Genomic DNA, 144,179 nt, shown 5'->3' with positions numbered 1-144,179 from the left:
GGGTGAGTGTCTGTGGGATTGGGTGAGTTGGTGTGGGACTGGGTAAGTGGGTGTGGGACTGGGTGAGTGGGTGCTGGAATTGGGTGAGTGGGTGTTGGGATTGGGTAAGTGGATGCTGGAATTGGGTGAATGGGTGTTGGGATTGGGTAAGTGGGTGCTGGAATTGGGTGAGTGGGTGTCGGGATTGGGTGAGTGGGTGTCGGGATTGGGTAAGTGGGTGTCGGGATTGGGTAAGTGGGTGCTGGAATTGGGTGAGTGGGTGTGGGATTGGGTAAGTGGGTGTTGGGACTGGGTGAGTGGGTGTTGGGACTGAGTGAGTGGGTGTGTACGGGGAAACAGCAAGTTCACTCTCCTTCCCATCTTAAATAATGGAGACCATTGGAGCCTCTCTTCGATCTGTGAAAACCTCAATGAATAAGTGAACAACATTCTACCCCTTTTCCACCAACTCCACACCACACAACCCAAGACCCCCCACCCCCATCCTCTCCCCCCATTCCCCAGCCTCCATCCCACTATTTCCTGGAGGGTTCTAGGGTAAATACCATTGAGATCTCCAGCATTCGCAGCTTGAGGCAGATTAACCTCTGTTCAAACCAGTTCCTTCGAATTAAGTTATTTTAGCCACAGATCCATTCTGTGAGACTGCAACCAACATCAGAGGTGCAAACTGATACCAAGTACCTCTATAGGTCATCAGCTATATCTTTAATCCTTATACCAAACCTTACAGCTAATCCCCTCAATGGAACAATGTGATGTTCAAATGTTTTCTGGCTTCCAACCTTAGTAAAACAGCCTTCCAATTGCTGCTATAATGATGACCTACCCTTGTTTTTAAACTTCCATTTAGAGTCCCAGGTACTGATTTTAGTTATCTCCAACTGGGATTTAACACTTGCCCTAATTTTCACAACAGAACCTTTAAAACACCAGGATTTTATTTAAATAATTAATTATTATTCAAACGCCCCTATTTAACCATTTAAGCTTCACTTTACTCTAAACCGTATGGCTACCCTCAGAATACACAAGGGGCAGGATTTTTAGGTCGGTGTGTGTGTGTGTGTGTGCACTCCAGATCCGATCAGATGCAAAATCGCGTGAGTTGACACCGGGCGAGCGTCCCATCATCATCCAGCGCTCGCGCAATATTTCGGTCGGCGGGCACACACAAAAGTCAGAAGCACGCCCGCCGACAATTAAGAGGCCAATTAGTGTAATTAAAGTTGCAATTGTCTCCGATTTTTCGTGGTCCATCCAACCTTATGGTGGGCGGGCGGGCGAACTGACCAGGTGGACTTTGCATTTTTCATGAAACCTCATCCAAGGGCGGGATGAGGTTTCCATTATTAAATTTTTAAAAATCTATTGACAGCATTTTTATCGTCTATATGTTCAGGTGTCTGAGTGAGTGTGACGCTTGGACATTTTTCTCATTATTTTAAAAACTTTGTTTAATTGTTTTCAAGTCTCCAGCTCCCCGAGGCGGCACTCTGCCTTCAGGGCGCTTTCATTCAGGTCTCGCCCGCGCCCATGTCAGTGCCCACCCTCCTCCTGCCCCCACCCCGACAGCCCTGAGCATTTCCTGCTTGCTGGCTGTTAATTGGTCTGGGGCCGATCGCGGTCAGCGGGCCGATCCCGGACCTGCCGATTGCACCTGCCCGCCAACCTAAAAACCCTGCCCAAGGTGTCTCGCTCCTTTCACATAGATTTAGGAATATTCCATTTTTCCCCCCGTATTACTTGGGATGAAAGAACTTCTCGTTTCTCCAAACTTTTCACGACCCTTTGACAGTCAATGAAGGGAATTCCCTGATGTAATGTAGGAAACGTTAGCCAATTTGTACACAGCAAGCTCCCACAGACAGCAATGTGATAATGATAGTGATAATGGTTGAAGGATAAATATTGGCCCAGGACACTGGAGAAAACTTTCTGGGTTCTTCTTCAAGATAGTGCCATGGGATCTTTTCCGTTTGCCCAAGATGGTTGATGGGACCTCAGTTTATGCAAGACGGTACTGACAGCAGTGCAGCACTGCCTCTGTACTGCAATGGAGTGTCAGCCTAGCATATGTGCTCAAATTTCTGGAGTGGTATGTTTCTGTTATGCAACTATACATCCCAATACACTTTCCACATTCCCTCAGTTTAACCTCACTTCTCAACCAAATTTACAGCATTTGGTTGAGGCTAAATCTTGAGTTTGCTCCCCAAATGTACAAGTAACTCCCCCAGCTGTGGAACTGGCCATCGGATTGGGAGTTTGCATTCCCTGCTTCACCCCACACAACACCCAACGAGACTCATCAATATTGGATTGTGGACGCTGCCTGAGGAACAGAACTCATCTATTTTATGCTGTCACTCACTGGAGGCAGTTTTTGCTGGAGCCATCTTTCACTGGAGGCAGTTTTTGCTGGACTCAGTGGTCACTGGAGGCAGTGGTGGCTAGAGGCAGTGGTCACTGGAGGGAGTGTTCGCTGGAGGCAGTGGTCACTGGAGGCAGTAATCACTGGGGGCAGTGGTTATTGGAGGCAGTGGTCACTGGAGGCAGCAGTCACTGGAAGCAGTGGTCACTGGAGGCAGTGTGCATTGGAGGCAGCAGTCACTGGAGACAGTGGTCACTGAAGACAGTGGTCACTGGAGGGAGCGTTCGCTGGAGGCAGTGGGGGCATTGGAGGCAGTGGTCACTGGAGGCAGTGTGCATTGGAGGCAGTGGTCACTGGAGGCAGTATGCATTGGAGGCAGTGGTCACTGGAGGCAGCGGTCACTGGAGGCAGTGTGCATTGGAGGCAGTGATCACTGGAGGCAGTGTGCATTGGAGGCAGTGGTCACTGGAGGCAGTGTGCATTGGAGGGAGTGGTCACTGGAGGCTGTGTGCATTGGAGGCAGTGGTCACTGGAGGCAGTGTGCATTGGAGGAAGTGGTCACTGGAGGCTGTGTGCATTGGAGGCAGTGGTCACTGGAGGCAGTGTGCATTGGAGGCAGTGGTCACTGAAGGCAGTGGTTACTGGAGGTGGTGGTCACTGGAGGCTGTGTGCATTGGAGGCAGTGATCACTGGAGGCAGTGGTCACTGGAGGCTGTGTGCATTGGAGGCAGTGATCACTGGAGGCAGTGTGCATCGGAGGCAGTGGTCACTGGAGGCTGTGTGCATTGGATGCAGTGGTCACTGGAGGCAGTGTGCATTGGAGGCAGTGGTCACTGGAGGCTGTGTGCACTGGAGGCAGTGGTCACTGGAGGCTGTGTGCATTGGAGGCAGTGATCACTGGAGGCAGTGTGCATTGGAGGCAGTGGTCACTGGAGGCTGTGTGCATTGGAGGCAGTGGTCACTGGAGGCAGTGTGCATTGGAGGCAGTGGTCACTGGAGGCTGTGTGCATTGGAGGCAGTGGTCACTGGAGGCAGTGTGCATTTGAGGCAGTGGTCACTGGAGGCAGTGGTTACTGGAGGTGGTGGTCACTGGAGGCTGTGTGCATTGGAGGCAGTGGTTACTGGAGGCAGTGGTCACTGGAGGCAGTGTGCATTGGAGGCAGTGGTTACCGGAGGCAGTGTGCATTGGAGGCAGTGGTTACTGGAGGCAGTGTGCATTGGAGGCAGTGGTCACTGGAGGCAGTGTGCATTGGAGGCAGTGGTCACTGGAGGCAGTGTGCATTGGAGCTGCATCACAATCCACCTGGAGACTTCCCTCACCTGCCTCCCAAACATTGTCTTTCCAGGGTGGGGTATTGGACAGCAATCAGAACAGGCGAACACTGACAGACAAAAACCATTTGCTCCATGCAGCCTGTCCTACACATCCGTGTATATTACAATATACCCACTCTCCACCCCACCAAAAACCAAGTGATCTCCTAGAAGAGGCAGGAAATCAGATAATAAAACTCAATTTGGGCAGGAAATATCTGGGAAATTTCTCCCCGATTCCCTGGCAGATCGAAACTAGTCCAGGAGATCACTCTGCTCTGGATAATTCTATGCAGTAGAGAGACCCTGAGCTGATATTTCCCTTAGCCCAGGCACATTGAGAATAAGAGGTCCAGCAACTGAGATCAGTGAACCCAGCACAGGCCTGGAAGTGAAGCCAAGAGTCATTCTGGCACAGAAGGAGGCCATTTGGCCTATCGAGCCCATGTCCGCTCTCTGTAGAGCAATCCAGTCAGTCCCGTTTCCCTGCTCTATCCCCATAGTCCTGTAAATTTACTTCTCTAAATTATCCATCTGGTTTTCTTTTGAAATCAATAATTGCCTCTGCTTCCAGTACTCACTTAGACCATAAGACATAGGAGCAGAAATTAGGCCATTCGGCCCATCGAGTCTGCTCCGCCATTCGATCATGGCTGATAAGTTTCTCAACCCCATTCTCCCGCCTTCTCCCCATAACCTTTGATCCCCTTACCAATCAAGAACCTATCTATCTCGGTCTTAAATACACTCGATGACCTGGCCTCCACAGCCTTCTGTGGCAATGAATTCCATAGATTCACCACTCTCCGGCTAAAGAAGTTTCTCCTCATCTCTGTTGTTTATACGCAGTACTGGGGGGAAAGGTAAGCACACAAAATCAAATTTTTTTAGCATAATAATTTACTGTAATCTTTTATGGTAAAGCAATCTCTAAACTTTGTAATTATTTTTTATTTTACAGGCACCAGAGCCAATAAAATGAGGGACTTGATCAAAATCATAGTGATCGTAGTGTCTGCTTCAGCCACTGGGGAAATAGGGTTATAAATGTTGCATTCAAACCTTAAAAAGAGCATCATTATTTTAGATAATGTTTCAGTCCATCTCTACGCACCAATTTATTAATGTCAAGAAGATTCCCTCTTAATTTGTACACTCTCTAATTAATGAGGGCAGCATTCCCTCAACCTTGATATGCTGTCTTACCATCAGCTCATTGGATTAATTGGGAGGTGGTGGTGGGGGGGGTGGCAGGGGTTGAATGAGGAAGAGATGCTACTCTTGTTCATGCAGAGAGCTATTGTTTTTGCTGTAAAGCCGGATTTTCCCTCCTTTCCTTTAAAATTTGCCGCACACAATAGCACAGAGCAAACACCGAGACAGAGACCAGAGCAGAAACTTTGTGTTTCATCCTCCCCTCTCGCCTTTCTCGGACACACTTTTTAAGCAGTTTTACGGTATTGTATTATACAATAAAACGGAATCACTTTATTTTTTTTTTTAAAAAAGCACAAGGTCATTTCTCCATACACGTGCCCTTGAACATAATCCGTTTTGCCGATACTGAGCAGCAGAATTTAAATGAAAGACTTCACAATGAAGCAGTGAAGGTTTCTTCTCCTCTGTGTTTCTCCAGTCCCATTCTTGCCCACGTTAATTGCTCTTAACTTGATTTGATCTTCCAATTCCACACACTGTCAATTGGCATCTTATTTTGCCATTTTCATTTCGGTTACCTAATTAGGCTTATAGAATCTCCTGAGCTCAGTCAGGGCAGGAGGTGGGGGAGGGGGCATTCCCTACATACGCAATTTGATCTTACATTGATAGAGAGTTAATGCAACAATATCATATTCAGTATTCTGCAGACATGAAAAGGTTCTCGATCTTGCACTTCACAGCAGAGAGAAAAACTCATATGTTAGAAAATTTCCTTCATTTAGATTTTGAATTCCCCCAAGTGGCTCAGATGTTTAATCAAAGTTTTTTTTAAAAACCTGGCCCCTGAAATCTTGCAGAATTTTGCACATGGAAAAAAGTTTCTCAAAGATAATAAATCATTTGGTGTAATCTTCAAAAAGGCTCTTTGTTAAGTCTGAGAACCGAGGCTTTAACAAATTATTGAGTAGCAATACAGAAGGCTGGCATCTCCAGGCTAGTCAAAACTATTTCCGATAATAGCCACAAAATATAGCAGAGGTTAAATAGACACGGCTTGTATTCCATCAAGTATGGAAGATTAATGGATGATTCAATGATTTGATAGGGTAGAACGAGAGAAACTATTTCCTCTGGTGTTAGTTGGGGTGGGGGGAGTCCAGAACAAGGGAACAGGGCCTTAGAATTCAAGCCAGGCCATGCGGGGTGATATCAGGAAACAGTTCTTCACACAAAGGGGAGCAGAAAGCTGGAACTCTTCCCACCACCCCCTCAAAAAGAATCAGTTCTGAGATTGAAAGATTCTTGTTTGCAAGGGTACGAAGGGATATGGAATCGCGGCAGGTGGTTGAAGTTAAAATACTGATCAACCAATATCAGATTGAATGATTTGAGGCACTGAATAACCTATTCCTGTTCCTATCTTCTGATGGCCTTGCAGCCACATTACCCAGGAGGGATGTGTGGAAAATGGATAATGAATGTAGTGAAACGTGAATGTAAAGTCATGTTGCTTCTCTTCGATCAAAAGTCATTTTTTGGTGTAATTTCATCACGAAAATGAATGTCAGTTCTTGGGAATGGAACATGGTTTAAATCAGGCACAGTGTCAGCATCAAAAGCTCCCTCGGCAGATACAGCACGGGGTCAGATACAGAGTAAAGCTCCCTCTACACTGTCCCCATTAAACACTCCCAGGACAGGTACAGCACGGGGTCAGATACAGAGTAAAGTTCCCTCTACACTGTCCCAGCAAACAGTCCCAGGACAGGTACAGCACGGGGTCAGATACAGAGTAAAGTTCCCTCTACACTGTCCCCATCAAACACTTTCAGGGCAGGTACAGCACGGGGTTACATACAGAGTAAAGCTCCCCCTACACTGTCCCCATCAAACACTCCCAGGGCAGGTAAAGCACAGGGTTAGATACAAAGTAAAGCTCCCTCTACACCGTCCCCATCAAACACTCCCAGGGCAGGAACAGCACAGGGTTAGATACAGAGTAAAGCTCCCTCTACACTTCCCTTCAAATTTCCCAGGTCAGGTACAGCACAGTGACATAAAATGGAGTGCCTTTCCCACTCGTTAACCATTTTTCTTCATTTATAATAGCTTTTAAATTGTCAGAGAAGATGTGATTGATAGTCACTTAATAACCAACATTTTGGTTAGCAAGGTGAAAGGTTTAGAGTAACCCTACAAAGGGGAAAAAATGAATACTTCAATGACGAATGTCAATGTCTATGCCCCACATTGATGTATCCTGATGACTATTGCAATGACTGCTTTCTGAATTTTTCAACAGCTGCATATTCAACTTTATCGAGATGGCCTCCTCTTCAGATCAATGGAAAATTTCACAGAAATGTCACTGATTTGCTGATGATGATCTCCCTGCCTGCATAGGTATCCATCTAAATAAATGTGGCAAACGTTGTATCTTACTGACCGCTGAGAGGTCAGTAGATGTTGTCATTCTCCGACAAATATTTGGATTATTCCCCCAAATCCTGCAATAGCTCTTGGAAAGGACCTAAATGAAGATAGAAAACGCTGGGAATACTCCGCGTCCGTGGAGAGAGAAACACAGTTAACATTTTGAGCTGAATGTCACTCTTCTTCAAAACCTCACTCATTTGCCTGTTTAACCCTTTGTGATTTGATCGTACATGAACTGATTCAATAGCCCAGAATTTCCTCATAACCTTCAGTGTAACGTTGATATAAGAGCCACAACGCTCCAGGTTTCCCTGAGAAAAATCATTGTTTATGCCGGAGCCTGGCTATACACAAATTTCCTGTATTATTTTTGCAGTTCCTGAATGATGACCGATGTAACCCCATTTAGTTCATTAACATAGCTCCACCCCCTCACCAGCTTACCTGAGTTTCCTATACCTACATCTCTTCTGAATGGGTGTAAAATTGCAAATAAAATTTTAGGTGTAGCACCACCTAGAATCACTGGCATTTTATAGCAATACTTTTTAGCAATTAATTTTTGTCTCCTTGCTGAAGCCTGTTCTGTATTTTCCAAATCTTTCTTTGTTTTATTTATGCAATCATAATCGCTTACGTTAAAAAGAGAAAAGCTATGATAATTGCGTTTTTATTAAATGAGCTTTGTTTAATGGGCAAAACGTCAGTGAGATAAAGTGGGACTTAAAGATGGGACTGGGTGGATATTCTGCGCTTTCTATAGGCTCTGACTGTTCACACTTGTTTTACTCCAGTTTTCAATTTTTAGTGAGCTTCTCAGGAAATTTCCATGCAAATTGCCATTGGCAAGATTGACACAAAAACCAGTGCAAATCTGGTGTAATTTCTGGGGCTGAACAAAGCTGTTTATGGCTCCGAGCTGTTACTCCAGTCACAATCCAGAGTGGCCGACATCATCCATTTTCTGAAGTGATTCTCTGGGATTCCCAAAAACAAACAAGGGATTCATCCCTCCTCCAGGACACACAATCCCAGATTACTTCACGCCTAAAGTCACATTTTAGCTCAGAGGAAGAGAGAGACGGAAAGACGGGAAGAGCTTGCTCATGGAGGCCTCTTGGTCGGCGAGGAGGCCCAGGAGGAGAAAGAGTTATACAGCATCCTTCACAATCGTTTCTCCTTGTGTCTCTTTGAAAGGCTTTGCAATATTTCTCTATCGTTGTTAGTATCGTGTTGTTAAACGATCAGATTTCTTATCTGACATCCAGTACTGGATGAGCAGAAATTTCCTCCAATCAAATATTGGGAAGACTGAAGCCATTCTTTGCAGTCCCAGATCCAAACTCTGCTCCATAGCTATTGACGCCATCTCTCATCACCAGTTGAAACCAGTCTGTTTGCAACCCTGGTGTCCCAATTGACCCCAAAATTAGCTTCAGACCTCATACTCACACCATCACAAAGGCTGCTTATTTCCACCTCTGTAATATCGCCAGACTTCACCCTGTCTCAGCTTATCTGCTCCTGAAACCCTGATTCATCCCTTTGTTACCTCCAGACTCGACCAGTCCAATGCTCTCCTGGCTGGTCACCCACATTCGACCCTCTGTAAACATGAGGTCATCCGAAACTCTGCTGACTGTATCCTAACTCGCACCAAGTCCCGTTTACTTATCACCCCTGTGTTCACTGACCTACATTGGCTCCTGTCAAGCAACATCTTAATTTTAAAATTCTCATCCCTGTTTTCAAATCCCTCAATGCCTTTTCCCCTCCTTATCTCTGCAACTTCCTCTGGCCTCACAACCCTCTGCACTCCTCCAACTCTAGCCTCTTGAGCATTCCCGATTTTAATTGCTCCACCATTGACGGCTATGCCTTCAGCTGCCTGGGACCTAAGCTTTGGAATTCCCTCCCTAAACCTCGGCCTCTCTACCTCGCTTTCCTCTTTTAAGACATCGCTTAAAACTTACCTCTTAGACCAGGGGACAGCAACCCATGGCACATATGGGCAAAGGTGGCACACGAGATGATTTTGAGTGGCGTTCACAGGGCTAGTCCAATCAGCAGCATGAAAAGTTCTAAATCTAATATCTTATCATTTACTTATCCAGGGAAGGTACGTTATGTTGATAGAAGATGTTTGGAATTTAAATAGTAAATGCTTGTGTTTTATTCATTACTGGGATATTTTTAAGTCCCAATTTGCTGCTTACATCAGTATCACATAATGCAGAACAGCGCACTGTGTCTGACGTTGTCTGTCATGACTTTTTTCACTGTAAATTGAGGGGTACATTTGACAAAATGCCAGCTCCTAAGAAGGCGAAGTTAGATGTCCGTTCATTTCCACCTTCTTGGACAGACGGGATTAGGATTTATTCAAAAGGAGGGAGGTGCTGTCTGTGCTTCCTGTTGTGAAAGTGTTGCTTGTCGCACATCAAGTGCCGAACAGACCTGTTCAAGCGAAACACCAGAAAACCCTGTCTTGATGAATTATGGGCATCAAAGTTTAGAGACCTGCGGAGTGCGCTTGAAGCTACCGAGAGAGATCGTGAGGCCTCTCTCCTGACCCGGCCGTCCCCCCGCCAGTGAAAGCTAACAGTTTGAAGACAATTGTGTTTTGCAATGCTTTCAGCATTTGAATCCATGTACCTGTGTGAACAGGTATATTCACGCGTGAGGTCAGTCCTCCGTCCCTCTCAGAGTGGTTAACAACTGATCACTCAAGAAGCCTGCGTACAGCTTAAAGTGTCCAGATAAATGCCCAATTATTGGAAAACAGGGAAAGGAAAAGCAAGGGTAAGGATCTAACTAAACTGGTGAGACCTGTATTTTAATTTAATTTTAAATGAAGCTTCTTAAGCATTTTAAAAACCTTATTTACTTTACATACAACACTAGTTTAATTGTATATAGAGAGCTTATAAATGGTAAAATGTATTTACTGGCACGCAAAACCTTAAATTAGATTGAATAAAAGAGTTAGCACACCAATCCTGAGAGGTTGCAGCCCATGTCTTAGACCAATTTTTTGGTTATGCATACTAACATCCTCTCGTGTGGCCCAGTGCCAAATTCTGTTTGATAATGTTCCTGTGAAGCTCCTTGGGATGTTTTCCTACATCAAAGGTGCTATATAAATGCAATTTGTTGTTGTTCAAATTGAACGGATTTTGTTTTGAAACTAGCGCTTAAATGTTCTACCTCAGTGCTCCGGGACTCACCACGGCCTGTGACAGGGGTACACAGTGTGTAGACGTTAGACACACGACTCACAGCCCACACAATTTTCCATTGATCAGTGACTTCGGTGCCTAATTTCCCCGCACACAATTCTCGGATCAGAACTGAATGATAACATTTACACCGGGTGCTTTTTGCAATGCAGCATCGCCACCTACTGCCGGCTGGGCAATATTGCTCCTCTTCATTCCAAATCTCTTAAAGGGACAGCAATGTTCATAGATTTTTTTTTCATTTAACTTTTAATTCATTCTTCAGGCGTCGCTGGCAAGATTGCCATTTGTACCCTATTTCCTGTTTCCCTAGAAGCTTGCTAAGCCACTTCAGAGCGTATTTAAGAGATGGTGAAGGGCTGGAGTCACATATAGTCTCAGAGTGGGTATGAACAGTAGATTTCCTTTACCGAAAGGGACATGAATTAACCAGCCGGTTTCATCAACAACCCCAGTGCTTCAGTTAATGGTGGTCAGGTCTACATTGCTCCTCTCGTTACTCCCTCACATCCCCAAACAGGGTCACCTTCTCTTTCACTCATCCTTGCAGCTGTTCTGCCACAAAAGGCATCGCCCCTTTAAGTCTCTCAATTTAAAAAAGGACAAAAAAAATCAGACCTCTGAGGGTGATTTAATTTTTCCCATTATAATGTGAAAATTAATATCCTGTATGAAATCAGGGCTCAGCATTACCCTGAGGCTAAAAGTTTTTTTAAAAATCAGTGGTGGAACATTTCAGATTCATGAAATGGGGTTTAAAATCAAATCCCTGATACATATTAATGATCTAGATCTTGCTGTGCAGGGGACAATTTCAAAGTTTGCAGATGATACGACACTTGGGAGTGTTGTGAACTGTGAGGAGGATGATGTGGAACTTCAAGAGGACATAGACACATTGGTGGAGTGGGCAGATAGGTGGCAGATGAAGTTTAATGTGGAGAAGTGTGAGGTGATGCATTCTGGTAGGAAGAACATGGACAGACAATATAAAATAAGGGGTGGAATTTTGAAGGGGGTGCAGGAGCAGAAAGACCTGGGTGAATATGTGGATAGATCATTGAAGGTGGCAGGACAGCTGTAGAGAGCAGTTAATAAAGCATATAGTATCCTGGGCTTTATTAATAGGGGCATAGAGTACAAGAGCAGGGAGGTTATGCTGAATTAATATAAGACACTCGTTAGACCTCAACTAGAATATTGTGTACAGTTCTGGGAACCATATTATAGGAAGGATATGAACACGTTGGAGAGAGTGCAGAAGATGTTTTTAATAATGGTTCCAGGGATGAGAAACTTCAGCTATGAGGATAGATTGGAGAGGCTGGGACTGTTCTTCTTGGAGAGAAGAAGGCTAAGAGGACATTTGATAGAGATGTTCAAAATCATGAGGGGGCCGGACAGAGTAAATATGGAGAAGCTGTTTCCACTCATAAAAGGATCAAGAACGAGAGGGCACAGATTTAAAGTGATTTGCAAAAGAAGCAAATGTGACGTGAGAAAAAACTTGTTCATACGAGTGGTTCAGGTCTGGAATGCACAGCCTGGAAGTGTGGTGGAGGCAGGTTCAATCGAGGCATTCAAGAGGGTATTAGATGATTATTTGAATAGAAACAATGTGCAGGGGTATGGGGAAAAGGCAGGGCAATGGCACTAGGTCATAATGCTTATTTGGAGAGCCAGTGCAGAATGATGGGCCGAATGGCCTCCTTCTGTACCGTTAAGATTCTGTGAAAACACCTGATTTAGTGGCTCTTTGGTCTACTCCTCAGTCAAAGTGGGAAACTACTAATCCCATCCCAGCAGTGAGAGCTTGATTGGTACCCCATCCACAAACATTCACTCTCTCCACCACCGATGCACTGTAGCTGCAGTGTGTACCATCTACAAGATGCACTGCAGCAATTCACCAAAGCTCCTTAAGCAGCACCACTACCATCTAGAAGGACAAGGGCAGCAGACACATGGGAACACCACCACCTGGAAGTTCCCCTCCCAAGGCACTTACCATCCTGACTTGGAAATACATCGCAGTTCCTTCACCGTCACTGGGTTAAAATCCTGGAACTCCCTTGCTAACAGCACTGTGGGTGTACCTACAACACATGGACTGCAGCGGTTCAAGAAGGCAGCTCACCACCACCTTCTCAAGGGCAACTAGAGCCAGTGAAGCCCACATCCAGTGAATGGGAGGTGATGGTGTGGTGGTATTGTTGCTGGACTAGTAATCCAAGAGACCCAGGGTAATGCTCTGGGGACCTGGGTTTGAACCCCGTCACAGCAGATGGTGGAATTTGAATTAACTAAAAACCTGGAATTAAAAGTCTAACGATGACTGTAATTCTTGTAAAAACCCATCTGGTTCACTAATGCCCTTTAAGGAAGGAAATCTGCCGTCCATCCTTACCTGGTCTGGCCAACATGTGACCAGACCAGCAAAAATGTGGTTGACTCTTAAATGCCCTCTGAAACAGCCCAGAAAGCCTCCACTCAGCTGTATCAAAACAGCCACAAAGTCTGAAAAAAGGAATGAAACCACCCGACATCGACTAGGCACCGGAAACGACAATGGCGGAGTCTTCCCCACATCCTCCTTACCAACATCTGGGGGCTGATGCCAAAATTGGGAGAGCTGTCTCACAGACTAGTCAAGCTCGCCACCACCTGGGCCTGACATAGCCATTCTCACGGAATCATACCTGACAGATAATGTCCCAGACACCACCATCCCGATTCCTGGGCATGTTTTGTCCCACCGGTGGCAAAGTGGTATACAGTCGGGGGGGGTGGGTCCTCAACATCGACTCTGGCATGGCATCATGGACAAAGAAACCTCCTGCTTATTACCACGTACTGCCCTCCCTTGCTGATGAATCAGTGCTCAACATCCATGTTGAACACCACTTGGAGGAAGCACTGAGGGTGGCAAGGGCGCAGAATGTACCCTGGGTGGGGGACTTCAATGTTCATCACCATGAGTGGCTCGGTAGCACCACTATTGACCGAGCTGGCCGAGTCCTAAAGGACATAGCGGCGAGACTGGGTCTGCGGCAGGTGGTAAGGGAACCAACAAGAGGGAAAAACACACTTGGCCTCATCCTCACCAACCTGCCTGCCACATATGCATCTGTCCATGACAATATAGGAACATTTGAGGGCTCCGGGTCTATACTCGATGGAGTTTAGAAGGATGAGGGGGGATCTGATTGAAACTTACAGAATACTGAAAGGCCTGGATAGAGTGCACGTGGGGAAGATGTTTCCATTAGTAGGAGAGACTAGGACCCGAGGGCACAGCCTCAGAGTAAAGGGAAGACCTTTTAGAACAGAGATGAGGAGAAACTTCTTTAGCCGGAGAGTGGTGAATCTGTGGTATTCATTGCCACAGAAGGCTGTGGAGGCCAGGTCATTGAGTGTATTTAAGACCCAGATAGATAGGTTCTTGATTGGTAGGGGGATCAAAGGTTACGGGGTGAAGGCAGGAGAATGGGGTTGAGAAACTTATCAGCCATGATTGAATGGCAGAGCAGACTCGATGGGCCGAATGGCCTAATTTCTGCTCTTATGTCTTATGGTCTTATGGTATCAGTAGGAGTGACCACCGCACAGTCGTTGTGGAGACGAAGTCCCACCTTCACATTGAGGATACCCTCCATCGTGTTGTGTGGCACTACCACCGTGCTAAATGGGATAGATTTCGAACAGATCTAGCAATGCAAGACTGGGCATCCATGAGGTGCTGTGGACCATCTGTAGCAGCAGAGTTATACTCAAACACAATCTGTAACCTCATGGCCCAGCATATCTCCCACTCTACCATTACCATCAAGCCAGGGGATCAACCTTGGTTCAATGAAGAGTACAAGAGGGCATGCCAGGAGCAACACCAGGCATACCTAAAAATGAAGTGTTAACCTGGTGAAGCTATAACACAGGATTACTTGTGTGCCAAACAGCAAAGGCAGCAAATGATAGACAGAGCTAAGCGATCCCACAACCAACGGATCAGATTTAAACTCTCCAGCCCTGCCACATCCAGTTGTGAATGGTGGGGGACAATTAAACAACTCACTGGAGGAGGAGGCTCCACAAATATCCCCATCCTCAATGATGGAGGAGCCCAGCACATCAGTGCAAATGATAAGGCTGAAGAGTTTGCTACAATCTTCAGCTGAAGTGCCGAGTGGATGATCCATCTCGGTCCCCAGCATCACAGATGCCAGTCTTCAGCCAATTCGATTCACTCCACGTGATATCAAGAAACGGCTGAAGGCACTGGATAGTGCAAAGGCTATGGGCTCTGACAACATTCCAGAAATAGTGCTGAAGACTTATGTTCCAGAACCTGCTGTGCCCCTAGCCAAGCTACAACACTGGTATCTACCTGGCTATGTGGAAAATTGCCCGGTATGTCCTGTACATAAAAAGCAGGACAAATCCAACCCAGCCAATTACCACCCCATCAGTCTACTCTTGATCATCAGTAAAGTAATGGAAGGGGTCATCAACAGTGCTATCAAGCCTCACTTGCTCAGCAATAACCTGCTCATTGACGCCCAGCTTGGTTTTCACCAGGGCAACTCAGCTCCCGAATTTATTACAGCCTTAGTTCAAACATGGACAAAAGAACTGAAACCCTGAGGTGAGGTGAGAGTGACTGTCTTCGACATCAAGGCAGCATTGGACCGAGTCTGGCATCAAGGAGCCCTGGCAAAACTTGAGTCAGGGGGAAAACTCTCCACTGGTTGGGGTCATACCTAGCACAAAGGAAGATGGTTATGGTTGTTGGAAGTCGGTCATCTCAGCTCCAGGACATCACTGCAGGAGTTCCTCAGGGTAGTGTCCTCAGCCCAACCATCTTCAGCTGCATCATCAATGACCTTCCGTCCACCATAAGGTCAGAAGTAGGGATGTTCGCTAATGATTGCACAATGTTCAGCACCATTCGCGACTCCTCAGATACTGAAGCAGTCCATGTCCAAATGCAGCAAGACCTGGACAATATCCAGGCTTGTGTGGCGTGAATGTTGCTTGCCACTTGTCAGCCCAAATGTCAGGCAATGACCATCAACAAGAGAGAATTTAACCATCGCCCCTTGATATTTGATGGCATTACCATCACTGAATCCCCCACTATCAATATCCTGGGGATTACCATTAACCAGAAACTGAACTGGGCTAGTCATATAAATACTGTGGCTACAAGAGCAGGTCAGAGGCTAGGAATCCTGCGATGAGTAACTCACCTCCTGACTCTCCAAAGCCTGTCCACCATCTGCAAGGCACAAGTCAGGAGTGTGATGTAATACTCCCCACTTGCCTGGATGAGTGTAGCTCCCACAACCCTGAAGAAATTGGACACCATCCAGGACAAAGCAGCCCGCTTGATTGGCACCACATCCACAAATATTCACTCCCTCCACCACCGACGCACAGTAGCAACAGTGTGTACCATCTACAAGATGCACTGCAGGAATTCACCAAGGCTCCTTTTACAGCACCTTCCAAACTCAAGACCAGCACCATCTAGAAGGACAAGGGCAGCAGATAGATGGGAACACCACCACCTGCAAGTTCCCCTCCAAGTTACACACCATCCTGACTTGGAAATATATCGCCGTTCCTTCACTGTCGCTGGGTCAAAATCCTGGAACTCCCTCCCTAACAGCACTGTGGGTGTACCTACACCACATGGGCTGCAGCGGTTCAAGAAGGCAGCTCACCATCATCTTCTCAAGGGCAATTAGGGATGGGCAATAAATGCTGGCCCAGCCAGCGAAGCCCACATCCCGTGAATGAATAAGTAAAAGCCTGGGTGCTGCAGTGATTTGGTGGGGAGATCAATGCAGACAGCAGCATTCCTACAGCCCAGTGATTCCCTCCCTGAACAAGTCTGGTGTCTGTTAAACACATCAACAGGAGTAAATACCACCCACTCTTTTGGAATAACACCCCATCCCCAAACCCTGAGCATCGAAGCTGTTCATGGTGCACTCCTCTGCACTGGTGTTACCTGGGAAGCACACGGCTTCTGTCAGAAGATGAAAATGGGCTCACATGTGGTTTTGTTTTAAATTGAGTGGATACTGAGAGATTTTCTCCTTTCTCGGGGCTATCAGAAGATGACCTGATTGTTCCCTGGCTGTGTGGGTGATCAGAGAGAGACATCTCAATCATCGGGATCTCCCTATGCCTCAAGTCTTTGACCAGCTCAGACACTGGTCTGAAGAAGTCTGGATCAAGAGCTAATCCTTTTCATACAGATGCAATTTGTGTAGAGGAGCTGCTGAATTTTAACCAGCTAAATAAAAGACGGCTGATCAGTCACGATTCAAGCTCGATTCCCAGTCAGGGATGGGCTCCATAATGGAAGTGATCATGTGGGTGTTTGAAGACTTAAATTATTTGTCCTCATATTTCTTATCTACATACTGACCCCAAGATGACCTCATATTCATGCCATCGCTATTACCGCCTGTTTCCACCTCCATAACATCACATCCGCTTCAGCCCATCCACTGGTTGAACCCTCATTCATGCCTTTAGACTTGACCATTCCAACGCTCTCCCGGCTGGTCTTCCACACTCTACCCTCCGTAAACTTGAGGTCATCCAAAACTGCTGCCCGTGTCGTCATAACTTGCAACAAGTATCCCCTATCTCCCCTGTGCTCGCTGGCCTACACTGGCTCCCAGTCAAACAACATTTTGATTTTAAAGTTCTCATCCATGTTTTCAAATCTCTCCATGACCTTGTTCCACCCTATTTCTATCATCTCCAGCCCCACAACCCTCAGATATCTACACTCCCCTAATTCTGGTCTTTTGTGTATCCCAACTTATAATTGCTCAGTCAGCAGCTATGCCTTCGGTTGCCTCAGCACCAAACTCTGGAGCTCCTTCCCTAAATCCTTCACCTCATTAACTCACTTGACTCCGTAAAACTGACCTCTTTGACCAAGCTTTTGGTCGTCTGTCTTAATATGTGGCTTGGTGTCATACTTTGTTTTATAATGTTCCTGTGAGGCACCTTGGGATGTTTCATTAAATTAAAGGTGCTATATAAATGTAGGTCGCTGTTGTAGAGGATCAATGATTGAGATACTCATGGAGGCACTGTCCATTCTCATGATCTAGGCGTTGTTGGCATGGCTGGCATTTCTTGCGCATCCCAGATTTTGAGATGTTAGGGGTGAACCACCTTCTTAATCAATTTTGATACAACCGCATATCCCACCATTTCAGAGGGCAGTTAAGGGTCAACCACATTGCTGTGGGCCTAGACTCACATATAGGCCAGGTCCGGTAAGGATAGCAGGTTTGCTTCTCGAAAGGTGAACGAGTTGGGGTTTTTATGACAATCCAACAGCTTCATGGTCACATTTACCTACTTTCTCCTCTTCCTTCAAGTACCATGCTCTAAGAGGCCGTAGGTGGCCAGGGACAATCCATTTGATTGGCCCATGATTACACTTGGCAAGATACTGCAGTGGTTTGTCGTTGTCTTCTGCAGCATGTCTGCCCAGGAAGCTCTCCTCCCACTCTTACCGCCTGCCATCAGACGTATTGGAAGGATTTACAGGCTGATAATCAACCTGTTTGGCCACGTTATGAACACCTCTTCCATGACCATCAAGTCCTGAAGTGGAATTTGAACCCAGAGTTTCAGGCCCAGAGATAGGATCATGATCACCGCTCAACAAGACCTCCTACTTACCTCCACCAGATTTTTAATTCCAGACATTTTAACTTGAATTTAAATGCTTGTCATATTTTCAGAGGATTGAAAGGATTGATACAGTCCAGCTTTGAACATACAAACACTCTAGATGACTTTGAGATGTTCATTTCCAATGTAAGATATATATGCCAGCACTTCACATATCACCACATCACAGGAGACCGTTCCCCGCCTCCCCCACCCCGGACAGGAGAGCAACCCTCCCCACCCTGCCGGGACAGGAGAGGCCCCATCCCGGGACAGGAGAGCGTCCCCCCTACCAGGGACAGGAGAGCATCCCCCAAGGAATATTGAATGCAACTGAAGCCATCAGCAGCCCTTACCACAGCTGGATGACTGAACCCAAACTCCTCCTTCTCTCCTCCCCAGGATCCAAACTCTCAATTCACTGTTCCAGAAGCCGCACAGGAAGACAACGAGAGAAGTTAAATTAAAATAATCTGTATATTTATAAAGAGGTAAACTGATCAGTAGTGGGGTAACATTCTCACTACAATGTCTTTCATGTAAATTCATTGTTTTAGGTTTTCCTGAACCGTTACAAAAACAACTTGGGAGGAAACTCTGTGATTTTCCCCTGTGAGCGGGTTGAGGAGATTGTCTGAAGGTGGGAGGGGTCACAGTATGTGGTTATTCCAAAGCATAATAGTTAACCACAGCAAAAAAAAACACACAAAAAGATAGGCAGAGTCACACGAAATTGAGCACAGTTTTCCTGTGCTGGGCCCACAGGTCCTGTCAGATCCTTTGTATTAATTTCCAAACAATATCTTTGAAGGTGCAGAGAGATTTTATTTTACCTTCAAACCACCTTTGGAGCCATTGTAACCCCACCAGCATTGACAAGGCCCAAGCAGGCCAGGAGTCCCATTGTCCCCCACCCCTCCCATGACAGGATCCAAACCGTGCATAATGCCCCTAAATCCAAATCTGAATTGTAGGCCGCTTCTGGGTGGGAGACAGGAGGATCCCATTAGCCAATCTTTCCTTACTGTGAGTAGCCAAGGATGAAACTCAACCCAGCAAAGCCTAAGCGCCCCCCCCTCGCCACCCAGTACATGGTTGCCCAACCTTTGCATGTGAGGGGCCACATTTCAATTCTTTTCTCATTCAAGGGGCAAAGGAGAACATTTCAGAAACACAGGCCTGAATTTTCAGGTCGGTGGGTGGGGTGCGATCGACAGGCCCGGGATCGGCCTGGAAACAGGCCGCCGCCCACGACTGCGGTTTCACGCTGGCTGACCAATTAAGGCCTGCCCAGCAGGAAACGAGGCTTCCCAATGGTCAGGAAGGGCCGGGCGCGGTTGGGGGGGGCGTGTCACGTGCTGGGTCCAATGGCGGGCAGTTCAAAAAGGGCACAGGCAGCCCCTTGAAGTTCTGCCGGTGAAAAAGCTTACAGTCTGCATTGCGGAGACGGTACCTGTGTCCTCAGCGTTGGCTGCAGACGGCAGGCGGGAGGGCAGGTCGGGTGGGCACTTGGCCCGCCCGCTTTTCGGAGGAGTGCCTCGCCGTGCCCCTGGAGGAGGTGGCTGCCAGGAGGGACACCCTTGTACCGAGGGACGGAAGGAGGAGGCCGCCGCACCTGACGAAGAAAGCCTGGGAGGAGGTGGCAGCCCCGGTCAGCAGCCACGATGCTGTGCGGCGCACATGGGTCCAATGCCACAAGAGGTTCAATGACCTGCTGCGTTCAGGATGTGCGAGTATCGTGTTGGCATGGATCAGTGTGGTGGAGTGTTAAGGGCCATCCCCCACTGTACAGCCCAGGTGTTAGAGCCTGAGAGCCAACTGTCAATGACACCAGAGCTGACCAAGGGGGTGAGCTCTGGCCGCTTGGACTGCGCGCCTTGCGGCTCGAGGGCCACGTCTCGGGTGTGCCCTGTGAGGTGTTCCTCAGTTGGGGTTGGCCAGGCTGCAATGGGGCTGCAGGTAGGGAGTGGGCTAATCAATGCTCCTCTGTCCTTTCAGGAGAAGAGGAGCCATAACCAATTGGAGAGGTCACGGACAGGCAGAGGCCTGCCCAATCTGCTGCTGCTCACCAGGTTCAAGCAACACGCCCTTGAGCTGGAGAGCCGGCACACTCCTCGTGCAACTGATCGCGGAGAGGCTGAGGTGTCAGACAAAGGTAAGAGTGCAGTGCTCAGAAGGGTGAGTTTTGGAATGTGCAAACATTCCTGTGTAGTCTCTTCATTGATGGGAGCATCAAACCTGGAGTCCCCATTGATCATTGAACGTTGATGGCACCATGATGCAGATCTCCATTTGTCTCACCAGGGTGCCTGGCATGTGCAGTGACAGTGTGATGACTTTAACTAATGACATGTTCTTGCTCGCCTTTAGATTTGCCAGCAGGCGCTCAATCACAGGACCCCGAAGACCCACCCCTGACACCAGAGGACAGCTGGGCTTCATCTGCACCTGCCTCACACCCACTCTCTGAACCAGTCACCAGCGCAGATACCCGCACCTGGTGGGCCATTAGATCATTGGCTACATTGTCGGTGGACATTGGTGAGTGCACTTCACACTCATTTGAGGTGCAGGCAGAGGCAGAGGGTGCCCAGGGTGCCATCAGTCAGAGGATTGCTGGAGACCAGGACAATGCTGGGTCGAAGGCAGATGATGAGCCTCTGGAGTCGTCCATTAGGCGGCAGATGCCGGATGTCCAGCTGGAGGATCTGGTGGACATCCACGAGGGTATGGTCATGGTCTCTGTTGTGGAGGAGTCCATGCAGAGCATAAGCACTATGTTGACCCTCATGGCTGAGTACACTGCCTCCTCCATTGAGAGAGGCAACTCCAGGGACAGAATCAGGGGTCCCTGGGGTTATGCTCAGACCTGCAAGCCCTCACACAGGCAATGAGCTCAGGTGGTCAGTGCCAGTGTGGGAGATGGATGAGGCACCCAGTATCCCAGCTAGGTGCCCATCCATCAATGGTGAGCAGGGGGGTCCAGAGTGACCTCACGTTGGCGCACGAGCTGCTTATCGTCTCTGCGGCTCCTCTCAGGGCGCTCTGGATGATGGCAGCAGCTCCTCCGCCCCTCTGCCAGTGACCTTAGCATCTGATGAGGCTGCGGTGACTGGGAGATACCAGCCGTGGCACTGGCCGCTCCCTCCCAGGCGGGGCCAGCACAGGCTCCACTGGCCAGAGGATGATCGCCAACATCATCAAGGCCAACAAGACAGCAGAGTGAGCAGGCTGTCTCCAATGTCGGTGCCAGTGAGAGGGGGGACACCAAGACGCAGCATTCGTAAATGTAAGTTTGAGGCACCATAAGCATAAGAGGGACAGGTCACGGGTGATCTTCTGTTCTGTCACGTTTGGTTTATATTTCTGCTGGTGTGGGCATTAACACCAGTAATGGTCATGTCAATGTGATAATAGCATTAAATTCACTTTTGTTGTGATGGCCTGATTATGCTTCAGTTTTATTTTTGGTGCAGGGTATGCCAGTGTGTAATGCTGGATGTCAGTGGCTCTAAACTTTATTACACAGGCACTGAGTGGACTTTGCGTTCACATGACAGGGGCATTTCAGACATCCAGGATGGAGGTGGCAGCCCTGGCATGAGGTTGAAGCCGATCTTTGGTAGCCTAGCCTAAGAACCATTGGATCAAGGTGTCCCTGCCTCCCTGGAGGTTACCGAGGTCTGCTTCCACGCCCTCTGCCCTCTCCTCACCGTGCTCCTCTTCTGATTCACTACTGGATTCACCCTCTGTGGCCTGTGTGGCTGCGTCAAGATCCTCTTCCTCCAGTGGGTCCCCCCACTTGCCAGTGCCAGGTTGTGGAGAGCACAGCCTGCAACCACTATCAATGATACCACTCCGAGGTATTGTAGTGCACCCCCTGAATGGTCCAGGCATCGGAAGCACATCTTCAAAGACCTATGGTCCTCTCTACCACCGCCCTTGTGGAGGCATGACTCATATCGTAACACTTCTCTGCCCCTGTTCTTGGGTGGCAGAGAGGTGTCATGAGCCACCTTTTAAGGGGATAGCCCGTGTCACCCAGCAGCCACCTATCCAGTTGGGCTGGAGCACTGAAGAGCCTCGGCACCTGGGAGCGTCTCAGGATGTAAGCTTCATGGAAGCTGCCAGGGTACCTTGCACAGACTTGCAGAATCTGTATCCTAAAGCCACTGTGACCTGCAGAGCCACTGGCATGGGGTGTCCACCCACACAGTCGGAGCTGATCACAGGTCCAATCATCTGACAGATGGAGGTCACTGTCTCCCTGGAGAGGTGGAGCCTCCTTCAGCATTGCACCTCGGACATATTGAGGTAGCTGCATCGCTGCCTGTAAACCCTGGCAGCAGGATAGTGACGTCTTCTGTGGCCCCTTCCATCTTGGACTCCCTGCTGGCCCTGCGCCCCTTATGCCTGCGCCTCTCCTCCCACAGGTCTCTCCGCAGGAAGCAGCATCGGGACACCTGGCCTCCTCTCCCTTCTGCCCCTCTCTTACTCCTCAGAGGAGGTGCCTCCAGCGGAGACCACAATCCCCATTCCCAGGGTAACGGAAGGCTGTCTGATGCCTGGGAAGGTCTACACAGTCCGAATCCTCAGGGGTGCCTTGGAGACACCAATAAGTCCTGAAATGAGGTGTGGAAATGCTTAGAATGAAGCCCGGGACAGAGATGAAGCTGCCAAGTACCGATAAGTAACCAGCAGCAAACAATCTCCAAAACTCACTCACTGCTCACACTGGCAATGCCGCTGATCCTCTTTAATCCCGGCTTTGGATGAGGTTTTTGAAAATGTCAGCTGGCCGCCTGCCCGTTTTACCCGCGCGACGAGCGCGAAATCACACGAGCAACGTGAAATCTTGGTCAGTTGCCTTTTTAATGGCCTTAACCGGCCTCTTAATTGATGGCGGGTGCAGCTCCGACACGCGCGCGCCCGCCCGCCCGATCGAAATATCGCGCGAGCGCGGGGTGACATTGGGACGCTCGTCCAACGTCATCTTGCGCGATTTCACGTCCGATCAGGTGGGGCGCGCCCACCCGATCAGTGCAAACTTCTGCCCGTAAGGTTTAGCACAACACTCAACATGTATTTCAAAAAAAAACAATGTCAAAGCAATAAATTGATCATTTGAAAAAGTAATTAATAAGAATGAACATTAAAAGTTCCAAGCAGCAGAGCTAACCAATAATCCCTTTTCTGCCTTTTTGCTTACGAAACAGAGTTAGAGAGAGACTCGGCCCCAAGACCTAAACACCAGGGACTGTGGGGGCCAGGGCCAAGCCAAGGCCTTGGGTTTAACTAACACTGACCTTGCGCTCGTCTCTGGTGGCACATTCCGGCCTCAGTGGAATTCATTCGAAAGCAGGGGTCAGAAGTGGGCTGCCATTCATCCTGGGCTTTCCTCCTCTCCAGGCCTGCTTTGCGGATAGGCTTTTGGAGGGGGTGGGGGGAGGAAAGATGTGTGTATGTGTCCAGCTTATTCCCAAGTCAGGGTCCTCATTCACACATACACTCTCAGACTCACATGCTCCCACGCCCGGGCTCTGGAGGTTTCGCCATTTTATCTCCGAGGAGGAATTTGGGATGACTGTGTAAGTACCAAGACACGCTTCCGCACTCTGTCCTGTCATCAACTCCAGCTGCCCCACGCTGCTGTCCCTCATAGCTTCCCCGGCCCGCTCTGCCATCTTGACCCTGTGCTCCTTTAAGGGGCCAGTGCCTGTGCAGGAGGGCAAGAGAGAGAGGGTGTGGCCAAAGGCGAAGAGAGAAATCACCATGGCCACTCACCTTCACACTGCTCGATGCTCCTCCAAACACAGACTGTTTCTCTCCTGCAAACACGAGAGGAGAATGGTGTATGGCTGGAGGAGTAGCCCCTTGTAGATCTGTCACTTCCATTTACCCGTATTTTAAACAGTGAGTCCACAGGCCAGATAGGGAGGCATGGTGGGCCGATGGTGGCCCTCGGGCTGCATGTTGCATTTTGCCTCTCCCAGCCTGTACTCCATCCAACCATCTTCTAACCATAAGGCCTGTGGAGTTTGTTGTCAGCCCTGCAAAACAGAGTTTCTTATGTTTGAACCAATATCAAGACTTCACAGGCCATGATCTAAATTCCAAATTAAGGGATGCGAAAAGGTGATGCTCACAATCTGCCCAATCACAGCCTTGTTCCCAGGGTTACAAGGAACACTCCAGAAATACTGTTTAAGGTTGTCAAGCCTCCAGGAACTCTCTCCAAGGCACTGCTTCAAGCACAACCTGAGAGAAAAATCATGCTGTTTAAACAGTTTTACTTGGTATAATGTTGGTGAGATGTGGCGGGCAGGGGGAAGTGAGCTGTTGGATTCGATGATTTCTCACTGTCAGTTGGATAATACATTGTCTGTCTGTTTTCCAATTGGCCGTGGGAAGAGAGGACAAACATAGAAGCAAATAAACTAGGAGCATCCACCATTCATTATGATCATGGCTGATCCTCTTTCTCAATGCCATATTCCCGCTTTCTCTCCTTACCTCTTGATGCCCCTAAAATCCAAAAAATCATCAGTTTCTTTCTTTTTAACAAAGGCAATGTAATAGTTGTAGGAGATGTTAATCTTCATAAAACCTGGATCAATCAAATTGGCAAAGGTGGTCTGGAAGATGAGTTTGTAGAATGCTTTTGTGACTGTTTCCTGGAGCAATATGCTGTGCGACCAACTAAGGATAAAGATGCTCTAATTCTAGTATAGTGTGAAGAGGTAGGGTTCATTAGTAATGTCATAGTAATAGATTCACTGGGGAATATTGATCATAGTGCAAAAGAATTCCACATTAAGTTTGAAAATGACATTCTGCAATCACTAACAAAAATCCTAAACTTAATCAAAGTCAATTACATAGGTATGAGGGGAGAGCGAGCTACATTTGATTGGATAAATAGACTAAAAGGAATGTGGCAATTAAACAGTGGGAAACGTTTAAAGAAACAGTTTAAAATGTTCAACAAAAATACATTCCATTGAAAAACAAAAACTCGGTGAGAAAGATCCAGCCGTGGCTCAGTAAGGAGGTCAGGGATAGTATTAGATTAAAAGAAGAGATTTATCATAGTCATAGAGGTCTACAGCACAGAAAAAGGCCCTTCAGCCCATCGAGTCTGCGCCAGTCAAACAAGTACCTAACTATTCTAATCCCATTTTCCAGCACTAGGCCCATAGCCTTGTATGCTATGGCATCACAAGTACACATCCAAATACTTCTTAAATGTTATGAGGGTTTCTGCCTCTACCACCCTTTCAGGTAGTAAGTTCCATATTCTCACCATCCTCTGGGTGAAAAAATTCTTCTTCACATCCGCTCTAAACCTCCTGCCCCTTACCTTAAACCTATGCCCCCTGGTTATTGAATCCTCCACCAAGGGCAATAGTTCCCTCCTGTCTACCCTATCTATGCCCCTCATAATTTTATATACCTCAATGTCCTCTGCTCCAGGGAAAATAACCCCAGTCTATCCAATCTCTTCTCATAACTAAAACTCTCCAGCCCAGGCAACATCCTGGTAAATCTCCTCTACACCCTCTCTAGTGCAATCATGTCCTTCCTATAGTGTGGATTCCAGAACTGCACACAATACTCTAGCTGTGGCTGAACCAGCATTTTATACAGTTCCAGCATAACCTTCCTGCTCTTATATTCTATGCCTTGGCTAATAAAGGCAAGTGTCCCATATGCCTTCTTAACTACCTTATCTACTTGTCCCGCTACCTTAAGAGGCCAGTGGACACGCACACCAAGGTCCCTCTGATCCTCGGTACTTCCCAGGGTCCTACCATTCATCGTGTACTTCCATGCCTTGTTTGTCCTGCCCCAGTGCATCACCTCACACTTATCCAGATTAAATTCCATTTACCACTGATCAGCCCATCTGACCAGCCTGTCTATATCCTCCTGTAATCTAGGGCTATTCCCCTCACTGTTTACCACCCCACCAATTTTCGTGTCATCCGCGAACTTACTAATCAACCCTCCTACATTCAAGTCTAAATCATTTATATATGCCACAAACAGCAAGGGACCCCTGTGGAACCCCACTAGACACAGGCATCCAGTCACAAAAACACCCCTCAACCATCACCCTCTGCTTCCTGCCACTCAGCCAATTCTGGATCCAATTTGCCAAATTACCTTGGATCCCATGGGCTCTTACCTTCATTATCAGTCTCCCATCAGGACCTTATCAAAAGCCTTGCTGAAGTCCAAGTAGACTACGTAAAATTCATTGCTCTTATCTACACACCTGGTCACCTCTTCGAAAAATTCAATCAAATTGGTCAGACATGACCTCCCCTTAACAAAGCCATGCTGACTGTCCTTGATTAATCCCTGCCTCTCCAAGTGTAGATTAATTCTGTTCCTCAGAATTGCTTCCAATAGTTTCCCCACCACTGAGGTTAGACTGACTGGCGTGTAGCTCCCTGATTTATCCCTTCCTCCCTTCTTGAATAACGGTACCACATTGGCTGTCCTCCACTCCTCTGAAACCTCTCTTGTGGCCAGAGAGGTATTGAAAATTATTGCCATCACCCCTATCTCCTCCCTTGCCTCATTCAACAGCCTGGGATACATTTCATCCGGGCCTGGAGATTTATCTACTTTTAAGCCTGCCAGACCACAAAGAACCTCCTCCCTTTCTATGCTAATTTCTTTAATTATATCACAGTCCTTCTGCCTGATTTCCATACCCACGTCATCCCTCTCATATGTGAACACCGACACAAGGTATTCATTTAGAACCCAACCTACGTCTTCCGGCTTCGTACACAAATTACCACTATGGTCCTTAATGGGCCCTACTCTTTCCCTAGTTATCCTCGTACTCTTAATGTACGTGTAAAATAACTTTTGGATTTTCCTTTATTTTACCTGCTACATGTTTCCTCATGTCCCCTTTTTGTTCTTCTAATTTCCTTTTTAAGTTCCCCCCTACACATTCTATACGCCCCTAGGGCTTCCGCTGTTTTGAGCCCTCGATATCTGCCGTAAGCCTCCCTTTTTCCCTTTATCCAATCCTGTATATCCCTTGATATCCAAGGTTCCCTGGATTTGTTGGTCCCACCCTTTGTCTTTACTAGAATATGTTGGCTCTGTACTCTCCCTATTTTTTTCTTGAATGAGTCCCAGTGCTCTGTTGTAGATTTACCCAAAAGTAGCTGCTCCCAGTCCACTCTGGCCAAATCATATCTGATATTATTAAAATCGGCCTTCCCCTAACTTAAAACTCTTGTTTCTGACCCATCCTTATCCTTTTCCATAACAACCTTGAATCTAATGGAGTTATGATCACTATCTGCAAAATGCTCCCCCATTGATACCTCTACCACTTGCCCGGCTTCATTCCCTAAAATTAAGTCCAGGATTGCCCCTTCTCTTATAGGGCCTTCTACATACTGGCTTAAAAAGCTCTCCTGGATGCATTTTAAGAATTCCACTCCCTCTAAACCTATCACACTATGACTAACCCAGTTAATGTTGGGGAAGTTGAAATCCCCCACTGTTACAACCCTATTATTTTTACACTTCTCTGAAATTTGCCTACATACCTGCTCTTCTATTTCTCTCTGACTGTTTGGGGGCCTGTAGTACACTGCCAGCAATGTGATTGCTCCTTTTTTATTTTTCAGTTCTACCCATGTGGCTTCATTTGAGGAGCTTTCTAAGATGTCATCCCTCCTTACTGCTGTAATTGATTCCTTGATCAATATTGCGATACCCCCTCCTCTTTTACCTCCTTCCCTGTCTCGCCTGAAGACCCTATATCCTGGAATATTGAGCTGCCAGTCCTGCCCCTCTCTCAACCATGTCGCTGTGACAGCAATGACATCATACTTCCACGTGTTAATTTGTGCCCTCAACTCATCTGCCTTATTCGTCAGACTCCTTGCATTAAAATAAATATCATCCAACCTAGCCAAACTCCCTTGTGCCTTAACTGGCCTATAATTTCTATGCCTTCCAGACTCACTTGCTCTCTCTTCTAATTTTGGCTGTGCATCTCCCCCTGCTGAACTTCCTCTCAGGATCCATCCCCCTGCCAAGTTAGTTTAAACCTTTCCCAACAGCACTAGCAAACCTCCCCGCAAGGATGTTGGTCCGATTCCAGTTCAGGTGCAACCTATCCGCCTTGTACAGGTCCCACCGCCTCCAGAAACGGTCCCAACGTCCCAGAAATCTAAAGCCCTCCCTCCTGCACCATCTCTCCAGCCACGCATTCATCTGGACTAACTTCTTATTTCTATACTCACTAGCACGTGGCACCAGAAGTAATCCAGAGATTACTACCTTTGAGGTCTTGTTTTTTAATCTGTTTCCTAGCTTATAATACTACAAAGGATAGTGGTAAGTCTGAGGATTGGAAGTGTTTTAGAAGACTTTATTAGTTGTGATAAGGTTTACTAGCAGTAGTGAAGATTATTGGGAGTAGCAGTGTTTATTAATTATAAATTAAGAATAAATTAATTAATACATAATAAGGATGGCAGGGATGTGTTGCGACTGCAGAATGTGCGAGTTCCTGGACACCAGGCTGATCCAGGGCAAACGCGTCTGCAGTGTCTGTGGCTTGAGGAGGTTCAGCTCAGAGGCATTGAGCTGGAGGCTGAGCTGCAGACACTGCAGTGCATCAGGGAGGTGGAGTGTTACCTGCACGCTTTGTGCCAAAAGGCTGTCACATCTCTTAGGATAGGGTCTTCTGATTTGGTTGGTGGTCAGAGACAGGCCGGTGTGACTGAGGCAAGTGTGGAGACCCAGATGGTAAAATTGGCTGAGCCTCAGCCTTTGCAATCATCCGGCAGGTTTAAGGTTCTTGCACCCTGTATGGTTGAAAGTGGGTCTGCAGGATGGATACACAAACTGACCATGGCACCCATGGTACAGGAAGCCTTTCAAACGGGGGGAATTAATAGGATTGTGGTGGTAGTAGGGGACAGTATAGTCAGGGAGATTGACACTGTTCTCTGCAGCCAAGTACGGAAGTCCAAGTGGCTGTGTTGACTGTCCGATGCCAGGGTTTGGGACATCTGCTCTGGGCTGAAGATGAATTTGCAGTTGGAGGGGGATGATCCAGCGATCATGGACCAAGAAGAGACCAATGACATCGGTAGAACTAAGAAAGAGGTGCTTCTAGGACAGTATGAGCAACTAGGGACTAAACTGAAAGGCAAAACATCAAAGGTATAATCTTTGGTCTACTACCTGAGCCATGAGCAGATTGGTGGAGGGCAAATCAGATGAGAGAGTTAAATGTGTGGCTCAAAGGTTGGTGTGGAAGTAAAAGGTTTTGATTCACAGGGCACTGGCACCAGAACTGGGGAAGGCAGGAGCTGTACTATTGGGACAGTCTTCACCTGGACTGTGCTGTGAGTCGTATAACGAGGGTAGTAGAGAAGGTTTTAAAATAAATAGTGGGAGCAAGGGATCAAGTTTAGGAAGGTGTGATAAATTAAATAGAGAAGACAAGGCAAAAGAGCAAGGTAGGATTAAGAGAAATGATGATCAGAAAGTGGCAGGAAGGGGCAGAGTGTACAAACCTAAGAGTGCACCAGCAGATAAGGCTAGAGGTTACAAAAAAAGTAAAAAGATAGAACTAAAGGTTCTGTATCTGAATGTACATAGCATTCGTAACAAAACACATGAAATAAATATATATGGTCTGATAGCCAATACAGAGATATGGCTGCAGAATGACAAAATCTGGAACCTGAATATTCAAGGGTACATGACATTCCGAAAGGACGGAAAGCTAGGAAAAGGTGGAGGGGTAGCTTTGTTAATTAAGGGTGAAATTGGTACAAAAGAGAGACATGACCTTAGTTCTGGAAATCAAGATATCGAGTCAGTTTGGGTAGAGATGAGAAATAGTAAAGGTAAGAAGTCACTTGTGGGAGTGGTTTATAGGCCCCTAACAGAAACCACACTGTTGGACAGGGTATACAGGAAGAAATAATGGGGGCTTGTGAAAACGTTGCAGTGATAATCATGGGTGATTTTAATCTACATATAAATTGGACGAATCAGATTGAAAAAGATAGCCTGGATGAATCTAAAGACGAGTGGGCAAGTTGGAAGTCGGTTGGGCGAGTCTAAAGCTGGGTGGGCGAATCGAAAGTCAAAGTACTTTTGGGACAGTTTTTTTTTAAGAGCAGCACATTTTAACACCAGCCAGAGAGCAGGCTGCCAGAGAGCAGGCTATACTAGTTCTAGTAATATGTAATGAGGCAGGATTAATTAATGACCTCATAGTGAAGGCACCCCAAGGTAATAATGATCATAATATGATTGAATTTCACATTTAGTTTGAAGGAGAAGAAAGTGGATCTAAGACTAGTGTTTTAAACTTAAATAAGGCCAATTATGAGAGCATGAAGACAGAGCTGGCTAAAGTGAACTGAGAAATTAGGTTAAGGGATAGGTCAGTAGAGATACAGTGGCAGACATTTGAGGAAATATTTCAAAATAATCTGAAAAGATATATTCCAGTGAGCAAGTAAGACTCTAAGGGAAGGACACACCAGCCATGGGTCCTTGGTTAACTAAAGATGTTAAAGGTAGTATCAAATTGAAAGAAAAATCATATAATTCCATAAGGAAGAGTGGCAGGTCATAAGATTGGACAGGGTTGGGAATAAAGAAATCCTACTACAATTGTACAGGGCTTTGGTGAGACCACACCTGGAATATTGTGTGCAATTTTGGCCTCCATATTTAACGAAGTGTAGTGTTCAATAGTTTGTTTCATCTGTGTTTGACTATTCTGGCAACTGATCCTTGTACACTTGCTTGATTGCTTATGTCTGTGGGTGGAGCTAGAGAGTTAAGAAATTTGAGAAAGTCCCAGCAAGGATCTGGAGCTCACTGCAAAGACCATTTGTGATGAAGCTCCAGTTAAGTTCTGAGATGGTTTATAAATAAACTGTTCAGGTTTAGAACTAGAGTCATCTCTTCATTGCTCTGAGATAAATGAGATATACAGCAACCCAGTGAATACATTACAGGAAGGATTGCATTGGCGGTGGTACAGTGAAGGTTCTCTAGATTGGTCCCTGGGCTGAGAGGGTTGTCCTATGATAAGAGATGAGTAAATTGGATTGATACTCTCTGGAGTTTGAAAGAATGAGAGGTAATAATGCAGAGGGAAAAGAGCACGGAGAATGGCTCATTAGTGAGTAGGATTGGTGAGTGTTTCTAGTCTTTAAAGTAAAAGTAAGGTCTTTAGTTTGTGTTTAGTTCTCTAGCCTTTTTTTCACTTTTTCTTAAACTTACCTAGCGAAGTATAGGATCGATACTGGTGTGAAAAATAATTACAATAAAGTTTAAAGAGCAGGGGATTCTTCAAATGCAAAGAACAGGGATACTAGAGTAATTAAATAATAAATTGAATAAAATACGATAGTGATGGCAGGATGGGTGATGTGTTGCTGCTGCAGCATATGGGGTTTGCTGGACACCAAGGTGATCCAGAGCAAACACATCTTTAGTAAGTGTTGCAGCTTAAGGAATTTCAGATCTGAGTTAAGGAGCTGGAGTCCGAGCTGCAGGCATTGTGCCACATCAGGGAGGGGGAAAGTTACCTGGACACTTTGCTCCAGGAGGCAGTCACACCTCTCAGATTAGGTAATTCAAATTTGGTCTGTGATCAGGAACAGGAGGGTGTGACTGCAAGTAAAGCAGGTTTGGGGACACAGAGGGTAGCATTTGAGGAGCCTTGGCCCCTACAATTGTCCAACAGTTACAAGGTTCTTGCAGGCTGTGTAGATGAGAGTGGGGACTGCAGGGAGGATGAGCAAACTAACCATGGCACCGTGGTACAGGGAGCCATTCAAGTGGGGGGAGGAATTGGGAACGTAGTAGTGGTTGGGGACAGTATAATTAGGGGGATAGATACTGTTGTCTGCAGCCGTGAGCTTGAATCCCGAAGGCTGTGTTGCCTGTGCAGTGTCAGGGTTAAGGACAGCTCCTCAGGGCTGGAGAGGATCTTGAAGTGGGAGGGGAGGGATCCAGTTGACATAATCCACATTGGTACCAATGACATTGATCGGACTAGAAAGGAGGTTCTGCTGAAAGAATTTGAACAGTTAGGAGCAAAATTAAAAAGCAGAACCCCCAAGGCAATAATCTCAGGCTTACTACCTAATCCACGGGCAAACTGGCATTAAATAATAAATTGAATTAAATACGATAGTGATGGCAGGATGGGTGATGTGTTGCTGCTGCAGCATATGGGATATGCTGAACACCGAGGTGATCCAGAGCGAACACATCTTTAGTTGAGTCGGTAGTTAGAAAGGCAAATGCAATGTTGGCATTTATTTCGAGAGGACTAGAATATAAAAGCAGGGATGTGCTGCTGAGGCTTTAAAAGGCCCAGGTCAGACCACATTTAGAATATTGTGAGCAATTTGGACCCCGTATCTCAGGAAGGATGTGCTGGCCCTGGAGAGAGTCCAGAGGAGGTTCACGAGAACGATCCCAGGAATGAAAGGCTTAACGTATGAGGAACGTTTGAGGACTCTGGGTCTATACTCGATGGAGTTTAGAAGGATGAGGGGGGATCTGATTGAAACTTACAGAATACTGAAAGGGCTGGATAGAGTGGACATGGGGAAGATGTTTCCATTAGTAGGAGAGACTAGGACCCGAGGGCACAGCCTCAGAGTAAAGGGAAGACCTTTTAGAACAGAGATGAGGAGAAACTTCTTTAGCCAGAGAGTGGTGAATCTATGGAATTCATTGCCACAGAAGGCTGTGGAGGCCAGGTCATTGAGTGTATTTAAGACCAAGATAGATAGGTTCTTGATTGGTAAGGGGATCAAAGGTGATGGGGAGAAGGCGGGAGAATGGGATTGAGAAACTTATCAGCCATGATTGAATGGCGGAGCAGACTCGATGGGCCTATTTGGCCTAATTTCTGCTCCGATGTCTTATGGTCTTATGGCATAAGGTAAATGAAGTCAAGGAGTTAAATGCGTGGCTCAAAGATTGGTGTGGGAGGAATGGGTTTCAGTTCATGTGGCTCTGGCACCAGTACTGGGGTAGAAGGGAGCTGTTCTGCTGGGACAGGCTTCACTTGAACCATGCTGGGACCAGTGACCTGGAGAACCGAATTACTAGGGCTATAGAGAGGGCTTTAAACCAAATGGATGGGGGGGGGGGGGCGGTTCTGGAGAGGGGATACCTAGGCTTACAAAGTAAAAGGATATGGCAGCCTTGCAGGGCGGCTATTTGGGTAATGATACCCAGAGTGTGGGTAGCCAGAAAGGGACAGAGTGTAAAAAAAAAAATTTTCTTAAAGCAGCAAATAGGGTCAAAGGGGGAAAATTAGTAAAAATGCAAAATTAATGGCTCTTTACTTAAATGCATGAAATAAATGAATTAATGGCACAAATAGAGGTTAATGGGTATGATCTTATAACCATTACAGAAACATGGTTACAAGGAGATCAAAGCTGGGAACTAAATATTCAAGGGCATGTGACTTTTTGAAAGGACAGGCAGGAAGAAAAAGGTGGTGGGGTAGCTTTGTTAGTATGAGATGGAATAAGTACGATAGCAAGAAATGATCTTGGATCTAGCAGAGTCAGCATGGCTTCATGAAGGGGAAATCATGCCTGACAAACTTATTAGAACTCTCTGAGAAGGTAACAAACAGGATAGATAAAGGGGAACCAGTCGATGTAACATATTTGGATTTCCAAAAGTTGTTCAATAAGGCACCACACATAAGGCCAACTAATACGATAATAGTTCATGGTGTTGGGGATAGTATATTAGCATGGATAGAGGATTGAGTAACTAATAGAAGACAGAGAGTTGGTATAAGGAAGGGGGGGTGCATTTTCAGCATGGTAATCTGTAAATAGTGGAGTGCTACAGGGATCAGTGTTGGGGCCACAATTATTTACAATATATATTAATGACTTAGATGAGGGAAATGAATGTACTATGGCCAAGTTTGCTGGTAACACAAAAATAGGTGGGAAGGCAAGTGGTGTGGATGACACAAAGAGTCGACAGAGGGATAAAGGCAGGTTAAGTGAGTGGGCAAAAACTTGGCAGATGGAATATAATGTGGGAAAGTGTGAGGCTATGCACTTTGGCAGGATGAATAGAGGAGCTGAATGTTACTTAAATGGAGAAAGACTGCAGAAAGCTGCAGCACAGAGGCACTTGGGAATCCGCATGCATGAATCCCAAAAAGCTAACATTCAAATTCATCAGGTAAAAGGGAAGGCAAATAAAATGTTGACCTTTATTTCAAAGGGAATGGAGTATAAAAGTAGGCAAGTCTTGCTAAAACTATGCAAGGCACCAGTTAGACCACACCTAGAATACTGTGAAGAGTTTTGGTCCCATTATCTAAGGAAAGATATACTGGCATTGGAGGCAGTCCAGAGAAGGGTCACTAGGTTGATCCCAGGTATGGAGGGATCTTCTTATGAGGAGAGATTGAGTATGTTGGGCCTGTACTCATTGGAGTTTGGAAGAATGAGAGGCAACCTTATTGAAATATATAAGCTTCATAGGGGGCTTGACAGGGTAGATGCTGAGAGGTTGTTTCCCCTTGTGGGAGAGTCTGGACCAAAAAGCATAATCTCAGAGTAAGGGGTTACCCATTTAAGTCAGAGATGAGGAGGAATTTCTTCTCTCAGCGTACTGAATCTGTGAAATTCTTTACTGCAGAGGGCTGTAGAGGCTGGGTCATTAAGTACTTTCAAGTCTGAGATAGACAGATTTTTAATAAGTAAGGGAATCAAGGGTTATGGGGAAAGGCAGGAAAGTGGGGTTGAGGATTATCAGATCAACCATGATCTCATTGAATGGCAAAGCAAACTCGATGGGCTGAATGGTCTACTTCTGCTCCTGCATCTTATGCTCTTATGGTGTAATCCTACCGAAACAATCCAGATTATGAAGGGACTTGACAGAATGGAAACTGAGGGGTTGTTTCCCCTGGCTGGGGAATTTAGAACACGGGGGCAGAGTTTCAGGATACAAGGCTGCTCATTTAGGACTGAGATGAGGAGAAATTTCTTCACTCAAAAAGAGTTGTGAAGGTTCCATCATTGAATATATTGGGATAGACAGGTTTTTGGTCCCTCTGGGAATCAAGAGATATGGGGAGCAGGCAAGAAAGTGGAGTTGAATCTCAAGATCAGTTGATTGGCTGAACGGACTTCTCATGTTCTTCTTTCTTTCATCCTCATGTTCTTACATTGGAATTTCAATGGAGTTTTTGACACACTCCCAGGGAAGTTATAGCAGGAAGAGCAGATGTGAGAAACTCTTTTGGCTTTAGGGTTTCCTTCAGCCATTTTAAAACGGAATATTGTTGGTTTTAGATAATCCAGCTGATTTGGAATGTACTAAATTTGTTTTTTGCCCAAGGAAGGGGAATTTCTGTGCGGAACACATTCCTGTGCTCAAGCAGACAAGTGCCTCATTGGTCTTTCATGCTGAATTAGGGGGCAGATGATTGGGTGATGCTGGCAGCAAGTTGAAGTTTGGTTACACTATTGAGCTCGACTTGAAACACAGCCTTATTCAACATGCTATCAAAAGCTTCTCTGATCTATATAACAAAAAGTGACGTTCTCTGCTTTATCTCATGGGGACATGACACCCCAACCTTAATAGGGAAATCACACTCGCTGGAAGTGTGGTGCAGAGACAAGGACACAACACTCTGGCCTAGAGCTTCCATGATCTGGCAATCACAGTTGGATTGCCACTCCACTCCCTTTTTACTTACCAAGGTTGGAAGCTGCACATTTTTCACCCGGACCTCCGACCCAGGTCCAGTGAGAAATGTGCAGGGCAGCAGTTCCAGAATCTTTCCAGTGCAGGGCAGCAATGTCAGGGCAAGTGAAGCCATACCCCTCTTTTTACAGCACCAGGTAAGTTTAAAGGTCCCAGCCACTTTGAGAAGCCAGCGAGCAGATAAGTGCATGAGTGGGTGAGGGGTAAGGGTGATGGGTAGTCAGTGTGTGGGGTGGGGGAGAGGGGTAGTCAGAGGTTGGGGTGGGACGGTCGTAGGGTTGGGAGGGTAGTCAGGGGGTGGTGTGGTAGTTGGGTGGTCGGGGTTGGTCACGGAGGGGTCGGGTGGTCAGAGGGCGATGGGGAGGCTCAGGGTTGGGAGGTTAGTCAAGGGATCAGGGGGATCAGGTGAGAGTCAGTGGGCAGGGTGTGGGGGAGCAGGGTTAAGCCAGTATCATAATTACCCAAAAGTTAGAAATGGTTTTAATCCTTCTAACTTTTCCTGAGTAACAATTCTTCTGAGAGAGGTGGGATCATCCGAAATCTCCGCTCTAAATCGAAGTTTCGGATGGTTCTCAATGCAGGCCAATGGAAGTTTAAACTTCCTAGCCAATGCCCACGCCGCCCTTGCTTGGGGACTTCCCAGGGGGTTTCCCAGTGCCTCTTGTGGGGTACCCTGGGGTTTGACCACCTCACCATCAACCCCCCAACCCCAGGGAACAGAAGTGTTGGGCCTTTAACTCCGATTCCCCTACTGGTGAGCATAGCTCTTCACTGGAAAACAGGACTGTGGGCTCCCCTCTCGATTCTGCCCTCATACTGATTGTAAACTTAAGAACACAATAAAGTTTAGAGTGAGAATGGTCATTCGGCCCATCAATTCTGTTCCTCTCCTACAGCCCATGTATACTCTCCCCTATCATGGATTCCATCCATTTAAACACTGAAGGAAATGTTCTGTATAAAATTCTCCCTTATTCCCAAATTAATCTAGAAAATCTCTGGAGTATTCATCCAATCATTCATCTCCATAATTGAATCCTAGCTTCCCGTTCTCGGTCTCACTTTCTCTCATGGACAACACTCTCCTCCCGTCCCCAATCCCAAAGTACAGAAACCATCATTCTTTGCAAAGTATTTAATCCTCTAAGTCTTAGTCTCTGTTCTCCCTATTCTCCCGACACAAATTTGATTTCCATCCACATATTTTGCCAAGTCCTTTTTGACGTTAATTAACTGTCCCCATTTCAAATCAGAGAGTTCAAAAGTCTAAAAGGGTTAAAGATGGAAGGCAGATGAATGGAGCTGAAGTACAGGTCAATAATGATCTCATTGAATGGTGAAACTGGCTCAGAGGCTGAAAACCTCCCTTTGACCCTGTACAACTACGATGCAACTGGCATATGCAATCCTGTCCAGTAATTTGGCCCACGATTTGCCAGCTGCCACCCCATGGAGACGACCATCTAATAAGGACTTTGAAAAGTAAATAAAAATTAAAAGGCACTTTTTATTTAAACATAGCTTCTTTTGCTTGGCATCAAAAAATTGCATTTTTGCATTGCTTTTAGTTCATCTAAATCTAAAATAAATATTAAGAAACAAAAATAATTATTTGCCACACCTCACCAACATTTTCTGGGGTTGAAGGGTATGATGGCAGATAGCATTTCCAGAGCAAACTTTAAAATGGTGACTTAATTTCTAACACATAGGTGGGGCCCATTGATACAAATTCAGCAACAAGCCCTGAATTTTAACCCAGCCTGCCCAGAGTGAACAGGATGGACGCTCATATTACATGCTGCATGATTTTACTCTCCAATGGTTTCAAGGGAGCCTACAGCTGAGCAGGGTGTAAATAGCCTCTGACCCGAACCTGCTCACACGGGTTAGGTTAAAATTGAGAGTGGTGGATTCCAATCCCATAGATGGGATGACCATCGGCTTCAGATCAACCAACACTGACAATAACACAGTGAAGAGTTTCATTTCTAATTAGCATGAAAACACGTGGAGCAACGAGAAACTGCTCATCAAACAGCACCAACTTAGATGCAGCACCCTCACACCAGTGATAATCAGGTCAATAACTATACAGAGGGCCCCTCATGTGATGTGTTGCTGGTCTGTACCATGATGGCACATGAACATACATCCACGTTTCCTCCTCATGACAGGTTTCTAGTCTCGGCTGGCCAGCTGGTATAAGCCGTCTCCCTGTGGGGCCTGGGGCAGTGAGAGGACGGGTCACTCTGTCAGTTGTTCTTCATGAAGCAGTTGCATTGGCATTGACTGAGGTCTGGCTCAGCAGTTTATCCTCATGAGGGCAGTGTGCATTTCTCACAAGTGTTCAAAAGGAATAACATTTATAAACATTTTACTTTTTAAAAAATAAATTTTACAATGCAAAATACAAATCACCAATATTTCAGAATTCTTCAATTAATTGATGAGAATTATTTGGCTTTGAACAATTCATAATAGTGAGTTTCCATATTGCTATCAGTAGGATATCTTAGGCAATTCCCTCCAGTAGCATCAACTTTGTATATTCAATCACAGAATCTTTTATCTTTGTCATAAATACAACTCATTCATACCCAGTCATATAAAAAGACTCTTCATTAGAACTCAACTGACAAGAGTCTACCTCCTGAATCGTTAACTCCTTCATTCTCCACACACATGCTGTCTGACCTGCTGATTCCAGCATTTTCTGTTTCAACACAATTTTTCCATAACTCTGAAAACAACATTCCTCATCTTTAATTATTGCAACAAGGCTTGTATTTACCACTATTTTGAAAGAACATTCTGTAAACTTGAGCTCATCCAAAAACTCTGCTTCCTGTACCCTAACTTGCATCAAGTCACATTCATGCATCACCCCTGTGCACAGTGGCCCACACTGGTCCCTGACCTAGCAATGCCTTGATCTTAAAATTCTCATCCCGTGTTCAAATCGCTTCACGGGCCTCACCCCTCTCTACCTGTGTCATCTCCTCCAGCCCCCCAAGTTCCCCTCTAACTCTGGTCTCTTGTGCATTCCCCGATTTTATTTGCTCCAACATTGGTGGCCTTGTGTTCAATTGTCTCAATCCTAAGCTCTGAAAGTCTTTTTTTTCCCTCTTTAGAACTATCTTTTTGACCAAGCTTTTGATCATTTGTCCTAATATCTCCTTACTTGGCCCGGTGGGAGGGAGGTTGGGGCGAGGGTTTATCAACAGTGGAGGGATGACAAAAGCCTTGGAAAACCTAAAGATTATTCAAGGGAAGAAATGTAACTATCACCATCTGGCTATTTCTGTTAAGGTTTAGAGAGACACAAAAGTGCATATTGTAAGGAGTTTTGATGTTACACAGTTTGCACTGTTTACCTGCAACAATTTGCATTTATATAGCATTCCAATGTAGTAAAACATCCCAAGGCAAATCACAGGGGTAAAGTCAGGCAAAAATTGACACAGAGGGTTGATTGCCCTGGGTGCTTAAAATATTCACCATCAAAACTTAGGGGAAGGAGAGAGAGTGGAGGAGGGTCAAAAACCAGGTGCTGATTGGAAGTGGCCCCAATACCCTGAGACTTTCCCTCTCTTCTTGACCACAAATGATTGAACTTACACCGAAACCACAAGTGTGAATGTTGGTTCGGAGTCCAACCCACTTCAAAAAGAAGCAGGTAACCCTGAGCCCTGATAATCCGCTTCTCAAAGTCTAGACAGCTCAGAGCAATTTGCACTTATAGTTCTTGCTGATCAGTTTGTAAAGTTTGGATTTCATGGTCCGAATGGGAAGGGGAAGGTTCAAATCGGTCACAAATTCAGCCCTGTAGTGTTTTGGCCATCTCTCAGATCCACATTGCCTGCCAGCAAGATGGTGGGAGCACACGATTAATCTCTTAAGTGCTGCGGCAGTTCACTGGGACAAAATGAGTTCCATTGCCTTGCACCTCAATTATCTGTAGCCATCACAAACTATAGTGCAGGAGCCTACAAGTAGCTAAGACCATGGGTCTACAAACCATTCAAACTATGACAAGCAGACACAGTTCAAGGACCCTTGAACAATTCACCACCTAGAAGAACAAAGGCAGCAGGATGTACGTGCATTAGAAGAAATTCAAAGAAGATTCGCTTGACTCATTCCTGGGGTGAAGGGCTTAACTTATGAAGTAATGTTGAGCAGGTTGGTCTTATAAGTTTAGAAGAATGAGAGGTGATCGTATTGAAACATACCAGATCCTGAGAGGACTTGATAGGGTGGATACCAGGAGGATGTTTCCTCTTGTGGGGGGCACAGTTAAAGAATAAGAGGTCTCCCTTTTAAAACAGAGATGAGGAGAAACATTTTCTCTCAGAGGTTCGTTAGTCGGTAGAACTCCCTTCCCCCAGAAAGCAGTGGAGGCTGGGGCATTGCATTTATTCAAGGCTGAGTCAGACAGATATTTCAAGGGAGTCAAGAGTTATTGTGGGCCAGACAGGAAGGTGGAATTGAGACCACAAACAGATCAGCCATGATCTTATCGAATGGCAGTGCAGGCTCAAAAGGCAAAATGGTCGACTCCTGCTCATAAGTCCTATGTTCCTAGGTGCATCACACCATCACTTCCAACTTCCCCTCCAAGTCACACATTATCCCAACTTGGGGATATACCCTTTACTTCATCATCGTCAGGTAAAAATCCAGGAGTTCCTTCCCTAACAGCACTGTGCAAGTACCTGCACCCCAACCCCCACCTCACCCCACTCCGGGCTGCAGCATTCCAAGGCAGCAGCTCACCGTCACTTTCTCAATGGAAAACTGGGACAGGCAATAAATGACAGCCTTGCCAGTGATGTCGACATCCTGATGATACTTTTAAAATACGCATTGGCCAATATTCATCCCTTAGCTAACACTACCTAAAACCCCTTCCTTCAGTAGGTATGATGCAGTGACTATAATCTTTAAAGATCAAGGCAGGTGAAGCTCAGGCAGTGCCAATCTTTGCTGTTAATGCTCTGTGATGGACACCTGGCCTTTCATCATAGCTGCTCCTGTACTGCCCTTTCCTGTCCACTAAGCCAGCAACGATGGGCATTTCTAAACACTGATACAATTTCCTAATATGAATCCAAAACCTGCCAAACATTAACACAATCACTGATAGTGGCAGCACAGCACAAATTAAAGGTTTGCTGGGGATGGGAAGTGTTACAGATTGTAATACAATCACAAGGTAAGGGTAATAATCACAATCTGCTTGTCTTCACTCAAAGTTTTTGGTACTTTCTAAAACATTGAATTGTGTTACAGACCATTTTACAAAAATAGCCTCATTCCAATAACTATATACACTAACCAGGCACAAAACCAAACATTTAGCACAGATTTCAAACATACTGAGCTTGGAAAGAGAGAACTTGCATTTATATAGCACCTATCACAAGCTCAGGACATCCCAAAACACTTCTCAGCCAATGAAGTACGTTTGAAGTTGTAACACGGGCATCCAATTTTCACATTGTAATGTCCCACAAACAGCAATGAATTAATCAGATAATCTGTTTTTGGTAGTGTCGACTGAGGGATGAATATTGGCCAGGAGATTGGTAGAACTGCCCTGTTGCTCTTCAAAACAGTGCTGGGGGATTTTTTTCTTTTTACATCCACCTGAGGGAGCAGAGGGGTCTTCAGTTTAATGTCTCATCCGATCAATGCATCTCCAACAGTCTAGCGCGTCCTCTGCACTGTATCAAAATGTCAGCCTAGGCTATAGTCTCTGGAGCGGAACTTGAATCCACAACTTTCCGACTCAGAGAACAATGCTACCAACAGAGGTACTGAGAAAGGAGACCAGGAACAAAGCTGTTCCTTCCAGACAGACCATAATCAACTTGCACTGTGACATATTCCCTCTACTTTAGTAAATCCCTTGATGGAGGGAGAGATTCAGCTCTCTGCACTCCCAAACTACATTCCTTAATGCTCTGGATGGCTCATTCCCTCAGCCAACACTGAAGCAGAAATATCAGACCAGGATTTGCTCATTCCAATGCAAAAGAATATGAATTCCCAACTTTCACAGCTTTGAAAAGTTTGAAAGAATTCCAGGGATATCCCTGTAGTGGTTTATTTTCTCCTGTAGCGGTTTATTTTCTCCTGTAGCAAGATCAAAACTGCTTTTGGATAGTCACGAAGAAACTGGTAGCTGGTTAACTGGCAAACAGCCGTGAACTATCTCAAAAAGATTGGCAGTGGAAACAATTTCAGACCATATCTTGCAGACATTTATGTGGCACATCTACCAGTCACACATACAGATGTAGGGGTTTGCAGGTTCATCTGTCTTCTCTGCAGACAGAAAGAACACGTACAAACATTGCACCTGTTTCAGCTAAACAAAATAAGTGACAGCCATTCGCTGGTTCATTCCTCAGGGCAATGCCTTGACCAGAGTCAAGCTACCTGGTTTAAATTTCAAACAATGCTTGGCAGTCACCATCAACTGGTGCAGTCTCCAAGGCAACGCCTCAGCCAAAGTCCACTTGCCAACCAATCAGCACTGTCTTCTCATAAAGTATAAATTGTTGTTCCCCTTTCATCTGGCGTTCTTGAGAATTGTCCTGATGAGTACAAGATGAAAAGCTTTGACAAAGAATTTCTTTTTCAGTAATACTCAATGCCCTACTTGTGACATTCACACTGAGTGTGGTGCAAAACTTTTAATAGAACGTATAGATCAATAACATTTGTGCTAATTTTAGATGATACTATGCCAGGAGAATGCTGTTGCTTTAGGGATGACTTATAAATGGATCCACATGTAAGCTGTACACACATACACACAGCGTTGTGTATAACTGGTGTAAAATTGTGTACTATTGTGAACCTGATGTTCCAGAGCTATTGTGTTAGAAAGTTCACGTGATTGAGCTTTCCTGGGGTATTCAGTTTATTCACCCTTTAGTCAGCAGACTCAAGGAGATTAGGAGACAAATTCCAACGATTATAAAAGGTATAAAACACTGGTTTGGCCCCAGCCATATTGTGTCCAATTCTAGGCACCACACTTTGGGAAGAATGTTAAGGCTTTGGAGAGGGTACAGAGGAGGTTTACTTCTTTTAGTTCATTCATGGGATGTGGGCGCCAGTGGCAAGGCCTAATTGCCGTTAACATGGTGGTGGTGAACCACCTTTTCAAACCACAGCGGTTGTAGTACAAAGATACACACAGTTCTGTTAAAGAGGAATCCTAAGATTTTGACCCAGCACCAAAGGGACGGTGATATAGTTCCAAATCAGGATGCTGTGTGACTTGGGGGAAATTGCAGGTGGTGGTATTCCCATCCACCTGTTACCTTTGTCCTTCTAAGTGGTGGAGGTTGAGGGTCTGGGAGGTGCTGTTGTAAGAGGGACGGTACCAGGGATAAGGGACTTCAGTCTTCTCCAGTCTCACCACGCAAGCGGAAATTGTTCTCCTTCGAACCAAGAAGGTTAAGGGGAGATTCGGAGGTGTAAAACTCATGAAGAGTTTTGATAGAGTAAATAAGGAGAAACTATTCCCAGTGGCAGAAAGGTCAGTAACCAGAGGATACGGATTTAAGGCAATTAGCGAAAAACCAGAGAGGGAGATGAGGAGAATTTTTTTTTTTTTAAACACAGTAAGCTGTTACAGTCTGCAATGCGCTGCCTGAAAGGGTGGCGGAAACAGATTCAATAGTAACTTCCAAAAAGGAATTGGATAGATACCAGGTTGTAAGGGCAGGGGAGGCTCCAGGTATCCTTCTTGTTTCAGCGGGTGTCACTCTTGCTCCTCCTCACCTATAAAGAAGCTTTAAGAAAAATATTTTAATCACTTACCTGGGCCTCATCTGGCCAGGATCATTGCTGGTTGAAGATCCTGCAAGTTTTAGTTTTTGCCAGCAATTAAAATTGCGTGCAGACTGCGTTGATGTTTTAAGGATGCAACTTTGCCATTGAGATTAGAGCCCCACAGTTCCTCAAGGCAGGCCACGTTTCTATACCGGATTTCAGGCAAGTCAAATTGATAAGGGGACACGGGAAAACACAGAACAAACTCACCCCACCCCCCCATCCCTCCCCACCGCCCTCCTGACCACCCCTCACCACACCCCGATCCTCGCCCACAGTCCCCGCTTATGGTGGTAAATGTAAGGAGACCGATGGTTTCAATTTCAGGTTAATGTGGCCACAGAACCTTCCAATTTTCTCCTTTGCTCTGAAGCAACTGTCTGACATGTGAAAGTGGACACTGACACTGCAAGTTATCCAGGCAGCGGGGATAAATGGGGGTGAAGAGGGGAAGCCGGAAGAAGGGGAACGAGGGCTGACCCAAATTTGCACAATATTGAGACCACAGGAGTCACTGGTTAACGATCAGGAACAGGAGCTTTCCATTTCCTAGCCCAGAAGTACTGTGCACAACTGTTTCCCCAGTCCAGATCAGCTTAAATAGTGCAGACCAGGGATGTAATCAAGGACCTTCTGTCTGTATGGCTCAGTTACAGAACCCAAAAGCTATGTCAACTCAAACAAACCTCGGGAATTTTAACCATTGCAGGAGAAGGGTTCTGAAAATTCAATTTTGAAATGTTATCAAGAAACCTGGTCCTCCTCACCCCCACAAGCATTTCGCTAAACTCGGTGGGGTTTTTACAATACAAACTGCGACTGAACAGAAACTCGAAGCCAAAACATCTCTTAGAAAGGGGTGACACAGTGAACTGGGAGGGAGTGCGCACACTCTGTGTTAATGCTGCCCTCAGTAGGGAGTGTTGGGTTGTGGAATCATCCATACAGATTACAGTGTACACTGGGCACCAGTGTCACAATTCAATGGGGTGGAAGAATGAACTGAAGCTTAACTGCAAAAAAAAATCACTGTAAAATATGGTCTGCAAAATGACATGACAATATGAAAATCTTCAAATCCAGAAGAAAGACAGAGAAACTTTTGACACATTCTTCAAATTCAGTAGAGGCTCAGGACAACAACTCTCAAACCTCAAAAGGCTAGCGTAACCCCGCCTTACCCATCCGATAGTTTTATAGTGTATGTGTGTGTGCGTGCGTGTATGTGTGTATGTGTGTGCACGCGCTCTGTCAACCACTGCCAAGTGTTCGGTGTCACAGAATGTCAGCATCATCTATGCTAGTGCTGCTCCTTCGACTGCTTGCTTTGGAAGCCCCTGGCGACCCCGAGGAGAGCAAGGGATCTCGGCCCAATGGAGAGACTGCATCGTCCATCATTAGCATGTCATCCAGCTGGTATTCCTTTTTGGCGGGAATGCTGAAGGAGAGGTCAGTAAATTGGCTCATGGCATCAGCAAAGCTCAGCGAGCTGTCACAAAGGTCATGGGGCTGAATGAAGTCCAGCTGGCCCTGGGGCGGCAGGTGATGCTGGTGCTGGTGTTGAAGGGAGTCCATGATACTTTCCTCATGTTTGATGGAGGGGCCGGTGAGCTCTGATGTGTTTAGCCCCGAGGGTGAGATGGTAGATAGTCCGTGGGCCTGAGCTTGCATCTCCAGTTCCTGCGTACGGTTAGGGAGACAAAATGGCTGTCATTAGAATTTTTATTACTCTTGAAAGAATTTTCATGACCCCAGGGTATCCCAAAGTGTTTTACAGCCAATGAAATGCTTTTTTTTTTTTAAAAAGTGCACTCGCTGTTGTAATGTAGGAAACAAGCAGCCAATTTGCGCAAAGCAAGCTCCCACAAACAACAAACTGTTAATGACCAGATTATCTTGTTTTTAATCCTGTTGGGTGAGAACAAATATTCGCCCCAGCACACCAAGGTGAACTCCCCTGCTTTTCGTCAAAATAGGGGCCGTGTGATCTTTTACCTCAGAGTGAGAGGACAGATGGGCCTTGGTTTAATATTTCATTCGAAAGATAGTACCTCTAACAGTGCAGCACTCCCTCAGTACTGCACCGGGAGTGTCAGCTGTGATTACGTGCTTCAATCTCTAGAATGGGAGATGAATCTATGACCTTCTGCCCCAGGGAAGAGAAGGCCACCCCTGAGCCTCAGGTGACATTCTATTGCTTATTGCAACGATCCTGGGGAAGCGTGTGGAGCAGTTATCTTTTCTCACCTGAATGCGAAAACGGAGGTGGCTATTGGTCATCTCCAGCCTCTTTGATTGGCCCTCCATCTCCCTGGTTCTTTGCTGCTCCTTCTGCAGCCTTTTGATGTACTCCACTGAGGCTTTTAATATTGTGCCCTTATTCCAGCGAACATCTCTGCAGGAGCAATGAGTGGGCATTCAGTGAAGGTAAAAACTACAAACCAACAAGGTCACAACCTCATAACAAACACACGATAGTCACTAAAGGATCCCAATAGTCATAAGGCTCAAGGAGCAATAAAGGTCTTTGGGCATAGCCAGTCAGATAACGAATGTCCCAGGAAGAGATAGTGAGCTTGCATAAAGGACTGATCCTGTCCCACCAACGCACATCACACGTCACCATATTACTGTGGAGACCTACAGGCATTCAGGCTCTAAAGGGAGGGGGGAAGATAACTGAACCCTAACAATATTCTTGACATAATCACAAACTCTGGGGAGGGGGTGTGTGTGTGGAGGGAGGAGTACAAACTCAAGCTCAGAAGAGGGAAGGCAAATAGTTTGGATTGAACTTCTTCACAGGGTGGGTCAGGAATGTTCATTCCCTGATATATCCAGCATACTGACATCATCAGAAGGCAGAAGCATTAGTTTTCACATGTACCCTGACAGCACTCAGCTCTACCTCACCACCACCTCTCTCGACTCCTCCACAGTTGTTAAATTATCAGACTGCTTATCTGACACCCAGCACTGATGAGCAGAAATTCCTTCCATTAAATGTTGGGAAGATTGAAGCCATGCACCAGTCCCTGTTACAAACTCCATTCCCCAGCTGTCAACTCCATCCGTCTCCCTGGCAACAGTCTGAGACTAAACCAGTTTGCTCGCAACCCTGGTGTCACTTCTGAGCCCAAGACGAGCTTCTGACCTTATATTCACGCCATCACTAAGGCCACCTACTTCCACTTCATAAAATTGCCTGACTTCACCCCATTTCAGCTCATTGCTCTTGAGACTCTCATTCATGCCTTCGTTACCTCTAGATTCGACTACTCCAATGCAGCCTGGCTGCTCTCCCACATTCTGCCTGCCGTAAATTTGAGACCACCCAAAAATTCTGCTGCCCATGTCCCAACTCACAGCAAATCCCATTCCCCTACCACCCCTGTGCTCGCTGACCTACACAGGCTTCTGGTCAAGCAACATCTTGATTTTAAAATTCTCATCGTTATTTTTATTTCCCTTCATGGCCTCACCCCTCCCTATCTCCGTAACCTCCTCCAGTCCCACAACCCTGCAAGATATCTGCGCTCATCTAACTCTGGACACTTGAGCATCCTTGATTTCAATCTCATCAACATTGGTGCCTACACCTTCGCTGTCTAGGCCCTAAGCTCTGGAAGCTACAGCTCTCTCCCTCTCCAACTCTCTCTCCTCCTTTAAAACCTACTTCTTTGACTAAGCATTATTCACATTTCATGTGAATAATATCATCTTGTATAACTCGGTGTCTTATTTCATTTTATAATACTCCTGTGAAGCACCTTGGGAGGTTAAAGGTGTTATATAAATATCAGTTGTTGCTGTTGTTGATACATCGTGTCAGAACTGATGATAGTTGTTCTCAGTTTGGTCAGGACTCGTGCTGTTCTCAGACCTTGGGAATTTCAATGAAGCCATTACAGGATGGATGGGATGCCTCACTGGCCAAGATATCAATGAAGTAAGGGAGTATGACGTAACATGACAATGTGTGACATAACGTGGCTTGACATAATTCCATGAAGATTAGAAAATTAATGTTTGTAAAAAAGAATGTTTTAATGACAATACATATGCAGCAGGGAGAAGCAAGGAGCAGGTTGAGCTGAGAGTGACTGCCCTTGACATCAGGGCAGCATTTGACCAAATGTGGCATCAACGAGCCCTAGTGAAACTGGAGTCAATGGCAATCAGGGGGAAAACTCTCCCCTGGCTGGAGTCATACCTAGCACAAAGAAAGATGGTTGTGGTTGTTGGAGGTCAATCATCTCAGTTCCAGGACATCACTGCAGGAGTTCCTCAGGGTAGTGTCCCAGGCCCAACCGTCTTCAGCTGCTTCATCAATGACGGTTCCTCCCATCATAAGGTCACTGATGATTCGGCACCAATGTTCAGCACCATTCGCAACTCCTCAGATACTGAAGCAGTCCATGTCCAAATGCAGCTAGACCTGGACAATATCCAGGTTTGAGCTGAAAAGTGGCAAGTAACATTTTCTCCACACAAGTGCCGTGCAATGACCATCTCCAACAAGAGAGAATCTAACCATTGCCCCTTGACAATCAATGGCATTACCATCGCTGAAGCCCCCACTATCAACATCCCGGGGGTTACCATTGACCAGAAACTGAACCGGACCAACCACATAAATGCTGTGGCTACAAGAGCAGGTCAGGGATTAGGAATCCTGCGGTGAGTAACTCACTTCCTGACTCTCCAGAATCTGTCCACTATCTACAAGGCACAAGTCAGGAGCGTGATGGAATACTCTCCATTTGCCTGGATCAGTGCAGCTCTAACAATACTCTAGAGGCTTGACACCGTCCAGGACAAAGCAGCCCGCTTGATTGGCACCCCTTCCACAAACATTCACTCCCTCCGCCACCGACAAACAGTGGCAGCAGTGTGTACCATCTACAAGATGCACTGCAGAAGTTCACCAAGGCTCCTTCGACAGCACCTTCCAAACCCATGAACTCTGCCATCTAGAAGTACAAGGGCAGTAGACACATGGGAACACCACCACCTTGAAATTCCCCTCCAAGCCACCCACCATCCTGATTTGGAAATATAATCACCGTTCCTTCACTGCAGCTGGGTCAAAATCCTGGAACTCCTTCCCTAACAGTTCCGTAAACAGTTTGAAGCTAAATTTGTCAACTTTTCCCCCAATATCCCTTTAGTCAATGATTCAAGGACTCAATGGGATCAGGTGGAATAGAATGTAAGTAACAATGCATGCAGAGCTGGTCCTCAATGTGACAGGACTCAGGGCAAAATTAACAGGCAAAACTTCTGGGATCAGGTTAATAACATAAGAGGTGGGAGCAGGAGTAGACCAGATACTCCCTCAAGCCTGTATTGTCCTCAGTACGATTATGGTAGATCTTCTGCCTCAAACCACTTTTCCACCCACTCCCTTTTCCCTTGGTTCCTGAGAGACCAAAAATCTGTCCATCTATCTCAGCCTTTTAAATATATTCAACGATCGGGCATCCTACTGACACAGAGAATTCCAAAGATTCACAACCCTTTGAGTGAAGAAACATTTTCCCATTTCAATGTTAAATGATTGACCCTTATCTGAAGACTGGGTCCTTGTGTTCTAGATTCCCTAGAAGGGGATAAACCCTGTCGGGCCCTTCATAATCTTGTACGTTTCAATGTGATCACCTCTCATTGTTCTAAACCCAATTTACTCAGCCTCTCATCATAGGACAACCCCCTCATCCCAGTATTTTATTTAGTGAATCTTCACTGTACCACCTCCAATGCAAATATATTCTTCCTCAGTTAAGGAGACCAAAACTGCAAACAGTATTCTAGGTGTGGGTCTCACCAAAACCAGGTACAATTGTAACAAGACTTCTTTATTCTTGTACGCCAATCCCCTTGCAATAAAGACCAACATACCATTTGCTTTCCAAATTGCTTGCTGTACCTGCTAGCTAACTTTGTGTTCCTTGTGCGAGTATCCCCAAGTTCATCTGAACATCAACATTTAGAAGGTTCACACCCTTTAAAAAATATTCAGCTTTTCTATTCTTATGAACAAAGTGAATAAGCTCACATTTCCCCACATTATACTCCCTCTACCACCTTGTTGTCTACTCACTTAACCTGTCTATATCTCTTTGTAGCCTCTTTGTGTCCTCCTCACAGCTTGCATTCCCACCTGGCTTTGTACCGTCAGCATTATATACATTATTCTCAGTCTCTTTGTCGAAGTCAACTATTGATGTAGGAACAGGCCTGGAGCAGGGACTATTGGCTCCAACTGTCATTAGTAAAACAGGGCGTTTCAGAGGACAGCGTTTCAGAGAGGAGCTCTCTCAGTCCGTACTGGCCAGGGACAGGACAGGAAGGAGCCTATAGGTCAATACGGGCAACTGTGAGCTGGGAAAGCTGTGTTGATGGTCGGTGGGTGACAGAGGAAGAAAGATGCATCTGTCCGTGGCTCCTCCATAAAAACAACTTCCAACTCCAGCAAAATGTAAGCCACAGTGCGAGGCATCAGTATTTAAAATGAATGGCAGGAGAAGTATCTACTCACAGATCATTGGATTTGGGGATGAGCATTCCCAACTCTTTTATCCGGTCATTGATGTTAAACCTTCGCCTGCGTTCAACTGTTGAGAAAATGGAACCCAAGGTGAAGACAATAAAACAACAATGCAGCTTTTTAATAATTTTTCTGCTAATGAATTCATGCTGTACCCCTAGAGTGCAGACAAGGCACCTCTGAGGCAGGGGATAAAGAGGTAGACAAACTGCTATACAACAACCATGACTGTGACAGCAGACAGCAGGAACCAGAGGACCCCTCCCTTCATGGGGAACTGTTGTGCTCTCTGCTCAGCTCCTTTCACAGTGAGAGGTTAACAGTGAGAGCCTGCGGTAGATTGACCCTTCTGTTCACCCACACCCTCCCCATCAGACTGACGACAGATATTCCACCCATATTTCCGTCTCACAGACTCTCCAATTCCATTGCCTCAGATTCCCAATCACACCGGGAAAACTCCAATCTCCCTGGACTGACTGGTTTTTAAATTCTGGGAACAAAGTACAATATTATAATAACACAATTGCAACAAAATAAAAGTTAAAACAAAAAACAAAATTTATAAAAAGTAAGTAATAAATCTCATGTCCAGTGGGGTTCTGCCTCAAGAGTGCAAGGACTGAAAATTATTCCATTTGTTTTTAATAAGAGCAGGTACAGTCCATTCACATCAAAAGGGAGATAACTCACTACAAGTTGTGAGTTGGTGTTGAACAGATGATGCCCTTAGATCTGGAAGTCTGCAGGTATCCTTCACCCTAACACTCCTGTCCTCAGACTGTGCCTTGCCTGAAGCCAGTGGGAGAGATGTCAGGGCAGGTGTGGAAATTGGGCTGGAGGAGACGGAAGCAACTCCTGGAAAAAGGTGAGTGCCTGGGAAGGGGGAAGTGTTCCTGGGAAGTGGGAGGCGTTCCTGAAAAGATGTCAGGGCTGTGGAGGGCAGGTCCAAGGAGTTGGGCCGAGTCTGGACCAGCGACTCTCTTATATGCAAACATCCCAAATCATCCCAAAGAATAAAAGACGTGGTGTTTACTTTGGTCTCTTCTGTCCCCTCCCCCACCTGTTTCTCTGGCACACAGGCTGCAGCTTTATTTAAAATAAGGCCCTATCTGCTTTTAGCAGGAGCCCTGGCTGACTTTAAACTCAGTGAAGGTGAAACGCCTGCAGTTTAGAACACTGCAATCTCAGGACTCCGAGTGGGCACAGTCAATTTTAATCACCTCTTCATGTATCATTCCCACCGGATCACAGATCTGACCAGCTCACAGGGTCAGTGAACTGTAATAAATTTGGAATACAGGGCTGGTTTCTTCTAAGAAACAGTGAACTTTATTAACAGACTCCAGGTGAAGCTACAGCTTGTTCTAGGACCAAAGCTAAAAAGCTCCATCCTGAAGATTCCCTGTGCTTAGGGCTGATTGGTCCATACAGTCACGTGATCCCCATAACAGTAAGAAATGGTTTAACTTACAATTATTACATTCCTCCCCCTTTAATTTCGTTTTACCCTCTTAATTACAAAACATCTTAACCCATATTATATACAATTATATACAGTTCATGCCATTATAAATTTAGTCTTTGAGGAGGTTTTCGGATTCGGGTAGAGCGATACAACTCTACAACTGGAGGTTCTTCCATTGGATCGACCTGCACAGGAACTGCAGCTTCAGGCACATCCCTAGACACTGGCAGTTCAGGATCATTTACTTCAACAGAGACATCCGGTATGTCTATTCTTTGTCGATCTGGCACCTCAGGGGTCGAAGTTTCGACTTCGATTTCAGGTGGATTAACTGGTTGTTGGAGAGTTTCTTGACTTCTGAGATAATCCAAGTGTTTCCCAACAATCCTGTTTTCCACTTCTACCTGATAAGATAACGGTCCCATTTCAGAGACGATTGTACCAGGGACCCATCTCGGTCAAGCTGCAAAGTTTCGTACAAAAACTCTCCCACAGTAAACTCTCGACCTTTACTGCGAACATCATGATTCACTTTCTGACTCCCCTGGTTTCTCTCCACCTTCTCCCCTAAATTAGGGAACACTAGACTCAATCTCATATGAAGTCAGTGCTTCATTAACAATTCTGAAGGTGTTAAACCAGTGGTTGCATGAGGAGTTGTGCAATAGCTGAACAGAAATCTTGAAATTCTTAATGTGTTTCTAATGTCCCCTCTGATAGTTTCTTCATGCATGTTTTTAAAAGTTTGTACTTCTCTTTCTGCTAACCCATTGGACGAGGGATGATATGGTGCTGTTCTGACGTGTTTAATCGCACTTAGGTTCACAAATCTTTGGAATTCAGTGCTAGTGAAAGCAGTACCATTGTCTGACACAATAACTTCAGGTAAACTATGAACACAAACTTGGCACAGCTTTTCAATGGTTGCAGACAATATGGGTGATCTCATTTCAAACATTTCCACCCACTTTGAATGTATGTCGATAATCACAAGAAACATGGTATCTAGAAATGGACATACATAGTCTACATGTAGTCTAATCCAGGGTCGACTAGGCCACTCCCAAGAATGCTGTGGAGCTGAAATGGGCAATTTCTGCTGTTGCTGGCAGTGATGAGAGTGTTTCACCATTTTTTCTATCTCACTGTCTATACCTGACCACCAGATATAACTTCGTGTGAGCATCTTCATTTTCAAAATACCAGGATGTGCACTGTGAATTTCTTCCAATAATGGATCTTTTCCTTGCACAGGAATAATGACTCCTGTTCCCCATAATAAGATACCATCTTGACAACTCAGTTCAGATCCATGTACAAAGAATGGTTTTAATTCTTCAGGGACTTATGATTTGACCAAAACAAAAACAGAATTACCTGGAAAAACTCAGCAGGTCTGGCAGCATCGGCGGAGAAGAAATCAGTTAACGTTTCGAGCCTTCATGGCCCTTCGGCAGAACTGGAGCATAGTTAGAAGAAGGGAGAAATATAAATTGGTTTAAGGTGGGTGGCGGGGGGGGGGGGGGGGGGGGTGGAGGGGGGGAGAGACACATTGAGGGTGTAGTGATTGTGGAGATGAGCAGATAATCAAAAGATGTCACAGACAAAAGGGTCAAAGAGGTGTTGAAGGTGGTGGTATTTGTCTGAGAAAAGTGCTCATTAAGAATGGAAGACAGGATATTCAAATTACAGCTCTAGTGGGGGTGGGGTGGAAAGACTAAAGGTTTTAGTTTTAGATTTAAAAATAATGGAAATAGGTGGGGAAAGAAGAATCTATATAAATTATTGAAAAAAAAAGCGGGGGGGGTGGAAAGAAACGGGGTGGGGATGGGGGGAGGGGGAGTTTAAGATCTAAAGTTGTTGAATTCAATATTCAGCCCGGAGGGCTGTAAAGTGCCTAGTCGGAAGATGAGGTGCTGTTCCTCTAGTTTGCGTTGGGCTTCACTGGAACAATGCAGCAAGCCAAGGACAGACATGTTGGCAAGAGAACAGGGTGGAGTGTTAAAATGGCAAGCGACAGGGAGGTTTGGGTCTTTCTTGCGGACAGACCGCAGGTGTTCCGCAAAACGGTCGCCCAGTTTGCGTTTGGTCTCTCCAATGTAGAGGAGACCGCATTGGGAGCAACGAATGCAGTAGACTAAGTTAGGGGAAATGCAAGTGAAATGCTGCTTCACTTGAAAGGAGTGTTTGGGCCCTTGGACGGTGAGGAGAGAGGAAGTGAAGGGGCAGGTGTTGCATCTTCTGCGTGGGCATGGGGAGGTGCCATAAGTGGGGGTTGAGGAGTAGGGGGTGATGGAGGAGTGGACCAGGGTGTCCCGGAGGGAATGATCCCTACGGAATGCCGTCGGGGGGGTGAAGGGAAGATGTGTTTGGTGGTGGCATCATGCTGGAGTTGGCGGAAATGGCGGAGGATGATCCTTTGAATGCGGAGGCTGGTGGGGTGATAAGTGAGGACAAGGGGGACCCTATCATGTTTCTGGGAAGGAGGAGAAGGCGTGAGGGAGGATGCGCGGGATATGGGCCAGACACGGTTGAGGGCCCTGTCAACGACCGTGGATGGAAAACCTCGGTTAAGGAAGAAGGAGGACTGATGATTTGACCATCTTTGTAATGCTTGTTCACGGACTCTTTCTAAAATTGGATCCCAATATGTCCAATTCTTTATCTGTCTCGTGCAGACTGGAGAGGAGTCCAGGAAATTTAACACAAGTATTACCTCTTGAGGTACTGGAACATGTGTATCACTGTCGGGCAAAGGGAGATGACTGAGGGCGTCTGCATTTGCTATATGCACATCCGGACAGTACATAAAAGTGTACTTGTATGCCGACAAAATTAAAGCCCATCTTTGAATTCTAGCAGAAGCTATCGGTGGGATTGCCTTATCTTCACTAATCAAACCCAGCAGTGGCTTGTGATCCGACACTATGCTGAAGCGTCAACTATGCAAATATTGATGGAACTTCTTTACTTCAAATATGATGGATTAGTCTTTTTCAATTTGTGAGTAACCTTTCTCAGCTGCAGAAAGAGTTCTGGATAGATATCCTATTGGTCTTTCAGATCCATTGTCCATCTTGTGTGACAATACTGCTCCGACTCCATAGCGAGATGCATCACAATTGAGTATTAATTCCTTTGACTGGTCATAGTGCCCAGCAGACATGACGAGTGTAAAAGCTTCTTTACTCTACTGAAGGCTTCCTCTTGCTAAGCCTCCCAAAATCATCTGTGGTTCTTCTTTGTGGCATCTTTGACAAACGGACCACAGGAGGCTCAGGTACAGGTCACGATCGTTTATTCGAGCAATTGCAAGGAGAGAACCATCTCACGGCAGCTTGAGATAGCACTCTGCTAAATTACAAGTGTTCAGCATATTTATACATTACTGATCACGTATATCTCCGGCATCAGGTACATCCCACTTTTCACCCAGGCCGAGGCCTTCCCTCCTACCTAAGCTGGGTCCATCTGCCCTTCCCCTATCTGTTGAAGAGCACACTTAATCTTAGTTGTTTTCCAACCTAAGTCTCCAGTCTGACTCCCAGGACACCCAATCTATCTTATTTTTAATTCCTTCATGTCCAGTCTAGCTCCCAGGGCCTTGCTAGTGATTGCAAGCCCTGAGGGTGTACAAAGTTCATCTGGTTTAACTGTTTAACTGTTGATTAACTGGTTTGCGCTGGCCTGCCTGTAGATTCTAATTTAAGTAATTCATTCCCTTATAATGAATTCTCCCTTACCATAAATTCTCACTTACTTTCTTCCTCCTAACTGATGGGTCATAGTGCATTAGCAGACACGACAAGTGTAAAAGCTTCTTAACTCTAGTGAAGGCTTCCTCTTGCTGAGCCTTCCAGGACCATCTGTGGTTCTTCTTCAATAATAAGTGCAAAGGGGCTAACACTGTGGATAGATTAGGCAAAAATCGACAGTAATAGTTTACCATGCCCAAAAAAGACTCGAGCTATGTGACGTTGGTAGGAGAGGGTGCTTCTTCGATTGCCCTGACTTTCTCCTTTAATGGATGCAACCCTTGGGCATCCACCCGAAGACCCAGATATATAACCTCCTTTGTTTGGAAGGTGCACTTTTCTTTTTTTTTTTAAGCGATTGCCAGCCTCTAAAAATCTCTTCAGAACCTCTTCCACAATTGCCACATGCTCTGCTTCTGTGGATCCTGTGACTAGGACGTCATCATACACAATACTCAGGGAAGTCCTTGTAGCAAACTTTCCAAAGTTGTTTGGAAAATCGCACAGTCAGATGACATACCGAAGGTTAGGCGTGTATACTGGTACAGGTCCTTGTGCGTGTTTATAGTGACATAACTTCTAGATGTGTTGTCCAGCTCGAGCTGTTGATACGCATGGCTCATATCCAGTTTAGTATAGGATCTTCCTCCTTTGAGTTTAGCGTACTGATCTTCAATCTTTGGGATTGGGTACTTGTCCAATTTCGCAGCCTTGTTTACCTTTAATTTATAATCTCCACAGATGTGAATGGTTTGTTCTGGTTTTAGTGCAGGAACTATGGATGCTTCCCACTCTGAAAAGTGGACTGGCTGTATTATTCCTAATTTCTCCAAACAACATAATTCCATATCAACCTTTTCTCTCAGAGCATAAGGCACAGGTCTTGCCTTAAAAAACTGGGCTGTTGCTGTAGGGTCCACGTATATTTTAGCTTGTAGACCTTTGATTTTCCCCAAATCATCTCGGAATACTCTGTCATACTTTTTCAGCAACTCTGGAATTCCTGCAGTCCTGACCTGAAAAATTCCTGACTAATTTAGTTTGATTTCCTTCAGCCAATCACAGCCCAGAAGGCTAGGTCCTTCTCCAGTTACAACAACTATTGGCAGCTGAGTTGTCTGTTGTCTGTATGATACAGGTACAGAGGTGATGCCTTTCACCTGTATTGCTTCTCCTGTATATGATTTTAACAGAGCAGCAGTTTTCTCCAGACTCAATGGCTGGGTACCTTCTCTGAGGTATTTAAAGATGTGCTCTCCCACCTCTGTAGTTGATGCTCCTGTGTCCACCTCCATGAGCAGAGGCTTTCCATTTACTTGAAGTGTAACAGTGATTGGTTCAGTTTTCCTGGCCTTCAGATTGTGTAGGGAATAAACGTCAACCTCAGTAACTTCTGGCTCATCCATATTGTGCGCTTCATTTAACTTGACCTGATGTCCAAGTGGCTGCCTTGATCTAGTCCTGCACTGTTTAACAATGGTGATGGCGTAACGGTATTGTCACTGGACTAGTAAACGAGAGGCCTAGGGTAATGCTCTGGGGACCAGGGTTCGAATCCTACCATGGCAGATGGTGGAATTTGAATTCAATAAAAATCTGGAATTAAAAGTCTAATGATAACCAAGAAACTTTTTTTTAAGTTTTAAGGACCCATCTAGTTCACTAATGTCCTTTAGGGTCTGCTGTCCTTACCTGGTCTGGTCTGGTCTGGCCTATATGTGACTCCAGATCCACAACAACATGGCTGACTCTTAAATGCCCTCTAAACAAGGAAAATTAGGAATAGGCAATAAATGCTGGTCTAACCAGCGACACCCACATTCCATGAATGAATAAAAACAAAAAATGCCAGTTGTGACAGTCGAGGCATTCTGCCTCTTTAAATCTTCAGGCATCTGATTTCCTCCACGATGGCAACATTTTAACTTCTAGGTTACTGGTGAGCCGCGGTAGGAACCGTGTCACGCTTTGCGGTAGCCTCCCTGATCTTCACACCACGCCCGGCGGCAGGTTCCCGCCCTAGCTACAAAATGGCGCCATGTAGCACACTCTGCAGAGCCTGTGAGTCCCTCTCAGCACTCTCCATTGCTAACGCTATCTCCGTGGTGCACTTCAGGTCAATCTTAACCTCTGCAAGCAAACAGCGCTGAATGGAGTCGTCGTTTATGCCGCAAACCAAACGATCTCGCAACATGTTGTTTAAAGTATCACCGCAGTCACGATGCTCCGTTAACTGTTTTAACTTCACGGTGTACTTTGTGATTGACTCACTGGGGTCCCTTACTCAAGAGCTAAACTTGAATCTTTGCATAATCACTGAGGGTTTAGGCTGAAAATGTCCTTTCACGAGGTTGACTAGCTCGGTGAAGGATCTGGAATTTGGCACGTTCAGAGCTGTAAAGCTACGGATTAGGTTATAGGTTCTCCTCCCTGCAGATACTTAGGAGAATTGCCTTATGTTCCTCCTCCACCCTTATTTCATTAGCTACAAAGTAGAACCCTAATCGCTCAACGTATTGACTCCAGTCCTCGACGGATGAGTTGTTCCGGTCAATTCTGCCAAAGAGAGGCAATGCTGGTGAGTATACTTCTTTTTTTCCCTTAAAAATCGAAATTCTCTCAGTTGTGAGGCGAGGTGATGTGTCGGTGCTAATTATCCTCGTTACCAATTGTAATAAACTGGTGTACAGAGCTGGTTTCTCGTAAACTTTATTAACAGACTTCAAGTGAGGCTACATGCTTGTCCCAAGACCAAGGTTAAAACCCCCTAAGATCCCCTACACTTAGGGCTGCTTCATCTGTACAGTCACACGATCACCATTACAGTAAGAAATGCTTTAACTTACAGTTACTACATGAACAGAATGATGAAGTATTAGTTGAGGGGAAAGTTACTCACTCAGGTTGTGATTGTCTTTTTTCTGCCGCTCTTTAGCCAAAGCTCGTGCTTCTGCATCTAGCCAAAAATAAAAAGCCATCACCATAACAGCCAAAAACAGACATCTGGTCACCATAAACCCCACAACTGCTACTTACACACCAAAGCCCAAAGTCCCCACGGCCAGTCTCAACATCAGTGTGAACCCCTGGTATAAAGCTATTCTGGCATACTGCACCACCTAATGTCTTTTAGTAAAAAGAATTTTTCTCCTTAGAAGAGAAGGTTAAAGGAAGATTTAATAGAGGTGTTCAAAATTAGGAGGTGTTTTAATAGAGTAAATAAGGAGAAACAGTTTCCATTAGCAGGAGGGTCAGTAAAAGGTGATCGACAAAAGGACCAGAGGGGAGATGGAGAGAATTTTTTTTCTTGTAGCACATTAAGGTGCTGCCTGAAAGGGCAGTGGAAACTGATTCAATAATAATTTTCAAAGCAGAATTGAATAAGTAGTTAAAGGGCAGGGAATGTTTGCAGGACTATTGGGAAATAGCAGGGGACAGGAGTAATTGGATAATTCTTTCAAAAGGACCAGTACAGGCACAGTGGGCTGAGTGGCCTCCTCCTTTGCTGCATGATTTTTTTTTTTTAATTTTCTAAATGGGGAGAGAATTCAGAAATTTGGAGTGCAAAGGGACTTGGGAGTCCTAGTCCAGGATTCTCTTAAGGTTAACTTGCAGGTTGAGTCAGTAGTTAGAAAGGCAAATGCAATGTTGGCATTTATTTCGAGAGGACTAGAATATAAAAGCAGGGATGTGCTGCTGAGGCTTTATAGGGCTCTGGTCAGACCACATTTAGAATATTGCGAGCAATTTTGGGCCCCATATCTCAGGAAGGATGTGCTGGCCCTGGAGAGGGTCCAGAGGAGGTTCACGAGAACGATCCCAGGAATGAAAGGCTTAACATATGAGGAACGTTTGAGGACTCTGGGTCTATACTCGATGGAGTTTAGAAGAATGAGGGGGGATCTGATTGAAACTTACAGAATACTGAAAGGCCTGGATACAGTGGACATGGGGAAGATGTTTCCATTAGTAGGAGAGACTAGGACCCGAGGGCACAGCCTCAGAGTAAAGGGAAGACCTTTTAGAACAGAGATGAGGAGAAACTTCTTTAGCCAGAGAGTGGTGAATCTATGGAATTCATTGCCACAGAAGGCTGTGGAGGCCAGGTCATTGAGTGTGTTTAAGACCGAGATAGATAGGTTCTTGATTGGTAAGGGGATCAAAGGTTACGGGGAGAAGGCGGGAGGATGCGGTTGAGAAAGTTATCAGCCATGATTGAATGGCGGAGCAGACTCGATGGGCCGAATGGCCTAATTTCTGCTCCGATGTCTTATGGTCTTGTGGTCTTATGTTCGTGCGATTCTATGAAAAGAGGAAGGAAAGTCTGTAGGAAGAGGACTTTCTGTTCCGTTATCCCTGAGCGTGTTACATACTCAGATGGTCAAGAGTGAAGTGATTGCCAATCCTATCAGACACAGCCCCCATCGCAGACAACAGCCCCCATCCCAGTGAGCGGAGGAACTCTGGGTCATGTAGATCTCTGTCAATGAAGTCCCCAGAGAAACCTCAGGGCCAAGAGATCCAAGGCGGTGAATACAAGTATTTTTAGCAACTTGCATTTACATCACATTTCTCACTTGGTGACGTGGGTGAAGGATAAGGAAAGAACAAGTGGAAAATGGAGGCCATTTCTCCTGACGGACACAGAGAGGGCTAGAGACCAAATGTTATGGTTGAAGAGGGAGGTTCGGAGGCTTCTGAAACAAGTAGTAATGAGGCCAAGTGGTTTTGGGAAATAGTTTTCAGGTCTTTAACCAGTACCATGTCAACTAGGAAATCTGAGGCCCGCCTGAAAATAGCTCTGGTTAGACATTTCATTGCATGATCCCAAATACCCTGTTCATTTCCTATACTTCTATCGCTTTTTTTTTTTTAAAAGCACAATTGTTTCTTCTTGCCACTTTGAGTTTTTTGCTCTCCCAGGTCTTACTCCCATCGGTGTCTGGGAGATACATCTTCAGTTCCTGGAGACACCAGGGTAGCCCTGGAGAGCTGGTGACCCTAACCAGGACTTGTCTCTACTCGTGTTTTCTGTTTGTGTCAGCCACAAGGCACAGGTCTTTTTGCCAAGAATAGGTTTATTCACAGGATGCAGCAGTACAGAACTCTGCCTCCTAACTACACAACCAGTGTTCCAGCTGACTCTCTTTATACTCTTTTGTAAAACAAATATAAACGAAGTAAAAGCCCCTTAAAGAGGTGCTGTAACAAAAAGGCAAAACTTTCAAAGGGAACTTATCTAATTAAATTAAAAATGTCGTTCCCAGAGCTGACAATGCACTCCAGCCCCTGCAGCGTCCACTAGTGGCAGAAAGCCTCAAGCGTACCAGTGGACATCACTTGTTCCCTCTCCAGGGACACCTGGGCATGGATGTAGCCACAGAATAGAGGCAGACAGTAGATCTAACAACCCCCTTCACGGCCCACTGTCTGGACCTGTTAATGGCCATTTTGTCCAGATCCAGGAGCAGACCCATGAGGAGGTTCCTCCACCCTTCCCGCCCCCTTCACACTGGGCGACCATGAGCTCTCTTTATTCCCTTTGTGTATGAACTTAAAACAAAACTCCAAAGGAAACTTATCTAGCGAAATCAAAATGTCATTTGGTGGAGCGAGGAGGTACTGCAGCTACCGCAGTGCCCATCGGTCACAGGAGGCCTGAAGCGTGCCAGTGGACACAGCGTGCTCCCTCTCCAAATACACCTGGGCATGAACCTAACCAGGGAAGAGGGGCAGTCAGGCCAAGTGACCCCCTCAACCACCTGCTGCCTGGACCTGTTAATGGCCAGCTTGGCCAGGCCAAGGAGCAGACCCAAGAGGAGATCCTCCTCCCTGCCTGCCCCCTCCACACTGGGTGACCATGGACTCTCATTATCTGCCCTTTTTAATAAACACGGGATCAATAAAATAAACTAATAAAGGGTGGCAGCCTCTGATGAGGCACAGTAACAAAAATCAAACTTCAAAGGAAACTTAGCTAAATTATAACATCATTCCCACAAACACCAGTCCCCCACCCCCACTCGCCCAGTCCCCCACCCCCCAGCCCCACCCCCACCCGCCCAGTCCCCCACCCCCACCCGCCCAGTCCCCCACCCCCACTCGCCCAGTCCCCCACCCCCACTCGCCCAGTCCCCCACCCCCACCCCCACTCGCCCAGTCCCCCACCCCCACCCGCCCAGTCCCCCACCCCCACCCGCCCAGTCCCCCACCCCCACTCGCCCAGTCCCCCACCCCCACCCCCACTCGCCCAGTCCCCCACCCCCACTCGCCCAGTCCCCCACCCCCACCCCCACTCGCCCAGTCCCCCACCCCCACTCGCCCAGTCGCCCAGTCCCACTCGCCCAGTCGCCCAGTCCCCCACCCCCACTCGCCCAGTCCCTCACCCCCACCCCCACTCGCCCAGTCCCCCACCCCCACCCCCACTCGCCCAGTCCCCCACCCCCACCCCCACCCCCACTCGCCCAGTCCCCCACCCCCACCCCCACCCCCACTCGCCCAGTCCCCCACCCCCACTCGCCCAGTCCCCCACCCCCACTCGCCCAGTCCCCCACCCCCACTCGCCCAGTCCCCCACCCCCACTCGCCCAGTCCCCCACCACCACTCGCCCAGTCCCCCACCACCACTCGCCCAGTCCCCCACCCCCACTCGCCCAGTCGCCCAGTCCCACTCGCCCAGTCGCCCAGTCCCACTCGCCCAGTCGCCCTCGCCCAGTCGCCCAGTCCCCCACCCCCACTCGCCCAGTACCCCATCCCCACCCCCACTCGCCCAGTACCCCATCCCCACCCCCACTCGCTCAGTCCCCCACCCCCACTCGCCCAGTCCCCCACCCCCACTCGCCCAGTCCCCCACCCCCACTCGCCCAGTCCCCCACCCCCACTCGCCCAGTCCCCCACCCCCACTCGCCCAGTCCCCCACCCCCACTCGCCCAGTCCCCCACCCCCACTCGCCCAGTCCCCCACCCCCACTCCCACTCGCCCAGTCCCCACGGTGCCCATGGGTGGTGGAAGGCCACAAACATGCCTGTGGACACCGCACACTCCCTCTCCAAGGACACCCGGCTATGAACATAGCCACGGAAAGGGGCAGTCAGGCAGGACGACCCCCTCGACTGCCCGCTGCCTGGACCTGTTCATGGCCACCTTGGCCAGGCCCAGGAACAGGCTAACAAGGGAGGTCCTCCTCCCTCCTCACCACCACCCCCCCTCCCCGCACCCTGCACCGGGTGACCAAAGATCAGGGGTGTGGGGCTAGTGCTGCCAAAATTTGAGGAACAGCCCCTTCAAAAAAATTTAAAAATTTAAAAAAAGGGGCTGCAACCTCGGGGACTCTATACAAACACGGAACATGGACTCCTGACAGCTACAGAAAATGCAGGCGGCCTGGGAGTCCGTGAACCATCTTAACCCACGGTTTGCACAGCGCTGTTGCGCGCAACACCCTCCACGCTAGGTCCCTGATGGAAAAAGGGGTCGGACTCCCACGTAGCGAGCCCTCCGAGACCCTCGCCCTCGCTGGACAGAACGCCAAGGCGTGTCCGAACAGTGGAGGAGGAAGTGGAGGGTGTGCTGCAGCAACCCATACAGGAAACCCCTCTCCGCACCGAGTGAAAAGCCACAAAGGGGGATTTCCACGAGGCGGCTGCAATTGTGGGGGCCGCAGATCCCAAGGGAGGAGTCGGGATGCAGGACCAACGTGAAATTCTGTCCGAACGGAGGTCAGTTCAGACGGGAGTCCCTCACATGCTTGAGCTGCCCTGACACCTTGCGCGCGGTCAGGGCCAAGCACCACCGGTTCAAGGCTGTGGATGGCTTTGGCCGTGAGCTGGACATCAACAGGCGCTCGGCGCGCAAGCTGCTGTGCCGTCGTCCAGCCCGCTCCTAGGCCAGGCATCCTGTCCCCAACGCAGGCCGTGACCTGGGTATCTATAACAACATAATCAACCAATCATTAACAGACTTAAGGGATGAGACGGAGAGTTGCTGGGGGGAGGGAGTAGGGATTTAGTAAATATTTTAGCATTGGATTTGGAGGTTAAAGATTTCTGGACACTCATTTCCACAGCATTAGCTGTGGCCTGGTCCGAACATCCAGAATAGCCACATCAACAATCTCACAAAAGTACCCTGCTTAGTGACTCCACCCTCTGTTAGTTCAGCTGCCTTATCATCAACCCCAGATATGCCTACCTGGTGTCCTCTCCCTCTAGGATAAGGGCTGGTCCGGTCTGCACCGATTACCGTGCGTGGGAGCTGGGTAACAGCAAGACTGAAGGGAAATCAATCCTTCTGCTTATTGCTGAACCAACCCCAAATGCCAGGGAATAGACGGCCAATCCACAGGGTGGCGGTGTTGCTTAATTTTCAACTGGCAGAAAAGTTAGATGGCTGTATGGTCATCTCTGGTGCCAGGAAGGGCTCCTCAAGGGATTCAGTGCATCAGGGGAACAGAGTTATCATCAACTTTAGTAAAGGGGGAAGGAAGATATGCATGAACACAGTCTACTTGAGGCACTAATAGTATCTCTCAAAAAAAAAAACACACTTAATTATGTTCCCTGGTAGAGGTCAGATTGACGACAGAGGCTGGAGTAGTTCTGCTTAGGGCAGGGAATGGTCAAGGGAAGACTTACTAGAGATGTTCAAAATTATGAAGGGTTTTGATAGAATTGGCTAAGAGCGCAGGAGGGTCAATAGCCAGAGGACACAGAGCTATGGTAATTGGCAAAAGAACCAGAGAGGGAGACGAGGTGAGATTTTACGCAGCGAGTTGTTGTGATTTGGAATGCGCTGCCTGAGAGTGGAGCAGATTCAAAGGGAACTTTCAAAAGGGAATGGATAAATAATTGATTGAAAGGGAAAATTTTGCACAGTTATGGGGAAAGAGCAGGAGAGTGGGACTAATGACTAGGTCTTTCCAAGAGCCTGCACAAGCACAATGAGCTGAATGGCCTCCTTCTAAGCTGGAACATTCTATCATGTTATGATCAGGGAGACTCCGGTCCCATCACTTCATGATGCCCATTTCCCGGCATCCTGGAGTGGTCCCACTCATTGTAGTCTGCGTCAGAACTGGAAATTAGCACCAAAGGTTATTGAGGTCGGGTTTATTTTAGTTGGAACACGCAGAGTTCGAACTGCTCCAATGTTTTTGAGGCTTCAAATCCAGTAGAACGCTAGAGAAAAATGAGGAAGTGAGGAGAGAGAAGGGAAGTCACAGAGAACATTTTCAACCAAAGGGTGACAAAGCATTAGATGAGGTCACTAGCGAAGTAATGCGGAGAGCAGGGGTCAAGCAGCAATTGAGGAATTTGCCAAGAGATGAGATTGTGGGACGTGGTGAGAGGGTGGATAGGCTGGAATCGAAGGATACGGAGATAAGGTTAGGGTCAAAAAATGCAGGCTTTGGGAATTAAAGTGTTTAAAACAATGAAAGCAATAGATTGTGTATTGTGGCAAGGCCAGCATTTATTGTTCATTCCCAATTGCCCTTGAGAAGATGGTGGAGAGCAGCCTTCTTAAATACAACCGATTGGCTTGTTCAGCCATTTCAGGAGGTGGTTTAAACTCAACCACATTGCTGTGGGTCTGGAGTCACATGTAGGCCAGACCAGGTAAGGACGGCAGATTTCCTTCACCAGAGGACATTAGTGAACCAGATGAGTTTTTACAACAAACCAGCAGTTTCATCATCACCACGGCTGACACAACTTTTGATTCGCTATGTATTTTATTTATTTATTTAATTCCTGAGGGTGGGGCAGTGGGAAGGGAGTCATGCTGCTTAGTCACATAAATTTGTACATTTGGTTTCCTTCTTTGGTATTTTGTGCTGGTCAGGATATGGGTTCTTTGTACTGGGAATGGCTCAGATTCCCGCCCCAGACACCCAGCGTCCCATCAAACACGCCCAGGGCAGGTACAGCACAGGGTTAGATACAGAGTAAAGCTCCCTCTACACTGTCCCCATCAAACATTCCCAGGACAGGTACAGCACGGGGTTAGATACAGAGTAAAGCTCCCTCTACACTGTCCCCATCAAACACTCCCAGGGCAGGTACAGCACGGGGTTAGATATAGTGTAAAGCTCCCACTACACTGTCCCCATCAAACACTCCCAGGACAGGTACAGCACAGGGTTAGATACAGAATAAAGCTCCCTCTACACCGTCCCCATCAAACACTCCCAGGGCAGGTACAGCACAGGGTTAGATACAGAGGAAAGCTCCCTCTACACTGTCCCCATCAAACCCTCCCAGGGCAGGTACAGCACAGGGTTAGATACAGAGTAAAGCTCCCTCTACACTGTCCTCATCAAACACTCTCAGGACAGTTATAGCAGGGGTTAGTTACAGAGTAAAGCTCCCTCTACACTGTCCCCATCAAACATTCCCAGGACAGGTACAGCTCAGGGTTAGATACAGAGTAAAGCTCCCTCTACACTGTCCCCATCAAACACTCCCAGGACAGGTACAGCACGGGGTTAGATACAGAGTAAAGCTCCCTCTACATTGTCCCCATCATACACTCTCAGGACAGATACAGCACAGGGTTAGTTACAGAGTAAAGCTCCCTCTACACTGTCCCCATCATTCACTCTCAGGACAGGTACAGCACGGGGTTAGTTACAGAGTAAAGCTCCCTCTACACTGTCCCCATCAAACACTCCCAGGGCAGGTACAGCACAGGGTTAGATACAGAGTAAAGCTCCCTCTACACTGTCCCCATCATACACTCTCAGGACAGATACAGCACAGGGTTAGTTACAGAGTAAAGCTCCCTCTACACTGTCCCCGTCATACACTCTCAGGACAGGTACAGCACGGGGTTAGTTACAGAGTAAAGCTCCCTCTACACTGTCCCCATCAAACACTCCCAGGACAGGTACAGCACAGGGTTAGATACAAAGTAAAGCTCCCTCTACACTGTCCCCATCATACACTCTCAGGACAGGTACATCACGGGGTTAGATACAGAGTAAAGCTCCCTCTACACTGTCCCCATCATACACTCTCAGGACAGGTACAGCACAGGGTTAGTTACAGAGTAAAGCTCCCTCTACACTGTCCCCATCATACATTCCCAGGACAGGTACAGCACAGGGTTAGTTACAGAGTAAAGCTCCCTCTACACTGTCCCCATCAAACACTCCCAGGACAGGTACAGCACAGGGTTAGATACAGAGTAAAGCTCCCTCTACACTGTCCCCATCATACACTCTCAGGACAGGTACATCACGGGGTTAGATACAGAGTAAAGCTCCCTCTACACTGTCCCCATCAAACACTCCCAGGACAGTTACAGCACAGGGTTAGACACAGAGTAAAGTTCCCTCTGCACTGTCCCCATCAAACACTCCCAGGACAGCTACAGCACAGGGTTAGTTACAGATGTCCTGCCGAGACGGCGCAAAGAAGAAAAACATCTGAAAAAAAGTGTTTCTCTTCCATATTCTCTTGTTTAAATTATGCTTTTTCCGTAAATGTCAAAGTGTTTGGAGTGGTAAAATAGATGCCACTGACCACAGGATGGTAGCTCTAGAAGTTTCTGAGCAATTTAAAAATGGACAAAGGCTAACACATCAATCCTCTGGAATGTAACGCTCCTCGCATTGTATAAACATGCTAGCCCAAGCCAACGCAAGGGATAGTAGACCAGACATCTGCACCAGCCAGCTATTGACAAAGACAGAGCTTTTTGTGAAGCTTCATCTCCAATATTGTGCTAATGGTTCTACAGTTACCTGTTCAAAACACAATGTCTTTTAACCAGGGGCCCCTTTCGCTGAATAGCTCAACCCAAAATGATTCTCTCACTTGACCGAGGCTTGAGCTTTTGAATTGCTTAATCATACAGCTCTTGGGTTTTAATTTCAGTTACTGTTTAGCCTCAGATGAGATAACAGGAGTCCAGGCTACAGCAGCCTGCTTCTGTCAACCATTTGCCGCCTAATAGGTTGCAAACAAAGATCTCTGCCCAGGTTTAAATTTGCCTGCCCTTCATCTACACTGTGTACTATGGGAACATCTGAACCTCTGTATCTGTGCCTAGAAGACTAATTCATTCCCACCAGCCTTCTTCCATCGTGGAAGTCATTGCTTCTGGAAAAGTGGATCATCCTGCGACAGTTTCAGCCAACTAACCCCTGAAGGAATGCACCATTCCTTCTTCTAACCATCATCCCTGCAATGGCATTACCATCACTGAATCCCCCACAATCAACATCCTGGGGGTTACCATTGACCAGAAGTTGAACTGGACTAGCCATATAGATACTGTGTCTACAAGAACAGGTCAGAGGTTAGGAATCGTGCGACAGATAACTCACCCCCCGACTCCCCAAAACCTGTCCACCATCTACAAGGCACAAGTCAGGAGTGTGATGGAATACTCTCCACTTGCCTGGATGAGTGTAGCTCCAACAATACTCAAGAAGCTTGACACCATCCAGGACAAAGCAACCTGCTTGTTGGCACCCCATCCACAAACATTCACTCCCTCCACCACCGACGCACAGTAGCAGCAGTGTGTACCATCTACAAGATGCACTGCAGGAATTCACCAAGGCTCCTTTGACAGCACCTTCCAAACCCATGACCAGTACCATCTAGAAAGACAAGGGCAGCAGATAGACGGAAACACCACCACCTGGATGTTCCTCTCCAAACCACTCACCATCCTGACTTGGAAATATATTGCTGTCCCTTCACTGTCACTGGGTCAAAATCCTTGAGCTCTCTCCCTAACAGCACTGTAGGTGCACCTACACCACATGGACTGCAGCGGTTCAAGAAGGCAGCTCACCACCACCTTCTCAAGGGCAACTAGGGATGGGCAATAAATGCTGCCTTAGCCAGCGACGCCAACATCCCACAAATTAATTTTAAAAACCATTGGCCTGTTTGATTCTGGACTCAAGCGAAACCATAGTTCCTATTTTTATCATGGTCTTCACCCTGAGCTCCTTTCTTTCCCTCATCGCTTTTTTTTTGTATGAATGCAAAAAGGGGTGGAACTTGCGAAATCCCTCCCCATGTTTTGAATGAGTGTAAAATAAACTACCTCCCCACCACCAACTATTTTACCTTATCTCGAGTTTGCTGTGGGGTTATTAATAGACGATTGGATCATTCCAAAACTGAAGATTTGGGGGAAATATGTCACTTATAAAGGAGAAATCAATAATCAAAAGCATCTTTCTATTTACGGGTAGGCAGTGAATGGAAAAATCAGAACTGCTCTAAGTTAACCCTACTCCTGTCCAAAACACACAGAGTAAAGTTCCCTATACACTGTCCCCATCAAACACTCCCAGGACAGGTACAGCACGGGGTTAGATACAGAGCAAAGATCCCTCTGCACTGTCCCCATAAAACACTCCCAGGACAGGTACAGCACGGGGTTAGATACAGAGTAAAGCTCCCTCTACACTGTCCCCATCAAACACTCCCAGGGCAGGTACAGCACGGTGTTAGATACAGAGTAAAGCTCCCTCGACACTGACTTACTCAAGTACAGTTTACCTGACATTTCCCTTTTAATGGCAATATTGGCAGGGCATGAAGTGCTGGTGGGTGCTGCAATTCCATGACTTGAATAAACCTCCAAATGACTAGTGGAAAGAGGCAACTGGAAGAAGAGAAATGGGACAAAATATGTTAATAATCACTCTGGAATGTTGAAATTGAAATAATACTACACAGACCCTGTCCAGGGCTAGAGTACGATATCATCACTGCACCCTCATACCAGCCTCATTGACTAAGTTTTCAATCACCTTTCCTAATACCTTTGTATGTGACTCAGTGTCAAGTTTTGTCTGCTAACACCTCTGAGATTGACTTGAGACATTTTATTACATTAGGGCACTATACAAGTTCAAATTGTTGTTGTTGTGGTAACTATCAGGGTTAAATGGTTCTGCCTCCACCTAACCCTCGCATCTACTTCGCCTCTTCTGAAAGAAGGGGTGTGTAATGTTCATAAACGAAGACTTCAAATTTCAATTTTCGTAACATCAGTAAGATAAAGACAGCCTTAAAGAAGGATGAGGGCAAAGTTTCCACACTTGGCTCGGGAGCCATTTACTTGAGTTAATTTCTGCTCATTTAAGTTTGGGCTCCATGTTCGGGCCCTTATTAACGAGATCCTCAGGAAACGTCACACTGGTTGCGTAGAATTTGACGGAAGCTTTTGCCATTTTGACATAAATCAGATCAAGGAAATCCTGGACCATTTTCAGAATGTCAGCTGTAGCTCAGTGACTCTTACGACCGAGTCAGAAGCTTGTGGATTCAAGTCCCTCTCCAGAATTTTGAACATGATACTCAGTGCAGTACTGAGAGAGAGTGCTGCACTGTTGGAGGTGCTGAATTAAATAAGATGTTAAATCGAGGCGGCCCCTGCCCTCTCAGGTGGGTTTGCAAGTCCCCATTGCACTCTTCGAATAAGAGCAGGAGAATTCTCCCCAGTGTCCGAACCAATATTAATCCTTCAACCAACATCAATAACACAGATTATCTGGTCTTTATCACATTGCTGTTTTTGGGAACTTGTTTGCTCCCAAACCAACCAAGCCCCAGCTGACCATGGTCACCTCATGACACACCACTATATTTGAATATACATTTCCGTGAATCCTGCCCCCATCACTGTGTTGCTTTTCTCCCTTCCCTCAGCCTCCTCCTTCTCCAGCAGGACAAAAAAATCCAAAAAAAAAAAAATCTAAACACACTGGACAAGAGACAAAAAACAGTTCTGTTATCGTCTGTGTAAATGAGAGGTTACAAACTATCAAGAATGACTGAACGAGTTGGGGCTTTTCTCTCTAGGAAAGAGAAGACTGAGATGTGACATGATGGGGGAGACCCAGCACAGCAAGTCACAAATATAAGATCGTCACTAATAAATCCAGTCAGGAATTCAGGAGAAACTTCTTTACCCGGGGAGTGGTGAAAATTTGGAACTCACTACCACATGGAGTGGTTGAGGAACAGGATAGATACATTTAAGGGGAAGCTAGGTAAACATGAGGGAGGAAGGGATCGAAGGATATATTGATAGGATTAGAAGAAGAGGGTGGGAGGAGGCTTGTGTGGAGCATAAACATAGCTTAGGCCAGTCAATTAGCGGCCTCTTTCTGTGCTCTAAATTTCATGGGAGCTTGAGATCACCATTCCTTCATCTACCTCATCTCTGCTAATTTTTTCTTATCACTTTGATCGGTTCCCACATTTTCCTGTTCCTGCAGGTTCTCACCTCTCTGTATCTGCCTGTGCGCAGGGCCTGGTTGAAGCACAACTGGCTGGAAACTGCATTGTACTCCGTGGCGCCAAAGTGCTGGCCTTCAATAAGGTGGATGCAACAGGTGCAGAGTACAGATGAGAACATCCTTTCGCAGGTCAGCAAAGGAGCAAGAGCCTCCGCCCAGAGGTCTCATTAACAAGCCACACCCCATAACATTCTCATCTAATCCAAGGAGCAAACAAGGACTCTCCATTCACCAAACTTAACGCCAACTTCAAACAGCAATAAACAGCTTCATGCAAGATAGAAAATGATGTTCACGGCCCCGTTAACAGCAAACTGCTGCTGCGACTCAGCAGCCAAACATTCCCGCAATGTTTGTAAACTTTTTTGAACCATGTACAGTATATTTCAACCTCAAATCCTACCTCACTCGCTGCTTCCCTCTGACCTTCCTACATTGTTAAGTCAGTACCTAAAATAGCTAGGTTATCCTGTAGGGACATAGGTACAGGAGGAGGTCATTCTGCCCCTCGAGCCTTTTTTAAAAAAATTCAAGGGATGTGGGTGTCGCTGGCTGGGCCAGCATTTATTGCCCATCCCTAGCTGCCTTTGCGAAGGTAGTGATGAACTGCCTTCTTGAACCGCTGCAGTCCATGCGGTGTAGGTACACCCACAGTGTTGTTAGGGAGGGAGTCTCCCCCCACCCTGCTTTCCATGGGTAAATAACATGCTAACACTGGTTCCCAGGTTCACACCCAATGAACAGCACCTCGGCTGTGTAGAGAGAGGCCAGCGATCCTGCCCATGAATCTTACACAGGCTCAACACCTTCAGGTCAGAGGAGAAAAATCTGACTTGGAGCCAGATCCAACTGATTCTTGGACTCCAGGTCAATGAATTCTGACACAGCAAATTCTCACCACTCGAGGTAGTGATCCACTAAATGTTCCATCAGCTGCTTTTTTACAAAAACACAATTCTCCAAGGTGAGCTGCAATCACACTGTATCTGACCCAGATAATCCATCTGATAAAGTGAGTAAAACTGCTCAGTGTCTCCAATTACAGGCAACACCATTCAAAGCTGTGAGCTAAGAGTGTGTGTGTGTGTATGTCTGTGCGCGCGAGAGAGAGAGAGAGCGTATGTTTCAGTGCGCACATGTGTATGTTTTTGTGTGTGCGCACGCGTGTATATATACACATCTGTCTGTTTTGCTCTCTCTCACTGACTTCCATTCCATTTTTGCTGTCCCTTTCCATCAGTCTCTACCTCCATTTCTGGCCCTCTCTCTGTATTTATTATCTTTCTATTTCTCTCCATTTTGCCCTCTCTATCCTCCCATTGGTCTCTCTCTTCCCTGCCTCTATATTGCCATTGCTCCATTTCTATCCCCTCTCATTTTGTCTCCGTCAGTCGGTCTCTCCATCACTCCCTTTTCATCTCCTTTCATCTCTCTTTCTCTATGCCTTCCTATCGCTACCTTCTGCCCCACCATTTCTTCTAGTCTCTCCATCAGCCTCTCTCTGGATCTAATCTCCCCCTCTCTATCTTTCTCTTGGTCTCTGTTTCCCCATCTGTCTCTTTGCCTCCTTTCCCTGCCTCGTTATCGGTCTCATTTTCTAATATATAGCTACATTTATTTTTATTTTCTGTCACTGTTGCAGTTTAACAAGTGTGGCAACCCATTTGTGCACAGCAAGATCTCACAAGCACGAATGGGATAAATATTCGCAAGATGCTGGAGAAACCTCTCTGCTCTTCTTCAAAATTATGCCCTGGAATGTTTCACATCCTCCTAAGCGGGCAAATGGGACCTTGGTTTAACATCTCTCCGTAAATACAAGCTATTGTTATTATCTCACCCAAAAGAAACATTCGCTACAGTGTGGAACTCCAGGACTGCCCCTCCACCGAGCAGTTTTCTCTCCGTAATATCACTGGGAGTGCCAACTCGGATCACGTGTAAGTCTCCGCAGTGGGACTTGAACCCACAACCATCTGACTCAGCACCGAGTGCACTGTCTACTGGGTCATGATTGACACCTCGATAAATAGATAAAGATACGAAAGGATAAGAAAGGAGATAGATCCTGTAGTGAGCTTATTGTGAAGCCTGTTATAAACCATGACCTAATCACAGACATTACCTAAAGCTGGGCCACGTTGATAAATGTTTCACTCAGTCGTGGGTCAGTTACACACAAGAGTGCAGTGTAACTCCATTACACAACTGAGGGCATTGCATGTAGGCAAGCAAATGCAAGAGTGTCTCACGCTACTTCAGCTACACCCTGGCTGCTATACAGCTGAAATCAGCGTACGACATATTTCAGAAACATCACTTTTTCAAACTTCTCAAAGGAATAGTGTGTTCATTATCTCTTCACTGATGTTAGAAGAGTTAATCTGATTTTGCAACAGCATTGTAAACTGCTACAGTAATGGTGGGCCAAGTGAATTTTGTTAACATCATATACAGATAGAGACAGAAAGACAAACAATCAGAGATACATAGCGAGAGAGAGAGAGAAAGAGAGAGAGAGCAACAAGGCAGACAGAGGTAGAGATATAGAGAGATAGGGAAAGACATAGAAATAAATATAAAAAGACATAGAATGCTATAGGCATGAAACAGACAGATCAGGGAGAGTGAGAGAGGGTTACAGAGAAATAAGAGCAAAGAAGATAGAAAGTAAGTGTTGCAGAAAGACATAGGCAAAGAGTGTGTATATGAGCGAGTGAGGGTGAGCGAGTGAGGGTGAGCGAGCGAGCGAGGGTGAGCGAGCGAGGGTGAGCGAGGGTGAGCGAGCGAGCGAGGGTGAGCGAGGGTGAGCGAGCGAGCGAGGGTGAGCGAGCGAGCGAGGGAGGCGAGCGAGCGAGGGAGGCGAGCGAGCGAGGGAGGCGAGCGAGGGAGGGAGGCGAGCGAGGGAGGTGAGTGAGGTGAGTGAGGGAGGTGAGGGAGGTGAGTGGGTGAGGTGAGTGGGTGAGTGAGTGCGAGGTGAGTGAGGGAGGTGAGTGAGTGAGTGAGTGAGGGAGGGGAGGGAGGGAGGGGAGGGAGGGAGGTGAGTGAGTGAGTGTGAGTGTGAGTGTGAGTGTGAGTGTGAGTGAGAGTGAGTGAGATATATATCCAGAGCAAAACAACAAAAGATGCAGAGAGGAAAAGTGGGAGCTTGTCCTGTCAGAACCTTCAGGAAAGCGGGAGAAAATTCAAGTGGAAAAAGATAATAACTGAGTGCGCAAAACCGATTACCTGTTCAACAAAAGCAGGCAACCCAATGCTCAGTATAGTGAAACTTGTAGCGCACGGAGTTCAAAAATTGAATCTCGGGAGCAACCTTTAACGGAACGCACGCAACACAGCCATTAGGTTATCTCAATCCAATGGCTCAGTGTGCATTTGCCATATGTAATTTTCTGGCAGAGATCTTACCTGTTGGAACTTTGTTGAGTTTGGAACCTCGAGGATAGCAGTAGTTCTGCTTTGCTCCTTCATACTTTCATTGTCTTCAGAGACCGGCATTGCTGGGAGACCAGGAGGAGTAGCAGCTCAAGGCTACCACTAACATTGAGGAGAACTAGAGAGGACTTTAACCTTCACGCACCCACCTCCCTCTCGGACTTTCAGCTCTTTATTGGGCAAGTAGAAACAGCACTAGGTATTTAGCTTGTTCCCAGCAGTTTATACACTAACCTCTGGAAGCAACATTGTTAATGTTTACATCAGAGGCTTTCATAAAAAAAAAAAGACCCGAGATTAAGCACGTCCCTGGTTTGCAACGGGTCAAAGATTGTGCTGAGTTGATGAGGTTAGAAGCAAAGAACTGTGCAAGAAACTCAGAATCATCCAAACCCAAATCTTGCTCCTTATGTCTCACACTCCGAGACAATGTACAAGAAAGACTTTCCAACTGATTGGTGAACTTCCTCCAGCCTCCAACGTTCCTGTGTTGGGATATTTCTTGTCGCCTATGGAACTGTACCACGAGTCAGTAATCTGGGATTGTGCCCAGTTTGGGCCTTGCTAATTCTCAGTTCTTCAATATCCACAGTGGAGAGTGTGACGTCTGAGCATTGGGTTCACGGAGCTAGTGAATCACACACCCTTGCTGTAGGTCAACAAGAATAGACATTCTTTTGGGACAAGAAATTGTGGCCCCATCATTTTATGCACTACCACACAGGTGAGAACTGGAGCACTGACTTCAATATAGAAACATTCATCTAGTGGATTTAGGGAGTCTCAGCCATTATTCATTTCTGATGGACAACCAGGGTGGAGTGCATCCTATAATATTGCAGCTATTCTGTGACTGTTTCTCAGCCAGTTCCTAACTTCCAGTTCCAATTCATCTACCTCATTTGTCCTTTCTAATGCCTATCAGCTCACCATGCACCCGCTAATTGATTTTATTGGTTCAGGCTCAGGCAGTGGCCAGGATGGGGAGTGGAATCAATGGTAAAGTTACAGAGATTGTAGTGGGTCTAAAAACAGCAGCTTCAGTCTTCCCAATGTTCAACTGGAGGATATTGCAGTTCTTCCAAAGCTGAATGTTGGCCAATCAGCCTGACAACATGGAGGTAGCGGATTGGTTGAGGTAGGTGCTGTAGAGCTGGGTGTTATCAGCGTACATGTGAATGTAGGATCAGTTCTCAAGGGCATGTCTCCCCAGATCAAGCTTGGCTGTCGCACTGACCTTCCAAGATGAATATCATTGAAAGAATAATGGTGGCCCCACAAATAAGGCAATCTTCCCATCTCATCACTGGATCAAACTTCTTTCACAAATTCAGATCAATTCACTTTGGCAGCAATGAGAGTGTCAGACAAATGTAACAAGTGTTGGCTGGCACGGGCTGGTAACTGCAACACTGAGGAGCTGTCTTATACTGACAGACCGAACAAACCTTGGCTGTGATTCTCCAGGGCAATTTCTCAGATTTAGCACTGAGCTTCTGCACACAAACACGGCTGATTTGCAGCCCAATTAAATAGAAAAGCGTACAGGTGGAAAATGCTTGAAAATGTGTGCATGCACTCCATCCTGGGAGCAATACATTGTAAAGTTCTCATTCCGTTCTTCTGTCTCAAGCCGTTCCCAAGAACCTGCTATCTATAGCAGTCTTGATTTTCTGGGAAGGATTTGAGGCCTTCCAAACAGTGGAAAATGGAGTGTTACTGCCCCGAAAATGGTGGGCACATGATTTACCGCTCCCTGTTGACAGTATGGCTGATGCTATAATTCAAAGTACCTCCCTCTACTCGACTAGATGCCTGCCTGCAGTTGGCAGTAGACACTTCTTAATACGAAAACCAGGGTTCGATGATTTCCATAGGACCCCCACATGGCACTTTTGGACTGACTTGAGCTGACTATGTGCCAGGCATGATCTGCGCAGTCTCAGCAGCTGAAATCCCATTTACTGAGTCACAGCGTCTGCCTTGGTTCAGTGGGTCACCGCTGGGTCAGCGACTTCAAGTCCCACTCCAGAAAAGGCCCATGCCTAATGCTCACAGCACAGTATCGAGAGAGTGCTGCACTGTCAGAGGTGCCGCATTTCCGATGAGGGATTAAACCAAGGCCCAGTCTGCTCTCGCAAGCGGACATAACGATTTTGAAGAAGAGCAGGGGTGTTAACCCCGTTGTGCTGGTCAGTATTTATCCCTCAATCAGCATCACAAACAGATTATGTGGGTCATTATCACATTGCTGTTTGTGGGATCTTGCTGTGCGTCTATTGGCTGCCGCGTTTCCTACATTACAACAGTGACTACACTTGAAATGTATTTCATTGCCTGTAAAGTGCTTTGGAACATCCTGGGGTTGTGTAAGGCGCTGTATATGCGCAAGCTTTTCTTTCATTTTTTTTATTTTTGCGGGGGTTGTCAGGATTAGCATTTCCCGTCCGGGCCCAATCCCCCCCCCACCCACTCCTTCACCAATCCAGGACCTGTCTTCCTCAGGGTTACAACCTCCGCCTGATGCTGCAACATCCTGGAACTGATGGTGCTGACCCAGGGCCCCTCGTTCTCCACCCACAGCCCACAAGCTGCACGTTACTGACACTGGGACTCGATAGCAAACCAAGGCTCCAGCCAGCACCATCAGGTGACTGGTCAGCCCAAAACCTCCTCACCAAATCTGCACCAAGAGAATTTCTGCACCTCTGTGCGCAATGCCAGAGGTCAAGGAGTAAAAACTTTGCACCTATTGCATCTGTCACTTATTCCTGATTGCCTCAATTATCATATTAAAAACTGCAACCAATCACAACCAGAGAGTGAATCAACCAATAAACAAGTAATATTCCCAAACCAAAAAATATCAACAAGAGATAAGGAGATGCCCATTCACCAATTCTAGGCTCACTGGGCCATTTTCACCTTTACCAATAAACCAATGGAGAGGATCAAACACCTGTTATAGAACCCACTCAACCTGAATTTCTAGTGAAATCAATGAATTGATCAATAGTGGTCATGATTGGTGATCAATATTTTGTTGAAACAGCATCCATGAATGATGGGATTGGAGGACTGCGTGGGAGGAGTCTACCTCCACTCCGTCACATCGTAAGACTGAAAACATTGCTCAACAGTGTCATCAGCATTCATGCTCAGGGAATACACCCTATGGTTATTTCATCACCAGATGCAGAGGTGGAACAGATTTTCCTGCAAGTAGTTTTTCCACAGACTTTGCTCCTAAGCCCACACCTCCCAGTCCCATATCAGAGGGTTTGTTAATATTCCAAGAACTTACAGTGTTCGGTGCCTGTAGAGCAGGGTCTGTGTACCCAAGAATATCATCATTGTAGCTGGATTCGAGGCTAATAATATCATCAATCACATCGCCCATCTAGAAACAGACAGGGCAGTTAACTAGACAGTAAGAGTAACCGTGGCATATTCTCTCCCCATCAATAACACACAGAGCAAATTCTACCAAAGTCAAATTCTGTCCAAACTGCTTTAACTGAGGTCGCGTAGAGTTTATGATGGGGAAGAACAGTACAAGCCCTTTTCTCATTCTATTTCTTCTTGCTTGCAAACTTGTTAGACACTGTATGGCCCATACCTCTTGTTCAGGATTTGAGCCAATGTTGAGCATGGCCATGGGGCTGTTTGGGGCACTGTTTCCAGTAGAGCCGGACATCACGTGATCATTCCTCAAGCCAGGCGAGACAGCCAAAGGTTGCACAGAGTGTGAGTGCCCCATTGACAGGGGCTGTACAGCAAACTTGTTGCCCAATGTGGTGGAGAGATATTGCTTCACCTGCTGCCTCTGCGATTGTTGGATGTGATATTTGGTGGGGTTCTCCAGGTGAGTCTCAACCTGCAGGCACAAGGAAAAGTATTTCTGTCAGTACATTTCAATCTCACTAGCTGAGAGAACGCTCTGAATATCCAGCCTGTCCACATCCAGCTTCAGTGATACTCTCATAGAAACTAGGAGCAGGAGTAGGCCATTCAGCCCTTCGAGCCTGCTCCGCCATTCAATATGATCATGGCTGATCCTCTATCTCAACGCCATATTCCCACTTTCTCTCCATACCCCTTGATGCCCCTAATATCTAAAATAATATCAATTTCTCCCTTGAATATACTCAGTGGCCCAGCCTCCACAGCATCCTGTGGTAGAGAATTCCACTTGTTGACCACCCTCTGAGTGAAGAAACTTTTCCTCATTTCAGTCCTAAATGGCCTGCCCCATATCCTGAGACTGTGGACCCTGGTTCTAGACTCCCCAACCAGGGGAAACATCTTCCCTGCATCTAGTCTGTCTAGCCCTGTTAGAATTTTATACTTTTCAATCAGTTCCCCTCTCATTCTTCTAAACTCCAGTGAATACAGGCCTAGTCGAGCCAATCTCTCCTCATATGACAGTCCTGCCATCCCCGGTATCAGCCTAGTGAACCTTCGCTGCACTCCCTCTATGGCAAGTATATCCTTTCTTAGGTAGGGAGGCCAAAACTGCATGCAAAATTCCAGGTGTGGTCTCACCAAGGCCTTGTATAACTGCAGTAAGACATCCCAACTTCTGAAGTCGAATCCTCTTGCAATGAAGGCCAACATACCGTTTGCCTTCCTAATTGTTTGCTGCACCTGCCTGTTTACTTTCATTGACATGTGTACAAGGACACCCAGATCCCATTGTACATCCACATTTTCCAATATATCACTGTTTAAATAATATTCTGCCTTTCTGTTTTTAACACTGAAGCGTATAACTTCACATGTATCCACATTATACTGCATCTGCCATGTGTTTGCTCACACACAACTTGTCTAAATTGCCCTGAAGCCTCCTTGCATCCTCCTCACAACTCATGTGTCATCAGCAAACTTGGAAATATTGCATTGGGTTTCCTCATCCAAGTCATTTATATATATCATGAATAGCTGGGGCCCAAGCACTGATCCCTGCGGTATACCACTAGTCACCGCCTGCCATCCGGAAAAAGACCCATTTATTCCCATACTTGTTTCCGGTCTGTCAACCAATTCTCAATCCATGCCAGTATATTCGAGATAGATAGGTTCTTGATTGGTAAGGGGATCAAAGGTTACGGGGAGAAGGCGGGAGGATGGGGTTGAGAAACTTATCAGCCATGATTGAATGGCGGTGCAGACTAGATGGGCTGAATGGCCTAATTTCTGCTCCTATGACTTATGGTGTTATGGTCTTATTAACCCTGACCACATGTGCTTTAATTTTTCCCACTTTTATGTGGGGCCTTATCGAAAGCCTTCTTGAAATCCAAATACACCACATCCACTGGTTCTCCCTTATCTATTCTCAAAACATGTTATTTGAGTGCTCAGATTGATGAATGTATGGGGTCCTACACCAGCACCACAGCAGAGCAGAAATAGTAATTGCCCCACCCCCCAGGCAGACTTAGTGCCTGGTCCCACCACATAAGGTCATGAATTTTAAACAGTTTGAGATTCTGGTGACATGGTTCAAGCTGAGGCATGGTTTCTCCTAGGGTCAGCCAGACCTGTTTCTTACTATTCCCAGTTCATCCACTCCATTCACCAGCTCAGGTTACATTCAGCCAAAGTGGTGGGCATAACCGGACATCTGAGCAATGGCCCCTGAACAGCCTGCAATGGGAAAAATGGAATTACTGACAAGGTTTCTTTGGAGCAATGTGTCAGCATTAATCGACCCATTGGCGTCATCTCCTATCCTTCGCAGTCTGCCCTAGGTCCTCAGGAAATACAAGGCCAGAGTATTTCATGATCATAAACCATAAAAGACAAGTGATGTCATCAACACTTTCGGTGGTCATTCCATTAAACCTTGGATTTTCCTGTTCATCGTCTGCACCTTCTGTATATTGGGATGGTGCAGCACTCTCTCAGTAATGGTCTCTCCGACAGTGCAGCACTCCCTCCGTATTGACACCTAACAGTGCAGTACTCCCTCCGTATTGACACCTAACAGTGCAGCACTCCCTCCGTATTGACCCTCTGACAGTGCAGCACTCCCTCCGTATTGACCCTCTGACAGTGCAGCACTCCCTCCGTATTGACCCTCTGACAGTGCAGCACTCCCTCCGTATTGACCCTCTGACAGTGCAGCACTCCCTCCGTATTGACCCTCTGACAGTGCAGCACTCCCTCCGTATTGACCCTCTGACAGTGCAGCACTCCCTCCGTATTGACCCTCTGACAGTGCAGCACTCCCTCCGTATTGACTCTCTGACAGTGCAGCACTCCCTCAGTACCCGCCCTCCCTCAGTACGGGCCCTCCCTCAGTACTGACCCTCCGACAGGGCGGCACCCCTTCAGTACCGAAGTGGGAATGTCAGTCTGGGTTTGATGCTCAAGTCTCAAACCCACTCGCTCTGACTCGAAGGCGAGACTGCTGCCCACTGAACCTCAGCTGACAACAAGGGGGGAAATGGAGCAGTAGAGGGTGAAGGGACTGCAGGGGGCTGCCTGGTGGATGGAAGGAGAAATAGAAGCTTCTTCACTGTTGCAGCAATGAAATGAGCAAGTGACGGAGCTGGAGACTGTGCTTTGTTAGAAAGACAAGTTACTGCACAGTCAGAAATTCCAAACACAAACTTCCTTCATCGCATTCGGCCATCCCTTCCCCCAGTCATTTCTGAGGTCAGAAAAGTTCTTCATTTTATAATTAAATGTCACTCTCAGATTAAGGCATTAAATCTGGCTTTGTCCAGTTTCGGGAACTCATGCCTTCCTCCTCCCCCTCCCACATCGATCTTTTGCACAGAAAGCGGTCTTCTGAGTCAGTACTTTATATCAAACAAACTAAACTGCAGGGAAAGAGCAATCCTGTGCTTTGTAAAATTGAATGCAGTCAGTGACTCACAGCAGGAAGTTCCACATCTACTCTTAAACTTAGGGTAAAAATGCCCATTTTAAATATCATAATGATTCAGGAAGGCATGGTGCTCCCTTAATAGTGCAAGAGGCAAATATTGTTGGACAGTGTGGAGGGATCTTTACTCTGTATCTAACCCCGTGCTGTACCTGTCCTGGGAGTGTTTGATGGGGACAGTGTAGAGGGATCTTTACTCTGTAACTAACCCCGTGCTGTACCTGCCCTGGGAGTGTTTGATGGGGACAGTGTAGAGGGAGCTTTACTCTGTATCTAACCCCGTGCTGTACCTGCCCTGGGAGTGTTTGATGGGGACAGTGTAGAGGGAGCTTTACTCTGTATCTAACCCCGTGCTGTACCTGCCCTGGGAGTGTTTGATGGGGACAGTGTAGAGGGAGCTTTACTCTGTAACTAACCCCGTGCTGTACCTGCCCTGGGAGTGTTTGATGGGGACAGTGTAGAGGGAGCTTTACTCTGTATCTAACCCCGTGCTGTACCTGCCCTGGGAGTGTTTGATGGGGACAGTGTAGAGGGAGCTTTACTCTGTATCTAACCCCGTGCTGTACCTGTCCTGGGAGTGTTTGATGGGGACAGTGTAGAGGGATCTTTACTCTGTAACTAACCCCGTGCTGTACCTGCCCTGGGAGTGTTTGATGGGGACAGTGTAGAGGGATCTTTACTCTGTATCTAACCCCGTGCTGTACCTGCCCTGGGAGTGTTTGATGGGGACAGTGTAGAGGGAGCTTTACTCTGTATCTAACCCCGTGCTGTACCTGCCCTGGGAGTGTTTGATGGGGACAGTGTAGAGGGAGCTTTACTCTGTATCTAACCCTGTGCTGTGCCTGTCCTGGGAGTGTTTGATGGGGACAGTGTAGAGGGATCTTTACTCTGTAACTAACCCCGTGCTGTACCTGCCCTGGGAGTGTTTGACGGGGACAGTGTAGAGGGATCTTTACTCTGTATCTAACCCCGTGCTGTACCTGTCCTGGGAGTGTTTGATGGGGACAGTGTAGAGGGAGCTTTACTCTGTATCTAACCCCGTACTGTACCTGTCCTGGGAATGTTTGATGGGGACAGTGTAGAGGGAGCTTTACTCTGTATCTAACCCCGTGCTGTACCTGTCCTGGGAGTGTTTGACGGGGACAGTGTAGAGGGAGCTTTACTCTGTATCTAACCCTGTGCTGTACCTGCCCTGGGAGTGTTTGATGGGGACAGTGTTGAGGGAGTACCAGGCAAATTAGAAACCCATGATGATCAGGAAATGAGGCTTCTGCTCCTGCCTCTTACCCTGACCCTACTGCTCCTATCCCCTACTCCCACTCCTGCACCCTATTCCTCATTCCATTCCTGCTCCTCGTTCCATAGAAACTGATAAAGTGTAGCTGTTCAGGTCTCCCCTGAGCTTGATCCCTTTTCCTGCCACCTTTACCCGGAGGGGAAGCTACAGCTTCTTCAGGCTCCCCACAGTCATCAGCGTATGAATCCCACTGGGAAATTCAAGTTCAGCAACATTCAGCTCCCTGCAGCTCCTGGTCTTGTAAAACAACTTAACTGCCCACTAACCAGTTTCCCTTAAACAAAGGTGGTTAATGTGACTCCCTGGCAGCTCTGTTTCCCCTGCTAATTTTCACTGAATCTCAGAATGCAGAAGAAGCCCTTTGGCCCATCGAGTCTGCACCGACACGTGAGAAACACTTGACCTACCTACCTAATCCCATTTACCAGCACTTGGCCCATAGCCTTGAATGTTATGACGTGCCAAGTGCTCATCCACGTACTTTTTAAAAGGATGTGAGGCAATCCACCTCCACTACCCTCCCAGGCAGTGCATTCCAGACCATCACCACATCCCCCTTAAACCTCCTGCCCCTCACCTTGAACTTATGTCCCCTCGTGACTGACCCTTCAACTAAGGGGAACAGCTACTCCCTATCCATCCTGTCCATGCCCCTCATAATCTTGTACACCCCGATCAGGTCACCTCTCAGGTCTTCTCTGCTCCAACGAAAACAACCCAAGTCTATCCAACCTCTCTTCATAACTTAAATGTTTCATCCCAGGCAACATCCTGGTGAATCTCCTCTGCACCCCCTCCAGTGCAATCACATCCTTCCTATAATGTGGTGACCAGAACTGCACACAGTACTCCAGCTGTGGCCTCATCAAGGTTCTATACAACTCCAACATAACATAACCTCCCTACTACTGTAATCTATACCTCGGTTGATAAAAGCAAGTGTCCCATATGCCTTTTTCACCACCCTACTAACATGCCCCTCCGCCTTCAGAGATCTATGGACACACACGCCAAGGTCCCTTTGTTCCTCAGAGCTTCCTAGTGTCATACTGTTCATTGAATACTTCCTTGTCAAATTACTCCTTCCAAAGTGTATCACCTCACACTTTTCAGGGTTAAATTCCATCTGCCACTTATCTGCCCATTTGACCATCCCATCTATATCTTCCTGTAGCCCAAGACACTCAACCTCACTGTTAACCACCCGGCCAATTTTATTTTGTTTATTCTTGGATTGATGAAACGTAATTTTAGAGGAAGATAGGAGAGAGCAGAATGAATCACTGGGACTGGGATTATAAACGGATCCAAATGAATGACTCTGAACATGTGGATTGAAGCAAACAAGCAATAAGGAAATGGGCTGAAATCTAAACGCCGGTATTCCTGATACAAATCCGTGCTGTGCTCCCAGCCTGATCGCTGGCACTAGGTTCTCTACATTATACTTCAGAGGGTCAGAGTTCACTGCACTAACTGCTGAAGCTATAACACTCGCTCAGAAATCACCTCAAATTCAAGTCCTACCTTTTTTTCACCCCCTCCCAGTGTTAAACATTTACAGTTAATCACAGAACTCTCCACATGGTAAGGTTGGGCTCTTGCACAAACAATTATCTCCTCCTTAACCCAGGCAGACTCTTCTACGACTCAGGACTGAGGGAGTGCTGAAATGTCAGAGGTACCCCTCCTGCCCAAACAGGTGAATGTTAAGAAACCACCGGAGTTACTTGGCAATAAGCAGCAGGTTCTCCCAAAGTTCTGGTAAAACACTGCTCCCTCAAACAAGGCCAAAATAAAACACATCCTCTGCATGGCTGTTTGTGGGCTCTTGCTGTGCACTGCTGTGTTTGCCTAAATAACAACAATGATGGTATTTCAAAGCTATCGATGGATGTCAAGTGTTTTTGAGATGTTTCTGGGAGACACAACAAGGAGGTACGTAAACAATTTCTGCACGTGTTTCATGTGGAAAGACAGTTTTGAGAGTACGAGTTAACTCAGCCAGAATCACACCTAGTTCTACCCCAACCTCTTCCCCATTGTTCATCCCCAAACCTGAGCTCTCGTTCCTTGCAGATGCCATCCTGTTGCGTATTTCCATATTCCCATTTCTGACTCACCAATACATTTGGGGCAATCCCAAAGCAGTGCTGATGAGGGGCGGGGGGAGGGAAAGAGATGTACTGGGCAGGAGCAGGGATGGAGGAGGAGGGGCAAAAGGAGGGAGTGAGATAGGGAAGAGAGGGGGGGGGAAAGAGAGGGTGGAGGGAGAGTAATAAGGGAGATAAAGGGGCTGAGGAAGGAGGAATGAGGGGTGGGGGGGGAGAGAGGGGAATGACTTATGGGGTAGGAAGTGAGAGAGGAGAGGACACATCCAGGTTTGATTATGGCCCCGCCCTGCTCCCCACAATGCAGTGCCTTGAAGAAAGAGATGAAACCTGGAGGTAATTGGAGAGTTAACTGGTACCTTTAGAACCTCAACAGGAACCACTGGCCGGGGCTGGAAGGAGGCAGAGTTGGTAACGTTGATGGCAGGTGTGGCGTTGACTGCCATGCGTTGCTGCATGTAATGCAGGGTTGCCTGTTGCTGCTGCTCTCTCTCCCGCTGCTCCTCCTGCTGTAGCTGCTCCCGCATTAGCTGCATGCGCAGTCCGGTGCGAGAAGACATTGTGAGCGCTTGAGTCCCGACTCCCGACTCTTCGTCAGAACTAAATCACTGCAAAGGAATCAGACAAATATCTCATCATTAGAAGGGCCTTGCATAGAGAGATGCTGACTCCCATCCCTCAATGCTCCCTCTCCTCTTACCTCCCCCTCCATCACCTTCTCTCCTCTGCCTCACCCTCCCCCCATCTTTCCCTTCCCTTTCCCTCCCCTTCCCCAACCAGTTCCACACCAACATGGTTTACTCATTGCTCTCTGAACTAGCCCAGCAGCCAATAAGAACTATCAAAGCACCTTCAGTTCAACATGAAGCCCTTTCCTTCCTATTCTCATGGCAACTGAGCAATAAATGTCAACAAACATTGAAAAATACTGCAAGTACTGTGGTTCAATAATGCTCCAAGATCTCATATTTGTGGTGACATTCTCCCTATTCTAGGTACACAGCAGACAGTTAAATAACCTCCGGAGACACAACGAGAGGGAGGGAGAGAATGGATTTTCTGCAGCCAGTTGCTCTAATTAGATCACTTCCTCAACAAGAGATCTCAGATCTGATCAAGTCTGAAAGCTTTTGGTTACTTTTATTAAATGCCAGGCTGACACTGCACACCAAGTGCCTGCATGTGACAGTCACCAGAAATTGATGCATTCTCAGTAAGACACAGCAACACAGCCTGCTGGACAGGGTGCACTTTTCTCAACCACAATCCCAACAACTGACTTCTCAATTGGGTGTTAAATGTTGAAGTGGTTTATGGTTTATAACCTTACTTCTGCCCAGGCTATTCACGATCGGAAGCTAGGTGCTCGGGAAGGAGGCTGGCTTGCTTAGGACTCGATTCTGGGGCCTCAAGAATAGGATTTACACAACTTCTATTATTAAAACAGCAGCAATGCAGGAGGTTTTGAGATTTTAAAAAATCAGAAAGAACAAAACCATGGCAGATTTTCCAGCATCTGACACCAGGAAAGACCAGTCAATGCTCGAATGTAGATCTGACTGATTCATTATTCCCACTAGCACTGACTGACCAGCTGTGTATTTGTAACATGTGTGTTTTTATTACACAGTTTGAGATATTTCATGCCACTTTGGTGGGAGGGGCCAGATGGGGGGAGGAGATTTGGGAGGCAGGGAGCAGGGAGTGGATGGGTGGGGGAGTGTGGACATGAGGGACCAAAGAGAAGGGCAAGGGTGGAGAGTGGAGGTACAATACTCGAGTGTTACACAGTGACAGACCCATCCCCAATAGTACTGTACCCCAATGTTATACAGTGACAGATCCATCCCCACCAGTACTGTACCCCAATGTTATACAGTGACAGACCTGTTCCCACCAGTACTGTACCCCAATGTTATACAGTGACAGACCCATCCCCAATAGTACTGTACCCCAATGTTATACAGTGACAGATCCGTCCCCACCAGTACTGTACCCCAGTGTTATACAGTGACAGACCCGTCCCCAACAGTACTGTACCCCAATGTTATACAGTGACAGACCCATCCCCAATAGTACTGTACCCCAATGTTATACAGTGACAGATCCATCCCCACCAGTACTGTACCCAGTGTTATACAGTGACAGACCCGTCCCCACCAATACTGTACCCCAGAGCTATACAGTGACAGACCTGTCCCCACCAGTACTGTACCCAGTGTTATACAGTGACAGACCCGTCCCCACCAGTACTGTACCCCAGTGTTATACAGTGACAGACCTGTCCCCACCAGTACTGTACCCCAGTGTTATACAGTAACAGACCTGTCCCCACCAGTACTGTACCCCAGTGTTATACAGTGACAGACCTGTCCCCACCAGTACTGTACCCCAGTGTTATACAGTGACAGACCTGTCCCCACCAGTACTGTACCCCAGTGTTATACAGTAACAGACCTGTCCCCACCAGTACTGTACCCCAGAGCTATACAGTGACAGACCTGTCCCCACCAGTACTGTACCCCAGTGTTATACAGTGACAGACCTGTCCCCACCAGTACTGTACCCCAGTGTTATACAGTGACAGACCTGTCCCCACCAGTACTGTACCCCAGTGTTATACAGTAACAGACCTGTCCCCACCAGTACTGTACCCAGTGTTATACAGTGACAGACCCGTCCCCACCAGTACTGTACCCCAGTGTTATACAGTGACAGACCCGTCCCCACCAGTACTGTACCCCAGTGTTATACAGTGACAGACCTGTCCCCACCAGTACTGTACCCAGTGTTATACAGTGACAGACCTGTCCCCACCAGTACTGTATCCCAGTGTTATACAGTGACAGACCCGTCCCCACCAGTACTGTACCCCAGTGTTATACAGTGACAGACCCGTCCCCACCAGTACTGTACCCCAGTGTTATACAGTGACAGACCCGTCCCCACCAGTACTGTACCCCAGTGTTATACAGTGACAGACCCGTCCCCACCAGTACTGTATCCCAGTGTTATACAGTGATAGACCTGTACCCACCAATGCTGTACTCGAACATTATACAGTTTCAAATGATCCCTACAGCTGCATCTAACATTGGGAAGCACAAAATCTATAGCATCATGAAAATTGTGGCACAGAAGGAGGCCATTCAGCCACCCTACTGGTGCTAGCTGAAAATGATCTGACCAGCCAATCCCACATTCTGCTCTGAAGAAAGGTCATATGGACTCGAAACATTAACTCTGTTTCTCTCTCCACAGATGCTGCCAGGCCTGGGTTTTTCCAGCATTTTCTGTTTTTGTCCCACATTCCACTTCTTGGACTGTAGCTCTGTAGGTTACTGCATTTCAATTGCAAATTAAAGTTCTTTTCTAAGCTTAATGCAGGTTCCTGCCCCCACCACCCTTTCAGTGAGATCCAGACCCCCAAAACCCTTCGAGTGAAAAAAACTTTTCAACATTCCCCGCAGTCCTTCTATCAATTACTTTAAATCTATGGGCTCCAGTTACTGACCTCTCTGCTAACACAAACAGGTCCTTCCTAACCCCTCTGTCTAGACCCCTCATAATTCTCCCCTCAGCCTCCTCTGTTCTGAAGAAAACTAGCCCAACCTCTCCATTCTTTTCTTAGAACCAAAATCACCATTCTTGGCATCATCCTCATAAATATCCTCTCCAGGTCTCGGGCAATTAGATCCTTCTTGTAATATGGTGGGCAGGGGGAGAGAGGTGTAGAGGGGGAATTAAGGCCCAGCTAGCTGAAGGCACAGCTGCCAATGGCAGAGTGATTAAAACCAGGGATTCTCATGAGCCCAGAATGAAAGAGTGTGGCAATCTTGGAGGATAGTGTGACTGAAGGAGATCACAGAAATAGGGAAGGGGCGAGACCATGGAGGGATTTGAAAACAAGGAACGTAATGTTAAATTAACTCAGTTGCTTGAAGCGCACAGAGGTGATAGGTAAATGGGACTTAGTATGATTAAGGATACAGGCAGAGTTTTGGATGACCACAATTCCAATTGGCCTTTGACTGGGATGGGAAGGGAAATCAGTCTATGCTGCAGCTTCTAATCACTGTTGAGTGGATGCTGAGCGGAGTCACGGTCAGGTTTGGCAGTCCTCTACAGTTGAATTGCATGTCGTCGCTCACTGTCTATGTTCTGATTCGGAGGTCCATCGCTCTGGTGGGATATAGGAGATCAGCCATTGCTCACTGAACTATCCAATCGAAGGACAACACTGATCAGAAAAAAAAAGAAAAGTTTTTTTACTTTGTGGTATTTATAATTTTGCATACGGGACCCCAGAGATAGAGGAGAGGTGCGAGATGTAAATGAGGCCCACAGTGGCAAATGTGAGTGGATAGTCAGTGTTTAACCGGTGCGTACTGCACAGACTGGTTCTGCACATCAAAAGGATTATTGCACAGGGGAAATGTTAAGCAAACCACAGGCTGTATTTTTATAAACCTCAGCAACTCCTTCCCCTTTTTGATTTTGTTCAACATGAACTGACGGCCTTCTGCAATGAAACCACAAAATCATTGCACAAAGTTTGAAGGTGAAATAAACATTTGACCAGGCAAATCACATTGAAGCTGCCCCATTCCCATTGCACTTTACACGCCTTCCTCACTCACACTCTAACCCATTACACAGCGCACATAAAGGTCCCACAAACAGCAGTGTGACAACGATAATGTGATAACGATCAAATAATCCTCTGCTATTCTTCCAACAGGCACCTTGGGATCTTTTACATTCAATTGAGGGGGCAGATGGAGCCTCAGTTTAACATCTCATCTGAAACCTCTGCCTCGGTACTGCACTGCAGTGTCAAGGCTGGATTATGGTCTCTCGTGTCTGGAGGAAGTCTTGAACCCACAAATCTCTGACTCAGAGGCGAAAGCACTACCCACTGAGCCACAGCTGACACCTGTACTCCAGTGTAGTGAGACTCCGTGCTGACTAATGGCCATGTTGCTTGTCAACATAAAGTGGATGTGTCTCATTTTATAAGTGTTTGTTTTCTGCTACCACAGCGGAACATTATGAGTTAAAGGGACAAATAAGATCCATTCCTGACAGGTGGAATCTTAGCACCATAATTCCTGACCAACCATCACAGCAAGACGGCTGTGTTACTAGGCTTGGTGTTACACAGAATCCGTACATCTGCTTGGTGAAGGTGGTTCATTTTGTGACCATATGCTTCATGTCTTCATCATCTTCAAAACTTGCTTTGCTATATCAACCTTGACATAAAACACCCCAGAGCACTTCAGCAGATCAAAGACTGCTGAGAGATCGAGGAGGGATAATACACCATGGTCACAGTAACAGAGAATATCGTTCATGATTCTAGTTAAGCCCATTTCAGGGATGGAAGCTTAAGAAATTCAGACAGAGTTGAGGAAAGATGGGTGTTTGAATTTGGGGTCTACAACACAGCATATTCAAGGCTGAGATAATTTTTAGACAATAAGGGAATGAAGGGATACAGGGATCAAACAGTGGAGTTGATGTTGAAGATCAGCCATGAAGATCGTATTGAATAGCAGAGCAGGCTCAAAGGGCCGAATGGACCACTGCTCTTATTCCTTATGGACACCACGTTCAAGAACTTTGGAGAGAAAAGAAAAGCTGTAGATTGAGCTTAGTTGCCAGGATAGAGTATGGATTATTTAAGCTGGGAAGGATTTACGAGAGGGGTTTTGAAAAGAGAGGGAGACAGCATCCAAGTAGAGGAAATGCTTAAAATGTCAGCCAGTGTTACGGTCAGGGTGGAAAGTTGAGTGGTCGGCAGTTTAGCTGGATTAGGGTCAAGGGAACAGGAAGTAAAGATGAAATTAGCAAGCTTCAAAAGGGAGATTGTGGAACTCTACAGCACAGGAGGTCGTCATTCGGCCCATCACACCTGTGCTGGCTCTTTAAAAGAGTTATTCAATTAGTCCCACGTTTTCAGCTCTTTCCACATAGCCCTCCAAATGTTTCCACTTCAATTATTTATCCAATTCCCTTTTGAAAGTTATTATTGAAGCTACTCCCATCACCCTTTGAGACAGCACCTATTGCAGATGAGAGAGGGGCAAGGTCGGTGGGGGGCGGGGGGAAGAGACACAGATTCAGGGCTACATGTCATCTACAAAGGAGCTAATGAATTTATTTAATTCAAATCAAGTGCATGTTACTGCTGGGTGTTTGCTGCAGCAAAGTACTGCTTCACAACAATCAGTTCAACATGACGGATGCCAGCACAGTTAAAGGAACGTAATATAAAATGTGGGAGTTCAGAGATCATAGAAGATCCCATCAATCTGCAGGCTTACATGTTCATCGGAGGCTACTGATGATCAAATGGAATTCCTATCATCTCCTGACATTGAATCACAGAATCACATGGCGCAGAAGGAGGTCATTCAGCCCATCGTGCCTGTGCTGCCTCTTTTAAAGAGCTATCCCATCAGTCCCATTCCCCCCTGCTCTTTCCCCATAGCCTGCAAGTATTCACCCAATTCCCCTCTGAAAGTTATTATTGAATCTGCTTCCACCCCACTTTCAGGCGGTGTATTGCAGGTAACAACTCGGTGCAGAAACAAAATCTTTCCTCATCTTGCCTCGGACTCATTTGTCAAATACCTTCAATCTGTCTCTTCTAGGTCCTCCTGCCACCAGAAACTGTTTCTCCTTAACTTGCTCTATCAAAAACCTTATCAAAAACAAGGCACATATGCCAGCCCATCTCAGCAGGTAGGTCTCTCGTCTGAGAGTCAGAGGGTCCTAGGCTCAGGTCCCAATGCATGATCCTGGCTGACAACCTAGTGCCCAGTCGAGGGATTGTCGCCTTTGGAAGAGGGTCGATTGTTGTAAAAACCCATCTGGTTCACTAATACCCTTTAGGGAAGGAAATCTGCCATCCTTACCTGGTCTGGCCTACATGTGAGTCCAGACCCACAGGAATGTGGTTGACTCTTAATTGCCCTCTGATCAAGGGCAATTAGGGGTGGGTAATAAATGCTGGCCCAGCCAGCGATGCCATATCCCATGAATGAATTTTTTTAAAAACCCACAGCTCTGCCTGTTCTGATGCTTCAGGTAAAATTTAAAGATCCAAAGAACAACGGAATGGCCCAGTGTTCTGACCAACATTCCTCACTCAACCAACACCAGCAATAAAAGCAAATTAACTGATTATTCATCTCATTACTGTTTGTGGGGACTTGCTTTGTATTTGCATTGCTCTTTTAAAAAACAATCACTGTTTTAAAAAGTAGGAAAGTTCATCCCAATCCTGAATATCAGCTAATAGATAGGGTTTGATCTCTGTGATTAGTTAATAACTCCATTATTGTTCCATCATGTGACTATCAGGATGTTGGAAGGCCGAATGGATCTGCTGGTCATTTTGCATTCAGAGATTCCTGTTCTTGATGTAAACGCCGTCATGTGAAGCCAAACACTGGGAATGCTAAATCATCAAATTGACCCAACATCCCTTCCCCCTCTGGATCCAGCCCAGTCTCTCTCTTCCCCTCCCCCCTCCCCCAGTCCCACCACTTCTCTCCATAAAGCTGGAGATTCCAGACCGTCACCACCCTCTGGGTAAAAAAGTTTTTCCTCACATCCCCACCCTAAACCTCCTGCCCCTCACCTTGAACTTATGCCCCCTTGTGACTGACCCTTCAACTAAGGGGAACAGCTACTCCCTATCCACCCCCCTCATAATCTTGTACACCTCGATCAGGTCACCCCTCAATCTTCTCTGCTCCAACGAAAACAACCCAAGTCTATCCAACCTCTCTTCATAACTTCAATGTTTCATCCCAGGCAACATCCTGGTGAATCTCCTCCGCACCCCCTCCAGTGCAATCACATCCTCCCTATAGTGTGGTGACCGGAACTGCACACAGTACTCCAGCTGTGGCCTCACCAAGGTTCTATACAACTCCAACATGACCTCACTATTTCTGTTTTCTATGCCTCGATTGATAAAGGCAAGTGTTCCATATGCCTTTTTCACCATCCCCCTAACATGCCCCTCTGCCTTCAGAGATCTATGGACACACATGCCAAGGTCCCTTTGTTCCTCAGAACTTACTAGTGTCATGCCGTTCATTCAATACTTCCTTGTCAAATTACTCCTTCCAAAGTATATCACCTCACACTTTTCAGGGTTAAATTCCATCTGCCACTTATCTGCCCATTTGAACATCCCATCTATATCTTCCTGTAGCCCAAGTCACTCAACTTCACTGTTAACCACCCAGCCAATCTTTGTGTCATCCGCAAACTTACTAATCCTACCCCTCACATAGTCATCTATGTTGTTTATATAAATGACAAATAATAGGGGACCCAGCACAGATCCCTGTGGCACGCCACTGGACACTGGCTTCCAGTCACTAAAGCAGCCTTCTGTCATCACCCTCTGTCTCCTACAACTAAGCCACTTTTGATTCCACCTTATCAAATTACCCTGTATCCCATGTGCATTTGCCTTCTTTATAAGTCTCCCATGTGGGACCTTGTCAAAGACTTTGCTTAAATCCATATAAACTACATCAACTGCACTACCCTCATTTACATACCTGGTCACCTCCTCAAAAAATTCAATCAAATTTGTTAGGCATGACCTCCCTCTGACAAAGCCATGCTGACTATCCCTGATCAAACCTTGCCTCTCCAAGTGGAGATAGATTCTCTCCTTCAGAATTTTTTCCAATAGTTTCCCTACCACTGACGTGAGACTCACTGGCCTGTTGTTCCCTGGCTTATCTCTACAACCCTTCTTAAATAGCAGAACCACATTAGCTGTTCTCTAGTCCACTGGCACCTCCCCCGTAGCCAGGGAGGAATTAAAAATTTGGATCAGGGCCCCTGCGATCTCCTCCCTTGCCTCCCTCAGCAGTCTGGGAGACAAACCATCCGGACCTGGAGATTTGTCCACTTTTAAGCTTGCCAACACCTCCAATACCTTGTCACTCCCTATATCAATTTGCTCAAGAACCTCGCAATCTCTCTAATTCACATCATCCAGGAATACAACCTGGCATCTTCCTTAATCAATGGTTCAGCAATACACCAGGGAGCAAAAATCTCACTGATTATTTCTCTCTTGTATCAAAGAGAATCCAATGCTATCCCTGCTTCAGAGGATGAAGGAGTACGGGGACAAGCTTGATTTCAATTTTAAAAAGGTCTTTAGAATGTAGCTTCTGCTCCAGACCGAACTGGAAACTGTGTGGGATGGAAAGAAAGGAAACTATGAAAATATATTGGTAGCTTATTCCCATTCCAAGTATAAAGGAGAGGGAACAAATGCCGAGTGATGGATTTTGACAGGGAGATTGAGGAGGCAAAACAAACTAAATGATAAAATATTAAAAGCTGTGAAGCAAGAGAGAGACCTGGAGCTTTGCAGTTACAAATCTTTGAGGATGGCAGGATAAGTCAAGAAGGCTGTTTAAAAAGTATATAAGATGCTGACCTTTATAATAGAAACACGAACTGGTTAAGGCACAGAGGAGGCCATTCAGCCTGTTATATCTGTGCCAGCTCTTACTCATCTAGTCCCACTCCCCACTCTTCCCCCAGAGCATTTTAAATACTTTTCTCTCCAGATTACCCAATTTCCTTTTGAAAGCCACAATTGACTCTCCCCCGAATGCAGGCAGTGCATTCCAGATCCTACCAATTCGCCGTCTAAAAATGTTTTTCCCCCAAAGTCGCATTTGGATTTTTTTGCCATTCACCATAAATCAGTGCCCACTGCTTCTCAATCCTTCCGTCGATGGGAACAGTTTCTCTCTATCTATTCTGACCAGATCCTTCATGATTTTGAACACCTCTATCAAATCTCTTCTCAATCTTCTCTTCCCTAAGGAGGACATTCCCAGCTTCTCCAGTCTATTCACATAACTGAAGTCCATCCAGCTGGATTTTCACTCCCAAGGCAGGTGGCTCAAGTTGGGAAATTTCCCGGGAACAGCCCATCTCAGGGAAAATTGCCCCGAATGGCAGGATTTTCGCTCTGAAGGGTGGATGGGGGAGGAATCGGGCCCGCTGATCCCGGATGCAGATCAGAGGCAGCCATGGATAGCTGGGTACTAAGGCAGGATATTTGAAAGGCCTGCCTCAGTTTTATGGAACTTTGTCCCAGTTGTTTTGTTAAATATTAGGCCCTCTTTTCTCTAACCCCTCAGACCCCACACTCCCTACCATTCCCCCACACTCCCTACCACTCCCCCATTCCCCATCCAAGTAAAATCATGCCCCCTCATCCACCCACCCCACTGGCCCCTTACAGACTCTATGCCAACCCAGAGTACTCCCTCCATACCAGCTCACCCAGCATCCATCATGGGCAGACATCAAGAACTAAATTCAGATTAAATAAAATAAAGATCTAAGTATCTATTACAGCTTTCACTATATTTAAAAAAATCCCATTTATAAAAGCCCATTCAAAACTTTAAAAGTCCCTGAAGTACCTTAATCCCTTATCAAAATAAGCAGATTTTTAGTCATAACCCGACAACTAATCCTTTATTAGTCTCTTTGAGCTGTCAAACTGTGAACTTACAAACACCTTGTTCAGATAATTGTAGGTTGTGTAAAGCAGCCAATTATTACTAATAATATAACGATAGTCCTTAGAGTATGTCAACAAACAGCTATTGTAACTGTTGGAACAGATATGGCAGGCTTTTTTTCAAATTTTTAAAAAGCTGGGGATGTAAATAAGTTCATAGCTTGACAGTTCTACATACCTTATCTGCCCTTCGAGAGCATTTACATCCCTTCCATAAACTTGTGAGTCCCACACCAAGGGATAAGGCCCTTGCTGCAGTGGAAATGGGGTCTAGTTGAACCCAGCACTGAATTCAAACGGCCTTGCTGAATTCAGGTTTCCAACCTGCATGAATCATGTCCTGCCCCCTTTCCCCTACTGGCAAAAATGGGATCTGTCGGAAATGGCATTGGGAACTTTGGATACAGGTCCTGTCTGCCATTTTTAAAGGGTCGCAAAGTCGCGGAGACTCTGAAAATCTGGCTGGTTGGCCCTGGAACCTCTGCATTCTATCCAAGAGCTTGACATCCTTCCTAAAGTGCAGCACACAGAACTGGACACAATTCTCCAGCTGAAGTTAAACCAGTATCATATAAAAGTTCACCATAACTTTATTCCTTTTGTACTCAATATCTCTATTTATAAAGCCCAGGGTTTTAATACTTTACTAACTGTTTTCTCAGCCTGGCCTGTCACCCTCAATGGTTTGTGCTCAAATACCCCTCAGTCTCTCTGTTCCTGCACCCCCTTTAGAATTGTACATTTTAATTTATTTTATATTGCCTCTCCTCATTCTTCCCACCAAAATGAATCATTTCACACTTTTTGGTATTAAATTTCATCTGCCGTGTGTCTGTCCTTTCGTCCAGTCTGCTTTTGTCCCCTTGAAGCTTATCACTAGCCTCTTCACAGTTTTCAATACTTCCAAACATTGTGTTTTCTGCAAATTTTGAAATTGTGACCCTGCAGACCCAAGTCTAAGTCATTCATAGAGACCAAGGAAAGCAGTGGTCCTGATACCGACCCCTGGGAAGCCCCACAATATACCATCCTCTCGTCTGAAAAACAACCATTCACCACTACTCTCAGTTTCCTGTCACTCCCTCAGCTTTGTGTCCATGCTGCTATTGTCCCTTTATGGCTTTTAACTTTACTGACAAGCCTGATATATGGCACTTTATCAAACACTTTGTAGATATCCATGTACATATACCACATCACACCTCTCTGTTACCTCATCAAAAGGCTTAATCAAGTTAGTTGAACATAATTTGTTTTTAACAAGCCCATGCTGCTTTCCTTAATTAATCTACACTTGTCCAAGCCTGTTAAATTAGATTTAGTGTGCAACAGCAAGGAATTTATGCTCCACCTTTATAAATCACCGGTTAATAAACCTCAACTGGAGTATTGTGTCCAATTCTGGGCACCACGCTTTAGGAAGGGTATCAAGGAGAGAGTGCGGAGGAGATTTACTAGCACCTTACCAGGGATGAGGGACTTCAGTTATGTGGAGAGGCTGGAGATAAATATAGATGCATTTAGGGGGAAGCTAAACAAGCATACGTGGGAGAAGGGAATAGAGCAGAAACACCAGCATGGACTGTTTGGGCCGAATGGCCTGTTTCTGTGCTGTATATCCATTGTAAGCCTATGTAAACTGGGGTCGTTTTCCTTAGAGCGTATAGGTTCAGGGGAGATCTAATAGAGGTGTTCAAAATCATGAAGGGTTTTGACAGAGTAAATAAAAATAAACTGTTTCCATTGGCTGAAGGGTTAGTAAGCAGTGGACACAGATTTAAGATAATTGGCAAAAGGACCAGAGGGGAGATGAGAAGAATTTCTTCACTCAGCAAGTTGTTGTGATCTGGAATGTGCTGCCTGAAAGGGTGGTGGAAGCAGATTCAATAATAACTTTCAAAAGTAAATTGGATAACTAGCTGGGGAAAAAAAAACGAGATTTGTAGGACTCTGCAGAAAAAGCAGGGGTGTGGGGCTAACTGGATAGCATGTTCAAGGAACCAGCAGAGACACAATGAGCCAAATAGCCTCTTTCCGTGTTGTAAAATTCTACAAAGCCTTAAGAAGTCAGGGTGATCAGTATAAGGCAGCAGAGCTTTGCTGGAGCTCAGTACACTGGGTGTTTGCTACAGATCATGGATAAGAAGGGCAACACCCAGAATACAGATCAGTGCCAGAACAGTGCAGTCATTGTGACTGGAAATTACAATAGTAACTGACCTCGGGCCTTTGCACCAGCGACTTAACTGCGGCATGTCCACATGCCGTGAAAGACAAGTAGAATTGAGATGTGTTGCAGGAACAGTGCTGTATTCATGCAGAACTCTGAAGAGTTGTGTAAGCAGTGTTTCTGGGAAATCGGCATTTACCCACAGTCCTCACATGCTTGTTCTACTCTCTTTTAGCAAGTGTTTTCCCACACTAAAGATTATTTCAATGAAAAGTCTCAACGTATCCCATTCCCAATTGGTGGTGATAAAGGGGGTGTTGTAAAGGCCTAGAAAACCCTTTGCCAAGTTTGGCGTGTGTCAGGGTTTGGAAAACGGTCCAGAGTGCTGCTGATTAAAACGCATCGAGAAACTGCCATACTCTCAGCTCCGCATCGTGACAAATGGGAGTAGTATTCTATTACATATTACAAAAAACAACAGAATGTCCAATGCAAAACAGGGAAAGCAGCAATTTAATTGCCAATCACTCTACAAAAACAGATCACTTTAAAAAAATACTAGCAAAATCAAATCGACAGTATCACCCAAGTGATGTTTCCAACCCATCAGGTGTGGACAAGTGGGCCAGGCCATATTCCCTCACCCATGGTTCCTCCATTCCCACAGGCACCTGGCAGTGCACACGGAGAGACATACTGGACCATCAACTAACAGACCACAATAAATCGGAATAAATATTACTTTCTAATCCCATATGTTTCAGCCATGACTCAGTGGGTAGCACTTTTGCCTCTTGAGTCAGTAGGTTGTGTGTTAAAGCCCCACTCCAGAGACTTGGGAGCACAAAAATCACGGCTGATGCTCCAGTCCAGTACTGAGAGTGTGCAGCACTGTTGGAGGTACTGGCTTGCGGATGAGATGTTAAACCAAGGCTCCATCTGCCCTCCCAGTTTGGCGTAAAAGATCCCAAAATCACTATTTAGACCCCCATCAACATCACAGAAACAGGTTATCTATTGTTATTATCACATTGCTATTTGTGAGATCTTGCTGAACACAAATTGGCTGCCGTGCGTCCTACATTACAACAGTGGCTACACTTGAAATGTACTTTGTTGCCTGTAGAGCACTTTGGGACATCCTATCATAGGAGAAGTTGCAGCTCAGAAGGAGGCCTTTCAGCCCATCTAGTCAATGCTAGCCCTCTGAGACAAATTAGTTCCACACCCCAGTCTCCCACTGAGGTTGTGAAATGCAAGTCATTCTTTCTTTCAAATCTGTTATTCACTGTTTGTCCAGTTTCTATTTCTGAAATTAGATAAATGGAGATGAAGCCTTAACCTGCCACGTGCCTAATTCATTGCTGCCAATGACAGGTCCTGACTTGTCCCATCGCTCAAATTAAATCCATTTCTCTAACATGATTGTACCAATTCTGTTGCAGGATGACACACTATATATTAACTCTATCTTGTAAGTGAGGATTATTAGGAAGAGTAGGTACATGCAATAAGGACAAGCCATTTGACAGATCAATTTCTTTCTGACATGTATAGTTGTCACTAAGATTACATCCGCTGCACTCTTACCTCTTAGTCAGGAGGTCAAGGCACACTCAGAGACTAAGGGCTGGATTTTCACTACCGAGGCAGGATATGAAGAGTTATGAGTTGACGTGGTGAGTGGGGGACATGGGTAAGAATTAAATTCAAACTATGGTTCACGACTCCTCTTGGCCATGAACCACCAGTCATGGAGGAGCTGGCCCAAGTCCATGAAAATTATGGGCGGCTGGGTGGGTTGGGGGGGGGTGGGGGGGGGGTGCGAATTCTAGAAGATGCCTGAGGTGCCCGCCCCCACCACAGAGCCAGCCAGGTGGGGCATGCACTCGCCATCCTCAACATTATCCCTCACCAGCAAAACTTAGGGGTGCTGGGAATGGGAACGGGAATCCTGGAATCAGCTCCCGCCATTTTGAAATGGCTCTGGAGTCCTTACGACTTTGTCAAAATCAGGCCCTGGAGCCCCTATGTGTCGGCTTCTGTGACACTCCCCGTGACACTCCTTGTGTAGCTTGCCTATTCTGATATCAAATCTCCCGCAGCACTATTCAAAGAGTTCTTCTCGGTGTTCTGGTCAACATTCATCCCTCAACCACCACCAAAACTAACTAGTCATTTATCTCATTGTTGATTGTGGGATCCTGCTGAGTTCAAATTGGTTCAGTTCCTTTATTACAACAGCAACAGTTCTTCAAAAGTAATTTTTTAGCTGCAAAACATCTTGCGACATTCCAAGAACTTAAAAGACATTATATAAATGTGAATTCTTCCTTATCTACACATCACTTCCTTGTTCAACTGGTCTTTTTGCAGAGTTCTGATCATCCCAATAATAAAAATAAATAAAATCTATCCATCATTTAAAATATGTGTTGCAGCCCCCTGGTCAGCTTCCCATCAGTTACAAGGTTTTATTAGTTTCCACCTTACTGAGCTGAGTTAGAACAACTGAACACAGTCAGAGAGTAAACACACACCCAGACACAGATCTCGTTGTGAAGGGTGCTCATTGTATTACAATGAAGCTCTTAACCCCAAAATTTATTCACCAAAGGAGCAAATAAGCTCTGTTTCCTCATCATTACTGAGTCATAATCTTTCACTTGCCTGGATGAGTGCAGCTCCAACAACACTCAAGAAGCTCAACACCATCCAGGACAAAGCAACCCGCTTCATCAGCACCCCACTCACCACCTTAAACATTCACTCCCTCCACCACCAACGCACACTGGCAGCAGTGTACCATCTACAAAATGCACTGTAGGAACTCACCAAAGCTCTTTTGGCAGCACCATCCAAATCCACAACCTCTACCACTTAGAAAGACAAAGGCAGCAGACGCATGAGAACACCACCACCTGCAAGTTCCCCTCCAAGCCACTCACCATCCTGATTTGGAAATATATCGCCGTTCCTTCACTGTGGCTGGGTCAAAATCCTGGAACTCCCTTCCTAACAGCACTGTGGGTGTACCTACACCACAGGAACTGCAGCGGTTCACAAAGGCGGCTGACTGCCACCTTCTCAAGGGCAATTAGGGATGGGCAATAAATGCTGACCTTCCCAGTGATATCCCAAGCTATTTCTTTTCAAGTGAGACTCACCAGCCCAGCAATGGCACAGTTGGTAAACTCAGGGTGGCACTGTGTCATACCATGCAGGAAAGTCCCACTTTGCCTCCTTGCTCTGTGTTGAGTCAGCTGCTTCAGTTGCTCTCAGCACCAGTGGCCTGAGGAATAAACTAAACCTGGCAGGGGTATCGTCCCTGCTCACCATCCAGTGACTCCTGCTACGTGTGCTCGACTGTGATGTAAGGAAAGAACTTGCTTCTGATGTTTTCACCATGAATACTCTGGCACTAATTTGAAGAAGAGGCAGGAGTTCTCTGGCTAATATTTGCCCCTCAGCTAACGTCTCTAAAACAGATTATTTGGTCATTCTCACGTTACTGTTTGTGGGATCTTGCTTTGCACAAATTTCCTACATTACAACAGGATTACATTTCGCTTCATTGGCTGTACGGCGCTTTGGAATGTCTTAAAGATGGGAGAAGTGCTACAGAAATCCAAGTCTTTCTTTCCTTCAGTATTAGTAAGTTAGATGATGCTGAGTTTGAGTTTCAAAAACCTACAAATTGTATTAAGAAGGAACGTAAGAAATTTCACAGTTTTGAAGTGCTAAAACACATGTTAGGGCAGAAGATGTTGGAAAAAGTTTTGAATGCAAAGGGAGAAGGAAGTAGGAGTAAATCTGTACATTTCAAGCTTAGCCACAGCAAGAGTTCACAGCAGTGCACAGCATGGTCAAATGGATAAACAAGAACATTTGCTGAAAGTGAGAGAATGAAGCTTGGAGGTCAGGAAAAGACAATCAAGTAAAAATATTAAAATAATAAATCAAAGCAGCTAGAATTCAGCTTCTGTGAACCAGCAAGAATCTCCAACCAGTATTAAGAAGCAAATCGTTCTGACCCATCAGGTTTATGCAACACTTCCTCTTCTCGAAATCAACAGGACCTTTTTTTAGTTTGCAACCTACATAGAGGAAGCTACATGCAGTTATAATCAGCAGCAGAATGGGCGGCTGGGGAAAAAATCAAATTTTTTAAAGACTTAACACGGTGGCAGATGCACCTGACCAAAGAAAAAACACACGAGTGGCTGATGAAATCTAACTCACCCTCTGCTCACACAAAAAAAGAAACAAAGTCATTTCAATGTGACAAAGAAATATTTAGAATTTGGGAAAAAAGCAGGGGGAAACTGGGCATCGCATTGGTTAAAACAGGGTGTCCCATCATGGACACCACCTCGACGTATCACACTGCCTCAGGAATGACAAGCAAAATTCCGATCCTTGCTCCCAGTCATTTCCAGATTTCGCAATTACCGATCCCCAACGCATCTTGGGAAGCAACAAGGCTACGAGCATACCCAATTTCACACAGTTCAAACCTGGGGCAAACGGGTGCATCTGAATTGTAAGATCAAAGGCACCACTTGGATATCAGGGTTGGGGCTGCATCCAAAACACTCACCGGTCATCTCAGCTGACTTCCAGCCCTGGCTCTATCTTTGGTCCCAGGTTCCTACTTGGCGCCTCCTTCAGCACCTTCTAAAGTCTCTGTGCTCCTCTAACTCAGCCCTCCAGCATGTCTCCATTTTCAACCACTCCTCTATTAGCGGCCATGCCTTCAGCTGCCTGGGCCCTAAAGCTCTGGAACCACCCCCCCTCCCTAAACCTCTTGACCTCTCGCTCCTCCTTTAAGACAGTCCTTAAAATCTACCGCGTTAAGCAAGTTTTTGGTCACCTGTCCTAATGTCTTTTTATGTGGCTCAGCATTAGATTTTGTTTGATAATCGCGCTGGTGAAACAACATGGGACATTTTACTACCTTAAAAGGTGCTATATAAATGCAAGTTGTTGTCCCTGGGGGAATTTTAAATCCTGCTCGTCACAGGGAGAAAAAAAAGACTTGCATTTATATAGCACCTTTCATGACCACTGGACAACTCAAAGCACTTTACAGTGAATGAAGTACTTTTGAAGTGCAGTCACTGTTGTAGTGCATGAAACATGGCAGCCAATTTGCCCACAGTAAGCTCCCATAAACAGCAATGTGATAACCGGGTAATTTATTTGTTGTGATTTTCATTGAGGGATAAATATTGGTCCAGGACACCAGGGATAATTTCCCTGCTCTTCTTCAAAATAATGCCTTGGGATTTTCAATGCCCACCTGAGATGACAGACGAGGCCTCGGTTTAACATCTCATCTGAAAGGTGGCACCTCTGACAGTGCAGCACTCCCTCAGTACTGCGCTGGAGTGTCAGCCTTAATGATTATAAGGCACTGAATGAGTACAACAGAGGAAGATTTACAGAATGCTGCCCCATATAGACATCAGGCCAGGTCACCCAGTTCGCAATGGCCCTAACGTCACCGTACGTCTATTTTAACAACCAAACCTCTGAAGGGCCTTGATGCAGGTACTCAAATCACTGCAACCAATCTACACTCCCTTCAAACGATATTCCGCAGTTGGAGTTACCCCTGATATTTAACAAACTTTACTCTTATATCAGCATTCTCACTCCACAAAACCAGAAATATGTACATGTGGGAAATGGAAACATGCTGTACTGATGCAGCAGTGAGCGTCTCTAACTTTGGTCTAAAGTACGTAGTTTGAACAATGCACAGGGAGGTTTACTCTGTATCTAACCCTGTGCAGTACGTGCCCTGGAGTGTTTGATGGGGACAGCACAGAGGGAGCTTTACTCTGTATCTAACCCTGTGCTGTACCTGCCCTGGGAGTATTTGATGGGGACGGTGTAGAGGGAGATTTACTCTGTATCTACCCTGTGCTGTACCTGCTCTGATGAATCACTGGATGCCTTAAATAGAAGATTGCAATTGTCAGCACTAAAAGCCTTTACCTGGGAAGTATAAAAATAATTCACATGAAAAATAACATTGAGCCAACCTTTAACTTTAAGCAAAATGCATTTGAGTGTAACAACTTCAATCATCGTTTCAGAATTTATTCACAGGGAAAATTACAGCTAAAGCAACAACTACACAAATTCATATCTTGTAAGGTCAACCCTGATGGTTGCTGGGAGCACCAAGAGACTGAATCAACAGCAATAGGTAATTCACATCTTTGTTTAATGCGGAAACTCATAAATTTCATTCAGTAAGTTTACCTTTGATTTCCTCTGTTTAAGTTTTAAGGCAAGAGCATGAACTATAGAGAAAAAGAAAGATTTGCATTCCCATAGCTCCTTTCACAGCCTCAGGATTTCCCAAGCACTTTCCAGCAGATGACCTTCTGATGAAGTGTAGCCAGTGGAGTAAGGTGGGAAGCACAGTGGGCAACTTACACAAGCAAGATTCCATAAACAGCAATTGGACCTTGACCAGCTCATCTGTTCTAGTGCTATTGGTTCAAAGATAGAGCTCTGTGGAAGGCACGGGTGCAGCAGTGCAGGCATGGTGTGTAAAACAATTTCTGCATTTCAACATTCACCACAACTGCTGTGAACATCCACCTCTCTCATTAGTGCCGTACAGCCAGATCTGATCCTTGATCCGTGTTTCGTTAGCTGGCCAGGAGTTGATCGATTGTCAACATGCAAGTTTTAATGACACTCCATGGCCATTCCCAAGGGACTGTATATGCGTCAGCTGAGCCAGGGACTTGCCATTGGCTATTCACCTGTAGAGGGCATCACAGCTCAGTACACTCCCATCTTTATCCAACATCCAGGCACATCCATTCCCCGCAGAAGTGTGGGAACCCTGCTTGAGTCAGAAGGTCGCAGGTTCAAATCCCACTCCAGAGGTTTAAACAGATAATCCAGACTAACATTCCCAGTGCAACTCTGAAGGAGTGCTGCGCTGTCAGAAGTGCCGTATTTCTGACGAGATATTGAAACAATGCTCTGTCTTCCTTCTCAGGTTGACATGAAGTGTGCCATGGTTTTACTCAAGTTCTCTCCAATGTCTTGGACAATATTTACCCTTCAACCAACATCACTAAAATCCAATTATCTGGGTCACTTATTTCATTGCTCTTTGTGGGAGCTTGCTCCGCATAAATTGGCTGCCGTGTTTTCTACAACAGAAACTACCCCTCAGAAGTACGTAATTGGCTGTAAAGCACTTGGGGCACCCTGAGGTTGTGAAAGGCGCAATATAAATGCAAGTCTTTCTTTCCAATTTGGAAGATCAGCTTTAGCTCAGTGTAGCTTTGCATTACCAGATAAAGAGAGGCAGTTAAAAGTCACAAAACAATTACCTCCTTTCTTCTTTTTTCCTTTCTCCTTTAAGCTGCAAGGACTGACGATTTCAGTGGTGTGTCCCTGTCTACATTTCTCTCCTGCGTAACTCAGTTACACTGAAATCTTCAGTGACTGTAAAAGAAATATTTATTGGGTGTAACTTGTGAAGCAGGGAGCGAAGAGGCTAACAACCTCTTTTCTGTGTCTTCGCAAGCTGCTCGTGGCTGGTGCTCGACAAGGTCACGGGGAGTTTTTAAATTATGAAATTGCTCAGCGCCTTCCCTCTTCTTGAAATGCCACAAGAGCAGTCAAAACCCTGACACACACCAAAGGAAGTCTAAGGATTTAGTGATGTCGCAGTTAACTCCTCGTGTGCTGAGGTGGCAACCATGTCTTTACTCAAAAAAAAACCCCCAGAAGATCCTGTCACTGCTTGGACTGTTCGATGTATTTTTTATTTGTGTTCGGGTGAAGCATTTAGTCCTGCGTTGTGAGAGGAGAAGGCGGAGTTACTGTGATCCATAGACAGATTCTAAATGCCAATCAATCCACTTGGGCGTGTTGGAAAGGGGTGGGCAAATGAGGGGATTGGAACGTGGGCATGAGTGCCATTGCAGGTCAGAGTGTATCACAGGAATATCTCTTTGCTTCTGAAGGATCTATTTTTAAACTGGACAGCATTTGCCAGGCAACTTCACTAAAGTATTCAGTGTCAACATGTTCTGACACGAGGTTCAGCTACAGCACAAATGCAGCAACACCGCAAAACACTGATCCCTGGCCAATTTCATTTAGAAAGATAAAAGTGTTTGTTTCCTAAGCTCTCCCAGTGAATAAATGCAGAAGACAGGTTTGCACCTCAGTATTTCGAGTTCGAATGCCTGTTTTGCCCTGTAAAATCTGAACTCACGGGTAAGGACATGTTCGCTCAGCACAGAAGGAAAGAAATTCACATGAGTTCCTTCTACCTTGTAATCTTTCACATACTCCTGAGTTTGCAGACTAGGCCTCAGGCTCAAAAGATGGCACCTCCAATAGTGCAGCACTCCCTCAGTACTGACCAATCAACAGTGCAGCGCTTCCGCGGTACTATCCGATCAACAGTGCAGCGCTCCCTCGGTACTGACCAATCAACAGTGCAGCGCTCCCTCGGTACTGACCAATCAACAGTGCAGCGCTCCCTCGGTACTGACCAATCAACAGTGCAGCGCTCCCTCGGTACTGACCAATCAACAGTGCAGCGCTCCCTCGGTACTGACCAATCAACAGTGCAGCGCTCCCTCGGTACTGACCAATCAACAGTGCAGCGCTCCCTCGGTACTGACCAATCAACAGTGCAGCGCTCCCTCGGTACTGACCAATCAACAGTGCAGCGCTCCCTCGGTACTGACCAATCAACAGTGCAGCGCTCCCTCGGTACTGACCAATCAACAGTGCAGCGCTCCCTCGGTACTGACCAATCAACAGTGCAGCGCTCCCTCGGTACTGACCAATCAACAGTGCAGCGCTCCCTCGGTACTGACCAATCAACAGTGCAGCGCTCCCTCGGTACTGACCAATCAACAGTGCAGCGCTCCCTCGGTACTGACCAATCAACAGTGCAGCGCTCCCTCGGTACTGACCAATCAACAGTGCAGCGCTCCCTCGGTACTGACCAATCAACAGTGCAGCGCTCCCTCGGTACTGACCAATCAACAGTGCAGCGCTCCCTCGGTACTGACCAATCAACAGTGCAGCGCTCCCTCGGTACTGACCAATCAACAGTGCAGCGCTTTCTCGGTACTGACCAATCAACAGTGCAGCGCTTCCTCGGTGCTGAACTTCCAACAGTGCAGTGCTCCCTCAGCATTGACCCTCCGACAGTGCGGCACTCCCTCAGTACTGACTCTCCGACAGTGCGGCACTCCCTCAGTTCTGACTCTCCGACAGTGCGGCACTCCCTCAGTACTGAATCTCCGACAGTGCGGCACTCCCTCAGCATTGACCCTCCGACAGTGCGGCACTCCCTCAGTACTGACTCTCCGACAGTGCGGCACTCCCTCAGTTCTGACTCTCCGACAGTGCGGCACTCCCTCAGTTCTGAATCTCCGACAGTGCGGCACTCCCTCAGCATTGACCCTCCGACAGTGCGGCACTCCCTCAGTACTGACTCTGCGACAGTGCGGCACTCCCTCAGTACTGAATCTCCGACAGTGCGGCACTCCCTTAGTACTGACACTCCGACAGTGTGGCACTCCCTCAGCACTGATCCTCTGACAGTGCGGCACTCCCCTCAGTACTGACCCTCCGACAGTGCGGCACTCCCTCAGTAATGCACTGGGAGTCTTAGCCTGGATCTTGTCCTCAAGCCTCAAGTGAGAGCTTGAATCCACAAGCTTATGACTCGAAGTAAAAATGTTAAAAATGGTTCAGTAACCACAGCTACATGTTAACATCAACAGTGCGGCACTCCCTCAGCATTGACCCTCCGACAGTGCGGCACTCCCTCAGTACTGACTCTGCGACAGTGCGGCACTCCCTCAGTTCTGACTCTCCGACAGTGCGGCACTCCCTCAGTTCTGACTCTCCGACAGTGCGGCACTCCCTCAGTACTGACTCTGCGACAGTGCGGCACTCCCTTAATACGGACTCTCCGACAGTGCGGCACTCCCTTAGTACGGACTCTCCGACAGTGCGGCACTCCCTTAGTACGGACTCTCCGACAGTGCGGCACTCCCTTAGTACGGACACTCCGACAGTGCGGCACTCCCTCAGTACTGACACTCCGACAGTGCGGCACTCCCTCAGTATTGACCCTCCGACAGTGCGGCACTCCCTCAGTAATGCACTGGGAGTCTTAGCCTGGATCTTGTCCTCAAGCCTCAATTGAGAGCTTGAACCCACAAGCTTATGACTCGAAGTAAAAATGTTAAAAATGGTTCAGTAACCACAGCTACATGTTAACATCAAAAAGGCTTTTTGATTATAATCATGAAAATCTGGTTTATAGTTTAGGAAAGTAAATGGTAACAGTGCCAAAAAACAGACAAAAACCCTTCAATGGTAAAGCAACAACAATCAAAAAATTCCTTTAAATGTTATGTTTATAATCAACACCATAAATTGAGAAATTGAGAACTCCCTGCGTTAATAGCACAAGTGAAGGTGATGGAATCCTTACATATCTCCCCATTATTCATTTTTCAGCTTTTTGGGGGGTAATTTACAACAGTCAAAATCAGCTGATGATCAAGTGACTCAATACTTCCAAACAACATCAGCAGCTTGCATTTATATAGCACCTTTAACATAGCAAACCATCTCAAGGTAGTTCACAGGATTGTTATCAAAGTTTGCCACTGAGCAGCGGGTGACAAAAAAGCTTATTGGTCAAGTTTTTAAAGGAGCATCTTCAAAAGAAGCAGTGGGATCTAGAGAGGGGAGAGAGTCAGGAAAGAATTCTGGAGCTTAGGACCCAGGAAGCTGAAGGCACAGCCATCCATGGTGCAGCAATGAAGATTGGGAATGTACAAGAGGCTAATATTGGATGAGCACAGAGACCTCAGAGCTGTGGGGCTGGAGGAATTTACAGAGGTAGGGAATGGGTGAGGCCATGGAGGGATATGAAAGCACGGATGAAAATTTTAAAATCAGAAAGTGTTGCTTAACCAGCCGCCAACGTAGGTCCCCGAGCACAGGGGTGATGGACAATCAGGACTTATTCCCATTTACGACATAGCCCCAGATCACTCAGCCTCTCACTCACTGTAAATCCATTGGATGAGTTAGTGCTGCTCTGTCCTTCACACAAAAACTTCTGCTGAAATTGGAGTAAAATCACATTATAGACAGGCTGAGCTATCCACACTGTAACATAAACAGAGAAATTGGAACATATGGATTTGGAAATAGGAGCAGCAGTCAACCCAGATCCAATCGAGCCTGCTCAGCAATTCAATAAATGGCATGGCTGACCATCTACCTCAGCTCCACTATCTCCAAATCCCCTCACTGCCTCAAATTTTAGTTTCACCGCTGATATAGTAGAGGCTTTCCTAACACACCGCATTGCCTTTTTACACCTTCTCAGGGCACCCAGCTGGCTCCCATCCTACCAACCCGTGATCAGACACATATGCTTGCCCCTCACTCCAGTTCTTCCAGGCCCTGTAACCTCTGGCCCATTGCTCCCATGTGCCAGCTTTCCTCACCTACTCCCAAAATTGCAACCCACCACCCCTCTCCCAGCACTTTCACAAGCAGAATCCCGCCATTCCATTGCCACATCAGGATTCTCAAATGACAGATCTTTCCTCTTCCTGATCTTCCATTTAGTTCTCGAGTTTCCCTCCATCTCTCTAGAAGGTGCAGAAATGCAGATCTGCAGGTGTCAGATATATATATATATACATATTTACGTGGTAAGGAAGATGAAATGGTTTCAGTTTCATTTTTGGTTGTTTATGTGCCTTCGTGCCAAGAAGTCTGTACTATAGCTGAAAGGTCAGCCTTTTGGGTTTGTGTGTTTGGGTTTGGGTTAATGAGGTTTTACAACCCCTGCAGAAAAGAGATGGGTTAAAAAGGGGTTAGTAATTTAGTGATTTGGAGGGGTGGGGAGGGTGGAAACACAGTAGCAACAGCGGTTAAGTGACACAGAGACACAGGGAAAGACAGAAAAGAAGTTCAGAGTGTGTATGTCAGTGAGTGAAGACAAGAGTTCTAAGCTCTCTGATTAGAAATACTGCAAGACTGCTGGGGGACTGAGTTTAAAGAAACTCATGTGTTTGCTCTGCAGTTGAAGTAATAGTGAGTTTAGAGTGCGGTTTTCGGTGTCTCAGGGAGAGATAACAGCTGGGGAAAAAGCATCTAGTGAAAGTTCTGCTGTAAGAAAACCAATTGCAACTGGGCCAGCCCAAGCAAGAAACCTTGGTGTTAAGATAGTGGTCACTGGGTTTGTGTGTCTGTAAGGGCATTGCTGGGATAATATTGTTGGCAAATTAAATCATCTTGTGTTTGTATTGAGATCTTTCCGACCTTTGTGTCTGGTGTAATATTGTTCACATTTCTTGTTTAATAAATGTTTTATTCTGTGTTAAAAGTTCATCAGCAGACTCCTGTGAATTTGTTCAGTAACTTTTTCCCCACAGTTGCCAAAAAAAAAGTGGGTTAGGAACTGTCAAGCCAGGTTTCACTCTGGGACCTGGCTTGTCCAGTGTTAAGACCAGCCAGCATCATATTGTCCAGTGACAAAGAGTAAAATCAAGCCTCGTGACTATGAGAGATATCACTGCCAAGTCTACCTGTTTCTCAGCCACGCACGTTTCCCAGGAGCAGTTATCCAGCAATAAGCAGCAACATGAAGCTTAATCTAAACTCAAGGAACAGCACCTTAATTTTCAATTAGGCACTTTACAACCTTTCAAACGCGACATCAAGTTCCACAATTTCAGATCACAACCTCCACCTCTTCAGACTATACCCTAAGCAGGCATTTGTGACCATGGACTTCCATTGGATTGGTCCATGATTCTGCTTGGCAAAGTATTGCAGTGGTTTGCCATTGCCTTCTGCAGTATGGTTGACCAGGAATCTCTCCCGCTCTTCCTGTCAATCAACAATCAAGAGTAATATTGGCCTTGAAACATTAGCTTTGTGTCTCTCTCCAGAGATGATGCCAGGCAGCTGAGCTGATAGCAAACTGCTGCCGAGTTTTTTTATGTTTCTGTTTTTATTTTTTAATAATCAACCTGTTTAGTCAAAGCACCTTCCATGGTCATGAAGTCCTGAAGCGGGACTTGAACCCAGAGCTTCTGGCCAAGAGATAGGGACATGACCTACTGCACCACAAGCCCGCCACTAGATCTTCCCCATTTGTTCAGATGGCAGTTGTTGGTCATGATTCTGCTTTTCTCATTCACACCTCCTCTCAATACATCTTACGTTTCTTTACTTATTGCCACTCCCTTTGGCTAGTCCCACCAACTCTTTTGTCAGTTAATCTCTCCAGCTTTCACAGGCCTTCCCTTTTGAACTTTCCTCCCCATTCCAAACCCGTGCCCACCCCCCCTCCCAAACCCCCCGCCCCCCACCCTCCCAAACCCCCCGCCCCCCCACCACCTTTCCCTGCCTCTGTTATATCTCTAAGCATTTTCCATTTGTGATGAAAGGTCATTGACCTTAAACATAGCTCTGTTTCTCTCCACAGATGCTGCCTGACCTGCTAGTATTTCCAGTGGTTTTTGTTTTATCAGTAAGGATCGTGACTCATGTTTTGCCTTCCTGAGATTTCATGCACTGAGACCAATACTTTGACATAGCCAAGTGACTTGCTCAGCTACTTCAGAGGGAAGGCAGGAGCCAATCACGTTGGTGTATGTGGGACTGGAGTAAGGACAGCAGGTTTCCTTCCCTAAATGTAGCAATCTTCCTTAAACACAGTGGACATATGACACCCCTTGTGACAAACCAATAGTTTCAGTCACTTTTGCTGACACCAGCCTTTTAATTAGTTTCCAGTCCAGCTACCTCAGTGGGGTTTGGATACAGGTCCTCTGAGCTATTAAAATGACCACTACACCACTGAACTCATATTGATAAATCCAGCCAGCTTTCTGTTCTCTGGAAATTCTTGTGTGACCTTTCTGAGTCAGCAGGAGTGGTCTGAAGGATTGTGCAAAAGGCTTGCAGAAGCAGCACATAGTATAGTAAAGTGTCGCCTTAGGTAGGGAAAGCCCAGATTCCAAACCATGGCAGTGCTGAGTTGGCTTCAACAGAAATTCTGTAACGCTCATCACCCTGGGGAAGGGAGACAAAAATCAGCCAGGGCTCTGGCTCTGAGTCATAGGCAGTCCCAGAAATTGTGTATTGACAAGAATGGCGTTCATCGGTGATTGAATGTGATATAATATATCAAATGACTTACACAGATATGGTCTTCAACACAAGTAATCAGAACATGCTCGCAGCCCCTTTAGAATTGTATTTCAGAAGCATCTTCAGAAGAGGGGGAATGATAAAGAATTTATGGATACAAACAAGAGCAAGGAAGAGATTACAAGCAGTAAGAGAGAGGGAAAGGAACACATGGAGGTAGAGAAAAACAAAGGGAATATTTATGTAGCACCTTTAAAAAAAGGTAAAAATATCCTGAGGCACAAGACAAAGGGATTACACAACACAGCAAAAGTAACAGAAACAGAGACACACAGGGCTAAACAGAAAGGCTGGAAGAAACTCAATAACAGAATGAAAACACAAAGAGAGAGCGAGAGAGAGAAAGAGATACTCTGCACAAACTACCCCCTTCCACTATACAGCAGCCCATCCAATGATCTTAAAGGGCAATGTCCCCCACAACCAATGTGACCACAAGTGAGGAGGATCAATGCCCAATTTTATCCCAAAACTTGAATAACCCCAGCAAAGACCAAATAATCTACCTCAACCTGTCACCCCCCATTAAAACATCCACTCCCCCCATCACCAACGCACAGTGACAGCAGTGTGTACCATCTACAAGATGCACTGCAGAAACTCACCAAGGCTCCTTCCATAGCACCTTCCAACCCACTACCTCTTGCAGCTAGAAGGACAAAGGCAGCAGATACATTGGAACACCACCACCTGCAAGTTCCTCTCCAAAACCCACTATCCTGACTTGGAAATATATCGTTGTTCCTTCATTAGAGTTGGGTGAAAATCCTGGAACTCTCTTCCTAACAGCACTGTGGGTGTACTACATGGACTGCAGTGGTTCAAGAAGGCAGCCCACCACCACCTTCTCAAGGGCAATTAGGGATAGACAACAATGCTGGCCTTGACAACCACATCCCATGAATGAATTTAAAAAATTGAATGCTTCTCCCAGTGCAAGCACAGATAAAAATCCTGGATGTATCAATGCAGCCCTTCCACAGAGATACTGACTGTGTTCTGTCGAAAAGTCAAGAAAAACAGAACAGGTAAACCTTTCCACACATCACCCTGAGCCTGCAGCAGGCAAAATTATTGTTTTGCAGTAGTTTCATGCCATTAGATGGTGGAATATTCTAAACATTGATTTCACTAACATCTAATTGAAGGACAAATAAATGCAAATCTTTTGTTTCTAGAAGATCATTGAAGTAAGCACAAGAATAGCGGTTACTGCACATCGAGAGAACATGGGTTCATAGCCCAGCCTGGCAGTTTGAGCATTTGAATTTAGTTTTAAAAATCTGGAATATTGAGGTGGATTGTGATAAAAGCCCAGCTGCTTCTATTAATGAAGGAAACCTGCTCTCTTACCCAGCCTGGGCCCTATGTGACTCCTGGCCGACACCGACATGGTTACCTGCCCTCCAAAATGGTCCTTCAGTTACCGTCGCAGGGCAAGTAGGACTTGGGCAGTAAGTGCCAACCTTGCCAGCAGCACCCGCATTTCTAGAGTAGGGTTGCCAACTCTGCTTGGACATATGACCTGCTGCCTGCAGTAACCCCGCCCCCACACTCCCACCATTGGCCACTTGACATGTCCATCATTGAAATATCCCAATGTGAACAAATCTTCATTACTGATTGACTGACAGTCAAAAATCATCCAAAATACCAATTCTTCTTTATCTCCATAATTTTTACAACAAATGGAAAGGTTCAAAGAGAATGAAATGAACACGCTTCTTTTTAAATAACCCAATGACTTTGTCCTGGGTTTGCTCATTCCAGTGTTCTAGAGATTAACCTTTAAGGAGAGTCCAGGTCAATCATGGGGGAGTTGGCAACCCTGCCATGCAGTGAGGGAAGGAATTCGGAGTTGGGGACTGTTGGGCCTAACGACAGCTTCTTGTCCTGAGACTTGTTCTGATTTTATACAAGGACGGGAATTTCTGGCACTACGTGATGGTCATGAACTGCTCACTCCAAAACTGCTTGGGAATTTCCCACAGATGTTGAAGGCCTAGCCCTTGGCGTGACTTCCTGGTGATCTCCCAGCTCCTCAGGAAGCTGCTCTTGAGGGATACAGGAAGGCAGCAGACCAGGGGAGTTTGCTGTTGTGTGTTGGAAAAGAATCAGAAGCTGTAATTAATCATTTCACTTTTGCTTTTAAACAAACCTGTGGTGTGCAGCAAATTCCACTGAGCACAGTAAACTGGAAGGCAGATTGTTTAACAGTTCAGTCAAGTACGACGGTGACGAACCAGGCCTCTAGAATCCAGAGGATGTGTGCTGCTCTTATCCACAGGAATCCTTTACTCAGGACTAGCAGCCGCATTGCAGAACAAACACCTCTCTCATTCTACCTTCACTCTCTCAAACAGAAGGCAAACTCACAGGCTTCAGAGACAGACAGAGAAAGGGGGGAGAAAGAGGCAGAGAGACAGAGAAAGACAAACAGAGGGAAAGAGACAGGGAGTAAGAAAGAGAGAGACATGGAGAGATGGAGGCAGACAGAAGGAGTCAGAGACAGAGTGAGAGAGGCAGAGAGAGACACACAGGGAGCAAAAGAAAGAAATGGAGAGAGAAAAAGAGACAAGAGTTTTGGAGAGAGAAATAGATGAAGACAGAAAGAATGAGAGACTGTGCTACAGTTCAGAAATAAGCTTCTCCTATAATCTTCCAGCTCCCTCCTCCTCAGACTTCATCCTGGGGAAGGTCTAATCCCAAAGCCGCTACCTCACATGGAATGGAATCTGTGTCCTCATTGGTCGAATTCTGACAACTTCAGAATGGTGCAATTCTTCTCGCAAGGTCACCATGAGGATGCCTTGAAATGGTTAACTTGCCTGCAGCCAAGAACCCTGGCTTCAGCTCCTGGCCAATGTTCAATGCTCTCAATCTGCTCATATGACATAGTAACACGGACTCATTGGGCCAAATGGTCGGTTTCTATTCTGTAATCTATGTGTTTAAGAATATTCTGGTACAACAGTATGACACTGCCTCACCTCTCTACAAAGCTACACACCTACTGTGAAATCCAAAATATTTAACTTTGATAACGTTGATCTGGGGGCCTGGACCAGCTCATGAACAAGCACTGGCAGCGCAGGATCCACGATGCACAGGAAATATTGTCACCTGCCATTCTGGAGGGGAGGATTAACACAGGAATGGAGTGATTATTAGAGGTGTGAGAAGAAACAAGGGAATGGGATTGGGAAAAAAAAGAATGGTATGGACAGATAGAGAGGGAGAGAGTGAGAGACATAGAGTGAGAAAGAGAGGGAGACACACTCATAGAAAGATAAGTCTCTCCATAAATGTATCACGGTTTCAACGACTCCATGTGGTCGCGAGTTCTACATTCTCAACATTCCATGGAAAGGAATTCCTCCTAAATCCTTAATTTGTGCTATTGGTTATCATCATGTATTCAACCCCCTTGTTCCGGACTCACCCCTACAAGTGGAAACAGTTTCTCCAAGTCAAGCCTATCAAAGCCCTGAATAATTTTTGACCTTTATCAGGTCTCCTCTCAATCTGGTCTTTTCTGGAGAAAATTGTCCCAGCCTCACAATCTTTCAGAATAGTTACATCTCCTCAACTCTCTTTGCAGATCTTTTCTGAATTTTCTCCAGCACTTTAATATCATTTATATAACATCAAGGCCAGAGTTATGCACAGCACTCACAGTGTGGTCAAACCAATGTTCAATATAAACGCAACATTACCCCCTGCTTCTGTAGTTTATTCCTTTAGAAATGAATCTCAATACTTGGGCGGAATTTTACACCGGTGAGATTTTCCGGTCCTGCCGAAATCAATGGACTTTTGAATGCCTTGCTGCATTTTATGGCCCTGCCCCCCATTCCCCCCACCGTGATGGTGCAGTAAAAACGATCTTTCTGTAGCCTTATCAACTTATTCTGGTGATTAATGTTTCTGTATTCCCAAATCTTTTTAATCCTATTTACTTTCTTATCTCCAAGGTATATGTGATCTCTCTAGTCCTCCACCAAAAATGAGCCTGGATTGAATTTTATTCACCAGTTATCTGTTCACTCCACAAGCCTGTTTACTTCTTCCTGTATTAGGTGCAGTCTTGCGCATTAGTATCTATAACCCCAGACACAATTAATATCGTCTGCAAATTTCTAATTCCTTGGTCCGAATCACAGGGAGAGATTCAAACTGCGAGGGGAACACAGACAAAGAGTGAGAGAGCGAGACACAGACAGAGGAAAAGGAACAGTAAAAGAGATGAGACAGAGAGGAAGAAGAAAGGGAACAAACAGAAAGAGATAGAGTGGAGAAAGAAAAGAGGAAAGAGAAAGAATGAAAGAAAAATAAAATTAATAAAAGACAGAAAGACATACAGAGATAACTGAGAAATACATGGGTGAGAAGGTTGGTCAAGGCCTGAAATCAGGTTTGGTTTTGATGCTCCAATGGTTGAATTGCCCGTCTCAGCAAGCACCTATGGAAATGGATCCTAGCAAGAGTTTGCACGTCCCAGAGGGGAGGGGAGAAATACGAGGGGGAAAGATTTGAAAATGAAGAGTTATACACATAACCCAGCTTTTTACTAGTTTATTGAGGCCTTACCGTCAGGACTTACAGCTCGGAAGCTGGAAAACATCACATGTGACCTCTCCCTCACACAGATTTTCCAGTGCTGCAGTGACTCAGAGATTATTTAAAGGCTTGCTGACAGTGAAAGGAGGGAGGGAGGGAGAACAGAATGGCATGAAGTGTAAAATACTTAATGTTAGCTTTAATGCAATAGAAGCTCCCCTCAAGCCCCCATCGCCACCCCCACCTCGAAAGGCAACTGTGAGGGCAGCAGGCAGCTTAGTGACATTCACTGCTCTCTTGTATAGGTTCCCTTGATGAACCCATGTCCACATCTGTCTGCACCGTGCCATCTGGACAATTGGGAAAACATGTTCGAGGCCTCTGCTGAAAGTGGTACATAGCACAGTCCAGTGCAAACAGGGGTAGGACACAGTCAGAGCCCAGGATCACTGGCACCGGGTCAATGGAGCACAAAGCCCACCCGATATCTGCAAAACCTGCCCTGTTCATAGCAAGAGAAGAGGAGGCAATCTCAATTCACTACACAACTCCTGGTGCTAACTCTCTCTGGGGGACAGTTCCTGAAGGTGCTGACTCTCACTGGGGGGACCGTTCCTGAAGGTGCTGACTCTCACTGAGGGACAGTTCCTGAAGGTGCTGACTCTCACTGGGGGGACCGTTCCTGAAGGTGCTGACTCTCACTGGGGGACAGTTCCTGAAGGTGCTGACTCACTAGGGGGCTGTTCCTGAAGGCGCTGACTCTCACTGGGGGGACCGTGCCTGAAGGTGCTGACTCTCACTGAGGGACAGTTCCTGAAGGTGCTGACTCTCACTGAGGGACAGTTCCTGAAGGTGCTGACTCTCACTGAAGGTACAGTTCCTGAAGGTGCTGACTCTCACTGGGGGGATGGTTCCTGAAGGTGCTGACTCTCACTGGGGGGATGGTTCCTGAAGGTGCTGACTCTCACTGGGGGACAGTTCCTGAAGCTGCTGACTCTCACTGGGGGACAGTTCCTGAAACACTCACTGTTTCATTCTTGTACTCCACCCAAACAGCCATTTAGATGTGAGAGAGATTCTCAGCAGGTTTTCTGGTTATGGAAGGTTTCACAGCTGAGTACAATCCACATCAGCACATTTCCCAGCTATTTAAGAATGATGAAAGCTCGAGTAGAGAAATGGGAGGTAAACACTTGATAACTGGTTGTCATATTTCCGTGCACTAACTTCACAATTATAAAGATGTGTATCGTCCAGACTGTGTGATTAAGGAATGTTTGGCAGAGTTTGATTAACCAGATGAATATATCTTGCATGAACAAAATGCAATGATGGGAGGTGCCCCTTTCAAAGAGATGCGGAGGCTGAAAGCTTCTGCTTAGGGTGCAATTGACAATCCAGGTGCAACTTCCCATTAGTTTTCAATTGTTTTGGGAACATAGGGGCAGGAGTAGGCCATTCGGCCCCTCCAGCCTGCTCCAGCACCCAAACGGATCATGGCTGATCTTCTGCCTCAATGCCACCTTCCCACACTATTCCAGTTTCCCTTGATGTTATTGGTATCTAGAAATCTATCGACCTATGCTTTGAACTTTTACTCAACGTTTTCTTCCTTTGTACCTCTCAAATGACTATTCCAACACACTCCTGGCTGGTCTCCCACATTCTACCCTCTGTGCACTTTAGGTCATCCAAAATTCTGTTGCCCATGTCTTTATTTGCACCAAGTTTCATGCACTTATCACCCCTGCGTTCGCTGACCTGCATTAACTGGCTCCCAGTCAAGTAACACGTGGTTTTAAAAAATTTTCATCCTTGTTTTAAAATTTCTTCACCTATCCCTATCTCTGTTATCTCCTCCAGCCCACAACCCTCAGAGATCTCAGCTCTCCTCTAATTCCAGCCTCAAGCTTCCCCGATTTTAATCACCTCCCCACTGGCAACCATGTCTTCAGCTGCCTGGGCCCTACACTCTGAATTCCCTCTGAACCTCTCTGCCTATCTACCTCACTTTCCGCCTTTAAGATGCTTGTTAAAATGTAACACTTTTAGTCACCTGTCCTAATACCGCCTAATGTGGCTCCGTGACTAATTTTGGTTTATAATGCTCCTATGAAGCATTTGGAGCCCTTGGGTGGTTTTGTTGCTTTTCTAGTTGGTTTGTGGGCAAAATGCGTTGAATACTCCAACCCGACTGAGCAGAAATTCCAGGCCTGTATTAAGTAAAAACGATTGCCAATTTTGATGAAGAAATACTTTTCAATGGTTGAAGCAATGAGGCACTGATGGAAGAGGTTTAAAATTAAATAGATGCGCAGGTAGCTGTAAGATTCTGTCACACTGGCAGACAGTCATCCAGCCCAGCAGAGGGCAGAAAACACCACCCACTGGCTGCTCTGTGCTCATGAATTGGTCTAAGGGGGGACATTCGATATATCCTAAGGACAACTCAGCTCAAGCTTGGATGATTTGAAAGACTGAGCAATGGTTAAATTCAGCAACCTCTCGTGCTGTGGTGCAAGCAGTTCTCAAATGGGGTGTAGGCTAGAGATTGATTTACCATACAACGCTGCACCAACTGACTTGCAGCCTCTTGGAATCCACCCCCAATTCCATTAGCAGGGAGGCTGAGTTTATACACCACACATCTTAACTCAAAAGTTGATTAATTTGATTATCTGTTAATTTGAACTGCAATCATACAATAGACATCTCAAATTTGAATTGAAAAGTTTGAATCAATTTGAACAACAGATTAATTCATACTCTTTAAAGTGCAAAAATTTAACAGAAGCCTAACTGTACCTATTATTTCTGAACCTTATGACATCCTTTTAGAATTTAGTGCAATGCTTCCCTTTTGCGCTCCACAGATCAACAGACTCCCATTGTGTGTGTTGGCCTAACTTACTCAGAGAGCAGCTGGATGATTAACTTGTTAAGAAGATAAACGTCTTCTTGTCTCTATTTTATTGATATGGCATGGTCAGTGCATCTTTTAACTCTATGCTGTCTAAGCTCAAAGTATCCTCAGCTACCCATTCCTCTCCTACATCCTCACTGTACTGCAATGAAAAGCCAATTGCACCATCTCTCGTTCTCATCATTTCAACACTATAAAACTCTCTACCTCCTGTGTTTTCCTTTTGTAATCTCTAGATCCTCCTAGCTGATCAACATGAGTTATGTTGTTACGCCATTCCCCGATGGTGGAATACCATGCTAACATTCCCTGTCTGTGCACTCAAACTCCCTCTGGATCTCCATCAAGTGCCTGTTGGCTTTGTCCTGCCAGTGAAGCTATCGCTGCCTCCGCCCCACTTCAGGTCTCGGGTTAATATCACGTAGTTGGGTGCTCATGATGTAATCAGAACTTGATCTGCATATTTAAAGAGGAACAAGGCTCATTGCCCTCTGTAGTGTAAACCATAATTGGTCAAATCAGGCTGAGAGTGGAGTGTGAGGACCCCACACACCTACTCTCCAGTTTCCACTCTAGGTAAAGGGGAATTGAAATCAAAGCCTCTATTAAAGTTTAAATCCATTAATTCACAAACATCTCCATTATTGATACAACAGATCCTTTTTTGTTATTCATTGGATCTGGGCATCGCTGGCTGGGCCAGTATTTATTGCCCATCCTTAATTGCCCTTGAGAACTGAATGGCTTGCTATGCCATTTCAGAGGGCATTTAGGAGTCAACCAAATTATTCTGGGTCTGAAATCACATGTAGGCCAGACCAGGTATGGATGGCAGATTTCCTTCCCTAAAGGTTTTTCGACAATCAACAATGTTTTCATGGTCATCATTAAACTTTTAATTCCAGATTTTTCATTGAATTCAAATTTCACCATCTGCCATGGTGGGATTCAAACCCGGGTCCCCAGAGAATTACCCTGGGTTTCTGGAGTACTAGCCCAGTGACAATACCACTACGCCACCAACTCCCCTATAAACAACCTAACCTTAAGGTTCTCATTTTGGATTTATCCACCAATGAAGTAACAGCTCAAATAACTTCAAGTTCCAAACATCGAAGCCCACAAAATGTAAACAGGACCAATCAGTAAGTGCAAAATCCAAACACAGAGGATGGAGTTAATTGGGTTAGATTGCCAGAGATTGCAGAATGCATCAGGGCCATAGATTGGCTGGCCAAACAAGGTGAGGGAGCTTAAGAGGAAAGTCTTGATTTTAGCTTAACCAATGCTTAGAAAATTCTGTGTGAGGCTCGCATCAAGTCCCATTCACACATCATCCCTGTGCTCAGTGGTTTAAGTTCTGAGTCCAGCAACACATTACTTGGAAAATTCCCATCCTCATGTTCAGATCCCTCCACAGCTTAACCCCTCCCTATCTACATGTAACCTCCTCCAGCCCTTCACCCATCTAAGATCCCAGTATTCCTCCATTCCTGCCCCCTTCCATTTCCCCCACTTCCTTTGTTCCCCTGCTCTTGCCTTCAACTACCTAGGTCCTAAACTCTAATTCCTCCCTAAACCTTTCCCCATCTCTGCTCCTTTGAAATACTCCCTAGCCAAGGTTCGACTGAGTTTTTGACCACGTTCCCTAATATCTCTTTCTTTGACTTGGGCGTCCATTTTTCTCTTGTATGTCTCCTGTGAAGCACCTTGAGACATTTCACTATGTTAAAGTGCTATATAAATGCAAGTTGTTCTTTCTCTATGCAGCAACGAGGGTGAGCGAGTAGGACAGCAGGACTTACAAATCCAGGTTGGAGAAATCTTCCAACGAGGGGAAAGGCTAAAAACAAAAAAAAAAATTAGTCATATGATAGTTCCTCTCGCCCTGAAAGGGTTAATGCAGAAAAATGAGCAAGCAGTCTAACACGGAGAGGAGTGGGCGGGGTCATAGTTGTCTTAGCTAAAAGGTGGTTTCTTCACAACTTGGGAAAGCAGTCCAGCTCATTCTAAAACATGCAACCAGTAATTCCCCCCAGGCAATAATCTCAAAAGGCTCATTAGTTTCTAGTGTTAAAGCTTTACAAACAAGTGTTAAACTGGTGACACTCAATGACTGTTGCCTGGCCTACCAACCTGTTCAAAAACAAATGCTTAGACGAGGCGGACTGGTACAAATCCCTGTACTGGTATCTCGCCTGGGAGCTGTGTGCCCACACACTCACCTGACAATGCCACATCTCAACAAACACCCAGTCAACAAGGGGGCAACATCCTCCAGAGTCATCCTCTTCCTCTCAAACTACATGCCATTGTCACTGACAGCTAGAGTAACATCATCACAGCTGACCAATCACAGGGTAGAAGTAAAGGGGCTGCAGCCTCCTTTCCAGTTTGTGCTCTTTCATTAGGTAACGAGGAAAATCTTCTGATAAACAACCCTGAGCTCACCTGCACCCTCCAATTCTGTTATACTCTATTTTGTCTCAATTCTATCTGTACGATGCTCATAACCAGTGTCAGTCACGGCTCAGTGGGTAACTCTCGCCTCTGAGTCAGGAATTTCAAACCCCTCTCTAGAGGTTTAATAATATAAAATAATAATTTCTTGCAATTATGTGGAGCTTTTCATGGCATTCAAAGTACCTGACGGTTGAAGTGTAGTCTGTTGTAATGTAGGAAATGCAGCAGCCAAATTGTGCACAGCAAGCTCCCACAAACAGCAATGTGATAATGACCAGATAATCTGTTTCAGTGGTGTGGATTGAGGAATAAATTTTGGCCAGGACACCGAGCAGAACTCCCTTACTCATCTTCAAAATATGTCAGGAATACTTACACCATGCAAAAACAAGGCCTTGGCTTAATGCCTCGTCTGAAAGAGGGATTTGAGCACATAATCCAGGCTAACACTCCAGTGCAGTACTAAGTGAGCACTGCACTGTTGGATTACACAGGTATCTACCCAGCAATGCGGAAAATTGCCCAGGTACATCCTGTCCACAAAAAGCAGGACAAATCCAACCCAGCAATTACTGTCCCATCAGTCTACTCTCGATTGGCAGCAAAGTAATGGAAGGGGTCATCAATAGTGCTATCAAGTGGCACTTGCTTAGCAATAACCTGCTCACTGATGCTTTCTTTGGGTTCTCAGAGGGCCACTTGGCTCCTGACTTCATTACAGCCTTTGTCCAAATATGGACAAAAAGATCTGAATTCAAGCAGTGAGGTAGAATGACTGCCCTTAACACAAAGGCAGCTTTAGACTAAGTGTGGCATCAAGGACCCTAGCAAAACTGGAGTCAATGGGAATCAGGGGGAAAACTCTCCGCTGGTTGGAGTCATACCTAGCACAAAGGAAGACGGTTGTGGTTGTTGGAGGTCAATCATCTCAGTGCCAGGACATCACTGCAGGTGTTCCTCAGGATAGTGTCCTAGGCCCAACCATCTTCAGCTGTTTCATCAATGACCTTCCATCATTTTTTTTAATTCATTCACAACTGCCACAAGGAGGGATGTTCGTTGAAAATTGCACAATGTTCAGCACCATTCACAATTCCTCAGATACTGAAGCAGTCCGTGCCCATGTGCAGCAAGATCTGGACAACATTCAGGCTTAGGCTGATCGCTGGCAAGTAACATTCATGCCACACAAGTGCCAGGCAATGATTACCTCCAAAAAGAGAGAATATGACCATCTCCCCTTGGCAGTCAATGCATTACAATCACTGAATCCCCCACTATCAACATCCTGGGGTTAAGCATTGACCAAAAACTGGACTGAACCAGCCATATAAATACTGTGGCTACAAGAGCAGGTCAGAGGCTGGGAATCCTGTGGAGAGTAACTTACCCCCTGACTCCCCTAAGCCTGTCCACCACCTTCAAGGCACAAGTCAGGAGTATGATGGAATACCCTACACTTGTGCAGATGAGTGCAGCTCCAACAACACAAGAAGCTCAACACCATATAAGACAAAGCAGCCCCGCTTGATTGGCACTCCATCCACCACCTTAAACATTCACTCCCTCCACTGCCGACGCACAGTAGCAGCAGTGTGTACCATCTACAAGATGCACTGCAGCAACTCACCAAGACTCCTTCGATAGCACCTTCCAAAGCTGCGACCTCTACCATCTAGAAGAACAAGGAGCAGATGCATGGGAACACCACCACTTGAAAGTTCCCCTCCAAGCTACTCACCATCCTGACTTGGAAATATATCACCGTTCCTTCACTGTGGCTGGATCAAAATCCTGGAACTGCCTCTCTAACAGCACTGTAGGTGTACCTACACCACATGGAATGCAGTGGTTCAAGAGGGCAGCTCACCACCACCTTCTCAAGGGCAATTAGGGATGGGTAATAAATGCTTGCCTAGCCGGCACCGCCCACATCTCGTGAAAGAATAATAAAAGGGTGCTATCTTTCGGATCAGGCATTAACCTTTGCCCTCTCATGGATTTAAAAGATCCCATGGTACTATTTCAACGTAGAGCAGGAGAGTTCTCCCAAGATTCCTGGCCAATATGTATCCTCAAACAACTTTTTAAAAACAAATGATCTGGTCATTATCACAGTGCTGTTTGTGGGAGCTTGCTGTGCACAAATTGACTGCCGTATTTCCTACATTAAAACAATGACTAAGTTTTGAAAGTACTTCACTGGCTGTAAAGCATTTGGGACAGCCCAAGGTTGTGAAAGGCGCTATATAAATGCAAGTCCTTTATTTCTGCTGTCCGCAGAACTTTCCTCTCGGATACCTGTCAGGTTACGATTGAAGTCACAACTGGGATTGTGATAATGAGGCCTGGGATTTATATTGGTCTTGGATCCCACACAGACCTCTCACTCCAGGCAAAATCTAACTCTTTGCAAGTGGAGAATGGCTTCTTGGCTGCTGGCGGAACCCTTCACCAGCACGGGAGAGGTGGAGAAAAAAAAAACAGAAACATGGAAGAAGGATAAGAATACATCAAACAGATACATTTAAAGCGGACTGTCCCAAGCCAGCTCAGTACTGGGGAGTGACTGCTGTGCTAATCAGGTAAGAGGACAGAACTGGCACTGGCTGGCCAGAGCCTTGAATAATGTCCTGAGCCATTCATTAACTTCTAAATGTATAAAGTCACCTTAATTTTGCCAATATTTTCTTAAGTCCTGCGGTCATAATGTAAACCTTCACCATCAGGATTTGGATCTAACCAGCTGATTAAGTGGAAAGCACTACCTACAGACTGTCTCCCACTGACATTTGCACTATTACTGGCGTCTCCCACTGACATTTGCACTATTACTGGCGTCTCCCACTGACATTTGCACTATTACTGGCGTCCCCCACTGACATTTGCACTATTACTGGCATCTCCCACTGACATTTGCACTATTACTGGCGTCTCCCACTGACATTTGCACTATTACTGGCGTCTCCCACTGACATTTGCACTATTACTGGTCTCCCGCTGACATTTGCACTATTACTGGCATCTCCCACTGACATTTGCACTATTACTGGCATCTCCCACTGACATTTGCACTATTACTGGCGTCTCCCACTGACATTTGCACTATTACTGGCGTCTCCCACTGACATTTGCACTATTACTGGCGTCTCCCACTGACATGTGCACTATGAGAGAGTGACACAAGGTAATCACAACAATAAACAGCGATCACCCACTCAATATGGGGAAGACTTGCTTTAAAGTTTTCTATGAAGATAGGGCTTGGCCCCTGGGCTGCTGAGAGAATTGGTGGGTTAATGGTAACTGACGCTGGCTACAATCGTCAAGGAGCACAAAATTAATTATTTATCAAACCAATAAAAATGAAAGTTAACTGTTAAGTTAAACCAAATGGAGCCTATTTTCTGGTACAGTAGGAGCTGAGCCTGATCAATGTCAGCAACAGAGATGGGTAAGAAAAAAGGTACTGAAAATGCTGGAAGTCAGTTCAACATTTCAGCTCAACTCCCCTGTCACAATGGGTCGATATCAAAATCCTTAAACTTGTCTTCAGATCCTTCCATAGCTACAATCCACTCCACCAAAGCGATCTCCACCAACCCTAGATTCTGCACAGAACAACTTCACTCCAGTATCAGACTTCTCTTTGGATTCCACTCCACCACTGGTGACATGCTCGTTCTGCCACTCCACCCTTCTCTATCTCCCCCTACCTTAACTATCCCGTTTTTCAGCAAGCTCCATAAGAATCTTTCTCCGTCACTCTTCACCTCCCTCACCCCTAACTCTGTCCAACTCCTTTCTTCATTGACTGTGATTTTCCCCTCCTTAATGTGAAGTGCTTTGCACAAGAGGACAGCTAAAGAAACTTCTTCTTTCTCTATCTCTGTTCCGCAGTGTGTACTCATTTCAACACGAGTTTGAAACAGGAACTTGCCAGGCTGGAGTGGGTGAAGTATTGGCTAGCTGCTCTGAGAGATTGATGTGTAGGGAATCATCATAATCCCAAAATCAAAGATGCAAATGTGCGTGGATTTGACTGAGATCAATGACTGTCCGACCGTGACCAGAACTGGGTGCAGAGCTCAAGGTATAATTCCACCAGAGCCCTGTACCGTTTCATCTAAGTTTTATTTTAGCATTATAATGAATTTCAATATAATTAAGTGTCAGGTTCGAAGGAACAAGGAGGTAACATATACTTCGGAAGGAAGAGTCTAAATGGGGTAGGGGCCAAGAAATCTTAGGATGTAAATTCACAGATCATTAACACTAGCAATGCAGGTTAAAAAGGTCATAAAAAACACAAACACAATACTATCAGAGGGATAGAATTGCAAAGCAGACAAATTATGTTAATAGAACCTTGGTTAGACCTCACCTAGAACTTTGTGAACAGTTCTGATCTCCACATTATAACAAGGACATAGCTACTCCAGACCCTCTAAACTAACCTGCTCCCTTCAACGTCACCAGCCCCTCCCCACAACATGCCCCCCGCCGCCCCCCACCCCCCACCATTCTCCCACTAATGTGCTTCCTTGCTGTTCCAAAGCACTCCCCACCCAGTTAGTAGTCAAGTCTGACAATTAGGCCAACTTCAGGATGGCAACTCAGTTATTCTGTGGAGAGATGGAGAAACCCGACCCTCCACAAAAACTCTACCCAAGACCCCACTTACCAAACCCACCCCTCTCAACATCAGGACAATCACCGGAGTTGAATCGGAGTTTCCCTCGTTATTTTTTTTATTTCAAATTTCCAGTCGGCGAGTATTTTCAAAAATATTTTATTCACACATACTTCCCCATAAAAAAATGTTAAACAGGTTAATATTTCTTATGATTGCCTTCTTTGGGAGCTTGCTGTGCATAAACCTGGCTGCTGCATTTCCTACATTGCAACAGCGACTGAACTTCTTTGGCTGCAAGATGGATTGGGATGTTCTGATTTTGTGAAAGGGGCTATAGCCAAAGAACTATAGAATATTACAGGACAGAAGGCAACCATTCTGCCCACTGAGTTTATGCTGGCTCTTTCAAAAACTTGTCCAGTTTTACACACCCGTCCGTTCCCCATGTAGCTGCAATGATTTTCTGCTCACGCATTTATCCGATTCCAAGGCTATGATTGAACATTTATCCACTGCCCTATGGGACAGTGCTTTACAAATCCTAACCGCTCGTATAAATCTAAATGCAAATCTTTTCTCTTCTTTAATAAACAAATCTAGAGCTAGGGATTAGGACGAATAAAGCAGTGGATAAGCAAGACACACATCATACCCAAACTGATGGCCAGTTTTCAGGTGATTCAGCATGAAAGAGACCAAACTTCGTAAACAATAAAAAAAAAATGCCCAAATTAGCAGCTGCGATGCACAGTTAGATTCTCCCTTTATCTCAGCATGGAGGAATTCATTAGCGGAGATAAAGAAATAAAATAATTGAGAATGAGTGACCAATTCCAATCAGGAGAAAAGTTCAAAGATAGATTAGAGATGCACTCTTGGCTCTTTTATCTCAGAGATGCTGCAATTAATGGTCAAACAGTCCTTTGGTGTTTGGTGGCCATAATGATGTTTTTTTTAAAATCGCTCTTTGCATTTGGGCAATGTTCATTTCTTGTGCTCAGGTTCAAACGCTTGTCCCAAACATATCACTTTTGTTGAAACGTATCATCAATAGGAGGGAAATCTGTAAGCACCCTGTCACACAAAGAGGGGAGTAGGAATCTGGAACGCGCTCCCTCGAGAGGGTGTGGTTGTTGGAGCTTTCAAGACTGAGTTGGATAGATCCTTGTTGAGGGTGTCGAGGAATATGGAGTAAAGGCAGTAAATGGGGATTGAGATACAGATACACCATGGCCTGACTGAATGGAGGAGCAGATTGGAGGGGCTGAATGCCCTCCTCCTGTTCCTATGTTCCTACCTCCTGCAAAAAGTCATTGCAATGAAAATTCCACACACCCAAACCGCAACATTCCGTTAGCAAAAGGAAAGTTATCAGCTGCAGAGCCATATTTCATCAGCTTTGAATATCTGTGGATTGTGAAGTACTTTGCCCGACATTGCTTCCTCTGGTGGTGGGTAGGGACAGTCATTCCTCGAGGTGAATGAGATCAGCATAGGAAAATGGAAACATCAGCTCATTCTTGCTGCCCGGCATCTGTCCCTCGACTCTGCCCACACAATCCATCTCCCTCCTCACTCACAAGCGGTACCCTGAGGCAGCAGGGTGAGACTTTTCCATTTTCCACAGGTGCCATCCTGTGGTCTAGGTGGGATTGTCAATTTAGGGCTTAATTTTTTTTAGTAACTCATCAGTTTGTGTGTGTCTGCATAAATGTCGGCGTGTGTTATTTCACAGGGTTAGCAGCTGCATTAAACTTGTACTGAAAGGAACTTTAAAAGTTTGCCAACAAAGGAAGCTCTATCATTGATGACTAAATTAGGGCCAGTTCTATGTTGTAAACCCACATTTTTAAAAGAGTTGGATTGAGACAGTCCCATGCATGTTTCATACTGGGGGACCTCCAGTGTTATTACAGCACTAGGAGAGGATTAACATATTAAGGAACCCCGCTGAAATAGAGGTGAAGGGGATGGTCACCAGTCCAATATCATTAACTTTCTAAAATACACTTCCAATATTTTTAGAAAATGATAAAAATATTAGTTTTGCTTTGACTTTATTTCTGTATTCTATGTAACTAAATGAAGTTTTGTTCTGCCTTTGCCGACTGACTGGGGAAGCAGGGGAAATTGCAGTCTTGCATCAGGAACTGTAGTGAAATACATCCTGTCATTTGTATTAAATTATCAGCCCAGCTCCAGTGACAGCACTGTCAGACGGGCAGTGTTGAGGGAGCACTGCCCCATCAGAGAGGAAATACTGAGGGAGCACTGAAACTGTTGCAAGGTTAGTACTGAGAGAGCGCAGCACATCAGAAGGGGGGTACTGAGGGAACGCGGCACCATCGGAGGGTCAGCACTGAGGGAGTGCTGCACTGTCGGAGGGTCAGCACTGAGGGAGTGCTGCACCGTCGGAGGGTCAGCACCCAGGGAGTGTTGCACTGTTGGAGTGTCTGTACTGAGAACCCATGGCACTATTCAAAGAAGAGCAAAGGGATATGACCTGGCGCTCTAGCTAATGTTTGGCTCATGACCAGCATACCCAGGCTAACTGGTCATTCTTCACCTTTGCTGTGCACCACATTTGCTACCATATCTACATTTCAGAAGTCTGCTTCTGGCTCTAGATCTGCCCAAGGATGTAATAAGGTGCTTCGTAAATGCAAGTTCTTTCTCTTTTTTGTTCCTGAGCTGTGGCACAGAGTTTCCAGAAGCCAACAGGGAAGTGTGTGTACACTTCTGCAATTTATCCCAGGCACAGTGCTTGTAATGTGATACAGAGTACACAATCTCACACACACACCTGACACTAAGTCTGTTCATGACATGAATGCTGTCACAAGAAAGGGCTTTCCTGATGGATCGTAGAACCACACAATATAGGAGACAAACAATGTAAAAAAAAAAGATCTGGTTACTGTGAAAGTGTTGTTCATTAAGCGATAAATATTGGTGCAGTACATTGAAGAATGGCAGGATAGCTCTCCCCAAAAAATGGAATATCTTTAAAAACACCTGAAAGGGCAGAAAGGGCCTCAGTTTAACAACACACCCAAAAACTAGCCCTCAAAGTTCATCGCTCCCTCAGTACTGACCCTCTGACAGGACGGCTCTCCCTCAGCACTGCCCCTCCAACACTGCAGCACTCCCTCGGTACTGACCCTCCAGCAGTGCAGCACTCCTTTGGTACCGACCCTCCGACAGTGCAGCACCCGCTCAGTACTGACCCTCCGACAGTGCAGCACCCGCTCAGTGACGACCCTCCGACAGTGCAGCACTCGCTCGGTACCGACCCTCCGACAGTGCAGCACTCGCTCGGTACCGACCCTCCGACAGTGCAGCACCCGCTCGGTACCGACCCTCCGACAGTGCAGCACTCGCTCGGTACCGACCCTCCGACAGTGCAGCACTCGCTCGGTACCGACCCTCCGACAGTGCAGCACTCGCTCGGTACCGACCCTCCGACAGTGCAGCACTCGCTCGGTACTGACCCTCCGACAGTGCAGCACCCGCTCGGTACTGATCCTCCGACAGTGCAGCACTCGCTCGGTACCGACCCTCCGACAGCGCAGCACTCGCTCGGTACCGACCCTCCGACAGCGCAGCACTCGCTCGGTACCGACCCTCCGACAGCGCAGCACTCGCTCGGTACCGACCCTCCGACAGTGCAGCACTCGCTCGATACCGACCCTCCGACAGTGCAGCACTCGCTCGGTACCGACCCTCCGACAGTGCAGCACTCGCTCGGTACCGACCCTCCGACAGTGCAGCACTTGCTCGGTACCGACCCTCCGACAGTGCAGCACTCGCTCGGTACCGACCCTCCGACAGTGCAGCACTCGCTCGGTACCGACCCTCCGACAGTGCAGCACTCCCTCAGTACTGACCCTCTGACAGTGCAGCACTCCCTCAGTACTGACCCTCCGACAGTGCAGCACACCATTCTGTGCGTTATAAAAGTAACAAGGGCCCTTTAGCCTCCTTGAATTGAAGACTTGGCAAACATTTATTCTTTAACTGAAGATATCTGTTGCAAGTCAGAAGTAATCTTATCTTGACAGACAGCAACAGAAGTACTTTTGGAGTAAGCACTACAGGAGCTGATAATTCCATCCACAAGCATCCTGCTACTGCACAGGTTCAAGATTTACAGCCTCAACAACGTGCAACTTCACAAATCAGATGTAATATTGGCATATTAACTGTTATTAAGGAGATATTGAGGGAACTTCACTGATGCAACTAAAGTATCCGTATTCTGAATGCTGTCCTTGAAGAATCTTTGTCCAGCTCTGTCCATGGGGGGTCTGTTGCTCACCATGAACTAGAGCTAATACTTCATATAATTCCATCAATTAGATTAATTCCAGCTGGTAGTTCACTCCTGGATATCTGTCATTCTGTATAAAAACACCCTTCCCTCCCCGCTCAATTAAATCCCTATCTGCTCTCACCTCCCATTCAGCCTCAGTTACTGAAGGTACTTCTCAGTGTATGACTCAGCCTCACAGGTCCAGGTTCAATGCACATGAAGTCCTGACATAACCACACTATAATTGCCCTAACCCCACTACAATGATGGAATAAATCATTTTGGATGCGGCAGTGTTGCTCTCTTTCACACAGGAAACCCAGTATTCCCTCTGTACTCCATGTCAAAATAAACAATTCTCTAAACAAAAGCCATATATTATATATCTATCTACCAGGCTTCCTTCATACACCAAAATGTCAGAAATATAAAAAAGGCAGACATTTTTATGACCTGGTGCCAGAAATTTACTGGCATGTGCCGATCAATCAGCAAATAACCTCTAGGGTACTTAGGATGTGATCATCTCAAGGCAATTAATCTCTAGATGGCCTCATAATGTGACTACCTAACAGCAATTAATCTCTAAATGATCTCAGGGATTTGCCTAATTACATCAATTAGACTTTGCCACATTAAAGGACAGTAGCAGGAAACATAGATCCACCTTAATTGCAAAATAATGTGTTGCAAGGTATGATTCCCACTCCTATCATTATATAACAATGCATCATCAGGATTAATGGGAGCAATGCCAATGGAGATCTGCTAGTGTAATGTAATGCATACAGTGCAAATCCTCCCTCCACCCACAATTTCTGACTGATCCTTAAACTTACCCTCCCCAGCCTTGCTGAGTATATTTTGGTTTAAACAGTAAGCACGGGCCCATATATAATTAGGAGCTGAAGGCAGATGTTACTGAGGTCACCAGTGTGAAGGAATCAAACTAACACTGGCGGATGGAGCCCTTAACTTGGTTGACCCACATGTTACCGTAACACCATCACTTAGCAACGCCTCTTGGCCTGTTTCCCCATTGATGCTGATATCATCGGACATTAATGTTTAAAAATTGCAATCAACAAATTATTTCAAGAGAGAGGGAACTCAATGATTCACTTTATAAATCCACTGGGTCATAGAAACATAGAAAATAGGAGCAGTAGGAGGTCATTCATCCCTTTGCGCCTGCTCCGCCATTCAGTATGATCATGGCTGATCCTCTATCTCAATGCCATACACCAGCTCTCTCCCCATACCCCTTGATGCCTTTAGAGTCTAGAAATCTATTTCCTTCTTAAATATATTCAGGGACTTGGTCTCCAAAACCCCTTGTGGTAGAGAATTCCACACGTTCACCACCCTCTGAGTGAAGAAGTTTCTCCTCATCTCAGTGCAGTCATACGAAACTGAACCAGATCAATACAGTCCCACAATCAATACCCAGTTTATGAAGACAGTTGATCTCAGTGAAGTCAATAGGCACATGGCACTTTGTCTCAGTACCCTGGTCTAGAGGTAGGAAAATAATCAGCCAGGGCTCCTGTTCCTCATTTTGGACAACAGGAGTTGCGTGTGTGTGTGTCTATATGTGTGTGTGTGTATGTGTGTGTTTATCTTACAGGAAGATGCCATCAGAGTCAGTTGGGATGTCAACTTCCACTTGCTTTCTAAACTTACAGATGAAGAATTACAGCTTTGGCACGGGAGGGAACTCAAAATCCATGGAATGGAAATCCTTTTAATACTTCCAGGGGGTACCCAAGTGTGTCAATATCTGCAAGGGGCAATGAGGGGCTGAGGTGTGTCAATAATACCTCCTGGGGATGCCCGGGTGTATCGATAATTGCAGGGAGGAGCAATGTGTGTGTCATTATTTGCAGGGCACCCTGGTCATGTATCAGTACTTAATGAGATATGTAACAACATTTGCAGAGGAATCCCAGCAGAACATTACTACCTGAGGGGGCAGAGCAATAATATCTATGTGGGAGCTTAGAAAGTCACAGCTATGACCTGACTCACCGTCCTTACTGCATGTAAGTCAATATCCTAAACTCCACAGTGTAGCCGTGGCACTGACACTGTGTATAGTAAACACTCAGCATGTTAACACTCATTCACATTGTACAAACATACACATTAATAAGTACAATATGCAAGGAGTCAGGAAAAATATGCATTTCTGCAGTTTCTTCAGTTCCATTCCCTTTCAGTAACCCACCAGCTCAGATCCCCCCAATTTCAAGCCACTCTAAAAGCTCCCGTTTTTATTAGCTTTCTATTATACTGCTCTTAGTCAATAAGTTGACTTTTTTGAATTGTAAATTACCTATGCTCAGTCATTTAGTGGGAACACGCAATAAACATGGCGTGGGGGTGCAGTGGGAAGGAATAGCAGGATATGTTGATGGGATGAGATGACGAAGGGTAGGCAGACGGTTGTGCGGAGCATAAACACCGGTATGGACCAGTTGGGCCGAATGTGCTGTAGAAATTGACGTAACTCAGTCAACCAATCTTTGGGTTGGAAGGATAAAGATTGTGAAAAAGGTGAGCCAGCGCTCACCAGAGATGTTCAAAGTCCTGAAGGGTTTTGTGAGGGAGAAATTGTTTCCACTGGCAGCAGGGTCGATAACAAGAGAGCAAAGAGTAAAGATAATCGGCAAAAGAATTAGAAGGGAGATGAAGAGAAATTTTTTGAACTCAGTGAGGTGTTGTGGTCTGGAACACTCTGCCAGAAAGGGCAGTGGAAGCAGATTCAACACAAACTTTCAAAAGGGAATTGGATAAATGACTGTGAGGGAACAATTTGCAGGGTTATGGAGAAAAAGCAGGGAAGTGGAACCAATCAAATAGCTCCTTCAAAGAGAGGCCTGATGGGCAAAGTGGAGATCCTGCTGAGAGAGTCAGTGACCGCAGGTATTCCATGAAGATGGACACGTGGTGAAATAACCTGCTGAAACTCATTGTGCGAGACCAGAGGGTGAGAAATGGGGCAGGGGGAATCTGTAGAGCCCCATCAAGGAGTCAATACCTGCCGGAGATGAGGGAAGAAAACTGAAAGGAGAAACAATATCCAGCTGAGCAGCAGTACGACAGGTCAAGAGCAGAATGACAGAATGACCTCCAAGCTCCTTCCGCAGAAATTTGCAATCCCCATTATAGCATCAAATTACCCCTTGGCAGTGTCCAGAATCCTAAACTTCACTATCCTGCCTGTGACTCACTCCAGATATCAGTCGCTCCAAAGAAGATTGTCTTACTTTTCACCCTGAGTGAAGAAACCTTTCCTCATCTCAGTCCTAATGATCAACTTCTTCTCAGACTGTGCCGTGTGTTCTAGACTCTCTAGCCCAGGGGAGTCAACCTCCCAGTGTCCACTGTCAAGCCACTTAAGAACTGTATACGTTTCAATGAGATGACCTCTCATTCTGCTAAACTCCAGGGAGTATAGATCAAGTCTACCCTCTCCTCATAGGACTATCCCTGGAGTCAATCTAGTGAACTTTAATTGCACTTCCTCCAAGGCAAATATATTCTTACTTAAGTAAGGAGGGTACCGACTGTACTCCGGGCATGGGCTCACCAAAGCCCTATATAATTGCAGTAGGGCTTTTTACTTCTATACTCTGAACCTTTGTAATAAACACTGACATATCATTTGCTGCTTATTGTACCACCTTGTTAACTTGCTGTATTCAGGTACCAGAACACCCAAGTCCTTCTGAAAACTAATATTTCCCAGTTTCTCACCTATTAAAAATATTCTGCTTTACTATTTTTCCCAAAAGTGGATACTTTTACACTACTCCACATTATATTCTATCTGCCACATTCTTGCCCATTCACCCAGCCTGTCTACATCCCTTAACAGCCACTTTCTGTCCTCCTCATGGCTTACTTTCCCACCAAACTTTTTATCGTCAGTAAACTTAGATACTTCACACTTGATTCCCTCATCTAAGTCACTAATATAGATTATAAAGAGCTGAGCAGCCAGTACTCATCCTTGCAGCACTCCACTACTTACAGCCTACCAACCCGAAAATCCCCATTTATTCCTACTCTCTGTTTCTGTCCATTAACCAAACCTCAATACGTTCTAATAGTTTTCCCCCATCCCGTGAGCCGTAATTTTGTGTCATATCCTCATGTGACACTTTACAGGATACTTTGTGAAAATGCAAATACATTACCTCCACTAGTTCTACATTACCTACCCTGCTAGTTTCAACCTCAAGTATAGTGCTAACAAATTTGTCAAACACAATTTTGCTTTCAGAAATCCGTGTTGACCTGGCCTCATCATATGATTTTTTTTTTAAGTGCTCTGTTACCACATCCCTAATAATAGACTCTAGCATTTTGTCTACATTTGATGTCAGGCGAACTGCCCTACAGTTCTCAGTTTTCTCTTTCCCTCCTTTCTTAAACAGCAGGGTTATGTTTGCTCCTCCCAATCTACCGGGACCATTCTAGAATCTAGGGAATTGTGGAAGATCAAAACCAGTGCATCCGCTCTCCCTACAGCTACCTCTTCTGAAACCCTAGGGTGTAGGCAATCAGGTGCAGAGATTTGTCAGCTTATAGCCCCATTAATGTCTTCAGTATTATCTCTTTACCAATGCTAATTTCCTTTAAAGTTCCTCATTCTCACTAAGACCCTTGGTTCCCTGTTATTTATGGAATTTTTTTTGTGATCTTACACCATGAAGACAGAAACAATGCAGTTGTTTAATATCTCTATTTTCTTAATCTCCATTGCAATTTGTCCTGTCTCTGCCTGTAAGGGGCCCACATTTACTTTTGCCAATCTCTTCTTTTTGACACGCATGTAGAAGCTTTTACAATCTATTTTATGTCTCTTTTAATTTCTGCTTTTTATCAATGTCTTGGTCATCTTTTATTGGGTTCTAAAATCTTCCCAGTACTCACTTTACTAATTTTTGGCAGCAGGATAAGCCTCTTCCTTTAATCTAATATTATCTTTAACTTCTCTTGCTTGCCACAGTTGGATCACTTTTCCCCTGGGTTTTTTATTACCCCTTAAGGGAATTGCAAGTTATGAATTAATTCCTAAGTGTTTACCATTGCTAGCTATTGTCATATCTTTTATTCTAGTTTCTAAATCCACCTTAGCCAACTCATTCCTCAGAGCTGTATGGTTTGCTTTGCTCAGATTTAAGACCCTACCTCATTTTGAACTTAATCACTCTCGAACTCGATGTAAAATTATTTCATATTATGATCACTCTCCCCCAAAGGCTCCTTTACCACAAGGTTGTTAATTAACCCCATCTCATTGTACAATACTGGATCTAACCTATTCATTAATCAGTTCCTCGACATACTAATCAAGAAAAATTATCTTGTATGCATTCCATGGACTCAGCCTTCAGATCATTACTGCAAATTCGCTTTGCCCAGTCTACATGAAGATTAAACTCCGCCTCCTCCCCCCAATTACTGTATTACCTAATTTCTTGATTTATCCTGCCTGACATTACAACTACTGTTAGGGGAACTATAGACTACTCCCACCAATGTTTTTTGTCCCTTCTTGCTTCTTTGCTCCACCCAAACTGATTCTACTCTTTGATTTTCAAGCTAAGATCCTTTCTATTATAAACTGTCTTTATCCCATTCTTAATGATCAAGGATATACCACTGACTTTTCTATTTGTTTGTTTCTTGTAAAGTTACATCTCCTGGTTTAAGTGGAGACTGTCCCATTGGACCAGCTCCCTCTCTCCCCAGCACTGGTGCCAGTAACTCATCTATCCCCTATCTCCCACACCACTCTTTCAGCCTTGAGATCTGTTTAACCCTACGCCAACTGGTGCGTGACTTGGGTAACAATCTAGAGATGACTACCTTTGAGGTTCTGTGTTTTAATTTGGACCCCAACTCCTCAAACTCCCTCAACAGGACATAATTCCTAGGTCCAACTAGGACGTTGGTTCCAATATGGATCAGGACAACTGGATTCTCCCCTTCCCACTCCAAGTTCAAATCCAGCCAGAATAAGATGCCTTTAGCCACATTGCAACACAATTTTCAGAACTCCTGGTCGCAGCTGCAGAGGACAGTATCTATCTCCCTGACTACACTGACCACTATTACTAACGCATTTCTTTGAAAATTCCCCCCACACTTGAATCGCCTCCGGTAGACCCCAGGCTTTGCCCTCCTCCAGTTCTGGACCCGGAGTCCCCTTTCCTGCCTGAATGGCAGTCTCGCCCTCCTGTCCCTGACCACTGCTTGAGGGCGACTGCACTTCAAAAAAACAAGGTGCTCAGGTGGTGAAAGGCACCGGGTAAATTAATACAAGTTATTTAGGGCGGGTTTTAAGGCGGGTGTGCAATTGTTTTCTGCCCTCTCTGAACTTCTGAGAAGCGAGATCGGCTGTAACCCGCAGCAAATCTGCTGCAGTGTTCCAGGAATGCCGATGAAAATTGAATTAACTTTCTGTAAATTGGCAGACGGGGGAAGGAAAGGAATGAGTGATTCATTTTCACACTGTTCAATCCTGCGTGTCCGGGGGTTAGAACCAGGGTTCCAGTGAACAGCAATCTCTAGAGGTCGCTGCCTTTCGCTCACTGTCAAATGTGAGCCATCTTTGGGGGGGGGTGATATAAATAGTCCATGGCAGGAATTTGGGATTTGTGAGCAGCGGCAAATGAAACAACATGAGGGGCAACTCGTTTGTCAACATTCTGCTCTCTAACTTTTTGCTCAGGTGCCAGTTGCTTTCAATCTCTCTTATTTATTTGGAATGACACGGATCTGCCTCGAAATCACTCCCCCCAACCCCGGGGGGGGTCCCCCTACTTTTGCGACTTGACCTTAATCTTGCTAAACAGTCGAGGACAATAACAACAACAACAGGGTCAAAATAAAGGTGACTCCTTCTGGAAACATTGTAGCGGCGCCTGGTTACTCTTGGCCATGTAACTAATTGTTTTGGTTACAATGTAACCCGAGTGTAGCAGTTTCTCCTCCTGGACTTTTTTTTTAAAAAATAAAAAAAATCTACAGAAATCAGCAGTCACTTACCCGCTGAAGGTCAGGAGTCGGGGTTTCGCTGCAGCGTGTTGTTTGGCGGCTGCAGTTTGGATTCTTGCTCCCACCCCGCCGGGGAAAGTGGCTTTTACTGAAACTGACGCAATATTTCCCCCTCCAGCTGATCCGAGTCAGTTTCAGTTACCTGCTGTCACAGGGCCAGGCAGAGAGGAGGAATGCTGGGGATTGTAGTCCAGGCTGGGAACACTGTGTAAACACGGGGACACAAACACAGGACGAACACGCTGACACCAACAGGGCCGTAATCACAAACCTAACCCGACTTACAGGGCGGTAAACCAGACGCTTAAAAACGCAGGGTTGTTGTAAACGCACTGAAAAATATAGGGCTGCAAACAAACAGTGACAAATACAGGGCTGTAAAAACGCTGACACATATAGGGCTGTAAACACACTGACCAATGCAGGGCTGTAAACATACTCACAAATACAGGTTTGCAAACACACGCTGACAAATACAGGGCTGTAAACACACTGACTAATGCAGGATAGTAAACACACACTGAAAAATACACAGCTATAAACAAACACTGACAAATGCTGGGCTGCAAACACACACTTACAAATACAGAGCTATAAACACACACTGACAAATACAGGGCTACGGATGCAAACAGACAAAGAGAGAACTGTAAACACACTGACAAATAAAGTGCTTTACTCACAGACTTAAAAATAGAAGGTTGTAAACACACACTGACAAATGCAGGGCTATAAACAGACAATGACTAATATGAAACAGAACAAATAGAGGGCAATAAACATTCCGAAAAATACAGGGCTGTAAACACACAGGCAAATGTAGGGATGTAAACGCACACTGACCAATGCAGGCTTGTAAACACACACTGACAAATAAAGAGCTGTAAACACACACTGACAAATACACGACTGGAAACACACACTGACAAATACAGGGCTGTAAGCACACACTGACAAATACAGGGCTGTAAACACACACTGACAAATACAGGGCTGTAAACACACACTGACAAATACAGGGCTGTAAACACACACTGACATATACAGGGCAGTAAACTCAGGCAAACACTGGGGTGTAATCATGCACTCATAAATACATGGCTGTAAACACACACTTATGAATACAGAGCTGTAAACTCACACAAACACTGAGCTTTAATCACGCACTGATAAATACATGCCTGTAAACACACACTGACATGTACAGGGCTGTAAGCACACACTGACAAATATATAGTTGTAAATACAAAATTATAAATACAGAGCTGTAAACACACTGACATATACAGGGCTGTAAACATACACTGACAAATATAGGCTTGTAAATACATGGCTGTAAACACACACTGACAAATACAGGTCTGTGAACACACTCTGCCTAATTCAGGGCTCTAAATACACACTCACAAATAAAGAGCTGTAAATACACACTGATGAACACATGCTTGTAAACACACATTGACAATTAAAAAGCTATAGATACACACTAAAAAATACAGGGCTGGAAGAACACACTGATCAATATATGGCTGTAAACATACACTGACCAATACAGGCTTGTATACACACACACACACACACACACTGACAAATAAAAAGCTGTAAATACACACAGACAAATGCAGGGGGGTAAACATACATTGACAAATACAAGGCTATAGATACACACTGACAAATACAGAGCTGTAAACACACACTGACAAATACAGAGCAGTAAACTCAAACACTGGGCCGTAATCACACACTGACAAATATGGGGTTGTAAACAGACGCTGACAAATACAGGGCTGAAAACACACACTGACAAATACAGGGCTACAGATACACAAAGACAAATAGGGAGCTGTAAACACACTGACAAATAAAGTGCTATACACACAGACTTAAAAATAGAGGATTGTAAACACACACTGACAGATGCAGGGCTATGAACAGACAATGTGAAATATGAAACAGCAAACAGACACTGGCAAATAGAAGGTGTTAAACATACCGACAAATACAGGGCTGTAAACACACACTGACAAAAATAAGGTTCTAAACAGACACTGACAAATACAGGGCTGTAAAAACACACTGACAAATACAGGTCTGTAAACACACACTGACAAATACAGGGCTGTAAACACACACTGAAAAATACAGAGCTATAAACACACACTGACCAATACAGGGCTGTAAACACACACTGACAAATACAGAGCTGTAAACACACACTGACAAATACAGAGCTGTAAACACACACTGACAAATACAGAGCTGTAAACACACACTGATAAATACAGAGCTGTAAACACACACTGACCAATACAGAGCTGTAAACACACACTGACAAATACAGAGCTGTAAACACACACTGACCAATACAGAGCTGTAAATACACACTGACAAATACAGAGCTGTAAACACACACTGACCAATACAGAGCTGTAAACACACACTGACAAATACAGAGCTGTAAACACACACTGACAAATACAGAGCTGTAAACACACACTGACCAATACAGAGCTGTAAACACACACTGACCAATACAGAGCTGTAAACACACACTGACCAATACAGAGCTGTAAACACACACTGACAAATACAGAGCTGTAAACACACACTGACAAATACAGAGCTGTAAACACACACTGACCAATACAGGGCTGTAAACACACACTGACCAATACAGAGCTGTAAACACACACTGACCAATACAGAGCTGTAAACACACACTGACAAATACAGAGCTGTAAACACACACTGACAAATACAGAGCTGTAAACACACACTGACCAATACAGAGCTGTAAACACACACTGACAAATACAGAGCTGTAAACACACACTGACAAATACAGAGCTGTAAACACACTGACCAATACAGAGCTGTAAACACACACTGACAAATACAGAGCTGTAAACACACTGACAAATACAGAGCTGTAAACACACTGACCAATACAGAGCTGTAAACACACACTGACAAATACAGGGCTGTAAACACACACTGACAAATACAGGGCTGTAAACACACACTGACAAATACAGAGCTGTAAACACACACTGACAAATACAGAGCTGTAAACACACACTGACAAATACAGAGCTGTAAACACACACTGACAAATACAGGTCTGTAAACACACACTGACAAATACAGGGCTGTAAACACACACTGACAAATACAGAGCTGTAAACACACACTGACAAATACAGAGCTGTAAACACACACTGACCAATACAGAGCTGTAAACACACACTGACCAATACAGAGCTGTAAACACACACTGACAAATACAGGTCTGTAAACACACACTGACAAATACAGAGCTGTAAACACACACTGACCAATACAGAGCTGTAAACACACACTGACAAATACAGAGCTGTAAACACACACTGACCAATACAGAGCTGTAAACACACACTGACAAATACAGGGCTGTAAACACACACTGACAAATACAGAGCTGTAAACACACACTGACCAATACAGAGCTGTAAACACACACTGACCAATACAGAGCTGTAAACACACACTGACAAATACAGGGCTGTAAACACACACTGACCAATACAGAGCTGTAAACACACACTGACCAATACAGAGCTGTAAACACACACTGACAAATACAGAGCTGTAAACACACACTGACAAATACAGAGCTGTAAACACACACTGACCAATACAGAGCTGTAAACACACACTGACCAATACAGAGCTGTAAACACACACTGCCAAATACAGAGCTGTAAACACACTGACAAATACAGAGCTGTAAACACACACTGACCAATACAGAGCTGTAAACACACACTGACCAATACAGAGCTGTAAACACACACTGACAAATACAGAGCTGTAAACACACTGACAAATACAGAGCTGTAAACACACACTGACCAATACAGAGCTGTAAACACACACTGACCAATACAGAGCTGTAAACACACACTGACAAATACAGAGCTGTAAACACACTGACAAATACAGAGCTGTAAACACACTGACCAATACAGAGCTGTAAACACACACTGACAAATACAGAGCTGTAAACACACTGACAAATACAGAGCTGTAAACACACTGACCAATACAGAGCTGTAAACACACACTGACAAATACAGGGCTGTAAACACACACTGACAAATACAGGTCCGTAAACACACACTGACCAATACAGAGCTGTAAACACACACTGACCAATACAGAGCTGTAAACACACACTGACCAATACAGAGCTGTAAACACACACTGACAAATACAGAGCTGTAAACACACACTGACCAATACAGAGCTGTAAACACACACTGACCAATACAGAGCTGTAAACACACACTGACCAATACAGAGCTGTAAACACACACTGACCAATACAGAGCTGTAAACACACACTGACCAATACAGAGCTGTAAACACACACTGACAAATACAGAGCTGTAAACAGACACTGACCAATACAGAGCTGTAAACACACTGACCAATACAGAGCTGTAAACACACACTGACCAATACAGAGCTGTAAACACACTGACCAATACAGAGCTGTAAACACACACTGACCAATACAGAGCTGTAAACACACACTGACAAATACAGGGCTGTAAACACACACTGACAAATTCAGGGCTGTAAACACACACTGACAAATACACTACTGTAAATACACACTGACGAATATAGGGCTGTAAAGATACACTGACAAATTCAGGGCTGTAAACACACACTGACAAATTCAGGGCTGTAAACACACACTGACAAATTCAGGGCTGTAAACACACACTGACAAATACCAGGCTATAGATACACACAGACAAATAGGGAGCTGTAAACACACTGACAAATAAAGTGCTTTGCACACAGACTTAAAAATAGAGGGTTGTAAACACATACTGACAAATGCAGGGCTATAAACAGACAATGATTAATATGAAGCTGTATACACACACTGACAAATAGAAGGCAATAAACATACCGTCAAATACAGGGCTGTAAACACACAGACAAATATAGGGATGTAAACACACACTGACAAATACAGGCTGCAAACACAAACTGACAAATATAGAGCTGTAAGCACACACTGACAAATACAGGTCGGTAAACACACACTTACAACTATAGGGCTCTAAACATTCACTGACAGATACAGGGTTGTAAACACACACTGACAAATACACAGCTGGAAATGCACACTTACAAAGATAGGACTGTAAATAGACATTGAAAATACAGGCTTGTAAAGACACACTGACAAAAAGGTCTGTAATCACACACTAAGAAATACAGGGCTATAAACACACATTGACAAATACAGGGCTGAAAACACACACTAAGAAATACAGGGCTATAAACACACATTGACAAATACAGGGCTGAAAACACACACTAAGAAATACAGGGCTATAAACACACATTGACAAATACATGGCTGTAAAAACACACTGACAAACAGAGGGTTGTAAACACACACTGATAAAAACAGGGATGTAAAGACACAACGACAAATGCAGGGTTCTAAACACACTGAGAGATATTGAGCTGTAAACACACTGACAAATAAGGGGCTGAAAACAAAAACTGATAAATACAGGGCTGTAAACACACACTGACAAATACAGGTCTGTAATCACACACTATGAAATACAGGGCTATAACCCCAAAAATAATGGGCTATAGACACACACGGACAAATGCTGGGTTGTAAATGGTCACCAACAAATACACCTGTAAACATACTGACAAATACAGACCTGTAAACGCAGACAAACAAATAAAGGGCTATAAACACTCTGACAAATACAGTAAGATAAAAGCAAAATGCTGCAGATGCTGGAAGTCTGAAACAAAGATAAAAATTGCTGGAAAAACTCAGCAACGGCTATAAACACTCTGACAAATACAAACCTATAAACACACACAGGCAAATAGAGGGTTGTAAACACACACTGACAATTACAGAACAATAAAAACACACCGACACATACAAGGCTGTAAATTCACACTAACAAATAAAGGGCTGTAAACACACACTGAAAAATACAGAGATGTAAAGGCACAGTGACAAATATAGAGCTATAAACACACATTGACAAATGCAGGACTGTAAACACACACTGACAAGTACAGGGTTATAAGCACAGACAGGCAAATACAGGGCTCTCAACCCACTTACAAATACAGAGCTATAAACACACGCAAACAAATACAGGTCAACAGACACAAAGTGACAAATACAGAGCTGTAAACACACATTGATAAGTGCAGGGCTGTAGATACGCACTGACAAATACAGGACTGTAAACACACAATGACATACACAGGGGTTTTAACACACACTGAAAATTACAGGGCGATAGATACGCACTGACAAACAAGGAGCTGTAAACACAGTGACAAATGGAGTGCTGTAAACACCGACTGACAAAACAGGGCTGTACACATAGGACAGGATTTTCGCCCCGTTGGGAGGCAAGTTAAAGAGCGGGCGTGAGGAGGTACACCTCTGATCGGCGCCCCAATTGGGGGCACGCTGCCATTT

The 144,179-nt window shown here is 45.8% G+C and overlaps 1 protein-coding gene across 7 annotated transcripts; it reads right to left on the bottom strand.

The window, feature by feature from the left end:
* Positions 1–37,511: 37,511 nt before the first annotated feature.
* Positions 37,512–138,116, bottom strand: tfeb (transcription factor EB). 7 transcript variants are annotated; one of them, XM_078546490.1, is made up of 10 exons: positions 137,642–137,761; positions 104,791–104,905; positions 85,022–85,270; positions 77,976–78,233; positions 77,661–77,756; positions 69,159–69,279; positions 58,551–58,607; positions 50,420–50,495; positions 46,126–46,273; positions 37,512–45,558 (listed from the first exon to the last, which is right to left on the bottom strand). In XM_078546490.1, the coding sequence occupies exons 3-10, from the start codon at positions 85,220–85,222 to the stop codon at positions 45,154–45,156; spliced, it is 1,362 nt and encodes a 453-aa protein (XP_078402616.1). In that variant the 5' UTR covers positions 85,223–85,270; positions 104,791–104,905; positions 137,642–137,761; the 3' UTR covers positions 37,512–45,153. The 7 variants fall into 7 exon arrangements, with proteins under 7 accessions (XP_078402616.1, XP_078402621.1, XP_078402617.1 ...); XM_078546495.1 differs by having other exon boundaries at positions 58,551–58,601; positions 69,174–69,279; XM_078546491.1 differs by lacking the exon at positions 137,642–137,761 and adding an exon at positions 135,521–135,585.
* Between the last annotated feature and the right edge of the window lie 6,063 nt (positions 138,117–144,179).

This window comes from Cetorhinus maximus, chromosome 8 (genome assembly GCF_964194155.1).
Source record: "Cetorhinus maximus chromosome 8, sCetMax3.hap1.1, whole genome shotgun sequence".
Lineage (NCBI taxonomy): Eukaryota > Metazoa > Chordata > Chondrichthyes > Lamniformes > Cetorhinidae > Cetorhinus > Cetorhinus maximus.
Note: the sequence above shows the minus strand (reverse complement) of the source record. Positions and strands in the feature narration are given on the sequence as shown.

Bases quoted from the DNA above. Each gene is read 5' to 3' on its own strand.
- tfeb (XM_078546492.1), bottom strand. From the start codon at position 85,222: ATGTCTTCTCGCACCGGACTGCGCATGCAGCTAATGCGGGAGCAGCTA. The intron at 58,608-69,158 runs GTAAGTCAGTGT...ATTTTTGGCTAG, and splicing joins GTCAGGTAAACTGTACTTGA to ATGCAGAAGCACGAGCTTTG. The intron at 50,496-58,550 runs GTGAGTAACTTT...TTTTCTCAACAG, and splicing joins AAAAGACAATCACAACCTGA to TTGAACGCAGGCGAAGGTTT.